The 121,896-nt window shown below is 36.9% G+C and overlaps 1 protein-coding gene across 6 annotated transcripts; it reads left to right on the forward strand.

Moving 5' to 3' along the window:
• The first annotated feature begins 31,793 nt into the window (after positions 1-31,793).
• On the forward strand, positions 31,794-121,057 carry INTU (inturned planar cell polarity protein). 6 transcript variants are annotated; one of them, XM_054554469.1, is made up of 16 exons: positions 31,794-32,502; positions 52,491-53,026; positions 59,811-59,896; positions 66,578-66,781; positions 72,297-72,415; positions 77,410-77,499; positions 81,510-81,587; positions 84,783-84,987; positions 97,139-97,192; positions 101,303-101,365; positions 102,667-102,888; positions 103,563-104,045; positions 105,616-105,713; positions 107,940-108,129; positions 110,953-111,110; positions 113,345-121,057. In XM_054554469.1, the coding sequence occupies exons 1-16, from the start codon at positions 32,414-32,416 to the stop codon at positions 113,454-113,456; spliced, it is 2,787 nt and encodes a 928-aa protein (XP_054410444.1). In that variant the 5' UTR covers positions 31,794-32,413; the 3' UTR covers positions 113,457-121,057. The 6 variants fall into 6 exon arrangements, with proteins under 6 accessions (XP_054410444.1, XP_054410445.1, XP_054410447.1 ...); XM_054554470.2 differs by having other exon boundaries at positions 31,980-32,502; positions 84,798-84,987; XM_054554472.2 differs by having other exon boundaries at positions 31,980-32,502; positions 84,861-84,987.
• The last annotated feature ends 839 nt before the right edge of the window (positions 121,058-121,896 follow it).

Below are 121,896 nucleotides of genomic sequence, written 5' to 3' on the forward strand. Positions count from 1 at the left end.
CTAGGATTTGGGGAATGATAAATAAGCATTGGCTTCAACTGAAAGTAACCAATTGCATTAGCACCTAATAAGAGAGTCATCCTGTCCTTTGAAGCTTTGAACCCAGGCATTGACTTCTCTCTAGCTATGAAAGTCCTATGACATCTTCCAACAGGAGGTTCTTTTGTCTACATTCAAAGTCTATTGTTTAGTGTAGACACCTTCATCAATTATCTTAGCCAGATCTTCTGGGTAATTTGTTGCAGCTTCTCCATCAGCACTCGTTGCTTCACCTTGCACTTTTATGTTATGGAGATGTCTTCTTTCCTTAAACCTCATAAGCCAACCTCTGCTAGCTTCCAACTTTTCTTCTGCAGCTTCCTCCCCTCTCTAAGCTTAGAATTGAAGTAAGTTAGGACCTTGTTCTGGATTAGGCTTTGGCTTAAGGGAATGTTGTGGCTTGTTTGATCTATCCAGGCCACTCAAACTTTCTCCATATCAGCAACAAGGCTGCTCATTTTCTTCTCATTCACGTGTTCACTGGCGAAGCACTTTTAATTTCCTTCAAGAACTTTTCTTTTCACAACTAGGCTGTTTGGTGCATGAGGCCTAGCTTTTTGGCCTATCTTGGCTTTCAACATGGCTTCCTCACGAAGATTAATCAATTCTAGATTTTGAGTTAAAGTGAGAGATTTGCTACCATATCTTTCACTTGAACACTTATTGTAGAGTTAGTAATTGGCCCTATTTCTATATTGTTATGTCTCAGGGAATAGGGATGCCTAAGGAGAGGGTGAGAGATGAAGGAATGGCCAGTAGGTGGAGCAGTCAGAATACACACAATATTTACTGCTTACGTTCACTGTTGTTTATGGGTGTGATTCATGGTGCCTCAAAACAATTATAATAGTAACATCAAAGATCACAGATTACAGATAACCATGACAGATATGATCATAATGAAAAAGTTAAAATATTGCAATAATCACTAAAATATGGCACAGAAACATGAAGTCAGCACATGCTGTTGGAAAAATGGTCCCCATAGGGTTGCCACAAACCTTTAATTTGTAAAAAACGCACTATCTGCGAAATGCAATAAAGCAAAGCAAAATAAAATAAAATATGCCTGTACTGTACAAATATTTTCAAAACCTAAAATAAAAGTGATATATTAAGAGCACTTATAACACTTCAATGCCAGCTAAAGTTTGAGAGTAATAGGACTCAGTATGAGTCTCAAATGACAGCTTTTTGTTCTTTGAATATTTCTCAAAAATCCCCCTTTAGAAGCTTCCTAAATCTAATTTTTTATTCCCCAGATGGCAAGATATTTGCTACAGATACTAGCTTCGAAGCATTCCTAGTTTTAGACTAAATTAAGATTTATATATGTTTTTAATCCTGGCTCTGCTACTTACTCACCATTTGACTTTGGAATAGTCAAATCCTCAGTTCTCTCATTTGTAAGATGGAAATAGTATTAATAATACCTACCTCAAAGCATAGTTGTGAGGATTTGAAGAGATCATCTTCATAATGCCTAGCACAGGGCATGGCCCATTGTAAGCACCAATATGTGGCAGTTGTGGTGGTGGAGGTGAAGAGGGCAGCTGTGGTGGCCATTAATTGCCTGCACAATAAAACATAGAAAGTGTTTCCTGGGCTTGATTGTGGTAGTAGAGTTTAAGGAGTGGTGTGCTACCCCTGGCTAGTTCTGGCTTAGAGGGCTAATTATTAACTGTTAATTAATTTTTCAAGCTTGACATTGGTGGAAACATTTACACTGCAGAAATCATCAAATGCTACAAATCAGGGTTTTCTCCCACCCTACCTACTGCCCCAGCAAGTTACCAACACACTGCCAGCTTTAAGCCTTGTTTTGTGGAGTTTATTTTTTAAAGAAACTTGTCTAACTTCCAATTCTTCTTGTGGCTACGGATTTCAATAAATCCATTACTGGATATGATTTAAGCTTAATTTATGCATTGTCTCATTTAAAACCTAAACACAAAACCCTGCTATTCGGTATTCTGCTCTGCTTCTTCAAACTAATAATAAGCTGTATTTCATTTCTCAAATTCTTTACTCACTATTCTATTGTTTTCTATACCAGAAAGCTAAAGATACTCACTTAACAAGTGTACTAGTCTGTTCTCACTTTGCCATAAAGAAAGTGAGACTGGGTAATTTATGACTAAAAGAGGTTTAATTGACTCACAGTTGTGCAGGCTGTACAGGACTTATGGTTGGGGAGGCCTCAGGAAACTCACAATCATGGCAGAAGGGTGAAGCAAAAGCAAGCACCCTCTTCACAGGCAGAACAGGAGGAAGAGTGGGAAGGGGAAAGGCCACACACTTTCAAAAAGCCAGATCCCGTGAGAACTCACTCACTATCACAAGAACGGCAAGGGGGAAATCCGTCCTCATGATTCAGTCACCTCCCACCAGGCCCCTCCTCCAACACTGGGAATTACAATTCAGTATGAGATGTGGTTGGGGACACAGAGCCAAACCATATCAATGAAGCAATAGGAAAGAGTAAAAATTAAATAAATTAATTAATTAAATAAATTAAATAATCTGCAATTATTTTTAAAGCCTGGATCTGTTTATCTCTGGATATTGCTGTGTATCTATGTATCTATCTCTATCTATCTATATACTATGGCAAGAACAATATTATGTATGCATCAAATTATTTGCATTTTCCTTCTGGACACACAGGTAGACTCATGTGACTAGCTCTGGACTAAGGAATGTAAGTAGAAGCAAAGTAGAAAGATGTATACCACTTCTAAATCTAGTCCTAAAAAATGTTCTCACACAGTCTCTCACTCTCTCTCTCTCTCTTTCGCTCTCTGTTTCAGTCTCTCCCTCTCCCACCTCTGTCTCTGTCAACTTCTCTTTCAAATCTGTCTGTCAATTTCTCTTCCTCTCCTTTCTCTCTCACTCTCTCTTTTCTCTTTTCACTGTCGATGGGGCTGGACATAAGTACTCCAAGATGGCAGAACCACACTGAGGAAAGAGCTCACATCCCTAAAGCACCACTGAGAAGAGAGTTGACCAGAAAAGCTTCCTGGCCTGCTGTAGACTGTGATATGAGAAAAAAAAAAAAAAAAGCCTACATTGCACTTAGCCACTAAGAGTTCAACGATGCCTTGTTACAACAAATAGAAACTATAAATATTATCACTCTTCCCTGTTTCTACACCAAGTCTTCAAGAAAAGAAGAGAGGGCAAGGTGCCTATATTTCGGGAGGCCTAGATTCATGGTAGTACCGTTCTCCATAGTTGGATTTTTTTTTTTAAAGAATGTTCAATGGAATGAGTTTAATGCATAGTTTACTATAGAAAATCTGGAAAATGATGCTTTGCAGATGCCACCGCCGCCAGGAGCCCCATACTATCATCCTTGGTCAACCCCCACCATGTTCTTCCACATCGCTGTCGACAGCGAGCCCTTGGGCCGCGTCTCCTTCCAGCTGTTTGCAGACAAGTTTCCGAAGACAGCAGAAAACTTTCGTGCTCTGAGCAATGGAGAGAAAGGATTTGGTTATAAGGGTCCCTGCTTTCACAGAATTATTCCAGGGTTTATGTGTCAGGGTGGTGACTTCACAAGCCATAGTGGCACTGGTAGCAAGTCCATCGACAGAGAGAAAGTTGATGAGAAGAACTTCATCCTAACAGGTCCTGGCATCTTGTCCATGGCAAATGCTGTACCCAACACAGACGGTTCCCAGTTTTTCATCTGCACTGCCAAGAGTAGTTGGATGGCAAGCATGTGGTCTTTAGCAAGGTGAAAGATGGCATGAATATTGTAGAGGCCATGGAGCGCTTTGGGTCCAGGCCTAGGCTAATGTGTGTGTTTTTGTCTTCATTTTTAACAAAAAAGTTTAGAAAGTAAAAATTTAAAAATGTTGATAGAAAAAAAACATGGAATAAGAATATAAAGAAAGAAAATATTTTCACAGCTGTACAATGTGTTTGTGTTTTAAGCTAAGTGTCATTACAAAAGAGATCATAAATTTTAAAAAATTTAAAAGCATATAAAGTAAAAAAAAAAAGTTACAGTAAGTGAAGGTTAATTCATTTTGAAGAAAGAAAAATATTTTTTATACATCTAGTGTAGCCAAAGAGTACAGTGTTTATAAAGTCCTCAGCCCTCACATTCACTCACCACTCTCTCACTGTATCACTCAGAACAACTCCCAGTCCTACAAGCTCCATTCATAGTGAATGCCCTATACAGGTGTACCATTTTTACCTTTTATACCATATTTTTACTGTACCTTTTTTATGTTTCATACACAGTGGTTGTAATTGCCTAAAGTATTCAATACAGGTATGTAGCCAAAGAGCAATAGACTATACCATATAGCCTAGGTATGTTGTAGGCTATACCATCTAGGTTTGTGAACATATACTCCATGATGTTCATGCAATGGTAAACTCACTTAGAGCATTGCTCAGAATGCATTCCCATTGTTAAGCAATACACAACTGTATTAAACTAAAATAACATTTAGATAAGAAAAACACAACATAAGTGTCTTAGTCCATTCATACTGCTATAACAAATACCATCAACTGGATGGTTCATAAACAACAGAAGTTTATTTCTCATAGTTCTGGAAGCTGGGAAATTCAAGATCATGGTTCCAGCATGGCTGGGTTCTGGTAAGTACCCTCTTCCAATTTCTCACTGTGTTATATGGTGGAGGGGGCAAAGCAGCTTTCTGGGGTCTCTTTTACAAGGGCACTCGTCCAATCACCTCTAAAAAGCTTCACCTCCTAATACCAGCACTTTGGTAACTATGTTTCAACATATGAATTCTGAGGAGACACATTCAGAGACCCTAGGAATAGGTCCACAGGAATATTTTATGAGCTATATTTACCCTTGAAGACAATTGTCATAGAACCTGGTATAATAAATAGGTAAAGTACCTTTAAACTCGTATTGTGAACTTTATTAAAGAGATATGATAAAGTCCTGAAGAAGCTATTTAACTGAGATCTGAAAACTTGAGTCTTAATCACCGTTCTGCCACTAATCTGCTGTAAAACCTTGAGCAGTCCTTCAATCTCTTTGTCATCTCATAAACTGAGGAAGTTTGGAAAAGGTGATTCTGTGTGATTCTGCCCATTTTCAAAACACTATATAATCAACACTATACTTACAGTCTGAGGAAATGACTATTGAGAATTATTGAATTTAAAGGCTTGCCCTTTTTTTTTTTTGAGACGGAGTTTCGCTCTTGTCACTCAGACTGGATGGGCATGATCACGCAATGGTGTGATCTCGGCTCACTGCAACCTCTGCCTCTCGGGTTCAAGCGATCCTCTTGCCTCAGCCACCTTAGTAGCTGGGATTACAGGCGCACGCCACCATACCCAGCTAATTTTTGTATTTTTAGTAGAGAAGGGGTTTTGCCATGTTGGCCAGGCTGGTCTCAAACTCCTGACCTCAGGTGATCCGCCCACCTCGGCCTCCCAAAGTGCTGGGATTACAGGCATGGGCCACCATGCCCGGCCAAGTCTCGCTTTTTAAAACATATTGTTGGTAATATTATGCCAAAATTGATGATCAGGCACATATCAAGCCCCTGAGAATTATATCATTCCAGTACAAAACATAAGCTACTTTATAACAATCTATTTTATAATATGGTTTCCAGAACTGTGTTATGTTGAAAATCAATCTTTAAAATCACCCCACATTATCAGAAAATAATGCAAAAAATATTTTATTTCTGTTTTGTGTGTGTGTGTGTTTGTTTTTGTTTTGAGAGAGGGTCTCGCTCTGTAGCCTAGGCCGGAGGCACGATCACGGCTCACTGCAACCTCTGCCTCCCAGGCTGAAGAGATTCTCCCACCTCAATCTCCTGAGTAGCTGGGACTGCAGGTGTACACCACCATGCCGGGCTAATTTTTTGGGGTTGTTTTTTTTTTTGGTTTTTTTGGTTTTTTGGTTTTTTCGGAGAGACAGGGTTTCACTGCTTTGCCCAGGCCAGCCGGAACAAATATTTGTTGATCACTTACTGTGGGTCAAGCTTTGTTTTAGACATTGCATGAAAAAATAATACTATACACCACCTCTGTGGCCCAGCTACTTGTGAGGCTGAGGTGGGAGGATAACTAGAGCCCAGGAGTTGTAGTACAGCCCGGGCACCATAGCCAGATTGTCTCAAAAAAAAACAAGACAAAACTTGGATTAAGATACTCTTCTGTCCTCAAGAACAGAATTCAAGAAAAATATAAAATAGCTTTAATATCAGGTAGGTCTTAATATAAGACCTGGTAAAGGCATAAGCTGAGTGCATAATTCAGGGGGGGAAAGGGATGTGACATCCAAATGAGAACAGGGAGGGCTTAACCAAGAACTTGGCATCTAGATGTATCTTGAAGATGGTTTGAATTTTTGCAGATGAAAATGAAAAAAAGTATTCCTGGTGAATAGAACAGCAAGAGAAAATGTGAAAAGTTGAGAAAATGTAGCACATTTTCAAGAAAAAAAAAAAGCAAATTGATGAGTTTGACTTAAGTGCAGAGAATAAAATAAGTCATGAGAGGTTATACAGAGACAGCCAATTATAGAGGGTCCTAAATACCAGGCTGAAGGATACATACTCAGTTTGAAATATGCAAGTGGGTCCCTGAAGATTTTGATCAGGGGATTACAAGATAGAATATTTTGAGGGAAAAAAGGAGAAAGCTAAAGAAACTGTGTGTAGCAAGGCCTCTTGACAATGAAGAGTCAGGCAGGCAGGCAGAGTGAGGCAGGTTCCAGATAATGTCGATAGCTTAAGGGGAAGACAAAATATTGGAGCAGTCAAATGTCAGTGGAAGCAATTAGATATGGACTGTGGGATTGCAAGGAGTATGGTGACATGAAAGTTTCTTTCACTTTTTCAAGGTCCCAGAGACTCTCAGGATTCTGTGAGCGAAGCTCCCCTGTCGGTGAATGCTGTTACCCTAAATTCCTCACTTTCTCTGGTAGTTATCAGAACTAGGAGTTGCTCAGCATATTAGCAAAATTAAAGGGGAAAAAAAAAGTTCTAGATGTGCCCTATTTCCAAAGTAAATATAGTCCCTCCAAAATGTGGGTAAATAAAATTTTTAAAGATCAAATTATGTGCTATATATCCAGGAATCTTGGAGTACAAGATTTCGTTTTGCAAAACAAAGGATCATTTTGTGCCAAAAGTAGCTGCCCAATAATTTCTATCTTTCAACCTTCTTTTAAACCTACTGCCTCTTTCTAATAAATCTAAAAATCTCAGGCCCTTTTAAATGTTATTCAAAATTTCCATGTAAAATGATTAAGAACACATCAAAGTAATTATACAATGAAATGTGCTTTTTTTATTATTATACTTTAAGTTCTAGGGTACATGTGCACAACGTGCAAGTTTGTTACATATGTTTACATGTGCCATGTTGGTGTGTTGCACCCATTAACTCGTCATTTACATTAGGTATATCTCCTAATGCTATCCCTCCCCCGCTCCCCCCCACCCCATGACAGGCCCCGGTGTGTGATGTTCCCCATCCTGTGTCCAAGTGTTCTCATTGTTCAAAGCTGAAATGTGCTTCTTAAAACAACATAATGCTCCTTCTGATTCTGATGTCACCACCAGCTACCTCCCAGAATACACCCTTATCCCACACCAAAAGACCTCTACAATATTTGGACAAAAGCACTGACTCTAAAACAGAGTCATTGTTTGCAAAAAAAAAAAAAAAAAAAGGTACACCATTTGAACTTTGCTGTCTCAGAGCTAATTGCACAATCAAAAGAGGGCAAGTTTATGAGTGAAACTTCCTAATTATGTCTACACTAAAGAAGCTAACTACAAACAGAAAAAAAAAGAATACTGCAAAAGTCATATATTTTTTGGAATGCTAATAGATTTGCTTTTCTAATTATGTTTAATATAATTTATTATTGCATTTCCTAATCCCACACTGACATAACATAGGAGACAGATCACAAACAGTGCGAATTAGAAGAAGCCAGTGAAAGTTTCAAAATGTGTTGGAAAAACCCGTAAAACAGAAAACTCATACAGTATCTTGAGAACCAAGATACTGTAAGGGTAGTGACTTAAAAGACATGTAAATAGTCCTTCACAATTTTTTTGTCATCTTTTTAGGTTGGTAGTGTTACATTACAATTGAAAAATTCATTCCTACAGCTCTATAATTTTTTTAAATTTCATGTCGTTTTTTTCCTTGCTTTTTTCTTTCTTGCTCCTCATATGGTTCCCCACCTTCTGCAGTACCTAGACACGATCCATCAGCTAGATTGTCATTTCTCAGGAAAGTACTGATGCAAAAAGGGAGGAAAGTCATCAAATGAGTTGTTTCCATTTTTACAGATGAAAACACTGAGCTGACAAATACCAAAGTCAAAATTTAAACCCCAAAATGACAGCTTCTTACATTTATACAGCACTTATACTTTTTAAAGGATTTCATACATATAGTTTAAATTTACTTAACTTTTTTTTTTTTTTTTTTTTGATGGAGTCTCGCTCTGTCGCCCAAGCTGGAGTGCAATGGCGTGATCTCGGCTCACTGCAAGCTCCGCCTCCCAGGTTCAAGCGATTCTCCTGCCCCAGCCTCCCAAGTTGCTGGGATTATAGGTGCATGCCACCACGCCCGGCTAATTTTTGTATTTTTAGTAGAGACGGGGTTTCACCATGTTGGTCAGACTGGCCTAAAACTCCTGACCTCGTGATCCACCCGCCTCAGCCTCCCAAAGTGCTGGGATTAGAGGTGTGAGCCACCGCACCAGGCCAAAATTTACTTAACTTTTATTAGATAATTTTATCTAAAAATGGGTTTCTGAAGGCAGGGGAGAGATATGCTAAGATTCATATTTGTGATACTTGCATTTTTTTAAATTCCACATATAAATATAAAAATTAGAGGTAAAAATGTTAAGAAAACACTTGCTTTTTTAGGTTTTCGTTAAGCCATGTGGTTTTATAAAGTTATCTATAAAATTGTTCAGATTATTTTACATAGTTTGGTCTAAACTTAAGCCAATAAGAATATTTAGCCAGATGTCCAGTCTAAAATAAACCTATCAGCAGGGCACCGTGGCTCACTCCTGTAGTCCCAGCACCTTGAGAGGTCGAGGCAGGCAGATTGCTTGAGCCTAAGAGTTCAAGACCAGCCCGAATAACATGACAACACCCTGTCTCTACTAAAAATACAATTAGCCAGGTGTGGTGGTGCACGCCTGTAGCCCCAGCTACTCAGGAGGTTGAGGTGGAAGGATTGCTTGAGCCCAGGAGGCAGAGGTTGCAGCAGGCTGAGATCCTGCCACTGCACTGCAGCTTGGGCAACAGGGTGAGACCCTGTCCCAAAAAAAAAACAATAATAATAATAAATAAAATATAAAATAAAGTAAACCTATCAAAAAAGAAACTGAGGCTAAAAAAACTACTTCTTTCTGTCATCTCTATAGTTCATGAGGATTTGTTCTTACTCAAATTATTTGAGCATATTTTGTTGTAGCATACACACAGTATTTTGAGAATTACAAACCCAAAGCAATGCATAGAGAATGTGCCCAATAAGAGAATTGAATGCATAAATAAGCTAAATTGAATAGACAGCAAAAGGATAGGTAAGTGTAATAAGAAAACTTGAGAATGGAAATAGAAGCAGGATAATTTCATTGATACCTTATAATAAAATGACAATTGGGAAATGAATGATTTAACTCATTGATGCTTCTACATAATTTATTTGTGTTTTTAAATTCCAGGTGTGTTTAAAATAAAGGTAAGTCTAAAATTATATGAATCTTTTTTGTGCACTACAAATGCTAAAAATTTGATATTTTGTATTATTTGTTGACTTATTTTAAGGGAAATTAAGTCACATTAAAGATTATTTAAAGATTTGTTTCCAATATGAAAAATTTGATATTCTTGTGCCCTGTGACCTACTTATCCACTTTTTGGTTTTTGTTGTTTCAGTATTCAATAATATGCTGAGATATTTTAGAAAATGAAAATTTTCATACTTAATTTCTCAAGCATATTAACAAATTGCATCACATATGAACAGCTGCATATAAAGTGGACCAATGTCTTTGAACAAAGCAGTGAATGCCCTCTAGTGTTTCTTGCTAGAATATCTGTTTTAATAACAGAAAGATAAATTATATATTTAAATGATATTTTTATAACTATTTAAAAAGTAAATTATAAACAACAGAATCTGAATATGTAAAATGTTCCAAATGTAATAAAAGATAAGAGTAGCAACACATATTGTCCAATCTAAACAACAGATATTATTGTAATGTATACATAATGGTGATAGAAATCAGAGATGTTCTGAGAGTTTTTCAGATGTGAAACATATATCATGCCTCATTTCTAGTACTACTTTTCTAGCTAACTCTAAACTAAAGTACTTATAGAAGTCTTTTTTTTTCTTTTTTTGAGACAGGATCTTGCTCTGTCATCCAGGCTAGAGTGCAGCAGCGCGATCATGGCTCACTGCAGCCTTGAACTCCTGGGTTCAAAGGATCCTCCCATCTCAGCTTCCCAAATAGCTGGAATTACAGGTGCACACCACCATGCCCAGCTCGTTTTTTATCTTTTATAAAGACAGAGTCTTGCTATGTTTCCCAGGCTGAGTCAAACTCCTGGATCAAGCAATCCTCCCACATTGGCCTCTGAAAGAAGTCATTCTCAAAGCAGCAAATACACATATTTTGGCCCAAAAGCCATACCTGTGCCATGTCCATGAGCATGCATACACAGAGCTTCTATCTCTAGAAGATAAAACACTATTCCCATGGGCATCTGCTGCCTCTCCTCAAGTCATCCTGTTAATAATGGCCATGGGGAAGCAGTAAAGAATACCATTTACCCGTACACTCGCCAAGCCTGCAATTTTCCAGTGTGCCTTGCCTTAACTTTACACGGCAGCAATCATTTCAAGAATATACAATCCCAAGAACAAAAAAATACCAATACCTCAGTGATAAGCACCAGTGCCTGGTCTATCTAGTGCAGCATTTGCTTAGAGAGAAGAAATGAACATCAAAAAGCATATTGGTGAATATCTGAGCTTGTCATGACTTAACAGATAGTGCATGTCGTCTTAGAAACTAAGGAAAGTGATTATAACTGTCACAAATGAAAAAAGTCATTGGAAAATATTTGAGTTGAATACATCAAGTAGTGAGTATCTGTTATTTTCTTGCCCAGCATCCCTTCACTTTCTTTCGGGGACCACCCCTCTTGTATTGCACAAAACTGGCATTTCACGGAAGGTATTTTACTTTCTTCAGGACCAAGGAATGGGCTCAGAGTGCAACCTTACCCAGACTTTAACTTAAGGAGTATCTTAGGCAGAGCAAAGAGGGGATGAAAAGTTTCTCCCTAGACCTCAGAGCCTCCTGTTCCTGCACTTCCCAAGGCCTAGATGTTCAGCTTTTCCTGGGAGTCTGTGTGAAATATCGGTAGCTCATTTTTTCCTCCTTTTGCATAAGTTAACCAGAATAAGGATGCCTAATTAAACTACTTCATAATAACAGTGTTATACTTATCACAGTTAAATGGTTGCATAAGGCATGAAGAACAAAATTAAGTGGAATAATTATTTTGTGTTTTAACAACAAATGAATAATTTATGGACAATATTTTATCATGTAAGAACATTATCAGCTATAGTTTTAAAACAGAATTTGTGGAGATGTTACATTATTAATTTACTTTCATGAAAACCTATAAAAGAGCACACTAAAAAAATTAAAACAAAAATATTCATTGCTCAGGTCTACAGATAAACAAAGATGTCTTCTTTCATTCTGTGCTTTAATTGTCAGGTTCTATAAAAATGTGTTTCCTCCACCACTGCCTCAAAAATCGAAGGGAGAAAATTAACCTCTCTGTCTCTCCAGATCTTTCATGCAATTCAAATTTGCACTTAGCTTTGTTTCCATTTTTAACCTACCAAAAGGTAGCTAAGTTATAATCTTTGTCTTTATTAGTAAATAATCTATGTATTTTACATGAAAGAAGCAAAGCAAAATAAGATCTATTTTAAAACATGTTTGTTTATTTAAATAGTTGTTTCAGAAAATTTTTACTTAAATATCTTTACATGTACTATAAATTTCAAAATTCATATAAAAGATCAGAATCCCTACTTACATTTTTAGCAGATAATTTTATTAGAAATACAAGTAAACTATGATTATATAACCTTAAAAATGCAATGTGCTTTAGTTTACTGAGTGTTCTCAAGTGGGTTATTTCATTTAAGCCTCATGACCACGTGAATGGGAGTCAGAGAATTATAGCCCCATCTTACAGATAAGGAAAGGGAAGTTTAAAGAAGGTAAGTGGCTTACCCAAGGTAAGTGAAGCCAACTCAAATGCAGATATTCTACCTCCCAGGCTATGGTTTCTTTCCATTCTCTTCTACTACAAAGTAATCTGAAGTTTTATTTTCCTAGAGTTGCATTAACCTCTTAGTGTAAATATCAGTGAGATAGAAGCAAACCAAGCACATGGAATGACACAAGATCCCTGGGCAGTTTCCAGAAATCGGAAGTTACTGGTGCTTATTGCCTTTCTATCAGGAACTGAAGTGTCTTTCACTTCACATAGTTTATTATTCTCTAGGATACTCCAATAATGTATATCCCATTTCAATGAGAGCCAACAAATCTGAATATGCATTTGCGTCATCACCAGCACTTAATATTGAAAACTAACACTAAATATGATTTATTGTGTGGGTAAAAAGTGACATTAAAGTCCTTCTCTTCATCAGTAAAAAAAAAATTTTTTTTTTTTTTGAGATGGAGTTTTGCTCTTGTTGCCCAGGCTGGAGTGCAATGGCACGATCTCGGCTCACCACAACCTCCGCCTCCCAGGTTCAAGCAATTCTCCTGCCTCAGCCTCCCGAGTAGCTGGGATTAGAGGCATGCACCACCACACCTGGCTAATTTTGTATTTTTAGTAGAGACGAGGTTTCTCCATGTTGGTCAGGCTGGTCTCGAACTCCGACCTCAGGTTATCCACCCGCCTCAGCCTCCCAAAGTGCTGGGATTACAGGCATGAGAAGGCATTTTTCTAGAAGCGATGTTGGATTTGCATTGATTTATCATCACTCTTGTCCAAAAGCCCTTGTGACTGGTGCAAACAATAACATGCTAACTAAATTAAGTAATTAAGTATATTATTTTAATATACTTTGGTCAACTCTATCAGTTAAAAATTGGGGGCTTTTGACCCTATCGTTAATATTTTTATCATATAAATGTATTTATATTTATTACTCCTGTCTTTGCATCTGTTTCTCTGAGATCCTGGAGAATTAAAGGATCACAAACAGCCCTTATACCTTATGTGGTATATAGTTATATCATGTAAATAGTATAATTATTTTGAATTTTAACTATAACATCCTTTGAGATCTTGTAGTTAAAATACAAAATAATTATACCATTTTATTTCATTCTTCATGCTTCGATGCCATGGAGCATCAAAGTGTCAAGTAGTTCCGTAGGACACGTGAACTTTTCCACATCATGCACTAATTAGCAAAGCTCGAAGAGACCTGGACCTGAGTTTAAGATTTCAAAATCTAATTTAATGCATAAGAACCAAATAGTAGACCACCCAGATATTAGAAAATAAGATCAATGCCTCCACTTGCTCATTTTTCATAAAAGTTCCAGAAGGGAAATTGTGTTAGCCCAGGACCTCAGAGAAACAGATACAAAGACAGGATTAAATATGTCAGGATTTTAATAGTGGGAAATGCCTGTGTAAAAAGAAATAAACAAGGAGCTAGGAAAGGCTGGGAGAGCTGTCAGACTGCATCCAAGTCTGACCCCAGGATGAGGGAGAGAAGGTTGAATGGAAGAATCCTACACTGCTCTGCAGTCTAAGGATTGTTTGTCAAAGCTGTGGGGAAGTACTCCAGCCTAAGCAGTGGAAGGAGCCCCACCTGTCTTCCAGGACCAACACGGCCTCAGTATCGCCACAGCACTCAGTCCATTGGTAAGAGCAATGAATGGGAGGTGTGGCTGACTTCAAAGCACAGCAGCTGGGTGCTCTGTCTGGGAGGTGCATTTTCATGCCTGCCAAAGATAGGATGAAGGGAAGGTGCATGAGAGAAGTTTCTCTAAAATCTTTTAAAATGTTAAAGGAAACATTTTTTATCAGACATACATTAATTACTTCATAAAAGAACTAAGTCCATGTAATTTTGGAACAATATCAATAGCATTACTATAAACAGAAAATCAAGAAAAGCATTTTGAATTTCAATTTTTAGAAAATGTAAAATCATCAAATCATTTTTAAAAGTCTATAGTTTCATTCAACACCAGGTGGAGCCCTTTTGCTTTTCAAAACTAAAAGAGGAAATTTTTCTTAATTTAATACAGGCTTAGGCTGATTATTTCATAACTCTTACGTCATCATTTTAAATCATTTTAAGACTTTTGCATTATATTTATCACCATTGTAAACCTGATTTTTTTCCAAATACCACGGACTAGCTAAAACTGCAATGTTAATATAAAGCCACCAATTCTAAAAGGTATTGTTAAATATCTAAAATAAAGTTTTTAATAATATTGTTTTAAACATCTGTATACTTTTAAAGGAAAGAGTTAAAACGTGATTTAAATTTCATATTCAATACTTAAACAAATCGAACTACTTAAAATGCTCTCCCAAATCTCTAACATGCTACATCATCTTTCTTTTTATCCAAAATACCTTCTCTATAGAAAATGTATTGCTTTAAAACAGATTTCAGTTAGCAAGCAATGACTTTCTGAAAATATATGTATTTAAAAAGCAAAAAAAAAAATTAAGTTAAAAAACAGATTTCAGGTTATAAAGTATATTTTTAATATCTGTCCTGTGCCAACCAGAAAGTATAGGATAAAAATAACAATGTTTATAACGTAGACATGCTTTTTCCAAGTAAACTGTAACAGCAAGGAGGCATTATTTATTCTGTGTCTATGCTTCAGAATTCTGTCCTTCTCACTGCAGGGAAATAGAAACAGATAAATATAAATACATTTTTGTAATAAAAATGTTAATGATAGGGTTAAAAGCCCCCAATTTTTAACTGATAGAGTTGACAAAAGTATATTAAAAGTGTATATTTAATGGCATAGTTCGTATACATTTTTATTTATTCATCCATCCAAGAAATACTTACAGAGATCTTCCTATATGCTGAAGAGACAGAAATAAATAAGACATTCATAGTACCTGCCCTTGAAAGTTCAGAAGGCATTCAATGAAGCAAGCATTATAATAAAGGCTATTGTAATTAAGGAAATACACAGTACTCTGGAAGCACCTAGCAAGGGAACCTAAGGGCTAACCTAATCTGGGGACACGGAAGACCTTCCAAAGAATTGAAATTTAAGCTGAGACTCCTCAGTAGGAAGAGAATGAGGCAAAGAACAAAAGGCAGGGTTGGGGTTTTTATGTTTATTTTATTTTTATTGACATATAATAATTTTACATAGTTATAGGGTACCACACGATATTTAGATACATGTATATATTGTGTAACCATCAAATCAGGATAAAAGGTAGGGTGTTTAATGTGAGCAAACAGGTTTTAAAAGGCCTTTGGGTGAGATAAAGTAGGTCAAATTCTAGAAGGTAAAAGCATTTCAACATAGCTAAAACAAAGAGCTCTAGAGGAAGGGTGAAAATAAAAGACCTGAAGAGATTTGTGAGAACCAAATTGTGGAGGCTCTTTCAACAGAATTAGGAAATTTGGATTTTATCCAAAAACAATGGAAAGCATAAATCAAGGTTCTGAGTTAAAACATGAAAGAAAGCATGTGATAACCAGACTTAGAAGTGTTTAGTGTCTACGAGAGCAGTATGTTTGATGAATCATCAGTAACTCTACCAAAGTAAACTACTTACTTAGACATGATAATTTCAGCTTTTCTTATCCATTAGAATAGTAACATTGAAATACAAGCTCAGTTTATATAATGATTGTTGATTTCAGTGACATTTTTACCATCACACCTCTTGAAAAGTTATACTGCCTTTCACATTATCTGGGTTTTTCTTTCTTGTTATAATTACCTTTTCCCAAAAAACATGCTAAGTAGATTTACCGTAAAAAGTGATATTTCAATATTACAATTTTAGAAAAAGACAGTCACCATTTTACTCAATACATTTGTAGTCAGGAAATTTCAAAATGGAGCAAATTTGAATTGAGTTCCACGTTTGGACGGTCCAAAAATATTTTTCTGTGTGGACCTATGCCAACAGATCTATGCTCCGCAGTTTGCGCTACACGTTAGCTGTTTCCGTGTGTTTCAAAGCACTGTAATGTCTACCCTGTATTTTTCTTTGAAGGTGGTCTTAACTGTTATAAACTTTATTTTTTATTTATTTATTATTTATTTATTTATTTTGAGACGGAGTCTCGCACCGTCGCCCAGGCTGGAGTGCAATGGCGCGATCTCGGCTCACTGCAAGCTCCGCCTCGCGGGTTCAGGCCATTGTCCTGCCTCAGCCTCCCGAGTAGCTGGAACTACACGGGGTTTCACCATGTTAGCCAGGATGGTCTGGATCTCCTGACTTGGTGATCCGCCCGCCTCGGCCTCCCAAAGTGATGGAATTACAGGCGTGAGCCACTGCACCCGGCCTATAAACTTTATTTTTAAGTGTAATTTGAGTGCAAATAATTGTGATCTCCCTAAAGTCAAACAAATTGATGAAGATCACGCAGGAAAAAAAAATGCACCTTTCAAAGAATGACTCCCCAACCCCCCACATCCTCCTTCACCACCCACTATCAAGCCATTTCTTCCTCCTTTGGAGAATATAATAAATCTTCATCATGTTACATTTTATGTATGACCTGTTTATTTACTTTCAAGTTGTTTTTATTACTTTATATTATTCAAATGATCTTTTTTCTGTCTGTGAAAAGCGCTTGGTTATCTTGGGTTGAGACGGCATACACTGTAATTTTCCTGTTAAGTTTCACAGAAAGAAATTTTTAAAAAATTTAAATTTATGCCATAATTTTAAGGCATATTATTAAAGAGTATTTATTTATCTCTCTCTTTTTTAACTGCCTTCTCCTGTCTTTTCATTTTTCTTTTGGGGTTTTAGTCTCTTTTCACTCCTTAATTTTTTAAACTAAAAAAAAGTGTTATTTAGCTATAATTGACATACAATAAGTGGCACACATTTAAAATATTTAACTTGATGAGCTGTGACATATGCATATGTATAACAATCACCAGCATGGCACATGTATACATGTGTAACTTACCTGCACATTGCGCACATGTACCATAAAACCTAAAGTATAATAATAATAATAATAAAGAAAAAAATAATAATTAAAATAAAAAAATAATTTTCTTTAAAAAAAAAAGATGCATAATTTCACATATAATTAGAAATGCCAAATACTAACACAATTTTTCACGTTTCAGATAAGCAAAAATTCAGGAGCTTTTCCATACACACCATTAAGGAGAAATGAACAGGGCACTCTCAAACTTTTTACATGGCACTACAAAATGATGTAATCTATTAGGAGGGTATTAGCAAATTGCATGTGCATTTATTCTTTGTTCCAGCATTTTTACTTCTAGGAATTTACGCTGAAGGTATACCTCACCCAAAACAAAAGGTTATTCAATATGGCATTACTGATAATAGTAAAATATTAGGAACGATCAAAAGGCCCATGAATAGGAACCTGGTTGAATAAACGAGATGGAGTATTATGCAGGTCTAAAACTGAACAAAGAGCTGGGACTCCCTCCATCACAAGGTGCACAGAAATGTGAGAGACCTGCACAGAATTGTCTCTCTCCCAACACCCAGATCTTGGTGTCTAAATACCACCCCTTACTTTTAAATAAATACATAAATAATTTTTAAAATGAATTTCTTTGATAAACAGTTGATTATAAATTTGGAGCAAGGAAAGTTCAAGGTGAATTTGAAATATTGTATTGTGTCGGAAAGCAAAAGAATCCTGAAAAATTGATGGAGATGTTCAGAGGAACACTGGAGTCAGAACAATACCAAATTGGTAACATAATCAGAAAAAAAAGAGAATTGAAGTATCTTTATAGTACAGTAATGTGACTGCATCTTTGGTGTGATATACTGTAAGGACAAAAAAAAACTGCAAACAACTACTGAACTTATAATGACTTTGGCCTAATAATTCTAATCCCAATTTATATGAAATGCAGGACAGAGTAATTGTGTGAATATATTGATATTCTTAGGAACTGGGGCTCTCTCTGCTGGAGAAGGGAGATGTAAATATGGATTAGGGGAAGGAGAGGAAGCACTTAATGGCATTCTTTTGAAATAGGAGTTGTTAGTATCAACTCGTGATTTTTAAAAAATATATTTCCTAGTTTTCTCCATTGAAAAGGCATGGAAGCAATGACACATCAGTAGCAGTAAACATACCCATTCCCCAGTGTCAAGAACTGTACAGTCTGAGATTTTATCCTACTTGAAACCTGACAAGCTAGCCTGCCAGTTTCATGAATGCCAGCAGAACACAAGAAACTCCTGGGTCAGCAACAAAGGACTTTATTATTCATGGAAGTAGAGTTCCCAGAGTATCAGCATTTGCTCCTGTTCTCCAACCTCAATTCCCACAGAGCAACATGAAAAGAACCAGGTGACGTCTGCACACGCAATGGGTTCTGTTATAGGAAAGAAACCCTGAACTTAGCTGAATCTTGTAGAATGGGAAGGCTGTCTGACATTTGCCCCAGAGAGAGACATTATCTTGATTACACTGGACAGTAAACAAACCTGGCCTTTGTTCTGGAGAAAGACATTATCTCTGTCTTCCAAGGCTGTTCACTTCACAAACACCCCGGAAAAAGGAGTCCAGAACAAAGAGCTGGGACTCCCTCCCTCACAAGGTGCACAGAAATGTGAGAGACCTGCACAGAATTGTCTCTCTCCCAACACCCAGATCTTGGTGTCTAAATACCACTCCTTACTTTAAAATAAATACATGAATAATTTTTAAGGAATTTCTTTGACAAACAGTTGATTACAAATTTGGAGCAAGGAAAGTTCAAGGTGAATTTGAAATATTGTATTGTGTCGGAAAGCAAAAGAATCCTGAAAAATTGATGGAGATGTTCAAAGGAACACTGGAGTCAGAACAATTTAAGCATCAAAAAGAATAACTATGGAATGGATTTTAACACATTAAATAGAAAAAGAATCTGCAAGGCAACAGTGATCCTTTAAAAAGGTAGAGGGAGTTCATCCTTAAAAGAATGCCAGCTAATAATATAAAAGCAATGAGAGAATGAGAAAATAGGTATGAATCTTCCATGGACACCAAAACTCTTGGTTAAAAAGTTATTGAGGAACACAGACTCAAAATATCACTCCAAAGATTGTTTATTGATTACAAATGGGAAAAGTTACTATTGCAGTGGAGAAATCTAGCAGACACCACCTTAACCAAGTGCTTAAACTCATCATTACCAATGAGGAGGCAAGTTGACATTATATGCAACCTGGAGGGATGCATTGAAAGCAGTATCACCTATGTATTATTCATATTAAAACATGTTTAACCTGATACAGTCATAAGGAAACTATAAGATAAATCCACATCATGGGCCAGGCATGGTGGCTCACATCTGTAATCCCAGCACTGTGGAAAGCAAGGTAGATCGCTTGAGCCCAGCAGTACAAGGCCAGACTTGGCAACATAGCGAAACCCCATCTCTTATAAAAATGCAAAATAAATTAGCTGGGTGTGGTGACACATATCTGTAGCCCCAACCACTGGGGAGGCTGAGGTGACAGGATTGCTTCAGCCTGGGAGGCAACGGTGCAGCAAGTCGAGATAGCATCACTGCACTCCAACCTGGGTGACAGAGACCCCGTTTATATATATTTTTTTAATCCAAATTGTGGACTATTCTACAAAACGACTGGCCTAGACTTTTCATAGATGTCAATACCAAGACCAGAAAAAAAAAGGACTGGTAGTATGTTTAAAATGAAAGATTAAAGAGACATGACAACTTAATGTACAAATAATTATTGATTGGCTTCTAGTTTTTTTAAAAAATAACTAATATATTATTGAAAAATTTGGAAATCTGAAAATGTGGACCATTTATTAGATAACACTAATGTGTCAGTCATATTGTGATAATAATATTGTGGTTATATAACAGAATGTCCTTTTTCTTTGGAAACAGATGCTAAAGTATTAGGAAAAAAACAATGTGACCTCCGCAACTTATTTTCAAAGAATTTGGAAAAACGGAGATTATGAATGTAAAAAATGCTCATTGATGAATTCCAGGTGAGGGGCATATAGATGTTCATTTCAACTTCTTTGAGGGTTGGCAATTTTTCAAAATAAAAAAGTTGAGAAAAAATTAATAAATCACATTCCATGGTCATCTTTCCAACCTGTATTCCTGATCTCTTGCAAACGTTCAGCCCACCCATTTTTAGGATCATTTAAATTACCTCTTTGGAAACATTTGCCTATTTTTTTATTATCTTATTATGGAGTCTATTAAAACTATGCATGGAATTTTGCTATCAGAGCACATGACTTTGACCTAGGGTAGATGATAGCCTTTATTTTGTATCAACATTTTGTTTAAAATCTTGAATTTCTAGGCTGTCCACACTGAGATTACACCTTAACTGATTTTCAGGTCTTTCACCTGGTCCATAACTGATAACGCATAGATAAATCTAATTTGGATTAATTTTTCATATATTTTCAATCACTGAAATTAATATGCCTTTTTTGTCTATTCAAGTAGTTACCAGTTTATTCCACAGTCATTAAAATTCCCGAAATAGCTTAGCAACAAGCAATATCTTCAAGTATGTCACTGCCTGTTCTGACTTTCCAGTATTTATAAGTTGTTAAACCCATCCAGTTCTACCTTTCCTTTCGGAGGCCTCTATTGATCACAATTCTATTCCCAGAGACTTTTCATTTTATGTCTCTAAGACTTTTTACACCTTTTAAATTGCCTACCCGCCTCATCTTTTCCCATTGTAACATTGATGGAAAATTTTGTGAAAGGCTTTTTGATTGATAAAACAAATTATGTCTATTGTTTCTGTGTATCCTTATTCATATATGCTCCCAAAATTAATATATGAGCCAGACATGATAACTTTGAATAAACTGTGCTGTCTTTCCCCTACAGAAGGTATTTGCTTAAAGTTACCAAATACCCTTTAGTCCATTACAGGTCAGAACACTGATTTTTTGTGCAACCACTGCCTTATTTCCTTTTAGGTTTCGTCTCACTTCCTTAATTCTCAGTTATGTGAACACACCATCCTTATTTTTATAACTTCACTGTGTCATTAATTATATCTGGACCATGATAGAATAAAAGACACTTAACAAAGGCACCGCATCTTTGTAGCATTTCACTGTCTGTTCCTACCTCCTACACAGGTTCTTACACATTCTTATGCTTACCTTTTATCTGTGTGATGCCATTAAAAGGAGAGTGAAGGGTGACACCATGCATTATGAGACAGCATCACGGTTAGCAGCTCACACAAACACAAGCATCCACTTGAATGTTCAAGACACACTCCCATACTCTAAGACTGAGTTGTCTCTTTCAAATGAAGAAGTCGGAGGTTTCGCCGCTGGTGCTCTATGCCATTTAACGAATTTCCAGCTCCTGAAGAGGGAGGCATATGCCAGGCCCCAGAGAGAATAGAGCAAGGAAAGAGCCCTTTCCACCTATTTTGTTGTAAGGATTTGCCCACAGAAAGGATTTGGATCCAAGCAAATAAAACTTTTTTTTTTTTTTTTTTTTGAGGCGCAGTCTCGCCTTGTCGCTCAGGCTGAAGTGCAATGGTGCGATCTCTGCTCACTGCAACCTCCGCCTCCCAGGTTCAAGTGATTCTCCTGCCTCAGCCTCCCGAGTAGCTGGGATTACAAGTGTATGCCACCATGCCTGGCTAGTTTTTGTATTTTTAGTAGAGACAGGGTTTCACCATGTTGGCCAGGCTGGTCTCACTCCTGATCTCAAGTGATCCACCTACCTCGGCCTCCCAAAGTGCTGGGATTACAGGCATGAGCCACTGCGCCCTGCCCCAAGCAAATAAAACTTTATCTACATATCTGCCTATCATCCTATTTATCTGTCACTCCACACACATATTATTATTCAATGCTTAGGATGAAAACACCTGAATATGCATTCAGGGGTCCAGGAAATGGCAAGAGTATATCAATTGGGTATCAGATGGTGGTGGTATAGATGCTCCTGCTATGTTCTAGAGTGACAGCAGTGGGACAGCCTGAGACAGGGCAGAGCTTGGTACATCAGAGCTGAAAACTAACTCCTGGGAAAGTGGCCAGGATCCCTAACCCTGGAGGATGCCAAAAATCTAACAAGATCCCTCATCTGGTTAGGAAGATAGAACAAGAACCAAGTGATATAGGACATTAAAAGCATTTTTAATGGATGATATAGTGATTTGCATTTAATAATATTCATTAAATATTTGTTAAATAAATCATATGCATGAGGAAAAGTCAGAAATGCTAGATTGTTATAACCCTGCCGTTATGCCTCTCAATGTCTGGAAGAGTATACACATATAGAACATTACCAAAAAGAACAGTCTTACCAGAATCCTATCATGAGCACAGAGTTCAGCAGGTAAAAAACATTTCTTTCCTGTCTACACTACACAGGCTGGTGTGTACCCAGAAGCTCTGTCTTCCTTATTCCTTCTCAGCCCCCACCTCACCTCCCACATATCCCAGCCTCCCCCTGCCAGATGACCCACCATTCTGGTGTCTTTTGTGGGCAAGGTCCTTTGAAGTCTACTTTTTGTTCCATTTTCCAGTGCAATGATGGATTCTCAAATTCTTCAGAAAGCTGAACCTAACTAAAAAACAAAACTCTTTTTAGATCATTGATAATAGCTCTAACCCATTTTTAAGCTAAAAGACTCCTCCTAAATAATGATGTGTAAATAGAAATAGAGAAACCTGCTCTGCCAATTATAAAAACTGAATAAAGTTACTCTTTCTAAAGGAGTAATGACTAGATTAAGATATTTCTATAATTTTAAAAATCTAGGCCTCCTACATGCAAAGCAGTTTCACTGTGCACTAGTTACTATTTCAGCCCACTGCATCCCGGGCTGCACCTGTACTACTTGTGGGAGTCCAGTGAGACAAAACACTCACACATGTTAAGAAGGTACATGCAGGTCGAGTGCAGTGGCTCATGCCTGTAATCCCAGCACTTTGAGAGGCTGAGGCGGGCAGATCCCCTGAGGTCAGGAGTTTGAGATTAGCCTGGCCAACATGGCGAAATCCCATCTCTACTAAAAATACAAAAATTAGCTGGGTGTGGTAGCACATGCCTGTAATCCCAGCTACTCAGGAGGCTGAGGCAGGAGAATCACTTGAACCCGGGAAGTGTAGGCTGCAGTGAACCGAGATCGCACCACTGCACTCCAGCCTGCATGACAGAGTGAGACTCCATCTCAAAAAAAAAAAAAAAAAAAAAAAGAAGTTACATGAAGCAGATTTATTACTCACAGATAGTCAGCAAAGGACAACAAAAGCCTAGGATTCACGATGAGCCAGTCCCCCAAGACTCAAGAAATCTACCCAAGCCTGATGGAGTGTCATCTCCACGTGCCCCACTTAAAATGCAGCTGAAGGACCCCAGGAAGCAGCCCATTCTGGGTTTTATACCCTGGCAGCTACAGGATGCACTGGGCTAAAGTGTTGAAGGGCATTCTGTTTCTAGGGGTGACTGAGCCGTTGTGGCCAATTCCTCCTTATCTCAGGCTACTGCATTCCCAGCACATTCTACAGTCATTCTTGAGAACTACATGTGAGAAAGGAGGGAGAACTGGGCCAGTCCAAGGCCGCCTGGAGAACTTTCCTGACTACATATGTACTGTCCTGAGGGTAGAAGAACACAATTAAATCCAATGTGTCAAGGGTAGTCAAGTATTAATATATCATTCCATACTTTGACTCATGCTATATCTTCTTCCTAGGGCAGAGAGCTCATAAATGGTCACTACATTAAAGCTGCAAGGGTGAGCCAGTGTTGGAATGGACACCTGTAGCCACTGGAAATGCCAGAGAATAAAAAGAATTTCAGAAATTCTCTAAGGACTCACACTCCACTTCATTTTTCTGTTCAATACTAGATTCCACTAGTGCAACATCCTTGCCAGGGGTCCTGCAACCTCTACTGACGAACCCCTTTAGTGACATAGAGCCCCATCACACTGGTGCATCTTCTTTTAAATCGTGTTAGATGCTGTGGAGCACATTGATCTCCGCCCCTCTCATCCCTGCCTTTAGGAGGCAAGCATTCATTCTTCCACCCAGCTGGGAATGTTGACAGCTGTGATTCTCAGCTGAGTTCCTCACCAATAACTTCCTTCAGCTGAAGATAATTACCTTGCCCAAGGTTATGCCTCTTTTCTAGTTTAAATGACAGGTTAAGAGGATACAAGGACCTTTCCCTCTTGCTTCAACTCAGAACAACTCTGAGGGACCATCTCATCTGAAGCACATGGGATCAGCTGAAGTCTTTGTTGAGCCTGCATTACCATTCAACAGCTCCCTCTGCCCAGTCCTTCCTTCACTCCCCTATAGTTATTGATCCTAAGTTTATTGTGATCAATAAACTTCTCAATAAAATTCCTATATGGAAATCTCTATCTCAGAGTCAGCTTCTCAAAAAGCCCAACTTGCATTATATATTAAGTATAAATCTGCCTTCATATAAAGTCTACTTGTCCTAATTCTAACTTCAGAATATATACTGAATAAGACAATCTCTGTTCCACATGGTGGCCTTTAAGATGTTTGAAGGCAATTACTAGATATGTGACTTCTGGTGAGAGCTCCAACCTTTAGAGTTTGGGAGAAGAGGAACCAAAAAATGCAAAAGAACTATAGTCAGAAGAATGTGGTGTCTTGGAAACTATGTCTGCGTCAGAGCTGCCAAGCACTGCTAGAGATTATTTCCACCCACAGGGCCTACTGGGTGGAATTGTTCATAGTCCATTGGCCATCACCATTCCTGAAAATACCTTGTATCAGTTTTCCATTGCTACATTTAAAAAATTGCCACAAACTTAGCAGTCTTAAACACACTCATTTACTAGCTCACCATATTGTAGGCCAGAAGTCCAGGCAAGCTCAACATGGTTCTCTGTTTATGGTTTTACATGGCAAAACCAAAGATTCAGCAGGGCTAACCTCTTATCTGAAAGATCTATGGAAAAATCTTCTTCCAAGCTTATCCAAGCTGTTGGCAGAATTTAGTTCCTTGTAGTTGTAGGATTGAGGTACCCTTGCCACCAGTCAGCCAGGGGCCACTCTCTGCTTCTAGAGGCTGCCCCTCCATCTGCAACTCAGCAATGCCCCACAGAGTTCTTCTCAAGAGCATCTCTCTAACTTCCTCTTTTGCCATCAGCTGGAGAAAGCTCTCTGCTCTTCGGGGCTCATGCAATTAGATCTTTCCCACCCAGATAATCTCCCCATCTTAACACCAACTGTGCCATATAATATCAGATCATTACGGGATTGATACCTCAGCCCATTCTCAGGTTCTGAGGATTAGGGTAGAATGTCTTTTGGGGGCCATTTTAGAAATCCTGCTGACCAGTGCCCTGAACATGCCAGACAAGTTCTTTACATTTATTACACTGGTCAGCCCTGTCTTCCTCTCACTACATCAGCGTGATCTTTTCCGTGCTGTTTTCAAACCTCCATCCCCTACCTGCCCTCTCATATTTAGCAGATGATCTTGTCTCCCATTTTACACACCCAAAAATAGAATCCAGCTGTCTTAGTTTCCTAGGGTTGTCATACCAAATTAATACAAACTGGGTGGCACAAAATGACAGAAATTTATCTTTTCACAATTCTGGAGGCTAGAAGCCCTAAATCAAGGTGATGAAAGGGCCATGCTCTCTCTGAAGGTTCTTGGGAACAATGTGTTGCATGCCTACTCCTAGCCTCTGGTGCTGCCAGCAATCGTTGGCATTCCTTGGCTTATAGATGCATCACTCTGATCTCTGCCTCTGCTGTCTTATGTCACTGTCTTTCTGTGCCTTCCCATTGACTTCCCTCTGTGTGTGTATGTCTCTCTTCTCCTCTCTCATAAGGACACCAGTTATACCGGATTAGGACCCACCCTAATTCAGTGTGACCTCATCTTAACTTGATTACATCTGCAAAGATACTCCTCCAAATACAGTCACATCCAGGTACCAGGGGTTAGGATTGCCATGTATATTTTGAGGGAACATGAACCAACCCATAATGCCCCCTGACTAGAAGACTCCATCTTCAACCATTTAACTTACAAACCTTCACACCTGCCCTGATTTGTTGTCCACAGGATACCAGAGAGCAGTATCCCCTCTGATACCAGAGAGCAGCATCCCCTCTTCTTTGTAAGACAACTCATTTTTCTTCCTTTTATGCTCAGCCTCTTCCTCTCAGTTATTTAATAGATTATCCTCACAGTTATTTTAACCTTACTCAAGCCTCTGACATTATAATAAGGTAAGGGAGGGAGGAATAGAAGAAGGAAGGAAGAAATCTGCCTTAACACCACATTAACCCATAACTAATTCTCTTCTGATGCAAACTTCGCAGAAGAGCTATTTCTGCTCTTTGCCTGCACTTCCTCCCCTCCAGCTCACTCTCCCAGCTGTCTCAATACATCTCCCCCCCACCACTACTCCATACAATCAGCACTCACTAATGACCTTCTTGTGCCTAAATTCAAAGGACATATTTCAGGCTTCATCATCCTTGACTTTCCAGTGGAAACATTAAGTTCCTTTTGCTTCCGTGATTTAAGTCCTTTCTTTCTCTGGCCACTTCTGTGTGTCCTTTCCAGGCATATATTCTTCTATCCTGCCATTAAATATTGCTGTCCTTCAAGACTCACTCCATTCATAAAGGCAATGACAAAAACAACTAAGACTCATTCTTGGCTATCCATTCTTCATAGAGCAAACCAGGGTGAATTTTTTAAAATAGCTCACCATGTCATCATGTCAGTCCTCTACTTAAAACTCTTCAATGACTTTATTTTGTTGCACTGAGGATAAAGACCATAATCTTTAAGGCAGTGTATATAATCTGGCCCCTGTTTGCCATGTATATACCTAGAGACAGAAGTTGGAAAAAGAGAAAAAAATTTTAAAGACATGCCAGAAATTTCTATTATTAAAAAGTCAAAAAAAAAAAACCCAATAGATATTGGAAAGAATGTGGGGAAAAGGGAATACTTTTACACTATTGTTGAAAATGTACATTAGTAAAATCTCTGTGGAAAACAGTATGGAAATTTCTCACAGAACTAAAAATAGAATTACAATTCGATCCAGCAATTCCACTTGCAGATATCTATTTAAAAAAAAGAAATCATTATATCAAAAATATACTTGCACTCAAATCTTTATCACAGCACTATTCACAATAGCAAAATCATGGAATCAACCTAAGTGTTAATCAATGGACGATTAAATAAAGAAAATGTGATATATATACACCATGGAATACTATGCAGCCATAAAAAATGAAATTATGTGTTTTGCAGCAATATGGGTAAAGCTGAAGGCCATTATCCTAAGTGAAGTAACTCAGAAACAGAAAATCAAATACCACAACTTCTCACTTATAAGTGGGAGCTAAAGGATGGATACTGTATTAGTCTGTTCTCGCACTGCTATAAAGACATACCTGAGGCTGGGTAACTTATAAAGAAAAGAGGTTTAATCACCTCACAGTTCTGCAGACTGTGTAGGCTTCTTCTGAGGAGGAGGCTTCAGGAAACTTACAATCATGGTGAAGGGCAAAGGGGAATCAGGCAAGGTCTTCACATGGCTGGCAAGAGAGAGAGAGTGAAGGGGTAAGTGCTACACACATTCAAACAACCAGATCTCATGAGAACTCACAATTATGAGGACAGCAAAAGGGAAATCCAACCTCATGATGCAATCACCTCCCATCAAGTCCCTCCCCCAACATTGGGGATTACAATTCAACATGAGATTTGGGTGGGAACACAGAGCCAAACCATATCAGGTACACATGGACATAGAGAGGAGAATAATAGACACCATTCCAAAAGCAGGAAGAGTGGGAGAGGAGTGAGGATTGAAGAATGACCTATTGGGTACAATGTTCACTATTTGGGTGATGGGTTCACTAAAAGCCCAGATTTCACCACTACACAGTATATCCATGTAACAAAACTGCACACATACCCCTTGAATGTATAAAAAAGAAAAAAACGATGTCAAGAATTCTTAGACAATTCTACTGAATGAGTTTTTTCCTAACCACCTTTCATGTAGCAATGCTCAAGTATTTCCAAGAGGGTGATAGACCACAGAAGAAAGTAAAAACAGGAGATTTATGACAGATTGGTGGGTTTGATGGATACTAATCCACTCCTCTAGCAACAATGTGTTTGTTAAAATCTGGTACACAGAAGACAGAAATTTATATGGTACTTGAGTAGTGTACAATGGTAGCCATTTTAACACTGTTCATACTGCAATTGAATAATTTGCCTGCATCTTTTACGCTTGAATGGCTGCTAAGCCTGCTTGTTTTCCTTTCCTGATCTATTATAATTATTTTTAAAATATGTGCAAAAATACACACACATACCTTTTCCTTTTTGAGCTAGGGTTTCCAGACTCCAGAAATTTTGTAAGAGCCAACACATTTCCAATTTTTCATCCACTGCAATTTTGGCAAGCATACTTTCCCTATTTTCATTAAAGTCATTGATTAAATTATTAAATAGAACTAGGTCAAGTATAGAACCCTGTAGCGAGCCAGTGAAAACAGCTCTCTCAAACTTTAAGTCAATACTGAGTTGACCCAGGATTTCACCTTCAGAAGCAAGCATGATCCAGGATGCAGTCACTCAACATATATGGATGCTTGAGGTCAAATCATGTACCACCTAATAGATTCTAAAGCTTCTTGACATCATTTGACCTCAAAAAACTTTAGAATCTATTAGAGGAGATCAGTTAATACATGATGCATTAAAAAATAGTACCGATATTCTATGAGCCTAAAACTAGGGTGGGTTTTTTCTTTTTTATAAAGGTATTTATTTCTAAGGCAAAAGCCTAAAAATCATTATGGAAACCATTATTGATAAAGGTCAGAAAGGATAAGGACACCTAAAATTAGTGAAAAGTTATGGCTCTGTCCTGATTTCTCTGGTAGCTGTCAATTTTTATTTAAAAATCTCTACTATGAAATGCAGAAAATTATGGTAATAATAATAATGAAGTGTGCCTCTTCTAGTCCAAGGTGAGACCTCCAGTTGTGCACTAATATACCATTTTCTCCTAACTCTGGGAATTGGCAGTACAAATGATCTCGTTTTTCTTTTGCATCATCAACCTCTCCCTCTGTACAGGTTGTTCATCTCAAAATACATGTTGCAAATATTTTATCTTATTTTCCTTATAAGTTGCTATAAGGAAAGTATGATTGAAACAATCCAATTAATATACAAACATAAAAACATGGTGAGAATCTTTTAGTGGTAAAAGTTTCCATGTTAAATGAATTATTCTGTTATGATATATAAGTTGTCATTGTCTAGAATAAATTTGAACGTATAGAATATTTTCTTGCCCACAAGTAGCTATAGATAAATCCTACTTTAAGAAAATATATGTAAATGAAGATTTATTTTGAACACGTAATTGAATAGCGGTTTATAACATCATAAACTTTTCACACAAAACATTTTTAATGTTTACTACTGACTTCTTTCTCAACTGTTATTTTACATCCAGTGGGTACATGTGCAAGTTTGTTACCTGGGTATATTACCTGATGCTGAAGGTTGGGATACGAATGATCCCATCACCCAGGTACTGAGCATAGTACCCAACAGTTAGTTTTTCAACCCTTGCTCCCCTCCCTCCTTTCCCCCTCTAGTAGTCCCCAGTGTCTATTGCTGCCATTTTTATGTCCATGAGTACAGTATGTTTAGCTCCCACTTGCAAATGAGAACATGGACTTTTCACAAAATCTGAAGTCAGAGGGAAAACTTATGTAGTAGTTTCAAACAAAAGATAAATTATTATAGTAAAAAAAATAGCAAATATCTGATTTACAAAATAACTGTTCTCTATATAAAAGATTTGTAATGGTCCTTTTTTAAAATGTAGGCTACCCTTGTACCCTTAAATGATAAAATATTCTGCAAAACCACTTATATATATCTAAGAATGGTAATCTGAAATAGATAATAATTGGAAATTATTACCCACAAATTCAGTTGCCACCAACTATTCTTCAAATCAATCTGGATTTTGTTTTGTTTTTTGTTTTTAAGAGAGGGGGATCTTGCTATGTTCCCTAGGGTGGTTTTGAATTTCTGGGCTCAAGGTATCCTCCCACTTCAGCCTCCCAAGTGGGACTATAAATCATTCTTTCCACACATTTACATTCCCACAATGGATTGAATACATTCTGATTATAAAAATAATATATATTTATTGTAAAAAATGTACATGGAAAACTACAAGAAAAAACATCATTCATAATTTTACTTCCAGATATAATCATTTTTAAGATTTGGTGCATGTCCATCCAATCAATTTCCCAATTTTTACACAGCAACAAAAAACTGAATATACAATTTTGTCTCCTGAATATTTACTAAAGTTTAAGTCATAAATATTTTCTTATGCCATTAAGCATTTTATTTAAACTTCCTTTTAATAAATATATATTAGACCACTGTATGAATGAACTTTAATCTATGTAGGTAGTTATATTAATTTTGGACATTTATACCTTTCATATTTTTGCTGTAATAATGTACTGCAACGAACATCACGACCCTCACTTTTTATCATTTCCTTGGGATTAATTTCTGAATCAAAAGACATGAACATTTTCAGATTCTTGATGCAGTGGACTCACGAACACAGGTACAGTGTAGACCAGGGGTAAGGCGACTTACTGAAAAGAGAGGAATTAAGTAAAAGTCTATATGCTAAGAGGTGGGGCCTCCATCATTCACCCACTTAACCCACTTGGCAGCCAGAAAGACATCCTTGATTGGAGAAATGGACCTAAGAGAAAAGATCTGCAGATAATGACATTTAGAGGTCCTACAGTGAGTAGCCAAGTCCCAGCTAATTACCCTAAAGTTTAAAATTAATCTATTACCATTTATCATTAATCTGTAATCTATAACCTATGGTAGCTCACATTTTAAACTATTACGCTCCAGTTTCTCCATTTATTCTCCTTCAGTGGTTCCCCTTACCTTTCTGGCCGGTTCTGACTTAGGGACAGTCTACAGTAAGAAGTCACACATGCGTCACTTCTCCCACGATGGAAAAACCACCAAGCTAATTTTGTCTTCTCTTTGACCACAGGCCATAGAATAGTTCACTGAAATACCTAATGCCCTAGAGTAGAGACTGTCTCCTGGGGTCAAGTATATTTTAAAGCAAATAAATCCCCCAAAAAGAGAATAAAGCCACACTAGACAAGTCAGAGTCTACCTTTTATTCACTCTTGTACCTCCAAGGACTAGAACTCGGCCTGGCACATAGCAAGTGATAATACACATTTGCATGGACGGATGAATGTATACGGCTTCTTTAGGCTGAATTTAAACTCCCACCAAGAACAGACAACTACCTTGCCTCTTCCCCCACTCATTTTCAGGTCTTCCACAGAGCAGCCAGAGCCTCAGAGGCCCTTGAGAGTTTCCTCCACTCCTCCCTTGTTTGCAGCGCTAGAAGCTGCAGGTGGTAGTTTCCTACACTGGGGGCGGCGCCTGGACGCGGGTGTCCCTGGCCAAGGCGGCCTCGCTGTCCTGGAAGGGAGGGTGAAGAGCTGCATCCCGCACTAGGCGGCGAAAGAGCGCAGCGCCAGGCGGCGGGGTCCAGAGGCGCTCGACGGCTCGCCGCCCGCGCCGGAGACGGGCTGTGTGTTGGGCCAGTGGAAGAGACCGGAAAAACCCAGACGTGGAAGAGGGACAGCCTGGACTTCGCGAGCCCTGGGGGGGGTGGCGGCCCACAGAGCCCCCACCTGCCCCGGGCCCCCACAGCGAGCAGTGGCCGCGCCGCCCGCCAGTGCGCCGGGCTCCGAGACCGGTAGGGGAGCACGCGGGCGAAGGAGGGGCCGCCGTCGCTGACACCACCGCCTTTAGCCCTTGGCTTCCGCGCGTCGGAGGCTGGCACCTCCAGGTTCCCCGCGGCGGCCGGAGCTGTGCGGGGGCCAGGCGGTTCGGCGGGAGCCGGGGCTGGGACCTGGGTGACCTGTCGTCCGCCCCTGCAGCGAGTCTCCAGTGGGCATGTTTCAGGTGGGCAGGTCGAGCATCCCCAAACCTGCCCCCCGCAGCCTGGAGGACCTGGACTCAGTGCAGCGTGTCCTGTTACACAGGTCAGTGCAGGGCCCGGGGGCGCAGGGCGAGACCGCCCTCTTGCCCCGGGAGGGTTGGCGAGGGAGGGGCCGCTTTTCTTTCTGGGGTCTTTCTGGAAGCATCTGACTTGGGATTCGCCTTAGTGCGGCGCTGGCCGCGAAGGGCCGTTGGGACCTGCACCCCACCCTTTCCAGAATCGGGTGCCAGCGATCCACCCTGTCCCGCTGCGGAGACTGGCCCCGCGCGGGTCCCGGTCACCCATCTCCTCCGGAAAACGCTACCTTAGGAAGAAGAGAAAGAAAGATTAAGCGAAGCTGTCCCTTAACACCTCCAGGCTTCTTCCAGCAAGCTAAGAGTTTTGTTTGAACTTTAGTTGTGACTGGAATGGAAAAGAGCTTCTTTTCTAACAAATCTAATTCTACACACCCCCCCGCCACACACACACACACACACACACACACGCGCATGCGCTTGCGCCCACACACCAACAACTGCACAAAAGAAATTTAAGAGTTTCTCTAGGAAGAATGAGAACCCCAACTTTCTGTAAGCTGCTAGTGCATTAATTTTAACTGCTGGTACTTTCGTCCAACCTTATCCTTTATGCAAAATAGACTAACAAATATTAAATCCTGTGGTTGCAGTGATGGGTTTATAGAAGAGAAAGAAATAGTCCACACGAAGAGCAAATTGTCTTTCAATTTTAAGAGAGGATGGATGAAATACCAAGCAGTTAATGCTGCTTTAGCTCTAGGAAGGCTTGGCCTTCATAAGACGTTGTAGGGAAAAAAAAAAAAACTCTTAGAAATATATCTAAAGTACCTCTTGAATACATTTGTGGCGAGAAAGAGTAAGTGGCGCTTAGTAAATATCTGTCGGGGGAGGTTTATGTGAGCCCTCTCATCTGTAAACGTTTCGAGTGGCCCTTTTAAGTCTTTGTAGGAAACCATATGAGCTGCAGAAATCCTGTTCTATTGGAAGTGTGAGTAAAAAAGAAAGACAGTGTGCAAGGGAGAAATTGGGTGTCTGCGATTTCAGAGCTGTCTTCTGAAACCTGCAATTTTCTGCAGTTGGTTTCCCCCAACCCCCAAAGAGCCCCTGCCACATAAAATAAAATATTATTAAACGAGCGGTGAAAAGGGTATTCTGCTAAATTCCCAAAGACAATTCCCCCTGCATTTGATAAAATTATAGTCCAGGAATAAATCCCAAGAAGCATTAACTAAAAACTCATTCACAGCATGACTTTGTTGTAAAGCCGGGAGGGGTGCTAATTTTAAAAGCTTAAGACCTTGCTGCAACAGAATTTCTTTATATTTCTCATGTTTTAAATGTCAAGTGCCAAAAAATTTCAAACTGATGAACACTTTAGGGTTTCAGATCCAAAGAACAAACCTGTCCGAATAAACCAGGCAAAAGAATATGTTTAAGCTATAGTCATCAAGACCCAGATGATTATTTCGGAAGTAGTGGAATATTTCTAGAATAACCTGCTCAGTATCACAATGAAAAGCAACTTTATCTGAATTACAAATAACTGCTCCCATATGCTAGAGGAACCAATGGAATCTGGAACTATAAATGTGTTTGTTAGTATCATGGCTAACAGTGCTTTCTTTTTAACATTATACGAAAATCTTTTTGTTACTGCAATGCATTACTCTTAATAGTGGTTATTTATTATTCAGTGTTTTCAAACACGCACTTAAAAAACTTAGACATCTGTAGAGGTTTCTCTTTCATTTAATGCATCTGTATTTCACACAAGTTCACATCTAATCAAATGTCTTTTGCTTGTATATGTACAGATTTGTTTAGGCATAATATTATAGAAATTAGGGAGATTTGATAACCCTTAAATCATACTTGTACTTATCATAGTTCTCATGAACTATATCAATACATGGCCTATTTTAAAAGTATTACTGTTACAAAACTTTTATGTTTTTCCTTTAAAACATCCATTGTAAATTATATACAAAATTTTGGCAATTGCATTAAAGAGACTAGTAGCCACGTTATTAAGAGAAAATAACAGACTATTTTATTTTAACATCTTACTTTAAAGGGTAAGTCTTGTGAGTGTGTCCTTTTTTAAATTACTTGTATATTTTCCATTGCAAATATGGTTTTTAAAATGTAAAGCATTAAATTGCTGTGCTTTTGAAAAAGATACTTCAGCCAAACCAAAATTAAAGCAAAGTTGCAAACTTTTCTCTGCATGAGGCGCTAACTTCAAAATGTCAATACTAAAATAACAATAGCTCAGCAAAATAAATTTAACTATTCTGCTTTTTGAAAAAAGTTACACATAAGTTGTCTGAGTCAAGGAAAAGCATCAGTATTGTATTTCTCAGTTACTTAAGTTATTTTTGTGTCATCTTGATTATAAGAAATAACCAAACAATACTATTAATACTCAGTATTTCGCAAATATTTTTTAAAAAAACATATGCACAATACTATTGCAAATTAATCATTTCCTTGGAGTCCTAATTCTTCTGTTGCACTGTAGTTGTGTGACTTGGCAAGACTTTTAACTTATTTGTATTTTCCCCTGTTCTTTCTGTAATATAAAGGGATAATACCCACCTCACAAGGTGTTGGTGTGAATTTCTGATGATATGGAAGTGCTTTATAAAACTAAAGTTCTGTCAAATATAAGGGATTATGGTAACAACTGTTCTATAATAAAAAACTAAAACAAAACACAAAATGATAATTCCTAAAGATTCTGAGAAGATTCAGCCAGGTGACTTTTCCCAAGGCCTAATAGCTAATGAATGGTGCTGGTCCAGGCTAGAGTGCTGGTTTTTTGACCCCTACGCCAGTGGAGAGAGTGAACTAGAGGTGATTCTCAAAATTTTTGACGACCCAAATTTCATACTCTTACCAAAGGTGAAAATATGCAAATTCAAAATACCACAACTATCCAGAATTCTCAGGGAGTATGCCCAATGAAGTAATATTCCTGTTAGTAAAAGAGTATGTAATATCTTTTTAAGATCTAAAAATAAAAACTAAAATGAATAATTAAAAAAACAGTTTTTGAAAATATAGTATAAAGTACACACTGCTCTATTTCTTAAGGTATAAGGCATTAGATTTCAAGGGTTATCTCATTTGATTTTCAGCAACCCTATAGAGTAGGCAGAGATTATTATTGCTGCTGTCAGATGAGGAAACTGACTTTGTCCACTTCCACTTGGTTATTGGTGCCAAAATCAGGATGAGAATTTGGATCCCCTGACTGGAGAATGCATGGCACTTACAGATTATCAAGTATTTTTTACAGTCGATGTCAAATTATTGTAGGATTCAACAATGCTGTGAATTTTTTTGTTTTAGGTGCTACTTAGGGCATTTGGCAGTCATTTATAAACTATGGTTTTTTGTTAATTCTCATGTCTGCCTTTTGTTTTCTACTTTCCTCTTCATCAGCAGATTGTCAGCCATCAATAATTTCCAGGGTTGTTGTATTCCTGTTTTCAGGGAGCCTTCTTTCCTTCTGATCTATAGTGGTAGAACAGCTTGCCAAATTTGTTATAATTTGTAAATGAAGATATAAAATAAAAAGAAATAGGAGTAAATGAATTGGGTTTTGGGCTTGAGCTTTGTGCCATCTATTTTAGTCTCACTTGTGCTTCTGGATTCTCATCTGTATTCCATTACTATTCAAATGTGGAATATATGATCTTATTGCAGGTAAGTTGTATGCATTTTAACAAGTAATTCAACTTTTATAGAGGGAAATAAGAATTTTAGACCATAATGCAATTCTGTACATTTAGGATTGCTAAAATGTTATTTTGATATATAAACTCTGAAATTTGAAATCGTCTAACATAATAAAGTCTCACTTTCTAAAATGCTATTTTGTTGGTCTACCAAGTTATTTATTCATATTTTAAAAATAATTATGGCTGTCATTATTACCACATAGTACATAAAGTATTATTATTTCTGTGTTCACAATTAAGGCAATATTAGTTTCTAACAAAACTCTTACATAATTTTTACCTTGTAGTTTAAATTTTTAATGAATATGACCTCATGTGGCCCTATTTTCATTTACTTCTCATTGCTAGCTTTTATTTCTACTAGAGAAAGAGCTCCTGAACCTGCTAACGATACTAAATATTTAATTATGTCCTTATCTGGTGTATTTTATGTCAGAATTGTATTGTTTGCCTAATCAAGATGGTAATCTATGGAAATAAGGATGTCATGTCTCATATGCATTAAATTAAATATATTTGGGCTTCAGAAGATGGCTGGTCATTTTGTAGTGGAAAAGGGAAAATGAAAATATACCCCAGTCTAAATCTCTTAAATCTTGCAATTGCTAATTATGAAACATACAGAATATTCTTATAAAGGCCCTGAAAATGGCATCCTATTCCTTTCTTTTCTTCATCCTTTCGAAAATATCTAAGCTTATTAAATATTAGTAAGGTTAGTAGAAGTATGATATATGTAAATTTAGAAATATGACTAATTGATACTACAACCTGAAAATTAAAATAAGGATAAAAATGATTGCTATTATTTCTTCTTTGATGAAAGATCAAGCGAGGTGGTAAATTTTGTTGTTGCTCACTTTTATCCATTTAGCAAACACGTGGAAGTAAATTAGCCAAGGGAGTTAACGTAACTCAGGGATATAGCTAACGTCCTAGCAGGTATACTTTCATGTGGCATTTTTTGCTCCAGTTCAACCCTGTGACAAGTGAAAGACTGAAGAGAAAAAAAAAAAGACCCAGTCAGGTTCTCCAGGAGATTGTCATTTGGTGGCAATGATAGATGTATTCCTATTCAATTTAGATATAAGACAGACTGATATTAGTTATAACCTAATTTTATGGGATAGATTATGAGGAAAGAGTAGAAAAAGGAATTCTTACTGAGGTAGGAGATGTGTCTAGGAGGGCGTTTGGGAAAAGGTGCTATTTGAATTGGATCTTGAAGAAAGGTGTAGTATTTCAACAAATGAATTTTGGGTAACTATCATTCCACAGTAAGAGAACTGTGTGAGTAAATGAGATAAAATAGCTGTTTTATTGACGCTTTATGTGCTAGGTATTTTACATGCATTAACTCATTAGATTCCAAACAGTCCTGTGAAGTAAGTACCATTATCTGAATTTACAGATAAGGAAAATGAAGCTTGTGGAGGTCATTTGCTCAAGGTTACATGGATGATGGATTCTAGAACAGGGAGAGAGGTCTGTCTGCCGGGCTCAAATTCAGCAGGTGGAAGTGGGTTCCGGCCTATTCAGGGAATGACTAGTGGGCCCATATGCATGAAGCACAGAACTGAGGGAAAGTTTAGGGCAGTTTCCCAAGTTTGCTGAATCACTGGGGGCACTTGTTTAAAATAGAGATTTCCAGGCCCCTCCCCTGGAGATTCTGATCCTGTTGATGTGGAGCAGGGCCTCAAAATCTGTATAACAAGCTCCAGTTGATTCTTTTGAATAGGCAAGTTGATCAGTTTGATTAAGATGTAACATGGAATAAAGCATTTAATTCTGAATTGGTGTTCAATTGTTTGTAGAATTGGAGAAAAAAATTTAAAAGAAGCTACACAGTTTGGACTTTGTTTTCTATTTAAGGAGGTGCCATGCAAGGCTTATGAGGCAGGGTATGAAACTATTAGATGCTTACAAAAAAAAATTGATGAAAAATTTGTAGGAAGAAAACGTGATATTTTGCTAAAATTTGTAAATGTCCTTTTTTAATATCTTATTTTATTTTTTACTTCCAATAAGTTGCTTTTAAAACAAGGAAAGATTAACTTATTAAAGAGGTATCTAAAGCACTTTTTATTTTGAAATGGAATCTTAAATTATTTCTAATGTTTAAGATTGTGGTGAAAGTAAGCATGTATATTTTACCATGAAACTCAAAATAATGAGTATAGTAACTCCAGCTTTTTAAAATAATATTGTTTCTCTGATTTTAAAAGTAATATTTTTTGTTGGATCTCAATGCTAATGGAAATATTTGTTTCTCTTCCTTCCTGTCTCCACTTTCTTCAAACTTCTGACCCCATTACTTCCTCCATCACTTTCAGCTGGCAAGGTTGCATCCTACTTACTAGACAGTAAACACTGTCACATGGAGACTGCCTCAGCTTCCTGCCTGAAACTGGCAAGTCACCATCCACACCAGCACCCTTCTTTGGCTCTTCCCTCTAGTTTTAGGGAAGACGTGTCCAGGGAGGTCATATCCCTCCTTCTGTGCCTTGGATGCTATCCCCTCCTACCACCTCAAGGACCTCCTGTTACCAGAAAGGGGTCCCAATCCAGACCCCAAGAGAGAGAGTTCTTGGACCTTACCCAAGAAAAAATTCGGGGCAAGTTCATAGAGTAAATTGAACGCAAGTTTATTAAGAAAGTAAAGGATAAAAGAAGGGCTACTCCATAGGCAGAGCAGGGGCATGGGCTGCTTGACTGAGAATACTTATAGTTATTTATTGATTATATGCTAAACAAGGGGTGGATTATTCATGAGTTTTCTGGGAAAGGGGTGAGCAATACCCAGAACTGAGGGGTCTTCCCTTTTTTAGAATATATTGGATAACTTCCTGACATTGCCATGGCATTTGTAAACTGTCATGGTGCTGATGGGAGTGTCTTTTAGCAACCAATGCTCATTATCCTCACTGCTGACTGTACTCTAACTATGATTCGTGTATAGTGAACAGTGAGGATGACTAGAGGTCACTTTTGTAGCCATCTTGGTTTTGGTAAGTTTTGGCTGGCTTCTTTACCGCAGCCTGTTTTATCAGCAAGGTCTTTGTGACCTGTATCTTGTACCGACCTCCTATCTTATCCTGTGACTAAGAATGCCTAACCTCCTGGGTATGCAGCCCAGTAGGTCTCAGCCTTATTATACCCAGCCCCTATTCAAGATGGAGTCGCTCTGGTTCGAATGCCTCTGACACTCCTTTTGCCCATTACCCCTTTACAAACTCCTTCTCCTATTCTTCAACTTTAGTAACATATAGACCTCTTTTAAGGAAAAAACTCTTGTGGATTTCCATGGATGACTTAAGTTTTTTAATTATAATTTTAAATAAATGAGGTATAAACTGTGCTTTATAGCTCCTATATAAGATGAAAACAATTTTATGAATTAATACAAATAAATTACAAAATGTAATAGCTGTTATAACACTATAAAAAGCACTTTTAGAAATTAAAACAAAACCATAAAACCTAGGAAATTCAAATGTATATAGTTTAATGTACATTTGTACATGTAATGTACAAATTCAAATGTACATAGTTTAATGTATATTTGTACATGTAATGTACAGTTAATGTAAATACAACTAAACTTCAGCTTAAAAGTATAAGCTGCATACTGCAGCTTGTTTGGCTGTGAGGGAGGTAAAATACACTATCCTGGCCATTTAAGTTTAATACACTTGAAAAACAGCAAGTGCCTTTGTGCTGTTTCTTAAAAGCAGCAGATGAAGCTCCCATGTGAAAGACACCCTCCCTACACTAGAAAAATGTAACATTCTTATTCTCAAGGGCATAGAAGTGAAACCAAGAGAATTCTGTACAGACCTTGTTAAAATAACTTATCTTTTAAGCTTCTCAATTTAGTTTAGTTGCTTCTTTACAACTAACTATTCTTTGTCCAATCCAGCATATAAGTTAACTGACTCTAACTGCTTCTTTGGGTCTTCATTTCTTTATGAGGGTTCCCCTGCCATGTAAAACTTGGATTCTAGAGCAAGGAGAGAGGTCTGTCTGCTAGGCTCCAATTCGCGAGGTGGGAGTGGGTTCTAGCCTATTCAGGGAATGGCCAGTTGGCCTGTATGTATGAAGCACAGAACTGAGAGAAAATTTACGGCAGTTCTCCAAGTTTGCTGAATCACAGGAGGCACTTGTTTGAAATAGAGATTTCCAGGCCCCTCCCCTGGAGATTCTGATCCTGTTGATGTGGAGCAGGGCCTCAAAATCTGTATAACAAGTTCCAGTTGCTTTTCTTTTGTTAATCTATCTTAGGTAAGTTTAATTCTCAGGCCCAGCTGGGACCCTAAGAAGATGGAGGTAGAGTTTTTCTGCCCCTGCAACAGCTACAATTCAGGTTCCTTTGAGTTCCCCATGCATATACCCATACCGGCCATGTGATGACTCATCTCCCATTACTCTTTCTCTGTTGGAACCATGCCATAATAACAATATAAATTAATACTTCCTCTAAGAAATTTGTCATGGCCCCATGTATACTACTTTGGTTTTTTCTGGATATTCCATTAGAACCTTGTATTTATTGTAATACTTATCACTATGTTATAATTGCCCATTAGAGAATCCCCAGCACCCAGCCTTTAAGATCATAAAATAACATTATATCCTTTTTTACATGCTGCAACATGAACATTTCCCCCATGCTTTACTCTTTGAACACATTCTAGTTAAAATCATAATCATCATATTTTATATATATTTAACTTTTCCCCCATTATTTGACATTTTAAGATTGCTTTCAGCTTTTCACTTTTCCAAATTTTATAAATTTGCATCCTTTCTCAGAGTAGATCTCTAATAGTTGAATTACTGGGTTCTGAGGGAGGGAATTTCATGTAATGGTTATTGACTTAGGTTCATTTCTTGGTTGACTTTGTTGACTGCTAGCCGTGTAACCATTAGTAAGATGCATAACTTCTCTAAAGCTTAGTTTCCTTATTTTAATATAGAGAAAATATTTACTTCATAGTATGTGAATGCTCAGCATTGTATATGAATAAAGTAAGCAGAGCCAAGGCTGACTCTCAATCAATGCTAGCTGTTATTTTTGTACTTAAAAAATACTTGATATAGGTATTCATAAATAACAGGTAGATTTTACCTGTTTACACTTCCAACTTTAGTAATGAGAACACTTAATTAGATTATAAAATTTTGAGTTAGAAAATGAACATGAAGTTGATTCCACAGGACTGCCACTCATTTGTGGCACTCTACAATACCTACTTGGGATAACCGTGAAAATGTTTGCAATTGCGAAACAATACGAAACCCATAAAACAATGGAGCGTATTATTAACACCTAAATCGCGTTGCTTAAAAGCGTCCATTACTTGCACGGATGAGGTCCTAAGGAAATGTAAAGGCGGTTTCCTTCACCTCGAAGGAAATCCAGGCTGACCGACAGCTGTTAGGCATTAGAAACACAGGACAAAGAGCAAACTGGATATCCAGCACTGGAAGAAAAAGGGGCAAAACCCAGTGGATCTCCGCCTGTTTTAACAAGTTATGCTGCTCTAAGGAAGAGCGTTCTGGGGAGCGTAAGCGGTTAAGTTTTAGCTTTATTCTATCCTTCCAACCGAGAAGCCCTCCTCGAAGTTTCAGCCGATTGGCTGCTTTCTGTTCTCCTTGTTTCTTCTGGGAAGCTTCTCCGTCTCCCTGGCAACGCGACCTGCCACCAATTGCAGCTAAGGATTGGTGGTCACATGGCCTCTGCCCCTTCCCAAGCAAAGGCAACATGGCGGCCTCAGCAAGTTGTAGCTGCGAGATTTGAATTACTCCAGTCGTAGCTATTGCATTCCCAACGATGGCCTCTGTGGCTTCGTGCGATTCGCGTCCGAGCTCAGACGAGCTCCCTGGAGACCCCTCTTCACAAGAAGAAGATGAGGACTATGATTTTGAAGATCGGGTCAGCGACTCGGGTTCATATTCCTCAGCGAGTAGCGATTATGAGTAAGGTTTTCAAAGAGGGACAATTAAGCCCATCCCTTCAATCCAGAGAATATACACGTGGGCTGGGGGAACTGCAAGGGTGTTGGCGTGGTTGGAATCGAGTATTTGTGGTTCTATAATAAGTGAGATTTAATTGCACCGCGTTCCATTGTATGGTGGTGTGAACAGAAATGACGATGCCATTCTTTGCTACTGTAGGTGGGTTTTTTTTGTTTTTTTTTGTTTTTTTTGTTTTTTTTAATGATTCTTAGATGAGAATCTCCTCTTTTTGGTCATGGGCTCTGTCTAGGCCATAGGAGGATATATCTGTAACAGTGTTTAAAAAACTGTTCCGATCGCAGTGTCTTCTTGCTTCTTTGGTGTGACCTTTGTGGCTTAATCTCTTTAGTATTTGGAGTGGAGAGACACCCTACACGTTTTATAAGGCAGTTGTTAAATTTATGTAGATTTTTTCTGTTATGGAAATGATAGCTATATAACAGAAGGAATGCCCACCCATAGTCTCACCATCAAGGACAACCTCTCAGCACTTCTGGATATTTCTGCTGTATTTTCCTATGCATCTCCATGATTTTCTTGTTCTCCATTTTACGTCATAATTTAATTTTTAAAAATATAGATACCTAAAGGTTTTCACTTTCTTCATAATGCCATGAAAAGGTTATTTTGATTCACAGTACTCAGTGCTACTTCATTTTTAAGAAAAATCTATCCCTTACTGCTATGGATTAAGAACTTTAGAAAAGTCAAAGTAGCTTGAAGTGAATGACTAATCGTGAAAAAGTTTTGGTGCCAAAATGTCAACTAACCCAGTAATGGACAACCATACCTGGTCAGTTTTAGGATGACATTGTATGTGTATTTAGGAACAACAGTTATAAATCATTTATGTGTATGTAGGAGCAACAGTTATTTGGCAATTGTTTTTACCTATCAGTATGTAAAAGATTTTTGTCATTGTCTTTAAAAGTATGGTGGGGAAACCTGTTTAATACATTCTTGAAGACTTAAACAAATTTTAAAATATCTTATTTTTTGTAATCTGCTGTAGGCATTAAAAAAATTTTTAAATTCATGATTATTACACAAGGCTGCTGGAAGGAAATATGAATTACATAGAACCTTATTTGGTCTTGGTATGTGAAGCCATAGACAGTGTAAGACTCAAACTCTTGGCTTCTCCACATTTTAGAGTCACATACTTTTTTAGCCCGGAGAGAATCTATAATTCATGTATGGTTGCACAGCTGAGTGTTGTCAGTGTGAGAATTCAAGACTCCTGATACCTAATGGGCCACCATGACTTTGATGGGATTAAAATAGTGAACTTTATTTCCTAGGAAATGACCAATCTGAGGACCTTGTGATAGGAGAACTTGTCACTTAAAAGAGTAAAAGTATTTCATGATTCAAAATACATGTATATATGTTATATTTTAGCTTTTAAAAAATGATCATTAAGCTTTTCACATGTCACTAATCACGCCAAAAGTTCTAGTGTCTTTATCTTCCTAATAATAAAAGTGTAGAAAATCCCTATCATAAGATGTTTTGCTGGTCTGTATTTCAAGTCCTACCAAGTTTCAAATTTTAAGTCTGTCCCTTCTTGATTTGTAGGACATGAGGGTTAATTTGCTAAACTTACCAAGAAGGCTTATGTTCAGTTCTTCCCTTATGGTAGATGTTTACTTCCCTAAGCTGCAGTCATCATTATAAACAGTGGCCTTCCCAACTTGTACAGAACCACTCTTTAATCAAAGGTACAGGAATGCCAACCTTAGTCTTTCTCATTAAAGCAAAGACATGAATTTCCTATTGTATTTCATGGACTACATGAAGCTTACTAAGGAAGTTGTACTGCATATTGACTCACATAAAGTATCCTAAATTTTCAAGGTTTTAGTTACCTGCGTGTTCTTTTTAGAAGTTACTGTTTCATGCATGCTTTGTACCTGAGCTGTATGTGATTGTCAATATAGAATTTAAAAGTTTATCATCTTTGAGATAAAATTACATTATGGTAAATTCTGGTAGAGTTCTTTTAATAGGTTTGTTTTAGGTTTGTTAAAGAAGAAGAGTGTATATTGCTGCAGTATGTCTTAAGTTGGCACATGGGCACATACCCTGGGAGGCTTCAGAGATAATACTGGTGGGTTGGTTGGGCTGAGGGAGCCATTAGCTAGTTTTAGTATTAAGATAACAGAAATCATACATTCACCTGCAACAATGCCAAGTTACCAGCTAATATGCCTAGTTCATGTTACACAGAGTTTGTCGATGTTGTAACTTGGATTTTTAATTTTTCCAAGTGAATTTTTTGTTGTTGTTACGTCAGTTTTAAAACTGGCTGATGGAGAGAAACAGGAATAATTTTAAATGAGATAGCTGTTAAAGCTAAGGAACTTCTACCTAAAACACAAGGACTGGCTGGAGAAGGGAGGTATGTCCTTTAAATTTTTTTCTGGGACTTTAAAAATAGCTTCATGGAAGGATAATTAATATACAAAACACTGCACATATTTTAAATGTACAATTTGATGTTTTAACATGTATAGTCTGCCAAGAAAATGAACATATCCATCTCGCCTAAGAGTCTCCCCATGTACCTACTTAAGTCCATTTATGCCTCTCCTGATAACCATTTATCTGCTTTTTGTCACTCTACAGGAGTTTGTAGTTTCTAAAGTTTTATAAAGATGGAATTGTACAGTATGAATGTTCTTTTTCGTCTGCCTTCTGTTACTCAGCATAATTACTTCGAGATTCATCCATGTTGTTGCCCCCATTAATAGTTCATCTCTCGGCCAGGTATGGTGGCTCATACCTGTAATCCTGCTTTGGGGAGCCAAAGCAGGAGCATTGCTTGACACCAGGAGTCAGAAACCAGCCTCAAAAACATAGTGAGACCCCCATCTCTAAAATAAAAAATAAAAAAATTAGCCAGGCATGATGGTACATGCCTGTAGTCCTGCAACTTGGGAGGCTGAGGTGGGAGGATCACTTAAGCTCAGGAGTTCGAGGTTGCAGTGAGCTGTGATCACACCATTGCACCCCAGTCTGGGTGACAGCAAAATTTTGTCTGAAGAAAAAAAAAGTTCTTTTTTTTGTACAGTGAAGCCTTATCACCATTGCACACTAAAGACTTCTTCTGAGCTGGGCTCACACCTGTAATCCCAGCACTTTGGGAGGCCGAGGCAGGTGGATCACCTGAGGTCACGAGTTCGAGACCAGCCTGGCCAATATGGTGAAACCCCACCTCTACTAAAGATACAAAAAATTAGCCGGGCGTGGTGGTGTCCGCCTGTAATTCCAGCTACTTGGGAGGCTGAGCCAAGAGAATCACTTGAACGCAGAAGGCGGAGTTTGCAGTGAGCCGAGATCGCACCATTGCACTGCAGCCTGGGCAACAAAGTGAGACACCATCTCAAAAAAAATAATAAATAAATAAAAATCTGTACAGCAAAGCCCTAACACAAAATATTTTGCTGGTCTATGATTTTTGTTCTGCTGGAGTTACATCATATCCCCAACAAAATGATGTGTAGAAATGCTGACATTCCTCTCTTTCTTGAATTTTTAACATGGGAACATACTACTTGTGAAGAATCAAAATATTTCATTTAGACTCATGATGCCATACTATTAACATCCAATTTAGGATAGTATTTCCTACTTTTTCTTCTACTCTGAACCCTGACTCCTTTTTACTTTTAATTTAATACAGATTAAAAAGACACATGGTATATAACTAGGTTTATGATGAAAAATGGTAATACCCTGCTGTCATCTCTACTTCCAGCTCAGTGTGTGAAGAGAATTCATTGTCTTCCATCTCTCCTCTAAGGCTACTCATCTCATTTACTGACATCATTATCTCCTTACTCTTGTCTTCAGATCTGATGTCTCCAGTACTATTGACTTCCTTCTCTGGTTTTCTCTTCTCCATTCTCACAGGCACTGCCTTACTTAAAAGGTTTGCCTCTTGCCTCTTGCCTTGTTTCCCATGTACCAGTGGAGTTGCCTCCTAACTAATCTGCATGCCTCTGATCTCTTCTGTTTCTGGTCTTTCTTCCATACCGCTGCCAGTTTGCTTTCTAAAACACAGTTCTAAATCATTTTTCTACTCTACTCAAAAGTTTGGTGGCCTTCCAAATAAATTCTAGGTTCCTTAGGATGATTTTTAAATTTTAGATCTGTCCCAAGTCTTTCATGTCTCATTTCTATTGATCTCCCTGTTCATTATTGAAAATGATTATCCACTCATTCTCAAATTGACCACTTGCTTTCACACCTACACCTTTATGTGCTTTGTTCTCTCTGTTTAAAATACCCTTTCTTCCTATCTCTTGTCAACATCATTCAAGCTCCCACTTAAGTTCTACCTTCTCCTAGAATCTTTTCTGGTCTCTCTTAGACTATCTCTCCATCCTGAACTCTAGTCCTATAGCAGTCTCTATTCCTGAGTGTTGGCACTTGCATTTCAGCCATTTGATTAGCTCTCTGTCCCGTCTGACATCTTTAAAAGTACAGTAAAGTCCTATCACAAAATGTTTTGTTGGTGTATGACTTTTGTCCTGCCAGGGTTAGATTGTATCACTAATTTAGTGATGCATAGGAATGCCCTGTTTAGCTGAGGGGGCGGGTGGTAGGAAATGTGACCCGGGGGATGAAGTCACTATTAGATGTGTTCCTGATGTAGAAATGTATTACCTGCAGTGAATGAACAGTTAATGCATTTATTGGCTGATCCCTTTGCCTTCTTTGACATGCTTAACGGTTATTCTAATGTTGCTTAGCAAGAAGAGCTTCAGCTCATCTGAGACTCCCTACCCCTAAGCTGCTATATCATCCAGCATACATTTTAATGATTGAAATTCATGGTGTTCCTTTAGAAAATGATCAGAAGACCGTCAAGAGTGAAAACTAGATATTGTTGGTAGACAGAACACAGAAAAGAAAACACAGAAAAGCATAGGCAGGCAAGTGCTTACTGAATAAGTGCCAGATAGAATCCATATTAATTTGTCACAGTGTTTTTATTGTGTGTGGTTTTTCTCTGTTCCTAGAATTGTCCTGTTACACCTATTATCACCTCATAACTATATGTGTTGACCACTTTGGTAAAGTGCATTGTGCTTTGCCCACTAAGAAAAAAAGAAAAAAGTGTACTATAACACATTTGAAATAGTAACAAGTATTTATTTTCCTTAACTAAGGAAATGTGCCAGTAGGGCTGGCTGTTTTATAACTCTTTTCTTGTGGTAGTTAAGGAAATTGCTGTACTATTGCAAATGATGAAAAATGCTGGCATTAATGCAAATAAAGACCTGAGAGATTCAAATAACTATTAGAGGGGTATTAAAAGATTTAGTGTTGACCTAGATATTTTTGAATACGTCAGGAATGAGACAATTATTAGCACTATCTGAAGTTCATTTTCTTTAATATATTTATGTTACAGCTTATGTAAGTGATCTTGCTTATTTGCAAGTTAACAAGTCTTTCTTTGGGAAGAAGGGCTCTACTCCTGTTTACCACATCATTTAGGGCCTTGAATACCAATTAAAGTGCCCTAAAACGTTGCAGGCAGGCTATAAACATACAGTTATTCTGCTTAAAGCAAAGCAGAATAAACAAAATAAGACTCATTGAAAGAAAATTGAAAAACATTTACACAATAATTCTGCAGCTTGTACCATAAGGTCTTAAAAATTTTTGAAGGAGTGTTTATATTAGTGCTGAAATACGACCCATGTACTACAAAGATCTGAATTAAAACTGCTAGATTTAATTCCTTTCATTAATTTTATTTTTATTTTTGAGTAAGTTTATATTTACACAAGAGTTCCAAAGATAGTACAGACTTCCCGTAAATCCTTCACCCAGTTTCCCCTGATGTTAACATCTTACACAACTATTATGCATTTGTCAAAACAAGACATGAACATTGGTCATTTCTGTTAACTAAACTCCAAACTTTATTTGGCTTTCACCACTCTTCCATTAATGTTCTTTTTCTATTCCAGGATTCAATCCAGAATATTGCATTGTCTGCTTAGTCTCCTCTGGTCTGTAACGATTTCTTAGTCCTTTCCTGTTTTGCATTACCTTGATCACTTGGTTATGTAACGTAGTGTCTGCCAGGTCTCTTCCCTGGAAAGTTACTGAATTTCTCTTTCCATACTCTGTTCTCTGGAAGAGTATAGTCACTAAGTCTATACTCAAGGTGAGGAGGGATTAAACTTCATCTCCTGGAGTGGGGATTATCTATATGTATTGATTTCTTTAATTTGGGGAAGTTGTAATGAAAGGTTAGGTTTTTGTGTTGTTTTTTTGTTGTTGTTGTTAACACATCTCCTTTCTTCTAATAGGGCTAGAAGAACTAGTTTGGGACAACAGTCATTAGAATTCTATTAAAATTTCTTAATACACTAATCATTTATCCTCTTTTTAAAAAATTGACACATAATAATTACACATATTTGTGGAGTACAATGTGATGTTTCAATAGATGTATACATTGTATAGTGATTAAATCAGGGCATTTGACATATTTATCACCTCATATGTTTATTATTTCTTTGTGATGAGAACATTCAAAAATCCTCTGTTCTAGTAATTTTGAAATATACATTATAATATTGTTAACTATAGTCTCCCTACTGTGCAATAGAACACCAGAATTTATTTCTCCTGTCTAACTGTAACTTTGTACCTGTTGACCAATTTCTTGATGCTTATCTAACTCAGAACTATTTCTCTGGAGTAGGAATAAAGAACCTTCCAGGAATATTGAACTGTAGGGTCCTTAAAGGCAGTGCCTAGCTTTGCTTCTTGTGTCACTATCACCTACCCTGAAACCTGGCAAACTGAGATCATTAGAGACACCTTCATTTAATTCCGGTTAGAAAAATACAGAAACACAAGAGTTATATTTAGTAAAAGCAAGAGGAAGGGAACTGATATTTATTTGGAACTTAACCATGCCAGGAACATTATTGTATTTTCTATTGACAAGAGTCCTGTGGGGTAGCTATAATCTACTTTCAAGAGGAGGAAAACTAAAGTAATCAATCAGTCGATCTTAGAAAGGTTAAAATCATAATAGAACAAAATTTGAACTTAGCTCTTCATGATTTCTCAGTTCATTTACTTTTCAGTATAAGTTGCCCTTCTGTGTGGGGTCTCTTACGTACACTTACCTGTCTCTACCTCTTTATCTTCCTTTTAGTTTTTTCCTCTTTTTAAAAGATGTCTTTCTCTTCTTAAAATGATGTATTTTCAAAAATCTAGACATTAAGAGAGTGGATCCCACACATCGCTAGTGAAAATATAAATTGGTATAGTCTTTTGGGTAAAGATATATATAGATATATAGATATATATATACATACACACACACACGTGTATATTGATGGTTCCTGTAACTTTGTGGTGGAAAAACAAGAACTGAACACAAAGCTTATCAGTAGGTGAATGACCAAATGTCCTACATCGTTGATATCAAATATTATGCAGCCACTTGTGATTTCTAAGCTGTATTGTTAAGTGAGAAATTATATATGTACTTTATATAGGTACGTATATAATGATTCCACTTTTTCAAAACAGTGACAGAAGAACCCTATATGTGTTTTTATATGATTATAAAGCATGGATTTTTTTTAACAGTGTTCATGTGAGAGAGAGATAGTAACACAAGTATTGTTTCCCATGTGTTACAATGAGTCTGCACATGGGTATGCACAAAAGGATGCATGAAAGTATAGTCACCAACTAGAAATCTAGTCAACATGAACCCCGCTCTCTCTCTCTCCCCACCTAATCAGTCTCAAAATCCTGGTGATTTTCAAGAGTTTCTCAAATGTTTTTCCTACTTTCCATCTCTTCTACTATTGCTTTATTTGTCATTTTTGCTTCAACTACTGAAACAGCCCCCTGACTAGTCCTCCTGTCTTGAGTCTTGTCCACCTCAAATCCACCAACCATTTACTTGCCAAAGTAGGCCTATCCAGGGATATCCAACACATAAACTGTCTACGTAAAACTCTTTGTTGATGCCTTCTTACCTGCACTACAAAAGCCAAACCCCTTAGGGTGATCTAAAAAGCCTGGCAAAACTAGGGCTTGACCACTTCTGTCATTCCCCACCTGCAACATTTACTCTGGCAACTGCAGACTGCTAGTGGTTCTCCATCTAGGCCATGGGGACTATCCTCAGGTCTTTGCTTATGCTGTTACTCCTGTTTGAAATCCTCTTCACGTCTTTCCCTTCGGCTCCCCACCTCTCTCCCTCCCTCATTTATCCTTTCAAACTTATTTCTGGGGTCTCCCTGATCTCCCCTCAACCTCCAGCTAGGCTAAGCTGGGTGACTCTCCTGTATGGCTAAGCTGGGTGACTCTCCTGTATGCCTCTATCTTGTACTTACCCTGTGTACTGTCATGAATTCTCTCTCACTTTCTCTTCTTTCCTAAGCAAGGGCGGGAACTGACATTCTCGTCATTATAATTCTGGTACTTACCATAGTTCCTGGAGCTGTTTAGTTGCTCCACAATTGAATGCCAAGATGCTATCCCCTTGGCCCCCACATGCATGGATCTTTGAATCATAACCAAAAGTGATTTCACATTCAAACTTTAGAGATTGAAATGAATCATCTTCATATTTAGTAAGTGGAAAAAAATGTTTCTTTTACATATCTCTAATACAAATAACTTACCAGGTTAAAAGGGTGAGATAATAAGGCTGATACACTTTATTCATTGTTTAAATTGATATATATATATATATATTACATTGATACATATGTTTTTAAGTAATTAATGTGTAATCATGGTATTTACACTGTAGCAATTAAAATTAAGGTAGCTTTGTTATCTAAATGATTATGGTGGGGATATAGTTATTTGGACTCTCAAGAGTAGAACTGCATAGTTATTTAAATATTGATTCTGTGGGTACAGATAGGTATGGTTGAAATAAGCGATATTTGGTTAATTATCTGCAATAAGTGAGGCTTAGTGCCTATGATGATGCCACACACTGGGAACCAAGAAGTCCCAAAGAAATGTTAGTGTTGATATTTTCAGCTTGTTAGGCATTTTAAAAAATGACTCATATGTAGCTGAAAATTCTATATTAATGACCAGCCACAGACCAGGGCAGTGGTTAGTTTGAGTTGAGTAATAGAATAGTATATTTTGGGGGCTAATTTTCAAAGTGTTTAGAAAGAGACATTTGACTTTTAAGTTAAGAGAACTGGAGTTGCCAATAAACACTGCAGAAAACAGAAATGTCTTCTATCTGATTTAATGATTACAACACAAATTATACTCTTTCAGGCCAGGATATTACTGAAATTACTGAAATTACTGAAAATACTCTCTACATGTTAATTTTTCCACTATTACTAGTTTCACTTTAAAGAATAGCAGTTTGAAAGGTAAACTGTTCATAACATTGAACAAGGTAGAGTTTAAGTTTGTTACCATGAGTATTTTTGCTCCTTAATGCTATTTCAATCATTTTAATAGCAGTAATTTTGTTTTTTTTTTTCCAGTGGCATACTTCCCAGTTAAAAATATTTTTTATAATCACAATGAATTATGTAATATGTGCTTTGCTTTTTTCTACTACAATTTTTCATAAAAAGGAGTTTTATGGAAATTATAGACAGTAAAGTGATCATTACTATATTAACTGTGATTATAAATGGGTTTTCAGGACAGATTTTAGTTTATGGTGAAGTGAATGTTTCTTTTTTGAAAACTTATGTAAAAGTCTGTTAAAGCTGGCTTTAGCTTTCATTTTAAGCTGACAGCCATCCTAAATAATTTCTATGCAAATAATAGATTTTCATGTACAATTTCCAAATGGCATGCTTCTGTGGATATAATTGCATAATCAACTGCTAATGCAAATTATCATTCAGTGAAATTGTTTAAAGTGAGCAGTAACCACACAGTGGTTGATTTAATTTTTTTCAACTCATAGATTCTATAAGGGGACCATCTCTTTTTTCATTGGTTTTCCTTTCTATTGCTATGCCTTTTTGATTCCTTCTCCCCCAACTCCTATTCTTCAAAGCTCTACAAAAAAAAGCATCCTATATGAAATAATGTTGAGGATCACAATAAATTAGAAATAGGATAATTTGAAATAATAAAGAAATTTCACTCTTTCCCATCTTCCTGCTCCCCAGCCCCAACCCTCACCCCCATGCCAGGATGACATACCTTTTTTTTATATATTGGGCTGCTATTAAGATTATCTTTTCTCTCTTTCATAGTGATCTTGAGCCTGAATGGCTGGACAGTGTGCAGAAAAATGGAGAGCTGTTCTATTTGGAATTGAGTGAGGATGAAGAAGAAAGCCTCCTTCCTGAGACACCAACTGTGAACCATGTCAGGTTCAGTGAAAATGAGATTATCATTGAAGATGATTACAAAGAAAGAAAAAAGTATGAACCCAAACTCAAGCAGTTTACCAAAATTTTAAGAAGGAAAAGACTTTTACCCAAGCGCTGCAATAAAAAAAATAGCAATGACAATGGACCAGTATCCATTCTAAAGCATCAGTCCAATCAGAAGACAGGAGTTATTGTCCAACAGCGGTACAAAGATGTGAATGTTTATGTAAACCCCAAAAAGCTAACTGTCATCAAAGCCAAAGAGCAGCTCAAGCTTCTGGAAGTGCTGGTTGGAATTATTCATCAGACCAAGTGGAGCTGGAGAAGAACTGGAAAGCAGGGTGATGGAGAGAGGCTTGTGGTCCATGGCCTGCTGCCGGGGGGATCTGCTATGAAGAGCGGTCAGGTCCTCATTGGTAAGTGTTGCTGGTACACATCCATCCTTGTTTACAGAGATACATGATTAATGATGACACCTTGCGGGAAATGTGATAAAAACAATTATATACAGTCTCCACAGATAAAGAACTGATTAATGACATTTGGTACAGTAGAGAAATGGTTACACATGGTGCACTACAAGGCACCGTGTTCTTAAAATAACCAGTTCAATGTGTTGAATATGTGTGTGCCTTGTTCAGGCCAAGAAATAGCTTACCTAATTTTCAAGTTTTGAATTATATAATTTTATTTCATCTTGGTTATATTTGCTGACAAGAAAAAAAAGTTGATTATAGAGTGATAATTTAGGTTTGAATGGCTATAGCCAGTAACAGGATACAAAAATATATAATTTATGAATAAAAATACTTTTAAATTGTATGTTTGCACTTGAGTACACTAAGTTCTTGGAGTGGTTTTCAACTGTTTCATTTGGCATATTTAGCAACAGTGGTGTTACATTAAATTTCCTTTTAAGGGTGTGTGTCATAAAATATATCTGTCATAAAATAGCCCACCAATTTTCAAGAAAAATAAACCCACAAGTTATTCTGAATATATATTAAGATGAACATTTTGTGTTGCTGATAAATTTTAAGCCGTTAGATACAATGTTTGAGTTAGTAGCAATCTAATTACTTAAAGATAAATGAGTCAAATTTGAGGATATATTATTACTAAAATTTAAAAGTAATAACAGTTCTAAAAGCTGACAGTCTTTTAAGTTTATCTAGCATAAGAGGTTTAAATGAAGAACATTTACAGATACATTTACAAATATTTCCAGCTTTAAATCTGAATTTCGTTTGTTTGTTCACTGATTTGACAAGTTGTTTTTTTAGCATCTGCTAAGTGCCAGGGATACAAAGATTACTTTACTGATCCAATTATTTCTTGAAAGGAGCTATGTTTTAGTGGAAGAGACAGGTTACAGTGAGGCAGGCAGCTCCTCACTGTCTGATAAGTGTCATCATAGGGGTTTACAAGGAGGATCATATGGAATCTTGTAGGAAGGGCATCTGTGGCAAAGTATGTGTTCCAGAATGATCTCAACAGGATCTGAACACTTTCTTAAAATGTAGTGTTGATACTCCTCCCACGGAGAGTTGTGCTCTGTGTCATTGAATTTGGGTGGGCTGGTGACTACAGCTTAATTGGTGCCATGTGACTTAAGAAGTTGGATCATAAAAGGTGATGCAGCTTCTGCCTGGTTATTTTGGGGATACTTGCCCTTAGAACCCAGTCACCATTGTATGAAGAGGTCAAGACACCAGTGATCCAGCTGATAGCCCCAGCTGAAGCCCTCACCACCAGATGTGAGTGAGAAGCCTTTAAGATGACTCCAGCCCCAACCACCATCTGGCTGTAACTGCATGAGGAATCCCAAGTGAGAACCACAGCTGACCCGTTAACCCCAGAACCAGGAGAGATGATAAATTATTGTTGTTGTTATATTTTTTTATTTTATTTTTTATTTTATTTATTTATTTATTTATTTTTGAGACAGAGTTTTGCTCTTGTCGCCCAGGCTAGAGTGCAATGGCGCCATCTCGGCTCACGTCAACCTCCACCTCCCAGGTTCAAGCAATTCTCCTGCCTCAGCCTCCCGAGTATTTGGGATTACAGGCACCCACCACCATGCGTGACTAATTTTTTTGTATTTTTTAGTAGAGACAGAGTTTCACCATGTTGGTCAGGCTGGTCTTGAACTCCTGACCTCAGGTGATCCACCTGCCTCAGCCTCACAAAGTGCTGGGATTACAGGCATGAGCCACCATGCCTGGCCAATTGTTGTTGTTTTAAGCCTCAAAATTATTTGGATAGGCCTGGCGTGGTGGCTTACACTTGTAATCCCAGCACTTTGGGAGGCCAAGGTGGGCAGATCACTTGAGGCCAGGAGTTTGAGACCAGCCTGGCCAACATGGCAAGACCCCGTGTCTACTAAAAAATACAAAACTTAGCTGGGCCTTGTGGTGCATGCCTGTAATCTCAGCTACTGGGGAGGCTGGGGCACGAGAATCACTTGAACCTGGGAGGCAGAGGTTGCAATGAGCCAAGATTGTACCACCGCAGTCCAGCCTGGGGAACACAGTGAGACTCTGTCTCAAAAAAAAAAAAAAAAAAAAAAATTGTTTGGATGACTTATTATGCAACAATAGATGACTGGAACAGGAGCAAATACATACTTACATTCCCTTGGGTCCTCTACTTTCCTTCTTGTGAAATGATAGGATAGAACTAAATATCTCTACGGTTTGTTCTTTTAGTTCTGTAAAAGGAGCCAGAATTCATTTAACATGCCCCCGTTTCAGTGGTATTTCCTGTAAGTTGGTAGTTAGATCTCAAGGCCTATCAAACATATTTTATAGGTGGTCTGTGTGCTTCCATCAGGAACAACATATTATCTGCTGTTTTTCTTTTTGTGATATTAACAGTTATTGATGATCATTGCCTAGATCCATTAATTCATTAAGGGACTGCAAAATGGTGGTATTCCAATTCTGTCAGTCTTTCTCGATATTTCGTTAGACTACTTTCATAAAAAGAAGCTCCCCCTCACCTCTGTTTGGTAACCTTGACATATGGTTCAGACAGGAAAGGCAGGATAAATATCTGATTTTTCTTCTTTTAACAGTTTTCACAAAAACAAGCTGGTACCATTATTCAAGGACTTCTAGAATGGTAGGTTGGGAGGGGCCTTAATTCTCTCTGGTTTAGTGCCCACATATTATAGATGAGGGGTTGAGATTGAAACTCAAAAAAAATAACAAAATTTATTGTTAGTAAATGCATTGGCAGAAAACATTGAGTTTTGAATGTATAAAATGGCAGTATAGTAACTGCTTTTCAAAAACCGGATTCCCTTTCCCTGAAGTCAAATTTGGCTTAATTTAAAGGATCAGTTTCAATTCACAATTTGATCTCATTTTTCTGTCCCATACATATGTGCCACTCCTTCTATCCACAAATCCCCACCTCTAACAAGCAAGGCTGATTTATTTTTTTCCTAACTGACCTCCAGATACGCCTTGTACGTCCATCTTTGCTTTTTAGCATTCGTGTTTCCTTTTTTGGTGCATCACAAAGATTGCTTTGTATTATTAGGCTAGTGCATTCATCTTCTATTGCTGCCATGACAAATTACCGCAAACAGATTTATCATCTTGCAATAACATAAGCCAGAAATCTAAAATGGGTCTTCTTGTATGAAAATCAAGGTGTCCACAGGGCTACATTCCTTTTGGAGGCTCCAGGGAAGAATCCCATTCCTTGGCCAGCTTTCAGAGGCTACCTGCATTCTTTGGCTTGTCGTCCTGTCCTCCATCATCAAAGCCAGCAGCCTAGCATCTTCCAGTCTCTCTCATGCTGACCCTGACACTTCTGCCTTCCTCCTATAAAGACCTTTATCTTTACCTGACGGTCACTTGGATAATCCAGGACAGTCTTCCAGTCTTTTGAGTTAATTACAACTGCAAAGTCCTTCTTGCTGTGTAAGGTAGCATATTCAGAGATTTCAGGGACTGAAACATAGACATCTTTGGGGGGCAATTATGCTGCCTACCACAGTGGGGGGTTTTTTGGTAAAATATGAGTTTTTTTTTCTTTTTGCGATAGTAATAATATACGTTCATTGTAGACAATTTAGAAAATACAATTAAGCAAAAAAGAAAAATTCCATATACCCAAAGACAACATTTTGATATATATCCTCCTCTTTTCCTACATTTATATACACTAATTTTTTGTCAAAAATAATTTAAGTTGTATATTCATTTTATATGTAGTATAAACACAGCAGTAAACAAAGTTTTGCATATATATTTTCATAAGCCCTTGGTGCCTTATGTAGTAGCCCTTTAGTACACATATGTTGTTTGATGTTAAGTATATACTGAGAAATTGATGGCTTTTCTCACATAATTTAACTTTACATTGAGGAACTGTGATAAACTGATCTCTTTTTAAAATATTTTATTTGGTTCTTAAATATATCTCTTAATAAAAATGTTATCTTATTTCTACCCAGGCCATTTCTTATTTAACAATGCAAACCAATCATATAATTCATTCCCTTTTAGCCTTTGAAATGGGACAGATCATATTAATGACTCCCGTGTACTCATGGAGAAAGACCTTTCCTGGAGTTTAGGATGTCCACTGCAAAGGTGTGATGTCCAGGAAGCCAGCCGTCTCTGAGTCACTTCACAGAAGTGTTCAGAAACACTAGAGGAAAACAAATGTCTGGGAGAATGAGAAGTGGATATAATATTTATTTCATAGAATGGGAAAATTTTCTACTAAACATTTAAAAATATTGGGTATACTACACTTGCTTTCAAAATTTATTTTCATATATTTTTATGATGAACCATCTCCTCTTTTTAGAGGTTTGTTAGACTTGATAATTTTAGATAATACTCCCTATAACACTCAGCTACAGGAATGTATTCATTAGGATTTGGAGAAAAAAGTCATTTGGCACATCATCCAATGGAGTTTTAGTTTAAAGTAACAAATTTAAAATGGTTTTACTATTTCTGTGCCCTGAGGATAACAAACTATAGACAACAGAACTAATCATTAGGATAGTCCAAAAGTGGTTTCATTTTACATTGACACAGCTATACTGTGTCCATCATTCCTTTATTTTTTTTAAATCACTACAGCTATAAGTAATTTGATATAGTACTCTTGTTTAATCTCTTATATAGGAGAAATTAAACAGGCATCGTGTTGTGTTTTTTTTTTTCCAAGTGGACTTCAAGTTGAAAGTTTATTTTAGTCTGCAAGTTCTTACTTTTTTTTTTTAAAGGAAAAAGTCAAATTATTTTTATTCTCAGATGACATCATTATTTAGAAAATCCTAAGGAATCTACAAGAAGATACTAGAAATAATAACTGAATTTAGCAGGATCTCAATTTACAAGGCCAATTTACACAAATTAACTATATTTTTATATACCACAAAGGATCATTGGAATTCAAACTTTTGAAAATACTACTTGCAATAGCACTGAAATCATTTTTTTTAAATCTAGAAAAGTTTGTCCGAAGTGCTGTAATAGTTAACCATCATAATGACTTGGTGCCCATGCTTGCAAAACTCTCATCTGAGTTGTATCTCTTGAGCATCTAAACCTAGTTCAAGCCTTCACAGTTGGCCTAAGAAACTACTCCTGCTTACTCTGCGCTTAACCCCATTCCCATTCAATAGATTATCAAGGAGAGGAAGGAAAAAAAGGAGGAATAGCAGAACCTACAGTGGCAACATTTTCATCTGTTTGCCAACCCTACAGATGGCCAAGTGATGCCTAATAATGGGTTGCCTTAAAGGAAAGGAACTCTGAACTTAGGGAACACCAATCTTTTATAAAGAACAGTTATTAATAATAAGATATTGAGCACAGCATTGACCTTATTATACCATTCAGTAAACAAGCTTGACCTTTGCTCAGGATGGAAACACTATCTCTGTTGTCCAAGGCTGTTCATTACGCGAATGTCTTTGAAAAGACAGTCTAGAACAAAGACTCTCAATGCCTGGGCTTGTAAGATGTACAGAAACATGAGACTCATGAAGAATTATCTACCAACACGATTCTACATATACAGGTTGAGTACTCCTTCTTCAAAATACCTGGGACCAGAAGTGCTTCCGATTTTTTTTTTTTTTTTTTTTTTGCATATTGCATTATACTTGCCTGTTGAGCATCCCAAATCTGACAATCCCAAATCCAAAATGCTCCAATGAGCATTTCCTTTGAGGGTCAGGTTGGTGCTCAAAAAGTTTTGGATTTTGGAGCATTTTGGATTTTCAATTTTTGGATTTGGGATACTTAACCCATATACATGTTTATTATCCATCTTCCCCAAAGAATGTTAAGCTCCTTGAGAGTAGAGATTTTGTCTTTGTTCAATTCTTTGTCTCTAGTCCTTAGAATAGTGCCTGGCACACATTAAGTGCTCAGTAAATATTTGTTAAATGAATGGATGAATATGAATTATTTCATCAATTTCCTAATAATATATTTAGGAATGATGAGAAAAATAACTTTGGTATGTCTATATTTCTATTAATATAGCTCACTGGTATTTTGATAGTATCTTTAATTATGTTCTGAAAGTAAATTTCCATTTTAACACTGATATTTATTTTATTATCAGATTTGGAAAACATACACATTTCTTTTAAAGTACATGGAAAAGGAAATTTTTACCAAACATGCAGTGTATTTTGATATGGTTGGGGCCTTTGAAGCAAAGAACTGTGTGTAGACATAGATCAATAACAGAAGTGAATACCATAGCATATTGTGTTATGATGTGCCACATGGATTTAATTAGAATTTCAGCTGGATTTTTTTTGTTTTGTTTTGTTTTTACTGTGGGTCTAAGTGGTTAGATTCAATTTTGTCAAGTACAGTATTTGGTTCATGCTACAAATTTTCCATTTGTTCTTTGGGTTTACATAATTCTCCCAATTGTATCAAGAATAAAAATATTTATTTTTTTAAATATTCATAGGTTGTATTATTTATGGTGCAATAATGGGCAGTATTATAGATTAAGAAGAGTAAAGTTAGGAGATTAGCCCTGCCACCAATGAGCTGTATAAACCTGGACAAGTTCCTGCTTGTCTGCACCACATTTCTCACTGTACTTTGAAGAGGTCAGAGTAGCTGTTTAATGTTCCAATTCTAGACCTCTATGGTTTTTAGATATTCATAAAACTATCTTTTATTGTTATTCTGGTTTCAGGTGATGTCCTTGTTGCTGTGAATGATGTTGATGTTACTACTGAAAACATCGAGAGAGTTCTGTCTTGCATTCCTGGACCTATGCAGGTATGGACATTCTTTTTCTATATTTTATGATGTTACATAAAATAAATATGTCGTGCACTACTTTCCTTTTTAAGCTTCTGAAAAATATCGTGTATAATGGATGAGTTACACTGATACTTGCCTATTTAAGAAAATTTAGCTCTTGCTAATATTATTAGCTTTTGGAGATTATTCTAAAAAGAGAGAAAAATATCTACAAGTAAAATTCTGCATAAAGCAGTAACAGCAACAGTAATGAAAATGTACATAATTGCAAACTTGCCATTATAACTACCATATATGCTTGTGACAATCTAGTTCCTAGAAGAGTCATTTTAAATAGGCATGGAGTTTTCTGTTCTCTGACTTACTAAGATCACTGTTGCTATAATTTTTTTTTTCCAATGTGATTTTATTTTAAAAACAAATCATACAAGTTTCTTGATTTTTTTTTTGTTATTTAATTAAGCTTTTCTCCTGGACTTTTGTTTGGCTACTTAACGAATTAGTTTTCAATCCTTGTAGATAGAAATAAATTTATTTTATAAAAAGTAATTTTGATACCCTAAACATTGACATTGTGTGTTGTAGATGATGTTTTTCAGTTATTAGGGGTATTTTGCAAGTGCTATACCTTTTGGTAACAGAGTATACCATGAATACTGTTCTAGATAGCATGAGGAATTAGCGTTCTCTTTTTGGGGGGATAGGGAAGATGATATGCTTTATATGGGTTAGAGCAGTGGTCCCCAAACCCTGGGCCATGGACTGGTAGTGGTTCATGGCCTGTTAGGAACTGGACTCCACAGCAGGAAGTGAGCAGTGGGCAAGCAAGCAAAGCTTCATCTGTATTTACAGCTGCTCCCCATCGCTCACATTAGTGTCTGAGCTCCACCTCCTGTTAGATCAGGGGTGGCATTAGATTCTCCTAGGAGCACGAACCCTATTGTGATCTGTGCACGCAAGGAAGGGATCTAGGTTGTTGCTCCTTATGAGAATCTAATGCCTGATGATTTGTCACTGTCTCCCATCACCCCCAGATGGGACCATCTAGTTGCAGGAAAACAAATTCAGGGTTCTCACTGATTCTACATTATGGTGAGTTGTATAATTATTTCATTATATATTACAATGTATTATAATAATAATAGAAATAAAGTGCACAATAAATGTAATGTGCTTGAATCATCCCGAAACCATCCCCCAACCCTGGTCTGTGGAAAAATTGTCTTGCATGAAACCAGGCCCTGGTGCCAAAAAGGTTGGAGACTGGTGGGACAGAGGACCCATCAGTCGGTGAGAGGATGAAGTCATTTTTGGATTGGTCAGGTTGAAGAATAGAATCCCTGATAAATCAGAATCTCAGCTGCATCTGATTTGAGATTCTGAAATAATAAGGCACATGATGAAATTCCTTATTTTCTAGGAAACAAGATTTCCCTAATGCCCATTTATTTGTTTTAAACATACTTTGTATGCACATGTATGTGTGCGCATGCACACACACACACAGATGCTCTGTAAATTTAGCTATCTTTGGAAATGTAAAATGAAAGTGCTGGGATAACTATGGTAGCTGAGACCAGCAATGCCTAGGAATGGATAGTGAGATGTAGATGGAAATGGGGTGGTGTTTGAAATAGTAACAATCAGGGGGACATCAGCCAGCCATGGTGCTAGAGTAGCTTGTACTGTTACCCACTTTAGTCACTAGATGTGGGGAGGTCCAAGGGAGGGTACTAGGGTACTTCAGGGTGCTCAGACAGCAGCTACTTATTGATTAGTAGTGAAGAATTGCAGTATTTTAACAAGTGAGTCAGCTTCCTCCAAGTCGAGTAGCTATGTATTATCCCTGAGTAAGGGATCCCCTTTTCTTGCCTATGTTGGTTGCAGGTGTGCTTCCAGTATTGCCAGAGTTCAATCATGTCTATTCTTTCTTCAAAAATATGAAAAGTTATGTTTACAGCAGAATCACATTATACTTATATTTAATTAACCTTTGCAAATTCAACTGTGCACACTTAGCAGAAGAAAAAGGGAGAGAAAGAAATTAGGATTTAAATATTTTGGACCAGTTCCATCCACAATTAACCCATCCTTGTTAAACACTCAAGAGGAGTCAAGTATACATTTATTGTATACACAATTTCTATTAGTATGAAATAATTATACAACTCACCATAATGTAGAATCAGTGGGAGCCCTGAGCTTGTTTTCCTGCAACTAGATGGTCCCATCTGGGGGTGACAGGAGACAGTGACAGATTATCACGCATTAGATTATCATAAGGAGTGCACAACCTAGATCCCCCACATGCACAGTTCACAACAGGTTTTGTGCTCCTGGGAGAATCTAATGTCACCACTGATCTGACAGGAGGTAGAGTTCAGGCAATAATGTGAGTGATGGGGAGTGGCTATAAATATGAATGAAGCTTCGCTCACTGGCCACTCACCTCCTACTATGCCACCTGGTTCCTAACAGTTCTGGTACCTGTCCGTGGCCTGCGGGTTGAGGACCCCTGGTGTAAGAAGATGCCCTTATCCTTAGGAGATACCTGCTGAAGTACTTAGGGACAATGTATTAAAATACCTGCAAATAATTTGCAGGTTCAGCCAAGAAACTTAAAAAATACATATAGAGAAGGGAGGAGTATGGAAGGAAAGGAAAGGAAGACCAGAGAGAAGAGACAAAATGAAGCAAATGTGACAAAATGTGAACAATAGTGCCATTAGGTGTGGGATTATGGGCAATCATTGTTCTCTTCTTACAACTTTTCTGTAGTTTTAAAATTTCTAAAATAAAATGTTGATTTAAAAAACAGGTTTTTGAAATTTTAAATAACGAGAACAACGGTGCAAATACCCATCTAATTGCTGACTTTTGTGACCCTGATCCATTTCTGCAGCTCTGTGCTCTCATTTATTTAATAGGTACATAATCATGCATGTAGTACATCATCTCCTCCCGTCTTTATCTGGGAGCTTGGGTCCAAATTTTGCAGATGACCAAGACTGATTTCATTTAGTACTGGGCCATAGCTGGCTTTTTTAGAGCTTTGGAGGAACCTAACTCCTTTTCTAGGAGAACAGCCTGAAGATTATTAGTCTTGGACTCCTCTCTCAGGTAGTTCTTAGGCCTAAAGCAGGGGGCAAAGGCTTCTTAAAGGAGATGATTCTTGAGTGGAATGTTTTAACTTTTATTATTTCCTTGTTACACAGAAATGATACATATACTGTGGAAAAATTAGAAAACAAACTAGTAAAATTTTTTAAACATTTGTAAATCTATTCTCAGAACCCAGAAGTAACCATTTATATCAACATTTTAAAGTGCAGGACTTACATGCAAATCAAATTTGCATTTTAGGAATATATCACTCTGGATGGGGGAGGCATATGCAAGACGGGAGGTCAGGAAACCAGGTGGTTGGGTTTGCAGTAGTCCAGAAGAGAGATGATAAAGGCCTGAGCCTTTATTGACCGGGGATGGAGGAGGAGGAGATTAGATTTAAGATAGAGAGGAAGGAAAGAGGACAATACTTTCTACAAGAGAGAGAGAAGTCCAAGAAGCCTTCCAAGTTTTGTCTTGAGTCACTCAGTGAGGTGGCCCAAGAAGAGAAGAGGATGGAGGAGAGATAATCTGCTGAGCCAGTCAGACTCAATTCCCTCAGAATTTTGACTAAGGAGTATTGAAAGCATCTGCCAGCTGTTAGCCAACAGGGAAAGGACGAGACATTCAGAGAGCAGTGTAGATGATGGGAGAGACTGTGCAGACTGAAGCAGAGGTGAGAGACTGGTCAGCTTCCACAGCTGCTGCAGATTCTGACAGCCTCCCCAGGTCCCATCTGTGAAGAGGATGGTAGCTTAAGGGGAATCAGAGGATTTCTTTGTTTGGTAGATGATTTCTTTGTTTGGAAGAGACATTGCTTTTTAAATAGGATGGGCTAAAGACTGAAGTAGAAAGAAAAGACAAAGCGACAAGACTTTGGAAGTGATGAGTCATAGAGAGTGCATCCTTGGGTCTGAGGAAAGGCTGGGCAAACTGCACAAAGAAGAGGGACATAGGACACGAAGGATCCTGAACCTTGTACCAGGTTAAGGTCTCGCCAAGTAATAAGAGAAAACCCTTTATAAGAAGCTTCATGTAAACTAACTTATGTTAAGTATCATTTAATAAAAGTTTTTCCCTATAAAACACATAATATCCCTAATATTTATGTATATCAACCTATTTTTTAAAATAGCACTTAACTCTTAATTTGGTTATCTGTCTTATCCTTTACCATTTTATCAAGGCAACCAGATTTCCTGACATTTGTAGCTACTTAACATGTAAGCTTTTAAAAATGTCTTTTTAAAGTATAATTTTATTTGTATTATGGAGCCAACTTTACTTAAATCAGAAGAATAGTGGCTGAAATAGTTCCCTAAGGAATTTTAATGGATGGTTCGGTGGTGTGTGTTTTTGTTTGAGTTTTTGTTGTGGTGAGACAAAAAGGTCCTTGCACCACAGAAAAGAAATGATGTTGTTTGCCAGGTATAACACTAGTTTTCAAGTATGTTGTTTTTCACCAACCATAGCAAACCAATCTTAAATTTGAGGTTGTTGCTGCTGCCTGAAGAAAATTGGTGAATTTTTAAGTCTATTTTTGGTAGACTTAAAAATTTCTCTTTTTTATTTTTGGTAGGTTGCACCCTATCTTTTGACCTCTCCACCCATAAGAATCTCAGCTGGGAAAGATGCCTTCCTTGTTCTGAGATGCGTTTCTTTCTCTGAGGACCCACTTTCTTGTCACCACTGCTTATGCACAACTCTCATAGACACTCCAGCTTCATCTCTGTAACACCTGCTTCCCTAGGATGTGACTCATCTCATGCTCCCTCTGATCTGATTTCTCCCCTTCTGTACTGCTCACACATCTCCACTCAGAGCTCCTTCCTAAAGCCCAATGCCAGGGGACAATCTTCAGAGCTCCCATCTATCTGTCACAAAGTCTGTACTCAGGAATTCCCCAAAGAGTTCTCAAATTTCCAAGGAACACCACCAAAGGCTCGCATATACTTTCTTTTGGGTACTCCTAAATCCTCATTCTCAGATAAAGGAATTTGGGGTAGATACCCAGTAGTGGGGTTGCTGGACCTAATAATAGATCAGCTTCTAGTTCTTTTAGAAGTCTTCATACTGTTTTCCATAGAGGTTGTACTAATTTACATTTCCACCAGCAGGGCATAAGCGTTCGCTTTTCACCATGTCTGCTCCATCTATTGTTTTTTGACTTTTTAATAATGTCCATTCTGGTTGGAGTAAGGTGGTAGGTATCTCATTTTATTTTAACTTGCATTTCCCTGATGATTAGTCCTGTTGAGCATTTTTTCATGTTTGTTGACCATTTGTATATCTTCTTTTGACAAATGTCTATTCAAGTCATTTGCCCACTTTTTAATGGGATTACTTTTTTCTTGCTGATTTGAGTTCTTTAGAGATTCTGAATATTAGTTTTTTTGTCAGATGCATGGTTTGCAACTATTTTCTCCCATCCTGTAGGTTGTTTACTCTGTTGATTATTTCTTTTGCTGTGCAAAAGCTTTTTAGTTTAATTGGGTCCCATTTATTTATTTTCGTTTTTGTTGCATTTGCTTTTGGAGTCTTAGTCATAAATTCTTTGCCTATGCCAGTATCCAAAGAGTACGTTTTCTTCTGGAATTGTTATGGTTTCAGGTCTTAGATTTAAGTCTTTAATCCATCTTAAGTTAATTTTTGTATACGGTGGGAGACAGAGTTTCATTCTTCTATGTGTAACTATCCAATTTTGGTTCTTCTTTGAAATGAACGAGTTATCTTTGACCAATTGGTATCTAGACAAATATTTCCTTTTCCAAGGATAGGTAATTTTAATACTTCATCCCTAAGTACTTTGGCATGTATCTCCTAAGAATAAGGGCATCCTCTTACACCAGGGGTCCCCAGCCCCCAGGCCACAGACCAGTACCAGAACCATTAGGTAATTGAGAAATGGAGGCTACCTTTCCATACCTGTGGAAAATGGCCACATTCTGGACTCTTACCAATCTTGACATCAGGCCATGAAATTAAAACTGTCTTGATAAAATTGATAACCTTCTTAGAGCCACGCTGGTCTAAGATCCAGCATGTTGATAGCGTTTACTTTCCTTGGCCTTTGTTTTAAAGAACCAGAAAGAATGTCTGAGAGAAGAATATTTGAAATACCACCTTATTTGAAAGGAGAGTTAACTTTGGTTGTGTGAAGTCACTCCTAATGCTGAATGTCTTCCTTCTATCTTCCCAGATGAGCCAGTGCTATCGGCATTCATATTGTGGTGTTATTCTTTTTGCACTATTAGATCATACTAATTTCTGGTTTTTGATGGCCTTTCTTATTTTTATAGTCAACAATTTAGACTGCAATGATTATGTTTAATTAAATGAATTTTTATACAGAACATTATACATTCTTATTCAATAAATATTTGTGGTAATATGTATCAGACACTCTCCTAGGAGCCGAAGATACAAATATAAATAGAATACGAAGCCCCAGCCATCAGGAGCCCTCACTCTAGGATGATTTATATATACTGTACATACCTGGGTGTATGTACACGCACAGATCCTTCACTGTGAAAACTGCAGCTGATTTTCCCTTGTCGAAAAGTCAACACATTGTTTTAATTTTTAAAGGTGAAACTGACATTTGAAAATGCATATGCTGTGAAAAAGGAGACATCCCAACCAAGACAGAAAAAGACACAGTCCAACACAAGTGATTTAGTCAAGCTTCTCTGGGGAGAAGAGGTTGAAGGTATCCAGCAGAGCGGCCTAAACACTCCTCATATCATTATGTATCTCACACTACAGCTCGACTCAGAAACCTCAAAGGAAGAGGTGAGTGTCCTCAAAAGTCCAAAGGAAATAAGTTTAGTCAAAAGTCCAAAGGAAAAAGTAAGGACCTTTTATCGTATTCCCAGTGAATAGTTAAGTATATTTGATTTAAGCAAGAGACAAAAATGAATTAACTGTTGTTCTTTAAAATTGTGTATCTAATACTCTATTATAGATATGAATATTTCATACCACAAATGTGTTTAAAATGAAAACAAATTATTCAGTTATTTCTGTAGGAAAAGAAAAAAGAGGAAGGTATTGTTGCAGTATCTTTTAACTTAGAGGCTAAGGTCTTTTTAGCTTTTTTTGATATGTTTCATTGAAGTATTACTTATACATAATAAAATTCAACAATTTTAAGTGTACAATTTGATGAGTTTTGACAAATATATTACACTTTTGTAACCAGTATCACAATCATGATATGGGACATTTTTGTCACCTCAAAAAATTTCCTCTGTGCCCTGTTACAATCAATCCCCTCCTGCTATTAATAGCTTTTAATGCAGGGGGATGTAACATTAACTTTCTTCCATAGGTTGTAAATAGTTTTTATGTTTTACATATTATTTTTTAAATTCATTTTCGTCACTAGAAGTCCAATGTGCTATCCATTGCACCACAGAGCCACCTAATTCATTTTCAATGTTTATTGAATACCTACTTTTTGTCTAGCATAATATCAGATATTTGGTATTTTTATTTGCAGGTAAAGGAAATAATCCTAGTAAAGATAAGTAAAATGTTTAAGTTCACATAGCTAGTAACTGACAATTTCTATTTAAGCTGAAGTGTTTCCAAATTCTATGCCCTTTCTTTGATACCAGGTTACCTTTCAACATCAATGTTTTGAGGCTGTTAATTGTCTTGTTCGAGTTTTATCTTTTATTGGTTTCTTGTCTGCTTTGCCTATTCGTAATTAAGAAAGATATAGAAATCTCCCCTTCTGATGAGGATTTGTCCATTTTTCCCTCCAGTTCTAAATATTTATGCTTTATATATTTTGAGACAATTTTGTTAGGTGCATTAATGTTTAGAATTATTTAATCTTCCTGGAGAAAACTAAACTTTTTGACATTATGATATGATCCTCTCCACCCTAGTTTGTTTCTGTCTTAAAGTCCTTTTTTAACATTAACGTTTTAAAAATAATATTTAATATCATAGAGCTTTATTTTATAAGTATTTGAATTTTTTTTCTTTCTTTTTCTCAGTCCGTATCTTTATGTATTTGACATGTCTTTTACACACAGCCTATTTCCAATCTGGCAGTCTCTGTCTTCTAACAGACAAACTTAGTGAGTCCATTTATAGAGATTACTGATATATTTGAATTCATTTCTGCTATCTTCTTTAAAAATTTCTACTGGAACTGCTTTTTCTGTGATATTTTTATTATCTATTTTTCGTTGCTTGTATCATTATTCTTGCTATATACTCTTTCTATTTTTTAAATGATTACACTTAAAATTTTATCATGATATTTGTCTTAACAGATTCTAAAGTGAAACACTATTTTAACCCCTTTTCAAATAATTCAAAGCCCTTAATACACCTTAGCTTCAGTTACCCTTTCTTTACTCATGTGCTATTGTCATCAATATTTTAGTGCTATCTCTTTTCTCCATCATCTATAATTATACTACTACTACTTATTATTATTACATTTTATACACCATAAAATTTATAAATTAAGTATATATTATACAATATATAAATGATATATATAAATATAATTATATATTGCACATATTTATATGTTTGTTTTTAATATAAATACTATATATTTCATACAGCTGTACCTAGTTTAAATTTACAATTGTGCCTCATTTTTTCTTTACTCATCATCCTCTTACATCAGAAACTGTCCTTATTGGATCATTATTTTCTTCCTAAAACATATTTTAAACATTTCTGTTTAGTGAAAGTGTGTTGGTGATCAATTCTTTTTGTTGTTATTTGTCTGATGATGTCTTCTTTTACCTCTTCCTGAAAGGTAGCTTGATAATTCTAGATTGTATTCATCTGGGTAGGCTACTTGCCATAACAAACAATCCTAATGTCTCAGTGGCTTAACATGATGAAAGTTTAGATCTCGTTTCATTTAACTGTTCCTGGTCATGTGGCTCAGTGACTCCAGCCTTTCTTCTAGTGTTCCTATTATTCCCAAGGGCTTAGGAGTCCTCTGTTAGATCCTTTGCATCTAGCTGGCCAATGAGAGAAGAGAGAAGGCAGGCAGTATCACATGGGACATTTTGGAGACCTGACTTGAAAGAAGCAACATCATTTCTGCTCATGTTCCGTTGGGTAGAATTAGTCACATGGTCTATCCATATGCAAGGAAGTAAGAAATGTAGCCTTCCTGTGTGGCCAGGAAGATCAAGTGAATACATGGGATTGCTTGTGCCACCTAAGTAGATAGTTATTTTCTCTAATCTATTTGAAGATAGTATCCCTTTGTCTTTTGACCTCCATTATTGCTGTTAAGAAGTCTACTGTCAGTCTACCATTCCTTTGTAAGGAATATGCCTTTTCTAGTGTTTGTTCAGCTTTTTACTTCTTCTGTGCCCAAACTGTTGTTTAATCTCTCCATTGTGTTTTCTATTTAACAATTATATATTTATTTTTAGAAGTTTCTGAATAGTGCTTAATCAACATTTCAAATCTGCCATGATATTCCCGGTGGTCTCTTGTTGCTTGCTCATCTTTGTGACTCTGTGCTTGTAGACTCTATACTCTATTCTATATCTGCCCATTCTACTAGCTCTAGTCCTAAGAGGATTCTCACTTGTAATGGTTTGCCTTCTTATGTCCTTGGGGATCTTTGACTAAACTTATTGCTTGATGTTATCTTTGGGAGTCTTGTCATTCTAATGAGGGGATTCTCTCCTCCAAAGATAATTTGTTTATTCTGCTTTTGCCACTGACCTAGGATATTTCAGCCTTACTTGAGGGTATGGGCTTAACACAGTGGTTCTAGGCTCAGCTCACCTACCTTGTTCCTAGCCCAGTACTCAGTGTCCTGATGGAAGTTGTCATGGGAATCAGCCCTCAGGACAGCCCTGCTTCTGTCTTTCTGCCCACCACTCAGCACTCCCAGCAGAGACCCTAACTTGCTTTGCAGTAATGGAGGAGGTTGGAAGGTTGTCCTTGGAAACCTCTCTGCTTCTTGCATGTCAGCAATTTGACAAGTATGTTCTGGCCATGCATCTGGTTTTACAGTGCAAGGGTCTCTCAGAGCATCTAGTCAAACATAATGCTTTGAACAGAAGTAAGATTTAAAATGTTTTTAACTAATCTGTATCTCTTTCTTTTTGAAATCCTTCCAGTCTGTATTCTCAGTGCTAAAGCTGTTTTATCCAAAAGGATGCATTTCCTTGTGTTGCTTCATATATCAAAATTTAGTGAATAATCAAAATGGCAAAGAAGGAATTTACTTAGACACATTTTTTCTATTTTCTGTGTTCTGAAAAATACATACAGACCTAGAGTTAATAATTCTAATTTCTTGTGTGTAGTACTGATCCTTTATATTTTTAAAACAAATGAAATATTTAAGCATTTGTTATATAAAACATACAACAAATTTCTGGGATGATAACATCCTGAATCTTTCTAAGTCATTTTGGAGTAAGATACTGCTAAGACCTTTTGTCATCCTTGCCTTTCTTTCCATGGGAAAGTGTGTAGATGTTTCTCAAAAGAACAGGTTTCTGTCTGTTGCCAGCCCTGTATCAACATTGTAATTAAGAGAGGCTTTTATTCTTATTGAACAGAGTGGAAGCTACTGCAAATGCATGCTACTAATAAGTGCTTAAAAATACAGCTAATTAAATTGGTTAGGAACCGTAGAGCTTGCCAGGTCTTTAATAGTGAGGCTTTTATGACTGGAACAGAGATCTTCTCAAATGACCTTTTTTAACTAGTATGGCTTAATTTATAACAAAATGTCATAAGGTCATTTTGTTTCTGTGAGTTACATATTTAATAAAAGCTTATCTTCTTCAAGTCACAAGATTTCAAAATGTAAAGACCATAAGCTTGGAGATTTCAAAAAACTATTCAAAGAGTATATGGGTTTTTTTTTTTTGTTTAAAGTAGTGTATGGTATTTTGGCTAAATGCAATAAGATTATTTGTTGGCCAAGATTTAAATCTATTAAGTAGACAACAGAAGATCTTAACTGATATTTAACTTAATTTCTAGATATAAAATAATGTTTTGTAACTTTTTTACACTAGAATTACTGCAATAAAATTTTAGTTGTTAGGCAGAGTGTATTTGGCCAGCATATTCTATAGCAATTTGCGTATATTGAATGTGCTTACTAAGTATAAAAAGCAGATGTCTCCAATTTATTTATATTTATCATAATGTAAAAGTTGGCAAGACTTGGAGACCATATCATGTAATTATTTATTGTATAGTGAGACCGCAGCAAGATATATAATACTCTTTAGAGAGATGGAGAACCAGAGAAAATGTATGATACTATTTAAGGAGTTTGGGTTTTCAACAGTAGCAATATTGATATTTATGGATACAGTCATTAAACAGGGCAACTGGAAGCCACTCTGAATTCTTCATGGTTCCTGTCTTAACATTTTCATTTTGCCTGCTTTTAATTTTCCTTGTGAGAGAAATAAATGTTGCTTTAAGTAACAGCAAAAAATGAGGTACAGAATGGTTCATCTCTTTGTATGAAAGTATTAGCACAGTGCACATCCTGATTTTGAAGTTTGTCATTTTATTTTGTAAAAACTATCTATTTCCTGGGACATGCTCTTCTTGAAAATAGAAAAATATAAAGCATTTTGTGAATTATCTTGTACGTCTAGTATTTTCTGTGATTTAAAATAAAATATGCTCTTTTAAAGTTTGAATTCAGATTAGTTTGTGGTATACACAGTGTTTCTAATTTGACAAATAAGATTTTATAATATCGTGACACTTTTTTCTTATTATCTATATTATAATTTAATTCTATATTCTCACTTTGTAAGTTTAATTGCTCTCTTGGCTTGGATTTAATGATTTCACCAAAAATGCTGAATATGGTCTTTTAAAAAATAATATAAAAGTAATTAAATTTAAAGACTCCTAATAGTTACTTGTGGTACCTGTGTAGCTATGTAACCACAGGGGATGAGAATAACTGTATAGTATTAACAAAATATAATAAAATATTAGTATTATAAATTATTATTAAAGAGATTAAAGTTTAAAACTGTTTTAAATGAATTGTAATTTAAATTAATCAGTATCCTACTTAGTATATTATTTGTTATTATGACTAACTTTGGCAGTCTCTAACTTATTTTCAAGTGTAGTATTTTAAATGCTAGTTAATGTGTTAAAATTCCAAGCATAGTTCTCCCTTTGTGTTTGAACAAAACTCCCACTGAAGCTGAAAGGATTCATTTTTTGTTCTTTTCTTAATACAAAGTTTGAACTTGCCCTGACAAAGATAATGGTTGGAAAATTGGGTGGTTTGATCATTTGTTTCATTTAACAGCAGGAAATTCTTTATCATTATCCAATGTCTGAAGCATCTCAGAAACTTAAAAGTGTGAGAGGGATTTTTCTCACGCTCTGTGACATGCTGGAAAACATAACTGGGACACAAGTTACTAGGTAAGAATTTTTATTTAGCTTTAATTCTGCTTTTTTCAAGTTCTTTTATTTCACCCTGACAAATAAAATGCTAAAACAAGTATCTGGTATACAAATATACTTGTATCTACAATGTATGTATTATATACATTATGGTCTATAATGTATGTGTATACACGTATATATCTATACATTATAGATAACGAGCTCTGCAGAATGTCTGCAGATTTTTGCTTCATCTAAGTTATTTCTACCAGTCATCTATTTGAAGTGTAGATTCTCAACACAGCTGTAGATCTGGGTGTTTTGGCACATTTTAAATAACAGTTGGGCCTATATTTATTATTTCTTCATGAAGATGTATCTTTTAAGCATGGCATTATTATGAATCTCAGCTTTTTCATGTTTCTATCTTGATGGTTAACTTCCTAGGCAATACCTTTGTGGCAAACAGAATTGGCAAGAATGACTGAACACCAAAATTGGTCATATAGTTAGGACATATTCTGTTCTTACAACAATGATAGAAAAATACAGAATGTTCTTTAGGAGGGCTATTCATAATCTGTGAATTTCCCTACCCTTCCACCCTTCAAAATCTCCAGTGTCTGTTATTCCACACTCGATGTCCATGTGTACACATTATTTAGCTTCCGTTTGTCCCTTTAATCTAACTTGATTTAGGTTAAAGGCTTAAAAGTAAGGCTTGACACTATAAAAATGCTAGAGGAAAACCTAGGAAAAATGCTTCTGGACATTGGCCTAGGCAAATAATTCATGACTAAGACCTCGAAAGCAAATGCAGCAAAACCAAAAATAGACAAATAGGACAGCTGCATTCATCATCAGTGTAGTTAATGATGGATGAGCAAAATTGATGTCAAATCATTTTATATTTAGTACTGTTAATGTCAATTATAGAGTCAAATACCCATTCCATTGATTTATTAAGCCCTGACATTGAAATGCCATGGTTAATTTATGGGACGAAGAGGCTCAAAGCTTTTAGATTTTGTGTTTTTTTTCATAAAATAAATCTAAGAATTATAAACAAATTTTCTTCCTCATTATTTCAACAATTTTAGACTTTACAAAGAAATTTTATCTCAAATTTCAACAGCCTCTGTAATACTGAGAAAATATCAAGTTGGATTTTCTAGGCTTTAACTTTTTTCCCCCATATTCAGGTAGAAATGACATTTCTATGATTTTAAAAGAGGTAGAATCTAAAAGGCAATAGACAGAAGAATTTTATGTTTTAACTAATTAAAAGTCATGTTTAACTATGTGACTTTAATGTAGTGTATATACAAACTATTAGTTTATTTTCAATACAGTAGTACTGGAGGCTCTATTTAGTTTATAAATTTGGGTTCATAAAAGCATATTGCAGGCCTCTTTTTATTTTTTAAAAATCTTTATTGAGATATGGTACATAAGTGATACATTTCACCCATTTGAAGTGCATGCGTAATCCTAAAATTGGTATGGAACCAAAAAAGAGCCTGAATAGCCAAAGCAGTCCTCAGCAAAAAGAACAAAACTTGGAGGCATCACATCACCTGACTTCAAATTATACTACAAGGCTTTCTATAGCAACCCAAAACAGCATGGTACTGGTATAAAAATAGACATAGATCAATGGAACAGAACAGAGAACACAGAAATAAAGCCACGTGCCTATAGCCAATTGATCTTTGACAAAGTTGACAAAAATATACACTGGGGAAAGCACACCATATTCAATAAATGGTGCTGGGAAAGTTGGATAGCCATAAGCAAAAGAATGAAACTGAACCCATCTCTCTCACCATATACAAAAATGAACTCAAGTTAGATTAAAGACTTAAGTGTAATGCCTGACACTATAAAAATGCTAGAAGAAAACCTAGGAAACTCTCTTCTGGACTTTGGCCTAGGCAAATAATTCATTAGTAAGACCTCAAAAGCAAATGCAACAAAACCAAAAAATAGATAAGTAGGACTTAATTAAACTGAAAAGTTTCTACACAGCAAAAGAACTAGTCCAGAGTCAATAGATAGCCTGCGGAATGAGAGAAAATATTTGCAAATTGCACATCCACCAACCGACTAATATCCAGAATCTATATAAGGAACTCAGACAACTCAACAAGAAAACAACAAATAACCCCATTAAAAAGTGGGCAAAGGACATGAACAGACATTTTTTAAAAGAAGACATACAAATGGATAACGTGCATATGAAAAAATGCTCATCACTAATCATCAGAGAAATGCAAGATATGAGATAACATCTTAACACCAGTCAGAATGGCTATTATTAAAAGGTCAAAAAATAACAGATGCTGGTGAGGATGCAGAGAAAAGGGAATGTTTATACAGTGCTGGTGGAATTGTAAATGAGTACAACCTCTACAGAAAACAGTATGGAGATTTCTCAAAAAACTAAAAATAGAACTACAATTTGATCCAGTAACCCCATGACTGGGTATATACCCAAAGGAAAAGAAATCATTATATCAAAAAGATACCTGCACTCATATATTTATGAGTGCTATTCACAATAGCAAAGATAATGGAATCAATCTAAGCATCCATCAACAGATGACTGGATAAAGAAAATGTGGTGTATGTATATACTATGGAATAAAAAAGAACAAATAAATAAATGGAGTAAATTAAATAAATAAATGGAATAAATAACAAAGAATGAAATCATGTCATTTGCAGCAACGTAGATAGAACTGGAGGCCATTATCTTAAGTGAAACAACTCAAACAGAAAGTCAAATATTACATATTCTCACTTATAAATGGGGGCTAAATAATGTATACACATGGACATAGAGTGTAAAATAACAGACATTGGAGCTTTTGAAGGGCAGGAGGGGAGTCAGAAATGAAAAACTACTTAATGGATACAATGTACACTCCTCAGGTGATGGTTACACTAAAAGCCCAGACTTCACCACCATGCAACATCCATCTATTAAAACTGTACTTGTACCCCCTAAATATATACAGATAATAAATTTTAAAGTGTACAAGTAAATGCTTTTTGGTGTTTTCACAGATATGCGCAACCCTCATCAAACTCAATTTTAAAACATTTTTCTCACCTCAGAAAGAAATCCTATACCCTTTAGCTCAGCCAGCCCAACCCCTGGGCAATTGCTAATCTACTTTCCATTCCTATAGATATCCATGTTCTGGATATTACATATGAATGGAATCATATAATGTGTGGCTATTTGTGACTGGCTTCTTTCATTTAGCATAAGAGGTGCATTTTGTTTAGCATAAGGAGGTGCATTCCTCCTTTTCAGTCTTATTAGAAAGAAAATTTAAGTTTTTCTGTGCGGTGTTGCTTTTTTTTTTTTTTTTTTTGCCTTTATTTTTTCCACTGTAAAGAATAGATGTTATTTTACCTAATATTTAGATTTTGTTACTAACCATGAGATATGGGTTAATTGTGGAAAGCAATAAATACAGCTAGAAAAACTTTTTTGAAAAGGTAATAAATATGAAAATTATTTTAGGGGTTCCTTAGCAATGTGTGTATCTTTTGTTGCATACACACTTTTTAAACTATAGTAATATTAGTATACTACAAGAGGCTAATATTTGTCTAAAAGTGTATGCGTTTCTAAAAGTATTAAGACAAAAGCAATGTTCTGTGTGAAAAAATTTATTTTATAATTTATATTTTAAATTCCACACACTTAAGTTCTCTATATTATCATAATTCATTATTGTATCTCTTTTTAGAACATATTTAAATTTTTAAAACTTCACTGAAGTATAATGAAATAAACTGAACATGTAAAATGTACAATTTGATTAGTTTTCACATAGGTGTATACCCTGAAACTATCAACACAGTGAATACATTCATCACCCCAAAAGTTTCCTTGAGAACACATTTAAATCTGACTTGGATTTTGGTTACTTGTTTAAATATTTGTGTCCCATACTGATTGTCATCTCAGCTGGGACTACATCTTCCTTTCTTTAGCAAATCATCTTCATAAATAGGCAGTCACAAAATATTTGTTAAATTAACCAACTGAGATGAAGCTTTCTTTTTTTGTTTTGTTTTTGTTTTTGTTTTTGTTTTTGAGACAGGGCCTCGCTTTGTCATCCATGCTGGAGTGCATTGGTGCAATCATGGCTCACCACAGCCTTGACCTCCCAGCCTCAAGTGATCTTCCCATCTCAGTCCCTACCCCATGTAGCTAGGACTACAGGACCACTCCACTACGCCCAGCTAATTTTTTTTTTTTTAAGAGATGGGGTCTTACTTTGTTCCCCAGGCTGGTCTCAAACTCCTGGGCTCAAGCAATCTTCCCACTTTAGCTTCCCTTAAGTGCTGGGATTATAGGTATGATCCACTGCACCCAGTTTTGAAGCTTTCTTTTGGGAAAAAAAATTATATTTAGTCACTTAATGTTAGCAAGAGAATTTCAACTTTTTTTTTTTCTATAGTGGGTCTACTTTTGTTTGGCCTAGAGTTTTCTTTTTTCTTTTTTTGAGATAGAGTCTCACTGTGTCACCTAGGCTGGAGTGCAGTGGCACAATCTTGGCTCACTGCAACCTCCGCCTCCCAGGTTCAAGCACTTCTCGTACCTCAGCCTCCCGAGTAGCCGGGATCACAGGCATGCACCACCACACCAGGCTATCTTTTGTAATTTTAGTAGAGACAGGGTTTTGCCATGTTGGCCAGGCTGTTCTCAAACTCCTGACCTCGAGAGATCCATCTGCCTTGGTCTCCCAAAGTGCTGGGATCATAGGTGTGAGCCACCACACCCAGCCTGGCCTAGAGTCTTCTGTTTTGTTTTTTTTTAATATGTTGGAGTATATTTTTACTGTCATATGATTCCTTGCATTTTTTGTGTGACAGGTATATGAAAAGAAATCTACTTATTAAGTATGCAGTTCTTAAATCATACCATATGCAATCTTTTATGAATTATACTTACAATTTTATGACATTTAAAGATATTCTAACCTTATTTTGAATTTATTGTTTCTTAGCTCATCCCTCGTTTTAAATGGAAAACAAATTCATGTGGCTTATTGGAAAGAATCTGACAAGTTGTTGCTAATTGGCCTGCCTGCTGAAGAGTAAGTTGAGGTTTTTGCTTACCTTAAAATCATTTCAAAATAATGTTAACTTTTGTTTTGTTAAAATTATTACATTTTTGTCAAAAGACAAACTCCTTGAACAGTTTTACAGTTTAAAGATCTATTGCACGAGTAAAATAGTTACCTGTGTTCATTTGGTATGAATAATGCAGAAAGGTACCATGAAGCCTCAGCTGGGCCAGTTAGTAAGGGTGGGGCTGTCAATACACTTGTTTCTGTTGTGGTCAGTAGAGAGGTGGCTGAGAGATGAGCTCTGCCTCTGCTTAAATTTTTGACAATATTGTGATTTGGATTTCGCACATTTACAGTTTTTTACTGTTGGAGGTTTTGGAGAATTAAGGGTCAGCAGAAGAGTGTTTTGCCCTGATGTTGAGCATCTTTGACAACATAAGGTATATGTAACTCTAAAGTGACTTCTCTAATGGTACATCTTATATTATCATGGTCTCCCTGCTAACTTTTTTGTGAGTATTTTGAAGTATACATTATTTTAATAGTTGGAGGTAAAAGCAGGATTGATACTATAATAAACTGATCTTGTGCTCCAGGGACTGCATTAGGTACTTTACATTTATTAAACTCATTTAATCTTCAAAATCACTTCCAGACGTACTTAGTGATTACTGGCTCCATTTTACATATGAGGAAAGTAAAATCAAAAGAGGGTTCAGTAACTTGCCAAAACTCGCATAATTAGTAAGAGGCAGGATTGGAAATTGAATGAGGGTCTGTCTGAATTCTTTTTACAACATTGATTCCCTAACATCATAGGACATTGAAAACTAAGGGAGAAATAGACTACAAGTATGGAGAATGGCCCCAAAGAGATGGACTTAACTACTATTATAATAATGTTATGTTCCTGTTCAATGGTTTTTAAAACTTGTAATTTAGACTTTTGCCTACTTTAAAAGGTCTTCAGACAACTTTTATTAAGTAATTAAACACACTTTAGTTTTCTTCTTTGGTCGGTAGAATCACAGCATATGGTCTACAAAATAGGAATCAAATATCAAAATAAATACTATAATATGTGATGGATACAACTTCAGAGAATACCAGTTGAGATAAATTTTCTTTTGGTGTTGCTCCAAGCTTCCCAAGAAAGAAAAAGATGTACCAGAAAGATGCATTATCTAGCCAATCTGAACGTGAATATGACTATTTTTTATTACTAATGAATTTGTTAACCAGATTTCCTTCATTATATAGCAGTGTATTCATTTTTTATTGCTGTGTAACAAATCGTTCCCAAAAACATAGGGGTAATTTAAACTTAAATAGTAAACATTTATTAACACAGAGGTGTTTTTGTGGTTCAGGAATCCAGGAGTAACCTAGCAGGTAGTTCTGCCTCAAGGTCTTTTCTTGAGGTTACAGTCCAGTGTTGGCCAGGGATAGACTTACCTGAAGGCTTTAACTGGAGCTGGAGAATCTGCTTCCAAAGTGGCTTACACACATGGCCATTGTCAGGAGGCCTAGTTTCTTGCCACATGGACCTCTCCGTGTAGCTGCTTGGGTATCCTCATAACATGTCAACTGGCTTCCTCCAAAGTGGCGAGCCAAAAGACAGAAAGAGGGGGATGCTACAAGACCTTTTATGGCTTAGCCTTAGAAGTGATACACTGCCATTTCCACAATATTTGTCATTTCCACCATTCTGTTTGTTAGAATTGAGTTACTAAGCTCAGCCCACACTCATGGGGAGAGGAATTAAGCCTCACTTCTTGAGGGGAAGAGTATCAGAGAATTTGTGACCTATTTTACCATCACAAACAGGAATTCCAGAGATGGCTACAGTGAAAAATATCAAAATGATTATGTTTTGAAGGTAACTTTAATTTTGGACAGAAAGAAATATAATCTACCATCAATGTGGGGTTCAAATCTTTTAACATGGGGGGATAATGGCGCAGTGACATATACTAGATGAGGGCACTTTTTAACTAGCCACACAAGATAAAAATGTGTTTTTCTGTCTAAAATAGGATACTGAACCCTTCTCAGAGACTGTCTTTTGGGTTTGGATTATGAGGAAAAAAGGAGTTGTTTAGAAAGTATGGGTCTACAGCCAGGCAGTGGCTCACACCTGTAATCCTAGCACTTTGGGAGGCCAAGGCTGGCAGATTGCTTGAGCTCAGGAGTTCAAGACCAGCCTAGGGTAACATGGTGAAACCCCATCTCTACAGAAAATACAAAAATTAGCCAGGCACGGTGGCATGCACCTGTAGTCCCAGCTACTTGGTAGGCTGTGGTGGGAGGATTGCTTGGGCCTTGGAGGCAGAGGTTGCAGTTAGCTGTGATGCTGCCACTGTACTCCAGCCTGGGTGACAGAGCAAGACAATGTCTCAAAAAAAAGAAAAGAAAAGAAATAAATTATGGGTTTACAAGGATTGGAGAACATCCAGAATGAGATGATTTAAGATGTAGCAGCAGAATAAAACATGTCTCTTTAAGACTTTTGTACCAGCCCAAAAGGCAAAAGAGAAGAAAGAAAATACAGTGGTGAGATAAAGGTAGCATAGGCAGTTAGAGGGAGGAAAGGCAGACCTGGTTAAGGAACTGAGCAAAGGCTGTTCAACCACACTCTGATGACACCAGCTGAATCAGCTAGGCAGAGACAGTTTCCAGGTGAGGTTGTATCCTGGTGCCAACAAAGGACTGTCACTGCTGAGCTCTGGACCAAGGTTGTGCCACATGAGGGATGCTCTAGCCAATTTCTCAATCTTTATTAATCAGGGTAGGGGAAGGGAGGCCATCTTCCCTAAATATTTATGTCATTCCTATCCTAAAGAACTTGGCTTGATAAGTTAGAATTAATTTGAAGATCCCCTTTATTCTCTTTCCTGAGCTTCCAGTGAAAAGTAAGCTTGAGCCATCTCTTTACCCTTCTCTTAAATGCTCACACCAACCCTCTGTTCCGGATTATTTTCCCTCTTCTATCTCGTTTCACATAACTAAAAGATAGATAGTATTATTCTCATTTATTCAAACTTGCAAATAGAGTATTGAGATATCACGCATAAGCACCTCTTCAGTGTCAACTTACATGTCTTGGTATCACCAACATTTTGCACGTGCTTTGTAATGGAACTCACAGCCCTGGGATTTTCTCCTCATCAACCTCAGTGCCATAGACTGCGTGTTTCCCTCCTCACCTCTATGCCTTTTATAAGCAGGGTGAGAAAAGTGTCCCACAGAATTTAGGGTGGGGCACATGATCGAGGGACGTGTGTTTTCAGATGGGAAGATCACATTCCCGTGATGGCTGCAGTGAATAGCAGAAACCTAACCAGGAGGACAGTGTGGGGTAGTGGGAGAATAACTTTGGGTCTAAGAAGATGAGTGCTCACCGGCAGGCTCTACTCCTTTTCTACCCTTGCAGAAATTATGTAATTTCTTGGACTTCTGTTTACTCATTTGTATAATAGGAATAATAAGAGCTACCTTATAAAATTCTTACAAGGCTTCAATGAGAAAATATAAGTCCATTTCTTTATTTCCTTTCTCCTACTTTCTTCCCATTCTCCATTTCAATTAAGAGTGTGTTTTTGTCACAGGATTTGGAGGCCCAGTTGATATGTAGGTAATACTAAAAAGTGTCAAGAATTTAGCATTTCTTTTTATGGGCCCAGGTCTTGTAAAAACTAGTTTTTTGCATTAATTTCATTTAATCCTCAGAATCAATCTGAGAAGGGCTTGGTGACTGTTGGCCTCATTTTACAGATGAAGAAACTGAACTTTAGAGAGAATTACATGATTTACAAATAAATGGTGTTATAAAATCCCTGTTAGATTCATGCTGGAACTAAATCTAGAATAAAGTGATCAATGGTCATCGAAAGCGACCATTTTATACAGCTTTACTCAGAGTTGACAGACATACTTTTCACATTCCATATGTATAAAATTCAAGGATGAACTGCTTCTTTTACATAAATGTCATTTGATTATGTTGTAAATTAATACATGTAATTTTGCTTTTTTAGAGTTCCTCTTCCTCGTCTAAGGAACATGATAGAAAATGTCGTCCAAACCTTAAAATTTATGTATGGTTCTTTAGATAGGTAAGTACTTCTTCAAATTGAAACTCAAGTTTTAATTATGTGATTCTAAGTTACCTTTTGCATTTAAGACCATTTCTTGCTTGACAGGTTAGTTATTTGTCTCCTTTTCTCCTCCTCCCCTCTTTCCTCCTCCTCTTCCTTCCTCTTCCTCCTCCTCCTTCTTCCTTCTCCTCCTCTTCCTTCCCCCTTTCTCTTTCCTTATTCCTCCACCTCCTTCTTTTTCTCCTTCCTCTTCTTATTTTCTCATCTTTTATTACTAGCTTTTATGTTACAACAGTAGACAGTTTTTCATTTGATTCATTTCCTTTTTTTTTCCTTTTTGGTCTCATATATGACTTTAGTGAAATTTCTTAGTGAATTAGTGATATAACCACAACTGTGTTCTGATTTGATATATTTCTGTAGGGGCAAATGTAAGAATATTTCTTCATAACATACAGAAAAGAGAAAGACTTAAAATACATTTTTGTGTTTTTCTTTGCTTATAAGACCATCAAATTCACTATCCTGAAATATGCTTCTTTCTCAAAAAAATTTCTTTAGTAAAAAATTTATGCACTATTATTTAAAAAGACATATGGTAGAGACGGTATTGACTGGTTTTGTTCGTGTCTTTCCATATATTTTCTATACAATAAAAATATACATAAATATACATACTCCCTTTTTAATAAAAGTATGCTATTATGCATATTTTTCTGCTTCTTGCTTTTTTAACCTTCTTGATTGGAAGGCAGAAATTTGAGGTAACATTTAACATTTGAGCACATGAAATTGGGTATGGGAAATTGATTTTTCTCTTAGTGACTTTTGTTCTTGTATTTCTGAGGGCTAAAATGGTATCTTTACGTTTAAAGCCTTAGGAGTATATCAATACAAAAATCCAAAGGCAGTTTATACATTTTTCCAAACCACAGTGATATCAGCTCTCTGTTTATCTATAGTGGATCTTTGTTCTCATTGTTTTCACAGTAGCATGAAGGAATTTTCTGTGATTGTGTCATCTGGGAAAATTATCTAGTTTGCAGTGTTCTCTAGAGGAACCGCTGAGGAGGCACATCCCTGTCAAACCTGATTGCTTACCAACATTTTCCAAATGAGTGAGCTACAAAGAGCTGGGCATCCATAAATAGTACTTTTACCTTTTACTAATAAGGAAATTTTTAACCAATGAAGAGTAAGAATGTGGTTATGAACTGCCTCTTTAAGTTTACTCAACAGAAGCAAACTTTGCCATATTTTGCCCTAATTGAAGCTTTCTGTTTTCATAAAACCAGAAATTATCAAAGATTAAATTTTTGCAATGAGTTTCATACATGAAAATAGTCCACTGGAGTTGTCCTACAAATTCCATTAGAGTAGACTGGGGACAGAGGGACTTAATTTCTCTTCCATCTTGAAATTTATCTTCCATTGATAGTGGAAGTGTCTTTTTGATGGCAGCAAATTTAACTCTTTTCTACTTCAAGTGAGAATTTAAAGAGCAAACTACGATAATAAATGTGAAGATCCATTGAGTTCTTAAAACCAAGAAGCACAGTGAATCCAGGATGTTATTAATAGACATTTTATAATAATTTTTTATAATAACTTTTTTCTGTTTATGAAAGATATTAAGGGCCAATTGTGAAAAATTGCAAAAAGACCAAAAAGTGTAGAGACTTGATTATCTTTTTAAAGTTGTGAGCTGGTTAATTCTCTATGAGCCACAGAAAACTGACTGTATACTAACAGTTTAATGTTGTGACCAAATTAAAGCTATAACAATTTCCTTCACCATTCCCAACTAATTCATCAGCAAGTCCTAATCAGTCTGTCTTCAAAATCTCCAATCTGTCCATTTCTCTTTATCTTTACCGTTGCCCTGTCCAGCCACTGGTATCTCTCACACACTACAGTAGCCTCCTAACTGGTCTCCTTCCCTTCATTCTTGCCACTTGAACTAATTTTCATATAGCAGTTAGCATGATCTTTCTACATATTATCTGGCTCCTACCTACCCCTCTGACTTCAGATATCAAACCACACGTGCCTCCTCTGCACTGTATTGCAAACACCCTGGCAAAGCTTTTCCCCAGCCCAGGGCTTTTGTACTTTTTCTTCTCGCTGGATCTTCCTGACATTGAAATATCAGCTCAAATGCCCTTTCTCAGAGATTCTTCTCCAACCATTCAACCTAAAATAGCCAACCTGTTGCACCACCCATTCACATTGTGCTATTTTCTGCATAGTCCTTTTTATGAATTCATGTTTTTTACTGTTTGTTCATTTGCTGTCTTTCTCCATTAGAACATAAGCTTCATGGGAGCTCATTGTCTTTTGTCTTGATATTTTTACTACCATACCTCCAGCAATGAGAATAGTGCCTGGAATGTAGTAGTCACTCAAATAGTTGTTGGATGAATCAGCAAATATTATTTTGATATGCCGATAGCATATATACCTGCTATTTTGTCGTTCAGTGAGCTGTTCCAATAAATGATTGCAGTCAATGCTGTGTTACTTTTATATGGCTAAAACGAAGTATTTCAGTTTTTTCTGTCATTTTGTTTTTTGAGTTCTTTAATGTTATATTTTCAGTAGTAAAGAGAGGAGGAAATAACTTATGCTTGTTATGTACTTACTGTTTACCAGTAAATAAAAAGCATAATAAGAACTTAGGCTTGTTATGTTCTAGGCATTCTGCATGTGAGCTAGATTGTATTAACCCTATTTTTACAGAGTTGGAAACCAAAGTTAGAGAAAGGTTAGGTGACTTGCCTGTGATAGCTACCTAGAAAGAGCTGTGATAAGCCAGATCTGTTCTATTACAAAGTTCAAAATCTCTTTATCATTCCACATTTCCTGAAAGATTTCAGGAGTTGTAAACGGTTGAAAGATAGTCAGAGGTAAAAACAACCTACATTTTTTACAAAAAGGGTACTTCAGCCCTTTTTGTTATAAATATGTCACTTGTGTTAGCCCTGTGGTTCTTCCATTGAGCCATCTACTCGATACACTTAAGAGTAGGTTTTAGGGTAAAAAGTATGGACAGGGTGAAATTTCTTTACACAATCCGTCAGTAACATTCTAGCAGCGATTTTATTGAAGGAAGAGAGGAGTGAGGAAGTTAGCCTGTGTAATTGGGAAAGATCCAGTTCCCTTAGGAGCACACAAAAAATGACCACCATTTCCATATGTTGTTCTAACTTACAGCTCTTATTTCTCCAGTGCCTTTTGCCAGATTGAGAATGTTCCTCGTTTGGATCATTTTTTTAACTTGTTCTTTCAAAGAGCACTTCAGCCTGCGAAACTGCATTCCAGCGCCAGTCCCAGTGCTCAGCAGTACGATGCTTCCAGTGCAGTACTTTTAGACAACCTCCCTGGAGTCCGGTGGCTCACACTTCCACTGGAAATCAAGGTAATCTTAGGTATTATAAAGAAGAACCAGAACCAGGTGCCTTATTATAATCTTGTATCTTCTCTTTTTTTGTAGACTTTTTGTTATTTTTGGAATTATGGTTAAAAATTAAAGAGGCAATTGGTTGACAAAGTAGGAGGTCCAGTGCAATAAACCCAAAAAGCGAAATTATTCTTTATAAGTAAAAATTAGCTCTCTCCTCTTACTTTTAAATTTAAGCTTTGTCCAAGCTGGGACTACTTTTCAGAAATCATAATTAAATGGTGTGTCTTACTTTGGAATTTTGTGACTTTGATTTTATAATGTAAGGTTATCAAGTTAGAATTATGTTTCTGTACAAAAAAAAAAAAAGTGGATGACATGATTGACTAAGAGTATTCTCAGTTAAAATACAAAGTCCACTAATCTACCAAAATCTTTTTTTACATGAACATACGTGATTAGCTTTTGGCTTGTCCCATGGATTGCATACCAATAGTAAGACTGTATGACGGTTGAGAATTATCAATATGATTTTAGTTATATCTGTAAACCTAGAATAACTTTATTATTGAATGCCTGACAAGATTATTTCAGACATTTTCATCAACGTAGATCACCATGTAATCTATTTAGTTACAGCATTTGTATTAGTATTAAATGAGGCATTATGCCATAGCCACTTCTCTGCTCATGAAGAAACCTAGGCTATGTTACGGAAGAAACCTAATTCAAGTTCCTACTCTTCATAAGACTCTACAATGTATGATCAAATAAATGCCTTTTTGACAGCTTAATAGTTATTTAAATTGTTGTATCAATCACTTTGCTCAGTTTCCTCATCTGTAAAATGGAGGAAATAATAGTCCCTACTTCATGGAAGAATTATGAGTTATTACACGTGAAGTGTTTAGAATTGTGCCTGGCACATTGTAGTTGTAGTTATGGGAGCATTATTATACAATCACTGTTTGAAAGGAGATGAGGTGTTAGAGCATGTTCAAAAGATGCTTTGCCTTCTGGTATTTTTTTTGTCCTTAGCTCTATCAACTGCCTGGTCTTTTGATATTTCAGGATAATAATTACCTTTTCCTTCTTTCTTTCTTTCTTCCTTCCTTCCTTTCTTTCTTTCTTTTTCTTTTCTTTCTCTTTTTTTTTTGTTTTTTGTGAGAGAGGGTCTCGCTTTGTCACCCCAGCTGGAGTGGGAGTGCAGTGGCGTGATCATAGCTCACTGCAGCCTCCACATCCCAGGCTCGGGTGATCTTCCCACCTCAGCCTCTCAAGTAGCTGGGACTACACATGCACACCACCATGCCTGGCTAATTTTTGTATTTTTAGTAGAGACCAGGTTTCTCCATGTTTCCCAGGCTGGTCTCAAACTCCTGAGCTCAAGCAATCTGCCCGCCTCAGTCTCCTAGAGTGCTGGATTACAGGCATGAGCCATGGCACCTGGCCTACCATTTTCTTAAATTGCATTAAAAACTAAAAAGTATGAGATATATAATTCTACCTAATGTTTTCATAAGAATACATAAGCATTGGCTGGGCCAGTAATCCTCGTGCTTTGGGAGACTGAGGTGGGAGGATCACTTGAGGCCAAGAGTTCAAGACCAGCCTGGACAACAAAGGGAGACCCTGTCTCCACAAAAACTGTAAACATTAGCAGAGCATGGTGGCACGCACCTGTATTCCAGCTACTCAGTTGACTGAGGTGGGAGGATTACTTGAGCCCAGGAGTTGGGCTCCCCACTCAATCATAGTTGCAGTGAGCTATGATTGCACCACTGTACTACAGTGGGGTAACAGAGTGAGACCCTATCTCAGGAAAGGAAAAGAAAAGGAAAAAGAAGAGGGAAAAGGGAAGAGAAAAGGAAAAAGGAAAGGAAAGGAGAAAGAAAGGGAAAGGAGAGGGGGAGGGAAGAGGGAAGGGAAGGGAAGGATATAAGTGTTCAATATAGATAGAAACGTAGAAAGTAACTAGATAACTTTACCTTTAAAAGAGAAAGACCCTGGTTCCAAAGACTGTCTCATGCCCGTTCTGGGGTCTTTTATCCTCAGTCACAGGGCCCATGCCCACTTCATGAGTCAGAAGGTACCATCTCGTGAGGCTTGCCATTCTACCTGGCCATTACCTAGGTTCTTGCCCCTCTGTCAGAATTTCTTCATTGAAGAAACCTCTTCCCTCAAAATATATAGTCCCTTCTTTCTGTGATAGTAGAGGTACTTAATGTTTTAGGGCCAGTGTGTTTAGAATTTAGATACATTAAATATTATCTTCCCTCGAAGAAGTTTAAGATGTTCTAAAGTATTGTCTGTTTGGGCTTACAGATTCCATGTGAAGGCTACCTCTTTTTCATTGAGATTTTTGTTAATTTAGCATATATTTCTTTAAAAGATTTATATGCTTTTCTTTATTTCACCCTAAAAGAATATCAAATTAAGAAATCACTGTGTGAATTCTGGTATACATTTTTAATTCATTGCGTTAAACCATAGCTGTTGTTTATCTTGCCAATGCTTTGGCTGCTTTTATCCTTGTTACGTCTAACACTACTGTGTGGAGATCAGTGTTCATTGTGCCGGTTGCTCAAGTCTGTGCCGTGCTTTGCAGAATCCAGAAAAACCTCTAGATGTTCACAGTCAAGTTGAGCAGATGAAATTAATACACAGGAAACAGTGAGGATCTGGCTTAGATGTTTTCTACATTTTGTAGTCCAGTTAGGAGATTAAGAACAATACTTTTGGGTAGAGAGCTAGATACCTTCTGCTAAAGTAGTCTAAAGCTCTATTTGATTAATATAAAATTTGAATAACAATAACATTTGAAGTTTTTTTTTTAATTCTATTTTTTACTGCAGTTTTAGGTTCACAGTAAAATTGAGAGAAAGGTACAGATTTCCCACATACCCCCTTCCCCCATACATCATACATGCATAGCCTCTCCATTATCAACATTCCCCACCACAGGGATACAGTTGTTATAATTGATGAACCTACATTGACACATCATAATAACCCAAAGTCCATCATTTACATTAGGGTTCATTCTTGGTGGTGTACATTCTATGGATTTAGACAGATTACAATGACATGGATCCATCCTTTTAGTATCATACAAGTAGTTTCACAGCCCCAGAAATCCTCTGTGTTCTGCCTATCCCTCTCTTTCATCCCTCCCTTTCCATTAACCTCTGGAAACAATTGATCTTTTCACTGCCTCCATCGTTTTGCATTTTCCAAAATGTTATATAGTTGTAATCATATGGTATGTAGTCTTTTCAGATTGGCTTCTTTCACTTAGTAATATACATCTTAAGTTCCTCTTTGTCTTTTTACAGCTTGATAGCTCATTTCTTTTTAATGCTGAATAGTATTTCATTGTTCAGATGTACCATAGTTTATTTATCCATTAGCTGAAAATCTTGGTTGCTCCCATGTTTGGGCAATTAATTCTTGGTCAAATAGCAAGAGAATGTTTAGTTTTGTAAGAAACTACCAAACTGTCTTCCAAAGTGGCTTTATTTTGTATTCCTACCAGCAATGAATGAGAGTTCCTGTTGTTCCATATCCTTGTCAGGACTTAGTTTTGTCAGTATTTTGGATTTGGGTCATTCTATTGTGTGTCTAGTTCTGTCTCATTGTTATTTTAATTTGCATTTCCCTGATGACCATATGATGTGGAACATCTTTTCATGTGTTTATTTGCCTTCTGAATATCTTCTTTGGTGAAGTGTTTGTTAAGGCCTTTGGCCCATTTTTTTTTTAATTCAGTAGGTTTTTGGGGAACAAGTGGTGTTTGGTTACATGAATAAGTCCATTAGTGGCGATTTCTGCGATTTTGGTCCACCCATCACCCAAGGAGTGTACACTGTACCTAATGTGTAGTCTTTTATCTCTTGCCACCCCCTGCTCTTTCCCCCAAGTTCCCAAAGTCCAATGTATCATCCTTATGCCTTTGCATCCTCATAGCTTAGCTCCCACGTATGAGTGAGAACATACGATGTTTGGTTTTCCATTTCTGAGTTACTTCACTTAGAATAATAGTCTCCAATTCCATCCAGGTTGCTGCAAATGCCATTATTTTGTTCCTTTTTATGGCTGAGTAGTGTTCCATGGTATATATATATATATATGCCACATTTTCTTTATCCACTCGTTGATTAGTGGGCATCTGGTTCCATATTTTTGCAATTGCGAATTGTGCTGCCATAAACATGTGTGCAAATATCTTATTTGTATAGTGACCTCTTTTCCTCTGAGTAGATACCTACTAGTGGGATTGCTAGATCAATCAGTAGATCTACTTTTAGTTAAGGAATCTCCACAATGTTTTCCATAGTGGTTGTACTAGTTTACATTCCCACCAACAGTATAAAAGTGTTCCCTTTTTGCCCCATCCACACCAACATCTATTTTTTTTTATTATGGCCATTGTTGCAGGAGTGAGGTGGTATCACATTGTGGTTTTGATTTGCATTTCTCTGATCATTAGTGATGTTGATCATTTTTCCATATGCTGGTTAGCCATTTGTATATCTTCTTTTGAGAGTTGTCTCTTCATCTCCTTAGCCCACTTTTTGATGGGATTGTTTGTTTTTTTCTTGCTGATTTGTTTGAGTTCCTTGTAGATTCTGGATACTAGTCCTTTGTCAGATGTATAGATTGTGAAGATTTTCTCCCACCCTGTGGGGTGTTAACTCTGATGATTATTTATTTTGCTATGCAGAAACTTTTTAGTTTAATTAAGTCCCATCTATTTATCTTTGTTTTTGTTGCATTTGCTTTTGGGTTCTTGGTCATGAAGTCTTTGCCTAAGCAAGTGTCTAGAAGAGTTTTTCCAATGTTATCTTCTAGAATCTTTATGGTTTCACATCTTAGATTTAAGTCTTTGATCCATCTTGAGTTGATTTTTGTATAAGGCTGAGAGATCAGGATCCAGTTTCATTCTTCCACGTGTGGCTTGCCAACCACCCCAGCACCATTTGTTGAATAGGATGTCCTTTCCCCATTTTATGTTTTTGTTTACTTTGTCAAAGATCAGTTGGCTGTAAGTATTTGGCTTTATTTCTGGGTTCTCTATTTTGTTCCATTGTTCTATGTGCCTAATTTTTATACCATGCCGTTTTGGTGACTATGGCTTTATATTAGAATTTGAAGTTGGGTAATGAGATGCCTCCAGATTTTTTTTGCTTAGTAATGCTTTGGCTATGAGGGCTTCTTTTTGGTTCCAAGTATTAATTTTAGGATTGGCTTTTCTAGTTATGTGAAGAATGATGGTGGTATTTTGATGGGAATTGCACTGAATTTGTAGATTGCTTTTGGCAGTATGGCCATTTTCACAATATTGATTCTACCCATCCATGGGCATGGGATGTGTTTCCATTTGTTTGTGTTGTCTATGATTTCTTTCATCAGTGTTTTGTAGTTTTCTTTGTAGACGTCTTTCACCTCCTTGGTTCAGTATATTCCTAAGTATTTTTTTGCAGCTATTGTGAAAGGGGTTGAGTTCTTGATTTGATTCTCAGTTTGGTCACTGTTGGTGTATAGCAGAGCTACTGATTTGTGTACATTAATGTTGTATCCTGAAACTTTGCTGAATTCATTTAGCAGACCTAGGTGCTTTTTGGATGAGTCTTTAGGGTTTTCTAGTTATACAGTCATATCATTAGCAAACAGTGACAGTTTGACTTCTTCTTTACTTATTTAGATGCCCTTTATTTTTTTCTGTTGTCGGATTTCTCTGGGTAGGACTTTGAGTACTGTGTTGACAAGAAGTGGTGAAAGTGGGCATCCTTGTCTTGTTCCAGTTCTCAGGAGGAATGCTTTCAACTTTTCCCCATTCAGTATAATATTGGCTGTAAGTTTGTCATAGGTGGCTTTTATAACCTTAAGGTATGTCCCTTGTATGCTGATTTTGCTAAGGGTTTTAATCATATAAGGATGCTGGATTTTGTCAAATGCTTTTTCTGCATCTATTGAGATGATCATGTGATTTTTGTTTTAAGTTCTGTTTATGTGGTGTATCATTTATTGACTTATGTTTGTTAAACCAGCCCTGCATTCCTGGTATGAAACCCACTTGATCATGGTGGATTATCTTTCTGATATGCTATTGGATTTGGTTCACTAGTATTTTGTTGAGGATTTTTGCCCCTATGTTCATCAGGGATATCAGTCTGTAGTTTTCTTTTTCTGTTATGTCCTTCCCTGGTTTGGGTGTTAGGGTGATACTGGCTTCATACAATGGTTTAGGAAGGATCCCTCTTTTTCTATCTTTCGGAATAGTGTCAATAGGTTTGGTACCAATTCTTTTTTGAATGTCTGATAGAATTTATCTGTGAGTCTGTCTGGTCCTGGACTTTTTTTGTTGGCAGTTTTTCCATAACCATTTCAATCTCACTACTTGTTATTTGTCTATTCAGAGATCCTATATCTTCCTTGTTTAATCTAGGATGGTTGTATATTTCCAGGAATTTATCCATCTCTTTTAGGTTTTCTAGTTTATGCACATAAAGGTGTCCATAGTAGCCTTCAGTAATCTTTTGTATTTCTGTGGTATCAGTTGTAATATCTCCCATTTCATTTCTAATTGAACTTATTTGGATCTTCTCTCTTTTCTTGGTTAATCTTTCTAATGGTCTATCAATTTTATGTATATTTTCAAAGAACCGGATTAGTTTAATGAAGTCTAGCTTATCAGTTTCATGGATTGTGGTTTTGGTGTTGTCTCTAAAAAGTTAGTGTCATACCCAGTGTCATCTAAATTTTCTCCTATGTTCTAGGAATTTTATAGTTTAGCCTTTTACATTTAGATATATGATCCACTTAGAGTTGATTTTTGTGAAGGGTGTAGGGTGTGTGTCTAGATTGATATTTTTTATATGGGTGCCCAGTGGTTCTAGCACCATTTGTTGAAAAGACCATCTTTGCTCTTTACATTGTAGTTGTTCCTTTGTCAAAGATCAGTTGACAGTATTTATGTGGGTATATTTGTGGACTCTCTGTTCCATTGACATATTTGTCTGTTCTTTCACCAATAATACAATGTCTTGATTACTGTAGGTTTATATTAAGTCTTAAAGTAGGATGGTATCAGTCCCCAGATTTTGTTGTCCTCATTCAATATTGTACTGGCTATTCTTGGTCTTTTGCTTCTCCATATAAACTTTAGAATACCTTGTTGGAATTTTGATTGGGATTGCATTGACTATATAGATCAAGTTATGAAGAACTGACATCTTGACAATATTGAGTCTTCCTATCCATGAATGTGGAATATCTCTCCATCTGTTTAGTTCTCCTTTGATTTCATTTATCAGAGTATGGTAGTTTTCCTCATACAGATATTGTATATACTTTGTTAAATTTATAACTAAGTATATTTTATTTTGGGGAGTGCTAAGGTACATGGTATTGTGTTTTCAATTTCAAATTCCACTTATTCATTGCTGGTATATAGGAAAGCAATTGACTTTTATGCTTGGGTGCAGTGGCTCATGCCTGTAATTCCAGCGCTTTGGGAGGCTGAGATGGGTGGATCACTTGAGGTCAGGAGTTCAAGACCAGCCTGGCCAACATGGTGAAACCCCACCTCTACCAAAAAATACAAAAATAAGCCAGGTGTGGTGGCACATGCCTGTAGTCCCAGCTACTCAGGAGGCTGAGGTGAGAGAATCACTTGAATCTGGGAGGCGGAGGCTCCTTATATACTGCTGCAGTATATAAGGTTAATATAGAAAATTGTAATATATAAGATTGTGTCAATCCTTTCAGATTTCCTGTGTAAACAATCATGTCATCTATGAACAAAGACAGTTTATTTCTTCCTTCCCAATCACGTATTTCATGTTCTTGCCTTATTGCATTAGCTAGGCCTCCCACTGTGATGTTGAAAAGGAGTGGTGGTAGGGGACATCCTTGCCCCTTCCTGATCTTAGGAAATATCTCATTTCTCACCATTAAGTATGAAGTTAGCTGTAGGTTTTTTGTAGATATGCTTTATCAAGATAAAGAAGTTTCCCTCTATTCCTAGTATACTAAGAGTTTTTATCATGAAGGGATATTGGATTTTATCAAATGCTTTTTCTGCATATATTGATAGAATCATGTGATTTTTTTTAAGCCCATTGATCTGATGGATTACATTAACTGGTTTTTGAATGTCAAACCTGCCTTGCATACCTGGGATAAATCTCCCTTGGCTGTGGTGTATATTTCTTTTTAGACATTGTTGGATTCCCTCTGCTAATATTTTATTGGAGGTTTTTGAATCTATGTTCATGAAAGATCCTGGCCTGTCATTTTTTTTTGTTTTTTTCTTACAATGTCTTTGTCTGGTTTTAGTATTAGGGTAATGCTGACCTCATAGAATGAGTTAGGAAGTATTCCCTCTGTTTCTGTCTTCTGAAAGAAATTATAGAGAATTGGTATAATTTCTTACTTAAATGTTTGGTAGAATTCACTAGTCTACCCATCTGGGCCTGGTGCATTCTGCTTTTGCAAGTTGATTAATTATTGATTCAATTTCTTATAGACCAATTTATAGTATCTGTTTCTTCTTGTATCTTTCAAGGAATTTGTCCATTCCATCTAGGTTATCAAATATGTGAGCATGGGGTTGTTTACAGTATTCTTCTCCTATCCTTTTAATGTCCATGGACCCTGTGCTAATGCCCCCACTTTCATTTCTGGTATTAGTAATTTGTGTCCTCTCTATTTTTATCTTAGTTAGGCTAGAGGCTTATAAATTTTATTGATTTTTTTTCAAAGAAACAGCTTTTGGTTTCATTGATTTTTCTCTATGGCTTTCCTGTTTTCAGTGTCATTGATTTCTCCTCTAATTTTTATTATTTCTTTTCTTCTGCTTATTTTAGATTTAATTTGCTTTTTGTTCTAGTTTCTTAAAATAGAAACTTAGATTATTGATTTTAGATATTTCTTCTTTTTTAATGTATGCATTTAATGGTATAAATTTCCCCCGAGCACCACTTTTGCTGCACCATGTAAGTTTTGATAAGTTGTGATTTCATTTTTTTTAGTTCAAAATATTTTTAAGACCTTCACTTTATACTGAAACTTTATTCTGAGACATGAAAGTAAATTATTAAACCTCACTGTTTTAGACCAATAAAGCCCTATCTGTTTAAATTGCCAATTACTTCATTTAAGGCAGTATAGCACAGCAGTTTAATAGTCAAGATTCTCTACTCAGTGTATTTTAAAATTTCAGCTTGAACAGTAGTTACGTGAACTTAATCAAGTTCTTTTTCCTTAATGGCTTCATTGAGATATTTCACATATCATAGAATTTTCCTATTTAAAATGTACAATCCAACATTTTTTAGTCTGTTCACAGAGCTGCCTAACCATCACTGCAATCAATTTTAGAACATTTCACCATCTAATAAAGAAATTCCGTGACCATTAATAGTTATTATTTACTTCTCTCTTTCCTCTCCCAATTTCTTCTTCTCCCTACCCCTCCAGCCCCAGGCAATCATTTGCATAGTTTTCATTTCTGTAAGCTTACCTGTTCTAAATATTTTTTTTTAATTTGACTCCTCTTATCTGTGATTGTATATCCTTTGACCAACATTTCCTCATTTACCCTCTCCCCTAACTACCCAAGCCTTTGGTAATCACCATTCTACTCTCTCCTTCTGTGATATCAGCTTTTTTAGGTTCCACATATGAGTGAGATCATGTGGTAGTTGTCTTTCTGTGCCTGGCTTATTTCATTTAACATAATGTCCTCTAGGTTCATCTATGTTGTCATAAATAACAGGATTTTGTTATTTTTATGGCTGAATAGTATTCCATTATGTATATATGGCACATTTTCTTTATCCATTCATCTGTTGATGAACACTTAGGTTGATTCCATTTCTCTTGAGATTTCTCATTGTATTAAAAATAGTAGGATTTATTGAGTATGTATCTTCTAATGGAAAATATTAAGGAATTGAATGCCTTAAGAAATCTAGTTAAAGGCCAGGCATGGTGGCTTATGCCTGTAATCCCAGCACTTTGGGAGGCTGAGGCGGACAGATCACCTGAGGTCGGGAGTTCAAGACCAGCCTGACCAACATGGAGAAACCCCGTCTCTACTAAAAATACAAAATAAGCTGGGTGTGGTGGTGCATGCCTGTAATCCCAGCTATTTGGGAAGCTGAGGCAGGAGAATCACTTGAACCTGGGAGGCGGAGGTTGCGGTGAGCTGAGATGATGCCATTTCACTCCAGTCTGGGCAACCAGAGTGAAACTATGTCCACCAAAGAAATGTAGTTAAAAACGTGTGTGAGGCCGGCTGCAGTGGCTCACACCTGTAATCCCAGCACTTTGGGAGGCTGAGGTGGGAGGATCACAAGGTCAGGAGATTGAGACCATCCTGGCTAACACGGCGAAACCCCATCTCTACTAAAAATACAAAAAATTAGGTGGGCGTGGTGGCGGGTGCCTGTAGTCTCAGCTACTTGGGAGGCAGAGGCAGGAGAATGGCGTGAACCTAGGAGGCGGAGCTTGCAGTGAGCCAAGATTGTGCCACTGGCACTCCAGCCTGAGCAACAGAGGAACACTCCGTCTCAAAAAAAAAAAAAAAATCGTGTGTGAGGTAACTTATGCCTGGCAATTTTAGGTGGAAATAGTTATTTTTGCTGTTTATTTTTAAAAGCAAACTAAATAGTTATTTTTAACTTGGAAAAAACTTATTTGTTCCAGGTTTAGTATATGATGAGGTCTTACTTTAGTTTTTCTTCCCAGGTATTTGAGAATTTCCTCATTTTGATGTTTTTTTTCAATCGTATTTTCCAAGGGTACAGTGAAATAATTAAGAGAAAAGATATTTGTATGTTTTCGTTTAAGGAATATAAACAAACATATATATTAATCTTGTATATTAATTAGCCTGTAGAGTTTAGTAGCAGGAATAGCAACTCATTGAACAGTTTCTGAGATCAAATACCACAAATTGGTAATTTTTTGTCCTGTGGTTTTTCACAAGACAGACTAATAGCCACAAAAAAAAAGGGAACCTAAAGTATTTGCTAGATGCAGAAAAATGTAGGTCACAAATGAGTAATAACTCATACTGTGTGAAAAGCATTGAAAGGCATGACTAATATTTCAAAAGCTTTTGTCATCTCAGTAAGACACAGTTAGTGTGTGAAACAGTCCTGCAGAGAGTGCCTTGGCCTTTAAAGAAAAAAAGTGATTCTCTGGGAGGCGGATTGCAGTGAGCTGAGATCGCGCCACTGCACTCCAGCCTGGGTGACAGAGTGAGATTCCATCTCAAAAAAAAAAAAAAAGGGTTTCTTATTCACAAATAGCATGTATGCTACAAAATTCAATTGCCGATAGTTTTCATTTATATATATATGAATAAATATATATATTTATTTATATATATTTATATATATATATTTGTATTACAGATTAAACTTCAGATTAAATTTATTCTGTTTTTAAATTTGGAATGCTTCAAAGAAGAACAAAGGTGATACATGAAAGAGTTCAGGCAGTTTCCATAGAAACAAAACCCAAATCCTAAGTAAGAGATTTTTTTTCTAATAACTCTGTGGGGTAGTTGAACTGTGCCAGATTCCAGAGGAACACTTGCCTTCGTGTTTTAATCTAGGAATAACGATTGACAGTCCCTGAATGCAAAACATTGTGTCCAGGAGAAAGACAGGGAAGAATGTTGATATTTTTCAAGAATCCAACTATTGAGTAATATACAAGAAATGGAGAAACGAGAACAACTCAAAATAAATTGGCTACTTTAAGACTGATTTTCATTTTCTTCTACGAAATCAAAAGGGTTAAATTAATTTCTAACTTAAAACTGGAAAGCAACTTTTGAAGCTCATAAATTTACTATGCATTGAATATGTGAAGACCATTTTGCAGTTATTGAGATTTAGTTGAAATATGCTATGTTAAATGAGTAAGTTTTTTTATATTTGCAAAGCTTAAAAACAATATGTTAAATAAGTAAACTGTTTTACAGTGGCAAAGCTTAAAAACAATATGTTCCATTTTGAGACATTTCCTAAGTAACACAAAGGAGAAAGATACTCAATTTTTCAAGCAGTAATTAAGCACTTTTTATATGGCCATTACTAAAAAAGTAACTAATATGAGTCAAATGTTTATGTTACTCTTTTTTTTAACATAGATGGAATTAGACATGGCATTAAGTGACTTGGAGGCTGCAGATTTTGCAGAACTGGTAAGAGAAGGAGGGGGTTTTATAAAAGGCTCAATGTTGAATTCTTATTTTGTATACCAGTCATTATTCTAAATATTTACCAAGTGGATATATAATAATCTTGAAATACACATTAGGCCTCTGTTTTGACAGTGACAAAATCTATTTTGCTTGCCTTAGGATTTTCTACTCAGTTGAAACAGTTGTTACACAGTGTATATTATGGGATTAAAAATGATTAATTACACTGGTGTCACTAAGAACTAAGCTTTTGAGGAAAATAAATATAGATGTGATACTGATTAAGTTAAGTAAGAACCCTGTAGAGCTGTACTTAAACTGGAAGTCTCAATATCATTTTTAATCTTTTAATTATTGTATTTCCTAGCTATGAAAAGGCCTAGCAATAGTGACCATCGCAGTAGCAGTAAGTACCACTAATACCCAGACCATGGTGTATAAATAACATTTCTCACCAAAAGGAACCAGGAATTGGCTCATTCAAAACTGGGACTGCAAATGCACAAGATAAGTCTGAGAACATCTTGTCATATCAGAAATTCAGAAAGCTTTCCAAAAATTAATAGAGTTATAGTAGAGCTCTAATTGTCATGACACAACTTGAAGAGGCTCCCTGTTGAACATGTATAAGGAAATACCTAGAACAGATTGAAACACATCAGATATGTATAAGTTCATGAGTGCATAATGATACTAAAAAAAAAAAAGGAAACTTACTAGTCAACTTTGGAGAATATGAGGGCACTAACTTGTTTTTGTGAAAACTGTTAAATGAAGAAAAATCAGACATTTATCCTGCCTTTCTTGTCTAAACCTTATGTCAAGGTTACCAAACAGAGGTGAAGGAAAGCTTCTTTTTATGAAAGTAGTCTAACTGAAATGTCAAGAAAGACTGACAGAATTGGAATATCACCATTTTGCAGTCCCTCAATGAATTAATGGATCTAGGCAATGGTCATCAATAGCTATTAATATCACAAACAGAAAAACAGCAGATAATATGTTGTTCCTGATGGAAGCACACAGACCACCTATAAAATATGCTTGATGAGGCCTCAAGATCGAACTACCAACTTATAGGAAATACCACTGAAAAGGAGGCATGTTAAATGACCCCATTTTTGGAAGAGGGGTTGCAGTCAGCAAAATCCAGACTGGCAAATACTGCTGGACAGTTTCTTCTCCAAATAAATTAGAAAAGGTTGGTGTGAGGTGGGGGAGAAGGGAGAGAAGTTGAGAGAGAACTCAGTTACAAGAGACTGAATATTATCAACCAAGTGTATGTATGTCCTTTCTTAGATCCCAATTCAAACAAACTTTTAAAAACATCTATGAGACAATGAATCTCATAGATGAGGCTGAATCTATTCATGAGTCTCATACATTCAAGGAAATGTAAACACTAATGACTGGGTATTAGATGAAAATAATTCTTTATATTGTGATAATGGTAGGATTATATGTATTTTAAGATTCCTTCTATTTTATACATACATTCTGAAGTGTTTACAGATGAAATGATATAATATCTGGGATTGGTTTTGAAATAATTCAGCAGGAGGAAGGGAAGATGATGATACAGATGAAACAAGATAAGCCATGGACTGGTCATAGTTAAACCTGGGTGATGATGGCTATACAGGAACTAATTATACAATTCCCTTTTTGTATACGCTAAAATTCTCAGTAATAAAAGTTCTTTTACAAAGTAAATAGGAAGTAAGGAGGCAAAAGCCATGAGGTGTGGATTATTCTCAAGAAGATTGCCAGTGAAAGTGGGAGGAGAATGTTAGCTTGAAGGGTAACTGAGTCTTAACAAACACCCTAAACAAGTGGAAGGGTGTTTTGTCTGTAAAAATAATAGAAATTTAGGCATTGTAAACTCTTATGGCTCATAATTTTTTGAGTAATGGAAAATGTTTAGATGGATATTAACTATTAGGAGCAGTTCAGATCTAAAGTATTAAAATATCTGGTTTTTGGAACGTACATCCAAAATGTTTAATTTAAAAATCTAATTCCTGCCTTTATAGAACACTATTTTAATGAGCAGTGGAGTTAATAATATTTTCTATGGTTAAAAAATAATCTATTGGGATTCCTTAGATACAGTAAAAAAAAAAAAGAAAACCATAATTCATAAAAGAAAAAATGGATAAATTGAGACTGTAAAACGGTACAACTACTTTGGAAGACAGTTTGGCAATTTCTTAATAACCTAAACATATACCTACCATATAATTCAACCAGTCTGTTCCTATCTTTTTAAACTAAGAGAACTGAAAGCATATGTAATACAAAGACCTGTATACAGAGCAACTTTATTTGTAATAGCCAAAAAGTGGAAACAACTCAAATAACTTAACTGTCCATCAGCAGGTGTGAATACCAAAACAAATTCTGGTATATCCAGGAATGGACTACTACTCAGAAAAAAAGTTGGTGTAGGGAGGTGTTGAGGGAACTGTTCTACATCTCGATTTGGTGGCACTTACATAGCTATATGCATTTGTAAAAACTCACAGAACACTTCACATTGAATTTTGCCTTTAAAAAAATATGAAAATAAGGATCTATTCTACACTTTTTGGTGAAATTAGATTAAAGATTTAATCTTACATCCTAATGCTGTGTTTTCCTTAGTTTTTAAAAAATATTATTAAGCGATAATTTATGTTCAGTAAATTCTTCTGTCCCCTTTATAGTCAACCCCTCTCCATACCCCCAACCTCTGGCAATCACTGATGTGTGTTCTGTCGCCATGATTTTGCCTTTTCCAGGATGTCATATAAAGTGAATCATCCTACTCAGCCTGGCCCTAATGCTGTTCTGGTCGCTTAGCCTACCTCCTTTTACCTTCTCATACCTGGGCATCCCTGCCCTGTTCAGCCCCACAGTTCCCAACTATTTGGTTCCTGCTCCATGGTCGGGCCTCTGACAGCCCCTTTGAATAAACCAGACACTCCACATGTGTCTTGAGAATTTAAATAAATAAATAATCATACAGTAGGTAATTTTTGTGTCTGGCTTAAACTTAGCATAAATGGATTTAAGATTCATTCCTGCTGTTGTACAGGCAGTTCAGTCCTTAATATTTCTGAATAGTAGTATTCCATCATATACATGTATCACAATTTGTTTATCCATTCCCCAATTGAGGAATGGCTGGGTTATTTCCAGTTTTTAGTTTTCTTTAGGTTTCATTGGGTTTTTTAAAAAGAAAAAAATCTTATAAAAGTAATAGCTGTATACGGGGTGAAGCTCCAAGCATGGTTATTAAAAGCAAATACCTTCGCTTATCCCTTTCTCTCACTTCCATCCCCAGGTGTAACTGCTCTTATGGATTGGAATGTATCCTTCCAGACCTTTTTCCGTATACATACATTCCCACACACAAACCAACACACATGTATATAGTTGGTGGGGATGCTATTTTTAATAAAAATCAGATAATAACATATATTTTGTTCTGCAGCTTGCCTTCTTTGCTGAGCAATGTATCCTAAAACCTTTTATGCCTGCTCTTATAGATCAATCATATTTTTTTAACATAAGTATGATATTCTGTGGAATTTCATGTTATCTCTAATTTTTCCATATTACAAATAATCCAACTGTTAACTTTTTATATAAAAATCATGATTCCACTGCTTGAGTATTCCTGTAGATTTCTAGAAGTAGAATTACTCAGAGGGTATATATACTTAATTTTTTTTTACATACCACTCAGTTGCTTGCAAATAGGTTGCATCAATTAGTGCTTTCAAAAATAGCTTGTGGTAATATTGGACACTGTAGATGATGTAGAGTAAAAGTTTTTTGCCTAAAAAGATATGTTGTAAGAAATCCCTCACAGAGTGACAGATTTTATGTTCTTAATGTCTCTAATCAAGCGTCTTAAAAAAATAAAAAATAAGGTTGTTCTCAGTGAAGTAAACATATGCATATTATATTTCATCCTAGTACTCTGGTATATTGATTTCTAAAGATGGCACTATGAAAAGTTTAGTTACTAAGGAATATAATTTTCATTTTAACTATTATAGCTTAATTGGAATTTTTATCACAAAAAAATAAAAATATAAAATCCACTATGAATTTTTCCCCCAGTCTGAGGATTACTATGACATGAGGCGGCTGTATACAATTTTGGGATCTTCTCTATTTTACAAGGTAAGTTGAAGCTTGAAGTCTAAATGTCCAGCTGCTGTATAAACAGACCTAAATTTTCAAAACTTTTACAAACATGAAAAATACATTTATCTCTTTTCTTTTAAATGTAGGTACCATAAGATTAAGATCTTTCTTATTTTAGAGACAGGGTCTCGCTCTGCCACCTAGGCTGGAGTGCGGGGTACAATCATAGCTCACTGCAACCTCCAATTTCTGGGCTTAAGCAATTCCCGAGCTCAAGCAATCCTCCTGCCTTGGCCTCCCAAAGTACTGGGATTACAGGCGTGAGCCACCATGCCTGACCAGATTAAGACCTTAAAACAAGATTTGCATCTACATACTTGTAAATATAATAAATATTTATGGTTTCATTGCATTCTAAAGCATTTATAAAGTACTTACAAATGTGCACAGGAGAAGCAATACCAAAGAACCAAGTGTGTAAGAGAGAAGAACAATATTTTTCTGGATTTCCTTTTGAAAGAGTGTATTTTTTATCCTGTGTTGAAAAGTCAGCTGGGCACAGTGGCTTACACCTGTAATCCCATCACTTTGGGGCGCCAAGGCAGGCAGATCAGCAGAGGTCAGGAGTTCGAGATCAGCCTGTCTAACATGGTGAAACCCCATCTCTACTAAAAATACAAAAAAAAACTATCTGGGCATGGTGATGTGTGCCTGTAATCCCAGCTACTCGGGAGGCTAAGGCAGGAGAATGGCGTGAACCCAGGAAGCAGAAGCTGCAGTGAGCCGAGTTCATGCCACTGCACTCCAGCCTGGGTGACAGAGTGAGACTCTGTCTCAAAAAAAAAAAAAAAAAAGATTTTTCTTTTAAATAAATCTTATATAACATTTCGTTCATGTAAAGCAAAGCATCAAATGAATTTAAGTACTTTTATTTTTAAAAAAGGATTTTTAAACACAATATAAAACACATCTAACAAAGAAGCAGTAGGGAAGGGTGCACAGTGAAAAGTAAGTCTCTGTCATGACCCCTGCTTCTTGACTTTCCATTCTCAGAATTCAGTTCTTTTCTAATGTTGTCAAATACTGAAGCTATGCTGCGCAGAAGGGATCTTGCTTTGTGCTGAAGTCTACCTGTCGGTACACCTTAAGTTATGATTTGAGCTCTACTTTGACCTCAAGAAAAAAAAACATTTACTTTTACTATATCTTCATTTACCCCATTTGAAACTAGAATATTCTAAACCAACGGAAGAAGTGTTTATGAAACTCTTAGAAATATTATGGGACTATTGCTTTACATCACTAGTAGACTTTTGCTCTTTGTGGTTAAATTCAAGGGTTATTTGATATGCAGTCATTTGCCCAAGGATGATCTTATTGATATTGCCGTATACTGTCGCCACTATTGCCTGCTGCCTTTAGCAGCAAAACAAAGAATTGGTCAGTTGATAATATGGAGAGAAGTGTTTCCTCAGCATCACCTCCAACCTTTGGCAGACTCAAGCACTGAAGTCTTTCCGGAAACTGAAGGAAGATATTTTTTGCTAATTGTTGGCTTGGTAAGTTTACCTCAGCTTCTTTCTTAGGATTTTTATTCTTTTCTTTTCTTTTTTTCTTTTCGGCAGGGGTTGAGGGATGCAGTGGTAGGTAGGTATCTATTGACTGTCTAAATAAATACACAAACATGCTCATGTAAAATTATTAGTATGTCTAATATCAGTATTCAAGGAAATGTTATATGCCCCCTTATTCCTTTTCTTTTGCATCCATTTAATACTCATTGACAAATATTAATAAAATCTAAGAAAAGATTTTAGCAGGTTTTTAAAGTCTTTTGTTCCCCTTTCTATAGTGGTTTTATCCATTGACTTGTTTTGGGAGATGGAGGGAGACATGAAAATAATATAGAATCAGAAACAGAATAAATATGCAATTGTAGATGAAAGGACTTCCAGTAACTGAGGCTCTTGACAGCTATCTTAGGGATTTCTGTGTCTCAAAAGAAGTGGTTTGATAGTATATCAAGATAAGGCAATGTAAGATTGTTTTCAACTGGGATCAAGAAGCATTGATAATAACCAAAAAGGAAAGACGAGGGAGGAATTTTTAATAATCATCACATGATTATGCCATATGCCTCTATGTCTTCGATATTTATAAGTTTATACATGCACATTTTATGTAAATATTTTCATGGTAGCTAAACCTACATTTGTAATTTTTTTCCGTATAGAAACATTATATGCTATGTGTACTATTAGAAGCTGGAGGTTGCGCATCCAAAGCTATTGGGAGTCCTGGACCAGACTGTATATATGTGGATCAGGTCAAAACAACTCTTCACCAGCTGGATGGAGTAGATTCTCTCATAGATGAACGGCTAGCATCTTCTCCAATCCCCTGTTTGTCTTGTGCAGACTGGTTCCTTACTGGATCACGTGAAAAAACAGATAGCTTGACCACTTCACCTATTCTCAGTAGGCTACAAGGTACTTCCAAAGCAGCAACTTCTCCAACATGCAGAAGAACGCTTTTTGGTGACTATTCCTTAAAGACACGTAAGCCTAGTCCTCCCCGTAGTAGTGGAGGATCTGACAATGGTTGTGAAGGTGGAGAAGATGATGGCTTTAGCCCCCATACTACACTGGATGCAGTACGGAAGCAAAGAGAATCTCAGGGCTCTGATGGTTTAGAAGAAAGTGGGACCTTGCTTAAGGTGTGTGCTTATTCAAATGTGTACATTCTGGGAGCTAAGTTGTCTCTCCAGTCCTTGTTTTATAATTGCAAGACATTTTTTTTAGTGGCATACCATTCTTCATTTGATATGGTGGTTATTTCAGTCACTGCTGGCAAACCAAAAAGAAAAAGAAATATCAGGCCAGGTGTGGCAGATTGCTAGAGGCCAGGAGTTCAAGACCAGCTTGGCCAATGTGGCAAAACCCAGTCTCTAATAAAATTACAAAAAAATTGCCAGGCATGTTGGTGCACACCTGTGATCCCAGATGCATCGGGAGGCTGAGGCACAAGAATTGCTTAAACCCAGGAGGCAGAGGTTGCAATGAGCCGAGATTGTGCCACTGCATGATTTGTCACTCCAGCCTGGGTGACAGAGTGAGACTCTGTCTCAAAAAAAAAGAAATATAAAGTAATAAGACAAGAGCCCCTTGACATCCATATCTGTTTAACAGTACTTACAAATAGGGAAACTTTAATCTCAATTTCCGTGTTCATCTCTTCCCTATTTGCAATGACAACAGAGAGCATCCAAGTTGTGGGGCCTGTTGGGGGCTGATCTGACTAAATAGCCAATGAAATATTCAGCAAAGAGAATCAGAACCCTAAATGTGTGTGTGTGTGTGTGTGTGTGTGTGTGTGTGTATGTCTGTGTGTATTATCCTATTTTTATAGATTTTAAAATCTGAACCTTTGTAACACTTAAAGATTTAAAAGTTGACTCTAAAGAGGATGTTCATTTTTCAGATAATTTTTCCTAATTTTTTCCCATGAAAATACCATAAAATATCCAAATGATTATCAAAACATTCACCCTGGGAGGCTTTGTGCTTATTCTGGTGATGCTGTCGTCTTTCAAAACATTTTTGAAACTTGTCATTTGGGTGGATGGAGGTGACACCAGATGAGGAGTCTAAGAAGGAGCACAAATAAAATATGAAATGCTAGTAGCACGGCATAAATAACCAAATGCAATCTCCTCATACCAAACAATAGAATACTTTTGGACCCCTAAGTGGGGTATATTTGGAAGTACTTACATCAGTACCATACCTATTATCACAGTCGATGGAATTGGTAGGAAATAGTCTAAAAAGATTTGGACAGATTAAAGAATTACCAAGCCATCAATAGCTCCTAAGAGAAATTGAGTTAACCTTTAAGATTCAGCCATTCAACAAATGTTGATTGAATACCTACTAAGTGCCAAGGGCCATACTACACAAAGGAGATACAGAGATGAATAAGACACAGCCCGTGCCTTTGAGGAGTGCAGAATCTAGGGAGGGGAGACAAGTATGCATACGTGTAAATTTGGTAATGGCTCTGGTAGGAGGTTTTCAGGGAACACCATCATGCCCTCCCAGGACATGACCCTGGGATCCCTGTCAGCCATGGATAAGCCAAGAGGTACAAGTTAGCATCAAAAATATTTAAAGGAACCATTGCAAATGGTAAGTAATTCCCTCAGAAGGATGTTTAATTTTTAAATGGTTTCTGCTATACGATTCCATTCTTAGATATAAACTGATCTACTTAACTATATTTTTCAGGTCACTAAAAAGAAGTCTACTCTTCCAAATCCATTTCATTTGGGAAACTTGAAAAAGGACCTTCCAGAAAAAGAATTAGAAATATATAACACAGTGAAGTAAGACACTTTCTTATTCTTGTTCACTTAAACTCAGGAAGTTTTACAGTGAGAAAGTACAATTTTATAACATGTATTTTACTCAACAAATGTAATTCTGATATATCTTACATATTAAAGGTAGTATCTGTGGTATTTCTTTAGTATTTCATTACACATTTAGGAAAATGACCATATTAGTATTATGAAAGAGAAAAACACACAAAGTAATATTTCAAAATGTGAAAGTCCCCCTTTATCTCTCCACAGGTAACCTCCCTTTTGTATATTTAATATAATTTTTAAATTAGAGTTTACTATTTTTTAGAGTGTTTGGTGGATGCAGTGGTGTGCTGTCCAGTTACACCTTAGTTCAGGATATTCCTTCCCAACACTTGAGAATGGTGGCTGCTAATGCCTCACAGCTCCCCTAGCCTTGTCACTCCCCCAGCTGTGTCCTACATGGAAACTTGTTGACTCAGCTAAAGTTACATTCCTCCCTGGGAGGAGCCCACTTCTAATGACTAATAAATGAGTGAGTACAAAGGCTTGGCCCCTTGCCTATATTGAAGACAACTCTGAAAGGCCAGCCAAGTTTCAGAGTACCCAGTGGTATCGACTGAGTCTTGTTGCCACTGCAGCACAGTTCATCTTCTCCATCTGCTCAATCCTGCTCAGTCACTACACCCCTACAGCTGTTTTTCCCAAGAGTACTTCCTAATAAGTTTCCTCCCGGCATATCTCACTCTCAGAGTTTGGGTCCCAGGGAACTGGTCCCATAACACTCTCTTTAGAAAATAGGTATAATTTCAAACGTTCATTGAGTAGGGAATTCTGAGGTAAAAGAAACTGAGTGAGGAGAGAATGTTTAGCAACTTAAACTGTCTGTAATTATTATAATATGAAATGTTATATATTCACTTCTTGTGCACTTATTATGTGGTGACACGCGGTTCTGCCTGTGTCTTGGCAGGTATTTAATTATGTCATCATGTGTGGGATCAACTGGTGTAATAAACTCAATTGCATACTTTTATTTGAACAACTAGACATGTACTAATAGAATTCACACACACACACAGAGTACAGAGCTACCACATTCTTAATCACTGAAACACTTTACAGTAAGTTCAAATATATGTGTTACAAAGTTGTTAGAAAATTCTTTTTTTCTCAAGTCAAGACAAAAACAAAGTAACTTGTCTGCATAAAATATTAGAAACCTGATGTGTTAAATTTTAGTATTTAATGCCTCCAAATATGAATGTTTAATTTTTTGATAGTTAAACATGATTTTAAGACAAATAAATTGGAACCAAACCTTTTATGGAACCCAAAAGTACCTTCACAAAACTCTAGTCTTCCATTTAACAAAAACTATTGCTCTGAAATTTTATTAACTCCATATCAGAATTTTAAAAATATGTATGTTGTGTTGGCATTGTCTCTAGTAAAAGGAGACTCTTTTTTCAAGTTCAATGGTTTAAACATAAATTCACATGTGGTGTAAATCATAGGCTCTCCTATTTTAAAAGGTGCCAAAGATGTGTGTTTATTCTCATTATTGACATGCAAAGATGTTTTTATACGATGTAGTTCATTTTAAAATCATGATATAAAACAGGATGTAATATATTATCCTAACCTTTTATGCACCTATCTTTGCAAAATACAATATATATAATATATTGAAAATAATATATATAAAACATCTCATTCAGTAACTAAGTCCTACCCATTCTGCATTCCAGTAGTTCTTGAGGAACATCAGTTTGACTGTCATGGTAAAATACTTTAATGCTACTAACTTAAATATATTTAGTTTGTTGGAAGGTATTTTTATATGTGGTCTACCCTAGACTGATATCTTGTTTATGGCTTATAGCCATCTGGGCCAGACACGAGCTGAATTATTTAATACCAACCATGGAAAAAGAGACAGTTAGCCAATTTGGGTTGTTTAGCAAAGGAATGATTAAGTTACTTGCAAATGAATTGATGTTTACTTATCCTTGCATAACATGTAGTATTTGCCTCCATTAAGGGAATTAATAACCCTAGCTTGTACTTCAGTTAAGGATGAAGAGGGAATTAAATGTTTAGCCCAGTTTCCCATCCCTAATTATACTACTAATATTATATTGTAGATAAAAGCTTATAAGAAGTCTACTAAATTCAAAATGAACCAATATTTTAAAATTTACTAAAATTTCTTTTTTCTTCTCTTTGATTTTTTTTCTTTTTAAGACTGACATCTGGTCCTGAGAACACACTTTTCCACTATGTTGCCTTAGAAACAGTGCAAGGAATCTTTATTACTCCTACGCTTGAAGAGGTGGCACAGCTAAGTGGCTCTATCCACCCTCAGCTAATAAAGAATTTCCATCAGTGTTGTCTTTCCATTCGTGCAATTTTCCAACAGACATTGGTGGAAGAGGTAGGGCACTGCTATAAATACAGTTTTCTGCCAGTTTAATTTCCAGATTTCTAAGCATTCTATTATCTAATCAGTATGCCCAGCATTGTTTTCATTTAATTAAGTTTTTTTAAATAGTCACTCAATTTAATGTGGGTGCCAAAACAATTATACTCACAGTACTTCAAGGTTTTATTTCATACTGAATTTGATGTCTTGGGTTACTTTTCAGGATATGGTAGACCTGTGTTTTCTACAGCAAAGCAAAATACAGTCGTTTGTAATGTAAATTAACCTTCCATATTTGATATCTGTGACTCAACCATTACTTGGTAATAATATCTACCAATTGGTTCCTAAAATAACTCTGATAATTCTTTGAGTATTTAGCCAACAGTATAAGGTATTTTGGAACATAATGGATTAAGGCAGGGGTCCCCAACCCCCCTGGGCCACATACCAGTAGCTCTCTGTGGCCTATTAGGAACCAGGCTGCACAGCAAGAGGTGAGTGGCGGGCCAGGGAGCCTTACCGCCTGAGCTCTGCTTCCTATCAAATCAGCAGCGCATACGAGTGCAAACCCTATTATTGTGAACTGTGCATGTGAGGGATCTAAGCTGTGCACTTCTTATGAGAATCTAATGCCTGATGATCTGAGGTAGAATAGTTTCATCTTGAAACCATCCCTCCCCCAGAAATTGGTCTCCAATGCCAGAAAGGCTGGGGACCGCTGGGTTAAGGTACAGCTATAGACACAAGACTAATGCAAGTTTTTTGGCATTTGGTTGGTTGATTGCTTGCTTGCTTTTCTATCCAGGATGAAGTTTCATTGAATGTTGTTATCTGTTGAATAAATAATAATGCTGTATACAATTACAATATCAGATTATTTAAATGGCAGGAAAAGATAGGTGTTGATTTCTTGAAAAGGATAAAACATACAGAGGTTTACTTGTGACGTTATACAGCCGAAAAACCTCTCTGAAAATGGTTGTAATGTATATAGCAATACATGTGTTAGGGATGCCAAATTTGTGAAGAACTTGGGTTTAAAAGTGGAAGAACATTGGACAAGGAATAAGGAATCCTGGACTGAGCCTCACCTCCTATTTCCTTAGCTATGAAGCAAGTGGGCTGAATTACATCATCTCTCCAAGTTCATTCAGCAGTAAAATTCTATGTCTTATAGGATTTTTTTTGAGTCCTCAGAAATTGTTATTCTGTAAAAATACTGTGTTTGACCATATATTTCTATATGCTTTGGGTTCTTATGCTCCTATTTCCCTTTTTAACATAACTGATAAATGTTATAAAGGAATATTTCATTTACTTATTTGATAATATTTAGTAATATAAATTAGTTTTCCCTATCTTATTTAAACATTGAGGTACCTCCTCTGCACCAGACACTATTCTAGGAACGTGGGATACAACAGTGGCAAAACAAAGTCCCTTCCTTCATGAAGCCTATTTTCTAATGAGGGAAAGAAAAGAATTAGAAAATAGTATGCTGAGAAGAATCAGTGTCAAGCAAAATAATAAAACATGGTAAGGATGAGAGGTGGGAGTGACTATTTTGAAAGGTCTCTCTGATCATGTCAAGTGATACTTGAACAGAGACCTGAATGAAGTGAGGGAGCAAGCCATGTTGCTCTCTGGGGACAGAGCTTCCAGCAAGGGGAACGGCAAATGCAAAGCTGCAGAGCATTACCGCCTGAGGTCTGTCTCCTGTCAGGTCAGCTGTGGCATTAGATTCTCATAGGAGTGCAAACCCTACTGTGAACTGTCCATGCAAGGGATCTAGGTTGCCCACTTCTTATGAGACTCTAATGCCTGATGATCTGAGGTGGAACAGTTTCATCCCGAAACCATCCCCTAGGGGCTGGGAGAGTACTGGAGCAGACTGAGTGAGAAGAAAGTGAAAGAAGATATCACAAAGGTAGCAGGGCCAGCTTATGCATGGCCGGATAGACTATGATAAGGACTTTGGGCTTTGTTCTGAAAGAGATGATACATTCTTGAACAGTTCTGCCCAAATAAGGGATATGATCCGTAATTTTTTTTAAAGGATCACTCAGGCTACTGTGGGTAGAACAGGAAACAGAATAGCAAGGGTGGAGGCAGGGACCAGTTAGGAGGCTTTCAAAATTCTCAAAGCAAGAAATGATTATGGCTTCTGGACTCTGGATATATTTTGGAGGGCAAACCAAAAAGATCTGTTGATGGATTAGATAAAAGCTATGAAGGAAAGAAAAGGATCAAGGATCACTCCACTGTTTGGCCTGAAACTTATAAGAAGTCTTTATAGTCCAAATGAGTCATTGTTTTGCTAATGCTTTAATCAGTATGAAATTTAGAGATTATGGGTCAAAGGAAGACAAAATACTGTTTTAAATATATATTTTTTCAATTTATTACAGAATTATCTGTTCATTTAGAACACATTTATTAAGCACCTACTATGAACCAGGCACTGCTGGTTTTAAAACACACAAAGAAGATTGCATATTGTCTCTTCCCTGGGGAAAAAAGCTTATAATTTTCTATCTTCCACTGTGGAAGACAGATCTATAAACTGCTAATATAATATAATGTACATACTAATAATATAGGCCTGTGAACAAAGTGTTCCCTAGAAAAGTCAAGGGACACTTTATCCATGAAGTCTCCTTTAGGATATGGTATTTAAGTATTGAGGAATAGTAGAAATTTTCCTGCAAATAAGAAGAATGTCATTGCAGGCACTTAAGTATTTGGATCAGCCAATTCAAATTACTCTGTGAAAACATTTTAAAGTAACACTAGTAATACCAGTTAATACTAACAATACTTATTAATTTACAGAAAAAGAAAGGATTAAATAGTGGAGACCATTCAGATTCTGCAAAGTTGGTGTCTTCTCTTAACCCTGTTAAAGAACATGGTGTGTTGTTTGAATGTTCGCCTGGAAACTGGACTGATCAGAAAAAAGCACCACCAGTTATGGCTTACTGGGTAGTAGGGTAAGTGGGAAAAAAAGATATTTGAAAGTAAAGTGTTGGAAAAGTGAAAGAAAAGTAGTAAAGGAGATTAACATTTTAAAATGTAGGCATGGAATTTTTTATCTAGCTATACTATTTTAATTTATTTTATTTGCTAAGTATCTCCTTTAAATCCCTCCCGAGTATTTTTCTATTGAAAATTATCTTAAAAAATTAAATTTCAGTAATATACTGAAATAATAATTCCACGGTTTTTCTCTTCTTCCCTTTTCCCCTGCTTCCTTCATTTCTTCCCCCTCTCTCCTTTCTTTCCCTCTTTCCATCCTCTCCCTTTCCTTCCCTTTCCTTCCCTTCCCCTCTCTTTGCCCCCTGCCACAAGACCATGCCCAGTCAGGACCCTGCCCACCTTTGTTTCCATCTCCTGTCTCCTTGCTCTTCCATCTGCTGTGCACCAGCTGCACGAGCACCAATCAAATCTTGTTTCTGTTGTTCCTTCTGCATGGGATATTCTATCCCTTGACCTTTGCACTTCTGGATCCTTGATATTCAGACCAGTGCTAACAGGTCATCTTGTCAGAGGATCTATTATCTCTTTCCCTCATCAAAGTGGCTACTCAGTTATTCTCTATATGACTCTTTTATTGTTTGTTTTCTTGTCCTTCTCCACCCCCCACCCTCATTACAATGTTAGCTTCATGAGGTCAGGAATTGTATCTGTCTTGTCCACCACTGGCACCTGCAACAGTACCTGGCACATAATATAGTCACTTGATAAATATGTGATGGCTCAGTAGGTGAGACTGTGCCTGGCAAAATGTGAAACTGGTGGTGGGGTGGGTGGGCAGTGGGTGGTATGGCAAACACAGAGATATAGTCATTGCCTTTAAGGGCCTTATATCTAGCAGAAGAATTATGAAATATGCTCAAATATCTATATTTTATATATCTATATTTATAGATATAGAGAGAAACCTTATATATGTGTGTGTATACATATATGTAAAATGAATTAGATGATACAACCAAATACTATAGGAATTCTGAGGAGGGGGCAAAATCTAATGAACAAAGATGCGAACAGTGGAAATTATACAGCGCAGCAGTGAACAGACTGGTTTGCCAGGATGGTAGAGGAATGACATATACAAAGATTAAGTGAAAGATCAAGTTGGGAACCTAAGTTAAACCACTGCGGAAGGTTATTTGAGTTGGAGTAAAGGTTGGTGGAGGAAAGGGCACAGAATTAGTTGGGAGTAGGGGTAGTGGACACATACCATGTAGTATTAAGCTATATGACAGACACTTAACAGACATTATCCAAAGCAGAAATTCCCATGTGCTGGTCCATGGGATTTAGAATCACCTGAGTCACTTGTTAAAATCTGAGATGCCTGGGCCCCAGACCTACTAAATCAAAATCTATGAGAGTGGGAATCGGTATTTTTAGTAAGCTCCTTTGTGATTATCATGTGAACCAGGCTTGGGAACATCAGTGTAAGCTTAATTCCATGTAGTGTAATCAGAGTTGTACTACTGGAAGATTAAACTGGGAGCGCCAATGGAATGATGTGCACATGAGAGAGACTAGAAATGAGAAGACCAGTTAGGCACACATGTAGCTGTTCAGTGGAGTGTTAACTACGTTCATGACAATTGGAATAGAAAGAATCAAAAGATGTTGAATTATGATAATGCAGATTTATGCAGAAGAGAAATTTAAGAAAATCAGGCAGAACTATCTCCAGTTTAAATAGATCAATTTATATACATTAGTATTGATTAAATAGATTTGAATTTTAACTCTTTAAGAAAATCAAACAAAATTTCAATGTTAATTCCAATTCAGTTCTATTTGCCAAAAAAAGCTACCATATATTTAATGTTTTAATAAAAATTAAACATTAGAAAGTAAAGAGCAATAAAATATTTAATAACTATTGTGCCTATGATGCTAGTGCTATTGCCTTTATTATAATAACTAGATTTGCTATTTAAAAACTGAGTGGTATCATAATACATATTGATAAAATAGGATTATTACACTTTAGAGCAATAAAAACTAATTGACCTAAGGCATATATTATTTATTTAGAAATAAATCTAGCTCCTTTCTCCCTAGTATAGATTTAGATTCATGGATTTTAAATTTGCTACTGATGCTTTCAGAAACAAAAATTAAATTAATTGGATGGTTAGAGTTTTTGTTGTTGTTGCTGTTTTAATTTCTGAAATGAGTGTGTTCTTTTCTTCTGCAGGAGACTTTTTCTTCATCCAAAACCTCAAGAACTTTATGTCTGTTTTCATGACTCAGTCACAGAAATTGCCATTGAAATAGCTTTTAAATTGTTCTTTGGGTTAACCTTGTAGCCGTGCTTTCTTGATGCATAGAAACACGTGCATGGAGGATCAAACACTGTCAGAATTGCTGAAATCAATACACAAAGAGATAAAGTTTAGCTTCTTTTTACTATTCAATATTGAACATAATATTGTTAAATATTGAGATGAAATGCTGTTGGATTTGATACATTAAATCTTAATGTAATATTGTAAGACTTTTGAGAATATACTTGATTAAAATGTGAAGGAAGGGATTGTTAACTTATTGCTATTTTGGTATATAATGTTAATTTATTGACTGGTTTGAAATAATGTGAAGTGTTTTTTATATAAGATTAATATAGGAAATGTTTATTCTTGAAAAATACCCAATTTGTTGTTTATTTTTCTCAAAATTCATACTGATATCTGATGAAACGATTATGAAATTGGGAGCAGGTGACCAGGTGCTGTAACTAAGTAGTGCTATGACCATGAGCAAGTTTTTGTACCTCTCTAAGCTCAGAGTTTTCATGTAAAATGAGATGATTGCATTGAGGTTTCAAAAATACCTCTTAAGTAAAATGTGCTTTTATTTTATTTTAGTTTTAGTCTTAGTTCTGGGGTGCATGTGCAGGATGTGCAGGTTTGTTACATAGGTAAACAAGTGCCATGGCGGTTTGCTCCACCTGTCAACCCATCACCTAGGTATTAAGCCTAGCATGCATTAGCTATTTTTCCTAATACTCTCCCTACCCCCACAACAGGCCCAGGTGTGTATTGTTCCCCTCCCTTTGTCCGTGTGTTCTCATGGTCAGCTCCCACTTATAAGTGAGAACCTACAGTGTTTGGTTTTCTGTTCCTGCATTAGTTTGCTGAGGATAATGGCTTCCAGTTTCATTCATGTCCCTGCAAAGGACATGATCTCATTCCTTTTTGTGGCTGCATAGTATTCCATGGTGTATATGTACCACATTTTCTTTATCCAGTCTATCGCTGATAGGCATTTGGGTTGATTCCATGTCTTTGCTATTGTAAATAGTGCTTCAATGAACATAATGTGTGCATGTATATTTGTAATTGAATGATTTATATTCCTTTGGGTATAAACCCAGTAATAGGATTGCTGGGTCAAATGGCATTTCTGGTTCTAGATCTTTGAAGAATTACCACACTGTCTTCCACAATGGTTGAACTAATTCACATTCCCACCAACAGTGTAAAAGCATTCCTGTTTCCTCACAGCCTCACCAGCATCTGTTATTTCTTGACTTTTTAATAATGGCCACTCTGACTGGTATGAGATGGTGTCTCATTGTGGTTTTGATTTGCATTTCTCTAGTAATCAGTGATACTGAGCTTTTTTTTCATATGTTTGTTGGCTGCATGAATGTCTTCTTTTGAGAAGTGTCTGTTCATGTCCTTTGCCCAGTTTTTAGTGCGGTTCTTTTTTTTCTTGTAAATTTGTTTGAGTTCCTTGTAGATTCTGGATATCAGATCATTGTTGGATGGATAGATTGCCAAAATTTTCTCCCACTCTGTAGGTTGCCTGTTCACTCTGATGATAGTTTGTTTTGCTGTGCAGAAGGTCTTTAATTTAACTAGATCCCATTTGTCAAGTTTTGCTTTTGTTGCAGTTGCTTTTGTGATTTCATCAGGAAATCTTTGCCCATGCTCATGTCTTAAATGGTATTGTCTAGATTTTCTTCTAGGGATTTTATAGTGTTGGGCTTTACATTTAAGCCTTTATTCTATCTTAATTTTTTGTATAAGGTGTGAGGAATGGGTCCAGTTTCTATTTTCTGCATATGGATAGCCAGTTCTCCCAGCACCATTTATTAAATAAGGAATCCTTTCCCCATTGCTTGTTTTTCTCAGGTTTGTTGAAGATCAGATGGTTGTAGATGTGCAATCTTATTTCTGAGTTCTCTATTCTATTCCATTGGTCTATGTGTCAGTTTTTGTACCAGTACCATGCTGTTTTGGTTATTGTACCCTTACAGTACAGTTTGAAGTTTGGTAGTGTGATGCCTCCAGCTTTGGTCTTTTGGCTTAGGATTGCCTTGGCTATACAGGCTCTTTTTTTGGTTCCATATAAATTTTAAAATAGTTTTTTCCAATTCTGTGAAGAATATAAATGGTAGTTTAATGGGAATAACATTGACTCTATAAATTACTTTGGGCAGTATGGCTATTTTCATGATATTGATTCTTCCTGTCTGTGAGCATGGAATATTTTTCCATTTGTTTGTGTCCTCTCTGGTTTCCTTGAGCAGTGGTTTGTAGTTCTCCTTGAAGAGGTCCTTCACTTCCCTTGTTAGCTGTATTCCTAGGTATTTTATTCTCTTTGAAGCAATTGTGAGTAGGAGTTCATTCATGATTTGGATCTCTGTTTGCCTGTTGTTGGTGTATAGGAATTTTGGTGACTTCTGCACAATGATTTTGTATCTTGAGACTTTGCTGAAGTTGCTTATCAGCTTAAGAAGCTTTTGGGCTGAGACAATGGGGTTTTCTAGATATAGGATAATGTCCTCTGCAAACAAAGACATTTTGACTTCCTCTCTTCCTGTTTGAATACCCTTTATTTCTTTCTCTTGCCTGATTGCCCTGGCCAGAACTTCCAATACTATGTTGAATAGTGGTGAGAGAGGGCATCCTTGTCTTGTGCTGGTTTTCAAGAGGAGTGCTTCCAGCTTTTGTCCATTTGGTATGATATTGGCTGTGAGTCTGTCATAAATGGCTCTTATTATTTTGAAGTATGTTCCTTCAATACCTAGTTTATTGAGAGTTTTTAACATGAAAGGATGTTGAATTTTATTGAAGGCCTTTTCTGCATCTATTGAGATAATCATGTGGTCTTTGTCTTTAGTTCTGTTTGTGTGATGAATTATGTTTATTGATTTGCCTGTGTTGAACCAGCCTCACATCCCGGGAATGAAGCCAACTTGATCATGGTGGATAAGCTTTTTGATGTGCTGCTGGATTCAGTTTGCCAGTGTTTTATTGAGAATTTTTGCATTGATGTTCATCAGGGATATTGGCCTGAAGTTTTCTTTTTTTGTTGTATCTCTGCCAGGTTTTGATATCAGGATGATGCTGGCCTCATAGAATGAGTTAGGGAGGAGTCTCTCCTTTTCATTTGTTTGGAATAGTTTCAGAAGAAGTGGTATCAGCTTCTCTTTGTATTTCTAGCAGAATTCAGCTGTAGATCCATCTGGTCCTGGGCTTTTTTTGGTTGGTAGCCTATTAATTACTGCCTCAATTTCAGAACTTGTTATTGGTCTATTCAGTGATTCAACTTCTTCCTGGTTCAGTCTTGGGAGGGTGTATGTGTCCAGGAATGTATCCATTTCTTCTAGATTTTTGAGTTTATTTGCACAGAGCTGTTATAGTATTCTCTGATGGTTGTTTCTATTTCCGTGGGATCAGTGGTAATATCCCCTTTATCATTTTTTATTGTGTCTATTTGATTCTTCTCTCTTTTCTTCTTTATCAGTCTGGCTAATGGTCTATTTTGTTAATCTTTTCAAAAAAAAAAAAAAAAACCAGCCCCTGGATTCATTTATTTTTTGAAGGGTTTTTCATGTCTCTAGCTCCTTCATTTCCACTCTGATTTTGGTTATTTTTTGTCTTCTGCTACCTTTTGGGTTTGTTTGCTCTTGGTTCACTAGTTCTTTTAGTTGTGATACTAGGGTGTCAATTTGAGATCTTTCTAGCTTTTTGATGTGGGCATTTAGTGCTATTAATTTCCCTCTTAACACTGCTTTAGCTGTGCCCCAGAGATTCGGGTACATTGTCTCTTTGTTTTCATTGGTTTCAAAGAACTTCTTGATTTCTCTCTTAATTTCATTATTTACCCAGGAGTCATTCAGGAGCAAGTTGTTCAATTTCCATGTAGTTGTGTGGTTTTGAGTGACTTTCTTACTCTTGAGTTCCAATTTGATTACGCTGTGATCTGACAGACTGTTTGTTATTACTTCAGTTCTTTAGCATTTGCTGAGGAGTGCTTTACTTCTAATTGTGTGATCAATTTTAGACTAAGTACCATGTGGCACTGAGAAGAATATATATTCTGTTGTTTGGGGGTGGAAAGATCTCTAGATATTTATCAGGTCCCACTTGATCCAGAGCTGAGGTCAAGTCCTGAATATCTTTGTTAATTTTCTGTCTCGATGATCTAATATTGACAGTGGGGTGTTAAAGTCTCCCACTATTATTGTGTGGAAATCTAAGTCTCTTTGTGGGTCTCTAAGAGCTTGTTTTATGAATCTGAGCTCCCCTATATTAGGTGCATATATATTTAGGATAGTTAGCTCTTCTTGTTGAATTGACCCCTTTACCAGTATGTAATGCCTTTGTCTTTTTTTTAATCTTTGTTCGTTTAAAGTCTTTGTCAGAAACTAGGATTGCAGCCTCTCCTTTTTTCTGTTTTCCTTTTGCTTGGTAGATTTTCCTCCATCCTTTTATTTTGAGTCTATGTGTGTCCTTGCATGTGAGATGGGTCTCTTGAATACAGCACACTGATGGATTTTGACTCTTTATCCAGCTTGCCACTCTGCGTCTTTTATTTGGGGCATTTAGTGCATTTACATTTAAGGTTAATATTGTTATGTGTGAATTTTATCCTGACATCATGATGCTAGTTGATTATTTTGCAGACTTGTTTATGTTTTTGCTTCATAGTGTTACCGATCTGTGTATTTCAATGTGTTTTTTGTAGTGATTGGTAACAGTTTTTCCTTTCCATATTGAGTGCTGCCTTCAGGAGCACTTGCAAGGCAGGCCTGGTGGTGACGAATTCCCTCAGCATTTGCTTGTCTGAAAAAGATTTTATTTCTCCTTCACTTATGAAGCTTAGTTCAGCCAGATATGAAATTCTAGGTTGGAAATTCTTTTCTTTAAGAATGTTGAAAATTGGCCCCCAACCTCTTCCGGCTTATAAGGTTTCTGCTGAGAGGTCTGCTGTTAGTCTGATGGGCTTCCCTTTATAAGTGACCTGGCCTATCTCTCTGACTGCTTTTAACATTTTTTCCTTCATTTCAGTCTTGGAGAATCTGATGATTATGTGTCTTGGGGTTGATCTCATGGAGTATTGTATTGGGGTTCTCTGGATTTCCTGAATTTGAATGTTGGCCTGTCTTGCTAGGTTGGGGAAGTTTTCCTGGATGATATCCAGAAGTGTGTTTTCCAACTTGGTTCCATTCTTCTGTCTCTTTCAGGTATATCTACCAGTCGTAGGTTCAGTCTTTTAACATAATCCCACAGTTCTCAGAGGTTTTGTTCGTTCCTTTTCATTCTTTTTTCTCTAATCTTGTCTGCCTGCCTTATTTCAGCAAGATAGTCTTCAAACTCTCATATCCTTTCTTCCACGTAGTCTATTCGGCTATGGATACTTGTGTTTGCATTATAAAGTTCTCGTGTTTTTCAGCTCCATCAGATCATTTACGTTCCTCTCCAAACTGGTTATTCTGTTTAACAGCTCCTATAATGTTTTATCATGGTTCTTAGCTTCTTTGCAGTGAGTTAGAACATATTCCCTTAGCTTGGTGAAGTTTGTTATTTCCCATCTTGGATGGATGATTGACATTCATCCATCTCAGCCTCAGCCCAGTTCTAGCCCTTGCTAGAGACATGTTGCAATCTTTTGGAGGAGAAGAGGCACTCTGGCTTTCTGAGTTTTCTGTATCCTTGCATTCTTTCTCATCTTCATGGGTTTATCTACCTTTGATCTTTGAGGCTGCTGACTTTTGGATGGGGTTTTTGTGGTGTCTTTTTTGTTGATGTTGTTGCGTTCTGTTTTTCTTTAGCAGTCAGGCCCCTCTTCTGCAGGGCTGCTGCAGTTTGCCTGGGGTCCACTCTAGTCCGTATTTGCCTGGGTCTCTCGTCTCCCAGGAGATATCACCAGTGGAGGCTGCAGAACAGCAAAGATGGCAGCCTTCTCCTTCCTCTGGGAGCTCTGTCCCAGAGGGGCACTGGCCTGATGCTAGCTGGAATGCTCTTGTATGAAGTGTCTGGAGACTCCTGTTGGGAGGTCTCAGTCAGGAGGAGCAGGGTCAGAGAACCACTTAAATAAGCAGTCTGTCTGCCCCTTGACAGGGTGGGTGTGCTACACTGGGGGGATTCCCCCTCATCTGGACTGCCTTGACTCTCCAGAGCCAGCAGGCAGAGAAGACTAAGATCACTGATCCATGATACTACAGCCATACTTCCTCCTAGGGGCTCCTCTCAGGGTTATCAATATTTTGTCCATAAACCCCTGGCTGGGGATGCTGAGATTCCCACAGGGAGGCCCTGTCCAGTGAAGAGGAGTGAATCTGGGTTCCACCCCATCTCGCTGGCGCTAGCAGCAAGGAAAAGTGGCCAATTGGAGCCACAGTGATGGCGGCCTCCCCTCCCTTCTCCCCCCTCTCCTTCCCCACTTCCAGAACTCAGTCTTCTTAGGCAGTTTCTAGCTGGCGGGGGAGGATTCCAAGCCAGTGGGTTTTAGCTTATAGAGTTCTGTGAGAGCAAGGCTGCTTGGCTCCCTGGCTTCAGCCCCCTCCCCATGAGAGTGGACAGATCACCTGCCTCACAGGAGTTCCCGGAGCCAGAGTATGCAAATACTCCAGTGTCTCAGTGCCTGCTCAAAGCGGCTGCCCACCCAAGCACAGATTTGTGCTTGGGACCCAAAGCTCTGGTAGCATTGGCTCAGGAGGGAATCTCCTGATATACAGGTTGCAAGGATCTGTGGGAAAAGCCTGGTTTTCAGGGAGGGGAAGCACAATCCTTCACCATCTCCCTTGGCTGGAGGAGGGAGTTCACTTTGCTGCGTGCAGCTCCTGGATGGGATCTTGCTCCACCCTGTTTTTGCTCACTCTCCGTGGGTCATGCCAACCACCTAGCAGTCCCAATAAGAGAACTTCGGTACCTTAACTGAAGATGCAGAGTTTACTCACAGTTTTCTTCCTTCTTGGTGGGAGCTGCAGAGCAGAGCTGCCTGTCTTTGACCATCTTGGCTCTCTGTTCTACTTTTTTTTTTTTTTTTTTTGCCTCTTGCATGTTGGTCACCTCCTAAATTAGTAATGTCCAAGTACTTATTCCTTATCAGATACTTTTCATTAATTTAACTATCCTAGTACATACCTCACTGTGGGGAAAGGGGGAAAGATGAAAATTAACTTACTTTTTATTTATTTGATTCTCTTTAAGTTTCAGGTAAGCTCGATTTTGACTAGGATATATATATGTGTGTATATATATGTGTTTTTTAAACTATTTGTCAACTTTCTTTTTTTTGTTTTTGTTTAAATACATTCAGCGGCTGGGCTTGGTGGCTCACGCCTGTAATCTCAACACTTCGGGAGGCTGAGGCAGGTGGATCGCTTGAGTCCAGGAGTTCAAGACCAGCCTGAGCAACATAGCAAAAACTCCATCTCTACAAAAAATACAAAAATTAGCCGGGTGTGGTAGCACTCTCTTTTAACAGTCCCAGATACCTGGGAGGCTGAGGTGGGAAGATCATCTGAGCTCAGTCGGTTGAGGCTGCAGTGAGCTATGATTATGCCACTGTACTCTAGCCTGGGCAACACAGTGAGACCCTGTCTCAAAAAAAAAAATCACATTCAAGTATATTTCACATGCATTTTATATAATTCATGAATTTCAGGAAAGCTGCATGTAAATCTTTTTTTAAAACTAAATCATGTTAAAGACACTGAAAAAGTTAACTAAAATTCTATGGTGACTTCTTTTATAAAACACTAATTTTTGGCTGGGCATGCTGGTGGCTCACACCTGTAATCCCAGCACTTTGGGAGGCCGAGGCAGGTGGATCATGAGGTCAGGAATTCGAGACCAGCCTGACCAACATGGTGACACCCCATCTCTACTAAAAATACAAAAATTAGCTGGGCGTGGTGGTGCGCACCTGTAATCCTAGCTACCTAGGAGGCTGAGGCAGGAGAATTGCTTGAACCCAGGAAGCAGAGGTTGCAGTGAGCCAAGATCACACCACTGCTCTTCTGCCTGTGGAACAGAATGAGACTCCATCTCAAAAAAAAATACTAACTTTTGTCTTAGAAATATAGATCATTATGCATTGGGTTTTTTCAAAGGGGGAACACTTTAGTGAACAATAGTTTACTTGACCTTTAGTTGGAAAAGAAAACTAATGGTGGAGAATTTTCTTTGGCTGTGAGAATTTGGTAGATTGAGAGAAAGGAAGAACATCAATACTGCATTTTTACTTGACATTTACCCTGTAGATCCTCCTAGAGGTTCGATGCCCCCAAGACATTCCAACACTGAGCTGTTTCTTCTCCACATCTTAAGCTTTGAATACAAGCTATACCAGCACATCTAAAATCGGTCTCTACATTTTTCCATTTTAAACATGAGCTGTCCAGCTTAGTCAAAACTAACTGCAAAACACTGGGTGTACCATTTGAGTCATTTGGTCTTAAAAGAAACACTATTATCACTGTGTCATAGTTTGAGAGATTTTCACTTA

This window comes from Pongo abelii, chromosome 3, assembly GCF_028885655.2.
Source record: "Pongo abelii isolate AG06213 chromosome 3, NHGRI_mPonAbe1-v2.0_pri, whole genome shotgun sequence".
Lineage (NCBI taxonomy): Eukaryota > Metazoa > Chordata > Mammalia > Primates > Hominidae > Pongo > Pongo abelii.

Coding starts and splice junctions, on each gene's coding strand:
- INTU (XM_054554468.1), top strand. CDS start 42,056: ATGGCCTCTGTGGCTTCGTGCGATTCGCGTCCGAGCTCAGACGAGCTC. Junction 101,366..102,666: donor GATCTTCTCTATTTTACAAG/GTAAGTTGAAGC, acceptor GTTAAATTCAAG/GGTTATTTGATATGCAGTCA. Junction 105,714..107,939: donor GAAATATATAACACAGTGAA/GTAAGACACTTT, acceptor TTTCTTTTTAAG/ACTGACATCTGGTCCTGAGA.